At 37.6% G+C, this 144,179-nt stretch overlaps 2 protein-coding genes across 2 annotated transcripts; one reads left to right on the plus strand and one right to left on the minus strand.

Moving 5' to 3' along the window:
• The first annotated feature begins 33,569 nt into the window (after positions 1–33,569).
• On the plus strand, positions 33,570–89,333 carry LOC128863485 (cytoplasmic dynein 2 heavy chain 1). Its single transcript, XM_054102671.1, has 34 exons — positions 33,570–33,624; positions 33,988–34,334; positions 34,727–34,811; positions 38,642–38,771; positions 40,413–40,546; positions 40,622–40,948; positions 41,022–41,383; positions 41,458–41,624; positions 41,703–42,126; positions 42,188–42,420; positions 42,478–42,831; positions 42,900–43,146; positions 43,917–44,992; positions 50,021–50,237; positions 50,310–50,561; positions 50,692–51,342; positions 51,529–51,711; positions 54,282–55,300; positions 68,236–68,361; positions 68,444–68,575; positions 68,642–69,155; positions 69,221–69,655; positions 72,509–72,625; positions 72,687–72,800; positions 72,860–72,962; positions 73,031–73,263; positions 73,329–73,551; positions 73,614–73,957; positions 76,647–77,620; positions 77,681–79,005; positions 83,587–84,767; positions 84,836–85,054; positions 85,115–85,423; positions 89,017–89,333. Exons 1-34 carry the CDS (start codon positions 33,570–33,572, stop codon positions 89,296–89,298), a joined length of 12,894 nt encoding a protein of 4,297 aa, XP_053958646.1. The 3' UTR covers positions 89,299–89,333.
• LOC128863486 (AF4/FMR2 family member lilli) lies at positions 60,417–85,742 on the minus strand. Its single transcript, XM_054102672.1, has 2 exons — positions 85,570–85,742; positions 60,417–62,107 (listed from the first exon to the last, which is right to left on the minus strand). The coding sequence occupies exons 1-2, from the start codon at positions 85,585–85,587 to the stop codon at positions 61,052–61,054; spliced, it is 1,074 nt and encodes a 357-aa protein (XP_053958647.1). The 5' UTR covers positions 85,588–85,742; the 3' UTR covers positions 60,417–61,051.
• Positions 89,334–144,179: the final 54,846 nt, after the last annotated feature.

Raw genomic sequence — 144,179 nt, forward strand, 5'->3', positions numbered from 1 at the left:
TAAATTTATGCACTTAAAAAAATCGATTTTGCTCGCCTACTTTTTGCGCGCTCACACACACACACTTTTATGTATGCATGTATGTACATTCTTACCTGCTGCCTCAAATATTTACTTAATCTCATAACAATGCAGGCAACATTTTTGCAAATACATTTTAACGTATGTTTTTTTTCTTCTTTATTTTGCATACCAACCATTTTCGAAATCAAATCTCGTTAAGCCAAAAATTCCCATAAATAAGCACAAATCAGATTAGAGCGCAAATTTCTTCATAAATGTCAAACGAAAAGAACGGCAACAACAATTATGAGTTTTTGTGTGAAAATACATGAAAAGTAAAAAAGAAAAAAGTTGTTTGTAAGAACATCAAATGCCTCATGGGAGTGTTCATTTGGTGAGTAAATAATAGCAAAAAAGTGTAGGCCAAAAAGTTGTCTGCTGTTAGGCGGACTGGCCGGCCTACGCATGGCGCCTAAGACGCTATGCCATTTGGCAGTTCTCTGTGCTGATTATAAGTGCACAAGAATCACGTACCACCTAGCGCTTGACACTTTTTTGCTGTCATCTGTGGTCTTGCATAGGAATAAGGCATGTTGTGGCTATTTGCCTTCCTTTCCTGAGGAATGTCCATGTCAATGTAAAAGTGATGGGTGCTTTTACGCAGTTCTTCTTCCTGTTCTTTTTCTCCTTCTTTTTCATTTTCTTCTTCTTCCCTCTCTTCTTCTTCTTCTCCTCCTACTTCTTATTTGTGCTGTTATCATTTAAATTTTTTTAGGCAACTTGAAGGAAGTGCGTCAGTCATTTATTCTGTCCGGTACTAAGTGACGCCAATTATAAACATTAAGTGAAGCACAGGACTTTTACATTTAGCCATCCCGACGCAGAGAAAGTATTCACCAAGTAAAACAAGGTTTTCTCCACTTAGTCCGCCTGAAGCAGAGTATGCCTGCTATGCTCTCTGCTAGCACCAACAAGCCGCGCACCGCTTCGAGTGCTCACAGGGCTAAAAAATTTGTATCCGTTCACATCTAGCCAACGGAGCCCCTGAGATATTTAGTTCTGTAAACCACGCAATTTATTCCAGCAGTAGTCACTCTTTCTAAAACCCAATATGTGAAATAGAAATATAGTACATTGTAAGCGACTTTTCTTCAATATGAAGTTCTTTATCTATGTAATACGTTACCTAAAAATGTGTTCGTGAAAAAGAGAAGGACATAAGGTAGTACCGCGTTGTGAAGCTTTCGCAAGCAAGAGGTTTCTGCACTATCAGTTTAGGAAAGCCATCTCTGAGAAAGTTTGTAAATAAATGATATCAACCAAATCTCTCTAAGCTGAACTCTAAATAATGCGGACTTTGAGGCTTACAGAGCCGCATTACGAAAATGGCTATCTGTAAAGCGTAGGGCATGAGTTTCATGATGACAGAAGTCTGCACTAAACTGTAGCATCTTCGGCAGCGGAAATCATAGTCTTCTACCATCTATGGTATCAACAAAGCTCGTGCAGCATTTTCATAGTTGTACAACATATGGCTTTCAAATTCCATATCAGTCGAAACTAAGCAACGAATCTGCAACTCCAACGTAAAATTGATGTTGCTAATAGGACTATCAATAAGTTCGTGCGGTTTTTTTTCGAAATTTGAAACTTTATTGACGTAAAATGGTTACAAATTTAATATTCAAAATATTGTCCATCGCTTACTACTACTTTTTCCCATCTTTCTGGCAATTCACGGATTCCCTTTGTGAAAAATTCGGTCGGTTTTGCCGCAATCCACGAATCGATCCATTTTTTGACTTCATCGTAATTACGGAAGTGCTGGTCAGCCAGGCCATGTTGCATCGATCGGAAGAGATAGTAATCGGATGGCGCAAGGTCTGGACTATACAGCGGGTGGGGTAGGACATCCCATTTGAGCGTTTCTAAGTATGTTTTGACCACTTGTGCAACATGTGACCGAGCATTGTCATGTTGCAAAATAACTTTGTCGTGTCTATCGGCGTATTGCGGCCGTTTTTCTCGCAGTGCTCGGCTCAAACGCATCAATTGTCGTCGGTAGACATCCCCCGTAATCGTTTCATTCGGTTTCAGTAGCTCATAATACACAACACCCAGCTGGTCCCACCAGATACACAGCATAACCTTCAGGCCATGAATATTCTGCGCCGACGTCGATGTTGAAGCATGGCCAGGGTATCCATACGTTGCCCGACGTTTTGGATTGTCGTAATGGACCCACCTTTCATCGCCAGTCACAATTCGATGCAAAAAACCCTTTCTTTTGTGCCGTTGAAGCAGTTGTTCGCATGCCATAAAACGGCGTTCAACGTCTCTTGGCTTCAATTCATACGGCACCCAATGGCCTACCTTTCGGATCATTCCCATGGCTTTTAAACGTTTGGAAATGGTTGATTGATCAACTCCCAAAGTTTTTGCAACCTCTTCTTGCGTTTGAGCCGGATCTTGATCGAGCAATTCCTCCAATTCGGTATCCATGAACTTTGGCGGCGCACCCTCGCGTTCTTCGTCTTCCAAGCCAAAATCACCACTTTTAAAGCGTGCAAACCACTTCTGGCACGTTCGCTCAGATAGAGCATGCTCACCATAAACTTCCACCAAGATACGATGACTTTCGGCTGCTTTTTTCTTCATATTAAAATAATGAAGAAGAATTCCCCGCAAAAACACATTATTTGGCACGAAATTCGACATTTTCAAGTGTGGTAAAAATATTGTTGTTTACGCTTCAAATAAAAAACTTATACTGACGTTTGTGCCTTACGACAGTAGCTCTCCAATGAATGTTTGGAAATGTGGATCGATGGAATAATAATCAAGTTACGCCATCTGTTGTAAAACCGCACGAACTTATTGATAGTCCTATTATATGGCTGCGAGTCCTAGTCGCTTACATCCGTGCTCATCCGACGACTGCTATCTTTCGTCAATGTGAGCTTACGCAAAATTTTGAGAATCTGGTGGCCTCGTGTTATTTCAAACCAGGTTTATTTCGACTAACGAACTCCCAATCGAGCTCATCATCAAACGCAGACGATTTGGCTGGATATGCCACACTTTGCGCAAAGATTCCAGCGAAATTTGCAGGGCTGCTCTGTGGTGGAGTCCACAAGGTGCACGGAAGCGTGGAAGACCAAAGACCTGCTGGCGACGCATGGTAAATGCGAATCTATCAAACTCAAACTCTACTTGGAATTCCTTAAAACAACTTGCTCACAATCAAAATGATTTGAATAATTTTGTTGTGGCCCTACGCGTCCATATGAGAGTCCTTTTCAATTAGGGGAATAAGGAGTATACCAACTAACTGCTGGAATGTGGGTCTACCTGAGCTCCACAGAAATGTACGGAAACAATCGAATCAAGCCAAAAAATATGATTTATAACTTGAATTGTTAATCTCATGTGTTGGCACCGAGAAAATTTAAAAAGCAGATCAAAGCGAATCAGAGAATTATTTCTTAGGTGAGAAAAAGATGGTTAAACCATTATTCGGCTATAGAAATCTTAACTGTCTCATCTTGCTACCCGACTCAGAGTTTTAAAATCGATTTCAGAAGAGGAGTCTCTTGATTACCCTCAGTAGGAAAATGCATGAAAGTGCAGAGCTGTGTCTGTCTGAAAGGTAGCCGCTAGAATTGTTATCATCCTCCAAGCTGAAATGTTCGCCATTTCTGTGGCTAACTAAAAGGATATCAAAAGGAAGGTAAGAAAATTAATCTGCTCGCAAAGCAAAGCAACTATCAAGATCTGTTCGGCTGTATGGTTAGGCTAGGTTGGAATGGTTGCTCAAGAAATGAGCACACTTGAACGAAGATAAACGGATTCGTCCTTTGTGATACCATTAAGAAGGAGGTGAAGTGAAAAAGAAAAACCGCTGGGGTGCATGGAGAGGGCGGGGAGAGGTGGTGGTGGGATGGTTAGGAGGATGGGTTTAGAGTGTGTGGATTATGAAGGATGACTGCGCTGCGTTTGCGTCAACCGCGTTGTGCTGCTGATGAATTTCATCAGATGTTTAATGTCAACGCCAGCTATATTAGCAGGCGTAGCAAAAAAGTAAGAGCCAAGATGCCTCGATCTTAACCCCACCAGAGCAGGGCAGCTAAAGAGAAGGTGCTGATACTATTTCATCTCAACCTCCCTACATCCAGCGCCAAAAGGACTCGAGGTAATTCCAAGTCTCACAGCATGCATTCCTCGCGCATAGTGTCCTGTGAGAAAACTTATGACATTCGAGGGCTGATATTTTGTCAATCTCAGAAGCTCGCCCGAGCACCCCCGGTCTACAAGTGGTCAGAATGATTTCGCGACCTTACAAGTTTGTGTACTTGCCCAACGCTCGCTGAGTTGGCACAAAGGGCATCTTTCCAGGAGCAGACCGCAATACTCTCAATACTCACAATTCGCGCGCAATCCATCTCACATGTTCCTTGTCTGGCCAGCTCAACCGCCTCACAGTTTTCCGCAATGTCACTATGACCAGGCACCCAGATGAAGATCAAGGAATTCGAAAGTGAGGTCAGACATTCCCGGACCAGTTTCGAATGCACCGTCACTGACCCGAGAGCCCTTATTGCCGCTTGGCTATCGGAGTAAATATTTACTTTCTTGATTTTTAGTAAGCATTTGAGCAGCCAATCAGCTGGGAACACACTGCAGTGGTCCGGTAACCTGAAGATCGTGAGCAAAACGTATACTGACTGAATGAGTTTTCTTATGCTTGTGTAAGTGCCTGAGTGAACAGATGTTGATGACAATGAAAAGGTATACGTACTTGTTATAGTTGATTTAATGGTGATATTCACTGTTCCGCAAGTGATTTTGGGTTGTAGCACCGGCAGGCATAAGACAGTAATCAGTAGATTTCTATTACAGCAATACTCTGATCTGTGTCACATAACCAGAAACACATATCCAGTGCCTTGGTCTCAAAACTCGACTTAGAACTGAATGTTTGCTATCTTTGAGGTACTATTGTTGGCCTAATCAATAGCAGCATACCCTGCAACGAAAATCCCAGCAGAAGTAGAATGTTGTTTTATATACAATGGAATGCGATTGGAAAATGACCAGACTGTCGTTACAATGAGACATGAGACTTTCAGCTATTAGTCTATAGATGCCGCTAGGAGTATTTTTAAACCTTCCCAAATGTCTTGTTTTTTTCGTCTGTCATCTGTCAACAATATTCAGTCCATTGTTTGTTACGTTTCATACAACAATGCATATTTGTCGCTCTTAGAAATGTCAAATTTCGTGCCTTCAAACTACGATTTCCGGGCATCGAAAAACCACTTGTGAAATGCTGCTCTACCGGATCAAAAGGAAGTCTTTTTTGCATCGATTCGTGACGGATCATGAAAAATGCGTGTATTTCTCCAATCTCAAGCGTAAACGATCGTATGGTCCGCCCGGCCACAAGCCAAAAACAACAGCCAAACCAAATCGCTTTGTCCGCAAGGCAATGCAGTGTGTTTTTCTTGATACCAATGCACCGCCACATCGAACAAGAGCGACCCGGGAATTGGTGGAGACGTACGATTGGGAATCGCTGGTGCATGCGGCTTACTCACCAGACTTGGCGCCTTCCGATTATCATTTGTTTACATCGATGGGCCACGCACTTTCCGAGCAGCGCTTCAATTCTCACGAAGAAGCCAAAAAATGGCTCGATGAGTTGCGGCCGAAGACGGCCAATTTTTTGGCGCAGCATCCACAAATTACCTGAGAGATGGGAAAAATGTGTCGCTATTATTTGATGATTAAATTTGTAACCATTTTTTGTTAATAAACGATTGAAATTGAAAATAAAAGTCTCATTTCATAGGTACACCTGGTATATTATATATCTGAAAGTCTAGTCTTTAGCCGGTTAAGATACAAATGCTTCAGCAGGATGATCTTATGGAACTTCATCTAACGGAATTTTTTCATGTACAAAATCTACACTCCGCCTATTTGAACTTCTTAAACATTGGAAACCTGAGGACGCGCGATGTGAATCATCCACCAAAACAAGACTAGCTGCTTGACAAGAGGGTAACACTTGGACGAGTTTTAACAAGCAACCATTTCAGTGAGCACCGTAATGAGTCGCTCCCAGCCCTAATAAAAAATACCAGGTGTATGAGTACAAGTCCAAACCGCGCTTTGATGCATCTTTCTGCGGAAACTACCTTCATTAACTTACCAACTAAGCTTTAATGAGTTTCAGTACTTGCTGTAACTAGTATTATTTCTTAATATACATCCGCGATTTCTTTTCCTATATGTACACCCCGTTGCTAAATTACAACCACGCTTCTAATTTTTTATAAAAAATATAGTTCATACTAAAACAAAAACCATATAACTCGCGTTTCAAACCTTGTACACAATTTTTCAAAACTTTTAAATTTCATTAAAATTTCAACTTTTCAACTAGATTTTTTAAAATTTTTCTGGGTATGCAGTTTTATAGCGCATTGAATTTTATTATAACAAAAATCCAAATCTCAAGTGCCTACAAAATTCCGTTGATTTTGGGCAATTTTTTTCTGTGGACGCTGCCAGGCTTTTTCTTTCATGCAAGAAAATTGCAGCATGTACTTAAATTTTTTATTTCTTAAGCTTTTTCTCCTATTACCCCTATCCACAGCTGTAGTTAATTTTATTCACAATTTGTCTATTTGTTCTGCTAAACTTCTGATGCTCACATACGCCTCTAGGTATTCAATGAAACTTAGTTTGGTTATGGTAGAGAATAGATACATTACCATGAAATATGTATTCATGCAATACAAATTCACAAAGCGAAATGAAAACGCATTGCCAACTTTTCTGACTACAGGTGATGAGACTAATTTGATTAAATTCGTGCCTGGGAACAGGTTTTGTTATACTTTTTTGTGTTTGTATTGCGGCAATTTGTTGCAGAAATTGTTTTTGTTATCTGCATTCGTATGTGACTAACATGTTGAAGGTTTGCTCAAAATCGTTCAATGCAAAAGAGATGTACACACATACAAGTGCATATCACTTTTATTTAGTTTATTAATTTTAGTTGGTATATGTAGGTGTGCGTCTGTGTTAGGGATGTAAATTTTTGGGATTTCACTAACCCTGTTATTTTCGGCACTAGCCCATCAGCGAAGATTCCACCATCACTATTAGAAAAATTAGCCATATCCTTAATCAAACCTGACTAAGGCTCTTTTCCAAATTTACCTACTTTCCCTGTTTCTGAAAACAAAAAACAAAAACAGAAAATCTCATTCCTCAACCCCAAAAACTTATCATTTCCATCCTTACTCCCGCTCAATAGTCAGCGCATTACTTGAATTGTGGCTGCTAAAACAAGCAAACAAAAATAAAAAAAGTCGCAGTCAGACATTGCAACAGTGGCGCCAACAAGAGGAAGCGGGCAACCGCGGTAATAGCGCAGACACACCAAAATTAGCGAAGTCCAGAATCATCTGTGCGATCCTTCTGCTAGAAAAATGTGAAACACAGATGGCGCTCAAAGCAGTAAGAAGGCGTTGTTCCTAAGCAACGGCAGGTGAGCATTCCCACTACTTAGAACTGATAGCGGCAGGCTAATCACCTACCCCATCAAAAACCAAAAATATATTAACGAAACCAGCACAAGATTGAGTCTTGTTGAGCAGTGAACTAGGAAAAAAATCAAAGGCGACTCATCATACGATATGCTTTTTTTCTACTTTAAAAACACAATTCTCAGGCAAAAACAAACTCAGCTATGTTACAAAAAAAAGGTGTGGCAAACGCTTAAGTCTCAAACAATGTTGCAAATAAAACTACAGGGTCCGGCACACGAAGTGTAACCAATTAAAAAGGTCATAAATTTAGTTTGGAAATTACTTTCTTTCTATTCAAAGTAAAGAATGTGTGAAAATAACACAGAATTAAAAATTAATTTACCTTTGCTCGATATGACCACCTTTTGCTTTGACTATGGCCTTGAGACGGACCAGAAACGAATCGCAAGCTGCCCGAATGTGACTTGCAGGTATTTTGGCACACTCGCGGACAATGTCTTTTTCAGCGCCTCGAGACTGGTGAATCTTTTAGTTCGGCCCTTGCTCTCCAAAATGGTCCAAAGAGCATAATCCATTAGATTCGCGTCTGGTGAATTTCAGAGCCATTGTGTGGACGTTATGAAGTTCGGAACGTTGTTGTTTAGCCATTTTTGGTTCACTTGAACTTTTTGAGACGGTGCCGAGTCCTGTTAAAACGTCCATGGTCTGCCACCGAAATGTTTGTATGCCCACCGTTGTATGAAAACTAATGGATAGTGCCCATCTGTGGTTTCAGCGGTCCAAACCATTACCTAGGGCGGGGGCTGCCTCCTGGTGGTCAATTGATGACTCAAATTCTCGTATGAACAGTCGGTCAAATAAACCCTAACATTTTGGGAGTTTACGAATTGGTCAATTTGAAAAATTTTCTCGTCAGAAAAAATAATGTTCGGCAACGCACCGCTTTCAGCCAAGCGAAGCAACTCCTTCGCTTTCTCAACTCAGACTTGTTGCTGCTTTGGTGTGAGATCATGCGCCTTTTGGATCTTGTAAGGCTTGTCTCTGAGATCATTTTTCAGTATGCGGCGGATGCTACGGTCACATATTTTCAGTTCTTTTGCGATTGGATTGGCACTTCGTCGAGGATTTCGCTCAACTCGATTCTTCACGTTTTGAACCATTTCACGTGACGTTGAATTCTTTTGATGACCACCTCTAAGACGTTTCGCGATGCTACCAGTACTCTTGGAACGAGTAAAGGTGCAATAAACATAAACTTGATTTACTTTCAGATGCTCGAGCTCACGAACAATCGCTGGTTGTGATTTTCCAGCCAAATATAATGCAATCACACTATTACATTAGAAATCTCTTACTGATTTGCTCTTTTCACCTTTACTCTCGACAAAATGCTTCCGCCCGCTTGTAAACAATACTCTGGACTGTCATTTAGCTAAGTAACAGACAGCTGATGGTCAAGCATTAGCTGCGCGAGCAGTCTGAAGTTGGTTACACTTCGAGTGCCGGACCTTTTTTTTTCTCGGAAAGGGGCATTTTTGCGATGCAATCTCACCAATTGCTTATGATTTAAGAGAAGACTATACTCAGCAATCTCGAGTTGTAAATCGAGTAGTCCCGATTTTTCGGGATTAAAAAAAACCACAATCCCGAAACATCAGGGTACCGGAATGGACATCCCTAGTATGTATATACATTAGCGGCATGTTTCCGCAATTGATTTTGGTTAGAGAACACAAAGAATATTTAATTAGAATCCAACTGAAGTTTGTATCTTTTATTACAAACTTTGCTTTTTCAAACTGATCCATGTCAATTCGTAAACAATATTTTATGTGCTTGTGTGTGTCTATATTCATATGTAAGCACAAACTCTGTGATACCGCAATTTAGTTACTAATCCTCTTTGCAGAAATTTCCAAAGTCTCTAATGAATTTCTTCAATGACTTTCAATCGATGTCCGCCACCTGCCGTAGGGCATGAAATATGCCGATAGCCATGGCAGCTAATGCTTCTTTACATTGTGTTATAATTTTAATTAGGATATGGTGGGAAACGTGTCAGTGTCATAAGGAAAAGGAAACCAAAAAGCTTGAATTATATATTTGTTCGCGTGTTTAATGAAAAAAATATTTTTTTATTTTATTAAATTATTTTTATTTTATTAATTCATAAATTCTGCGAAATCAAATGAAAAATAATCTTTGTATATAGTAATTTAAATAATATAATAAACGCTATTTTATGCACGCTTAAACATGAAATTTCATTGCTTCGTTTATGCACCTGGCAAAAATTTTATGAAACCTAGTGTTTTGGGCAATATCCTTAGGTTTGTTTAGCAGCTTTATGCGGTTGGAAACGTTGAGTCATACAATTTAAGTATATCAACATATAAATATTGTATATATTGTAGCAAGCTGGTTTTTAAGTTAACTCCAACATGTTTCTATTGGATTAAAGTTCGAATTGTGTGCTGGTCACTTTAGAACTACAAATTATTGGTTGCTGATCCACTGCTTTACGATTTTCGCTATGTGCGTGAGGACATTACCACACATTGGAATACGACCTAACGAAAATTATCGCCTACTTTTTCAAATGTCAAGGGAAGATTTTTAACAAATCCCATCAATTTAAGCAGTCGATCTAACTTCGTTCAAACTATATTAATACCCTCAAAAACCGTTAAAGAACCACCAAAATGCCTCACTCTAGATTGTACGTGGAATGGAATTGCGGCATTTCGTTCTCATTTCCCTGTATCATGATCGCAAATCGGATCGCATATCGATTTATTTTCGACTCCTTAAACCAAATAACGTAAAAACCAATAAACAAATCTTCATTAGCGTAGAAATAAAGGAAAAATGTTTACACTTCTCAAATTGTAATCGCAAATAGTCCCAGTATCGTGCTTTTTTTTCAAAAGTTCACTGCGTTTTTGCAGATTTTTTGGTGAGAACTTGACTTTTTCTTCTTCCCAAAAGCTTTTAACCGATTGACTTTCAATGCTCTCTTTACATTTTCCATTTACTAGCGAAGTTTGTTACAAGAGCAAACAAAAAATTTTTACTTCTCAGTAACGAATAGTCACCCAAACTTTTGCACTTCAACTGGCGCAATCCCTCTTACTAATCCCATCCTTGTGATGTGAATTCGAGCTGTTAAGGGGGTAGTATGGTTAATTCGGTGTAAAACAAGCATATTTTTCGAAATTTTTTTTGTCGACACAGTTGATTTATTAAAAATTTTAAAATTACTTCATTATAAAGTCATATTTAAAGAATATTGTGTGAAATTTTCATTGATTTTTATGAAGAAATGAGTTGGTGGCAGCGAATCTTCGCGGACGTCTCATAAAAAAGTTTTATTGCGGTGTCCCTCAGAACTCATTACTGGATCAACTAAAATCAAAAAACCAAATTGATTTCATCAGCTAATAAAGTTTCGCAGGTAACAACGTCGAATTTTTTTTTTTTTTTTTTTTTTAATTTTTTAAGGCGCTTTGAAGTCAAAACACCGATTTTTCATAAAAAAACTTGAAAACTTTGTTGTTTTAAAATATGACAAAATTTAAAAAAAAAAAAACTCGACGTCATTACCTCGTGAATAAAGTAAAGAAACAAAAAAACCAAATTTGAAAAGAATCGGTGCAGTAGATATGAATCTACAGTGGACACCGACCGTAAAAAAGGCAAGTGTGAGAAAAACACGTTTAAAGTTCGCCGACCGCTCAAACCAGTCCAGCTGTCGCGTCACTAAAATAGTTGTAGCTTCGAAAATAATTCGAATTTTGAAAAATCCTTTTAGGGAGATATTTTTGAATAGTTAAACTATCAAATTTTGAAAAAAAAAAAATTTCGATTTTTTCAAATTTCTAGACTAGAAGTCGTATATAAATTATTAATAACTCTGGATGCATTTCTATGTCAATCTTCAACGACTTGGCAATTTCTTGGATCGCTTTGCTTGGCACGAGAAATAACTTTTCTTTTTCTTTTTTGCAGTGTCAAGCGCTTTTATTGTAACTAAATAATGTATGTACACAATACTGTATAATAAAGGCAATGAAGACTCAAATAGTAATAATAAGATACGATCTCAGATGCCGCAGCGAATTATTAGACAATATGAGAGGATTCTCTTGCCAACAAGTGCTACTTTGGACTAAGTAGGCAATTGAGTAGTAAAGTCCTCTCTCGTCGAACAAAACTCTAAAACACTCTACAAGGCTTTCATCATGCCCGTCCTAACGTATGGCACAGAAGCGTGGACGATGACAACATCCGATGAAGTGAGGCTTGGAGTGTCGGGAGAAAGATTCTGCGCACGTTGGCAACGGCGAATATCGCAGGCAATGAGCTGTATCAGCTTTACGGCGGACATGGGCATTGCGCAGCGAATAAAGATCCAGTGACTACGTTGGCTGGGTCATGTCGGCCGAATGGATACAAACGCTCTGGCTCTGAAAGTATTCGATGCGGTGCCAGCTGTTGGTAGCAAAGGAAGAGGAAGGCCTTCTTTGCGTTGGAAAGATCAGGTGGAGAAGGACTTGGCTTCACTTGGTATGTCCAACTTGCGCCGGTTAGCACGAGAAAGAAACGACTTGCGCGCTTTATTAAACTCGGCCAAAATCGCGTAAGCGGTAATTACGCCAATTAAGAAGAAGAAAAGAGGATTCCTTGATGTTTTTTTTGTTTTTTTTTTGTTTGCCTTAATCATTCTTTCAACTTCGGCAACATTTTTGGAAAAGGCTCATCTAACCTTTCTGCAAATATATTTTCTTATTAAGTGAGAATTTCTACATATATAAATATAATAGATAAATTCTTACATATCAGACCGCCAAGTCAATACAATCTTTGGTACAATTGCAGTCTAGTTATCCGTGAATATGAAAGCATAGCTTTCGAGAGATTCAATACTGAGCTACTTCAAAGCTTCACGATTACCTTTTCTTATTATTATTCAATGTACCCCACACTATGAAAGCTGTCTGGGAGATGTTGTCTATGTATAAATTATAGAAGGTGACCAAATAAATATGAAATTTAAATAAAAAAAACAACAGAGTGAGATACACATTGATATGAGTTTTACTTTTAAGCTACTTTCATCTCGTTTTTCAATGTCAAATCATCCAAGTGTCCACCTCAACTTTGCTGGTAGTGCTTTAAGCGGTCAGTTCAATTTTTGATGGCTGGTTCCAATATATAGGCCGCTATTCCGCAGTGATGGGCTTGCCAGAGTAGAGAAAATAATCGAAAAGTAATCCAGTTGCTGAGAGCTCAACTTAGAATGACTCAATGGTTAAATTGATCCTTCACAACTTTCGAAACGACTTTGGTTGCGTGGCTTGTGGCACCCGATCGGATGAAACGATGGCAAAATAACACACCTAATGCAGACGATTTTAAAATGAATAAAAATTAATATAAGTTATAAAATAAAAAAAAAATAAATATTTTTGTGTTGCAGGTAAACTGATGCTGTCAGAACTTTGTTTATTTGATATACTCTAATCTTATATATATATTTATATATAAATGGCGCATACACCTTTTTTGGGTGTTTGGCCGAGCTCCTCTTCCTATTTGTGACTTGCGTCTTGATGTGGTTCCACAAATGAAGATGGCAGTTTCAAGATGGCAGAAATATACTCGGAGGCTTGCCATTGCCTGCCAAGGGGCGACCGCTATTAGAAAACCCTTTTTCTTCATTTCATCTCTGAATTCCAAATGGTAATGACGCACAAATCCCTGCGGCTACGCAGTCGCCATCTTACATCTATCAAATAAAACTCATTTTGTGATCATCGTACCTCATTAAAAATATACCACTTCAACTATTATAAATTCTAAAAATTTCAGCAAAACTTCAAACTTTTTATTAATGGGTTATATATTGTATATATTATAGTACAATAAAGAGCAAATTTGAAGTGGTTCTAAATTGTAGTTGTTTTTTAATAATTTTGGCACTAACGATGTTGCGCATTTACTCCTTATAAAATATATGTGTGTACTCGCGCGCTGATATGAACATCTTTAATGCCCGTGCACTTATAAGGCAGTTTGAAATTTATTTATTTCATATGCTCTAGCTCTAAGCCTTTAAGGCAACTTTTGCTTTCATTCATACTCTTACGCATGCATATGAATTATGGCTCTTATTAGAGAAGGTTTAATATGCACACCACTGGTTAGCAGTAATATGATGCACACATACACCCATAGTAATGAAAGCAATGCATTTGTTCGAACGCAATACCTTGCGCAAAACACAAATGACTTCACGTCGAAATGCTTTGTAGTATATTTTTTCGAAAGAGTGAAACAAATGCAAAACTATCACGTATACGCAGTGGTGCACGGTGGTATTTTTCCACAATTGAATTTGAAAAATCGAATGATGTAGTTTTAAAGAGAAATATCAGACTAAGTAGAATCCACCATTTCTTCCACTAAAAGTATTATTGAGTCTTAGAAAAATTAAATGTTAAAAAAAATTTACAATTAAAACAGCAACATAATTCTTTATATGATTACTTTTTTCACTGAAGAACAAAATTAAAAAAAAAAATTGTTTCTTGTGATTTTAACAAAGAATATAATATTGAGGAAAAGGTAAAGGTGGAGGCTGTTAATGTGAAATTTTGCACTAAAATATTATTTTGCTGTTTTTTGTTTTTTCCATTCAGTTGTGAGCTTTAGAGTGTTAACGATGGAGTCAGCATAGAGACTTTCGAAAACGCAAGCCAGGTAACAGTTAATAACGTGCAATTTTGGTTTCATCGATTCCGTTCAAGCTTTTTGATGTTAAAAAAATGTCGATAAAATCGCAGAGATAATCAAAGTTGACCGAGATATTAGTAGTCGTAACATCACCCAGAAACTAAAGATTGACCATAAAGCCAATTAAGCAAATTGCGCAAATATTTCAAGCAAAAATAAGGGTTTTTTTGAAATGGGGTCTAAATGTACAGTTATTGATCGACTTTTTAAAAGCGGAAAATTCGATGCTCACCAAGGAAGAAATGCTTACCAATAAAGACAAATTTAGAAGTGATTTCTTCTTGGCCAGTGACTAATTTTCTACTGTGTTAGCCGCTTTATACTGCTGATGAAGTTCATTAGATTTTTGATATCAAGGCCTGCTATGTCAGCAGGCGTAGGAATAAAGTGAGAACCAAGATGCTTCAATCTTAGTCCGGCGAGAGCGGGGCAGCTAAGGAGCATATGCTGAAATGACTCCACCTCATCCCTCATACAGCTGACGCAAAAAGGACTCGAAGTAATTCCGAGTCTCACGGTATGTATACCCCGCGGATAGGACCACATGAGGACGCCCACAAAATTAAAGAGCTAAGAATTTGTCAACCTCAGAAGATCGCCCGTGCGCCGCCGTCCACACGTGGCCAGAAGGATTTCGCTACCTTACACATTTGTATATGGTACTTGCCCTTGACACTAAGCCCATCTTTCCAGGAGTAGTGGGCAGAATATCTAGGGGATCCCAATCCTTTCCTTTCGCGAGGACACTACCTCACAGGTCCCTTGACTGGCCAACTCATCCGCTTTGCAGTTTCCGCAATATCACCATGACCAGGAACCCAGATTAGCCTTACCCTATGATCATAAAGTACCGGGAATGTTTAAATAAAACAAAAAAAAAGTTAAATTTCAGGCAAATTTTTATTTTACCTCCTTCAAAATATGACCCGTCTGAGGAAACGCACATGCGTCAACATTTAACCCAGTCCTCCATGCACCTCTGGTAGGCCGACGAAACGATCGCCTTCAGCCGCATTCTCTTTGATCTCGTCTATCGACTGAAATCTCCTTCCACGAAGTGGTAATTTCAACCTGGGGAAACAAAAAGAAGTCGCACGGGGCCATATCAGGTGAATGGGGTGCTTGCACGATGGTATTTACTTGGTGTTTGGTCAAATAATCCAGCACAATTTGGGCTCGGTGCGATGGCGCGTCATCATCATGCAAAACCCAAGAATTGTTTGCCCACATATCCGACTGGGCAGGCAGATACTAATGTCTTACAGTCCTACCAACATAAGAAAAAAATATGGACCGGTTCCCACGTGCGCGGTTCGTTTAAATTAAACATACCCGGTACTTTTTGATCATAGGGTATCTACTATAAGAGCAAAAAAGGTGCTTATGAAGACTGATCTATTGTAATTATGTTAGCAATTTTTACTTACAACACCTTTAACTAACCACGGTGGCCGCCGTAGTCGAATGGGTTAGTTGTGACTACCATTTGGAAGTGGGTGGGTTCGAATCTCCATCCATGAAGCACCAAAATGATTAAAAACGGTTTTTTCCAATAGCTGTCGCTTGCAATGGAAAAAACTCCTGATAAAAAATATCTGCCGTTTGGAGTCGGCTTAAAACTGCAGGTCCTTCCAATTCTGAAAAATATCAAGAAACCACACCACAATAAGGAGGATATATATGGGATATCCCAATATATATATTAGTGAGAAATAAGGTATATATTTTTAAGATATTTAAAATTTAGTCCTTGATATATGTTCTCAACGTGTTGCAATTTTTAAGCGTGTAAATTGTAAGACTCCTTGGTGCACGAAAGAACTTAAACATCATAAAAGTTTGAGATATAAGTTTTTTAAGAAGTTCAAGTTAACTAACGAAACCCGCTATTATGATTTTTTTATCATCCACAGGAATAAGTTTCGTACTTTAAATAAGTCTTTGTGTATGGAATTCATTCACAAATTAGAGCTTAATATAAAAAGTAATCCGAAGAATTTTTGGCGATATAGTAGTAGTAGTAGTAATTCTTTATTTATTTATAAATATTTCATCTTACATTACAATAATTTTTACAATAATTCGTTTAAATATATAAATACATAAAGAAAGAAATAATAAATTTGTGGCAATAACAATGTTGTCTGTCACAACTCAAAAATTAATCAAAAATTGAACTCTGCAATAAGAAAATTTCTATAGCGTAAGGCTGAGTATATAAAGCAAGTTAGTCTTTTCCAATTGTGGCCATTAAGTATATCTATTACTTCTGCTTCATTTAGCTTCGCTACGTTTAGGTATTTTATTCTGATCTCCTTCAGTACCGGACATCTTCCTAAGAAGTGATGCATATTTTCTTCCTCGTTTAAATTGCAGAGGGTGCATATTTTCTGAGCATTTCCATACGTAGTTGCATTTAGCTTCAGTAAACCGCATCTTGCTTTGAAAATTGTCGTAATATCAGCTAGCCGCATATCTTCTTTAATATATGATTCCCCTTTTGAGTAGTCTAAATGTTTATAAATTCGCTTCGCGCTTGAATGTGCTTTTCGCCTTGCCATGTTGATATCTTTTACTTTCATTTCGGTAAGAAGTTGCACACAGCGATCTTGCCAGTCTATAGAGGTGATGTTTTCTTCAAACTTCAGACCGAACTCCATTCCCATGTCGTTCAGATGCTTAAGCCAAAACACATTTTTATTTAAGATGCCTTGTGTTAGTTTGTGTGGGAGTCTGTTGCAATTATATTTATAAATAGTTTTCCAGATATACTTCATGTGTAACTCTAAAGAATACATGTGGCTATTTTCTATATTTGTTTCTAATGTTATTGCATAATTTGGAGTGAACTCGGGTAGTTTGAGGATTCTTTTAATAAAGTAACGCTGAAGTTTATTTACCTCATCGAATAAGGTATATCCCCAAACTTGCGCTGCGTAGGTTTGGATCGCTCTGCATACCGCTTGGAACAGCTTCCATTTTGATTTTAATGAAATGAATGGCTTCGCTAAAAAATCGTTCCATGTGCAATTAATACTAGCTTTTGCTGAAGTATTTCTGGCTTCTAAGTGCTTGCCGAATGCCATTTTGGGTGTGAGAATGACACCAAAATATTTATATTCGGCCACCAATTTATTTTCTTTACCTTGGTACCACCATTTTTCAGCCTGGGAAAGTCGTCCACCTCTTCTAAAGACCATCATCTCCGATTTGTTTGGGTTTACTTCCATATTCCATTCAGCGCAGTATTTCTCCAGGTTTGGCGATATATTAAGTCGATTAAAAAGGCCTCTTCTATTCCTAATTCGGTTTTTATAGGGACGTAACTGCCTGCTCTGTCGGCGATGCAGCGAATTTATTTGCTGATTTCTTTTCATCTAACTTCGTCTCTGATGAAGATATTCAGGAAGAACATTTGGCAGCCCTTCGCCATAATTTCTTGGGGAAAGTGTGTTCTTCAGTTGACTTTGGTTCTCTTGTTCTATCAGATGATGATGTCATTGAGGGATTGTTAAAGATTAAAAACTCGGCTCATTCGGATGTAGACGGGCTTTCTGTAACTTTGTTTAAAAACTGTCGCTCTTTGCTTCAACCTCTTAAACTAATTTTTAACAAATTGTTGGCCGAAGGAATATTTATCGATGATTGGAAACTGACATCAGTCACTCCTATTTTAAAAAGCGGTAATAAAAGCGATACTGTAAATTCCAGACCAATTTGCAAATTATCTGCTGTATCTAAACTCTTTGAATGCGTTGTTAAAGACAAGTTATATTTTAGTGTTAAACGTCTAATTAGTCCACGTCAGCATGGTTTTGTAGCTGCAAGATCTACGTTATCTAACTTATCCGTTTTTCTGATGATTTCCATGCAGGCTTCCAGAATGGTTTCCAAACTGACGCGATATACATGGATTTCTCTAAAGCCTTTGATAAAATCTCCCATACGATTTTAGTAACTAAATTGGCTTGTCTCGATTTTCATTCTACGTTCCTTGTTTGGATTCGGTCCTATTTAATAAAGAGATACTGCACTGTAGTTATCGATGGTGTTTCTTCGAAACACTACACTGCCACCTCTGGTGTACCTCAGGATAGTATTTTAGGACCTTTGTTATTTGTTTTGTTTATTAATGATATTTATTTGTGTTTTTCCTTCGCTAATTTTCTTCTCTATGCTGATGATCTAAAAGTGTACGCTGAAATAAGAAATTATAGTGATTCAGCCGCCCTACAGTCCGAGTTGAATGATTTATTTTCCTGGTGCCTTATAAATCGTCTATTTCTTAATATTGAAAAATGTCATAAAATCACATTTTCTAAGCTTCAAAACCCCCTCAACACCTCTTATCATATCAATTATACATATCTTGGTTCGTCTGATGTGATAAAAGATTTAGGGGTTTTATTTGATTCAAAGCTTAATTTTATCACGAACCTAAATTATGCCGTTTCCAATTCTCTTGCTATGCTCGCTTTTGTTAGACGTCACTCATCGCGCTTTACTGATCCATATACTCTTTAGATTTTATACTCTGCGTTTGTGCGGTCCAAATTAGATGATGCCTCTTTTATTTGGAGACCTTATCATGCAGTTCATATAAATCGAGTGGCGAGGGTTCAAAAAATTGTTGTGCGTTTCGCGCTACATTCACTCAATTTCTCAGACCCCAAACCATCATACGACTCACGCTGTCGTTTGATTAGTCTCTCTCCATTAAGTGACAGAGGTACGTTTCAGGCAGTTTCTTTTATTTTCGATCTCGTTAATGGACTAATCGACTGCCCGTTTCTTCTAGAAAGAATACATTTTAATGTTCCTTGCAGGAACTTTCGCCGTGTCAAAATTTTTCATGTTGGCGTTAGGAGGACATTATATAGTGCCAAAGCGTCCCTTGTTAGCACGCTGTCTGACATAAACTATCTCGCCTCCCTTTTGAATCTAGACTTTTCCAGGGCGAAACATGTATTTAATACCCAATTAAAAAATTTCTTCCTTTCTAAGAATTCTAAATAATTACCTAGTATATTTTGTTAATTTAGTTTCCTAAGCTTTAATTTTGTTAATTACTTCTATATAAATACTCTTAGTTCTATGTAGTCTGTAAGAAACTTTGTGTTTCTTGACTTACTAAAATGAATAATCCTCATCTGTAAGTTATAAGAAATTTTATCTTTTTCTTTTACTCATTACAATTGAAGCTAGTTAACTTTGATTATTTAATTTAGCATTAATCTGTTTTCATAGTCTTTAAGAAATACTGTGTTTTTTAGACTACACAAAAAAACAAAATCGCACTTTTTGTCTGATGCATGACTTTTGATACTTGATGTTTACTAATTTGACAACGCTGATTCTAAATATACCCTCATTTTTTTGTAACAACTCTTGTTTACGAGTTATAGCTATCACAAAAAAATCACTATATTTCAACAAATATTAAGTTTTCTTAATATTATTTGTTATGGCATCGTCAAGACGAGTTTGTGTAAATGACCGGAATAGTTTTTGTTTTATTTGCGGAGAGTATAGGTATGTTTCAAGAAAACCGTTTGAATGTGACATCGTTCGTAAATGAGGCGTACAAAAATTACTTCGGTCACCCAATGGAAATGAAAAATAAGCCTTGGATTCCACAAAAGGTATGCAAAACGTACTTTGAGTTTCTACGTTTTTGGACGAATAAGAAAAGGAATAAATTTAGATACGAAACTGCTATGATCTGGATTGAACCTGTGAACCACCACGACGACTATTATTTTTGTATGGTAAAAATAACTTGCATTAACCGAAAAAATCGAGGCAAATGGGAATATCCTTCCATACGATCGGCACATAGACGTGTTTTGAGCCCTACAATGTCATCTGAACCTCAACTTGGTGCTTCACAGGAAGAACTTTTACATTTTGAAGCATAAACAGACAATAGCGATTGTGACCTGGGAACACCAAAACCATTTAACCAAGATGATTTAAACGACCTCATTAGAGATCTGGGACTGTCAAAGACTGGTTCAGAAATTTTGGCGTCTAGATTAAAAGAAAGAAACTTAGTTACAAAAGAAACTAAAATTTCTTACTATCGCAGAAGAGAACAAACTTTCCTTGAATATTTTGCTGAAGAAGATAACTTTGTATTTTGTAAAAATGTACCTGGTTTAATGGCTACAACGGGATTACAAAATTACGTTTCTAGTGAGTGGCGTTTATTTATAGATTCATCAAAACGGAGCTTAAAATGTGTTCTCTTACACAATGGGAACAAATTGGGCTCATTGCCTATTGCACATTCTACTAAAGTAAAAGAAGAATATACAACTATTGCTCTGGTTTTAGACAAAATTAAATATGCGTAGCACAATTGGGTCATATGTGTCGATTTAAAAATGGTAAACTTTCTTTTAGGCCAACAAGGTGGTTACACAAAGTTTCCCTGTTTTCTTTGCTTATGGGATAGTAGAGCTAAAAATCAACATTGGATTAAAAAAGATTGGCCTGCTCGGGAAGCGTTAGTACCAGGACAACAGAACGTGATAAACCCACCTTTAGTATCAAGGGATCGTATAATTTTACCTCCGTTACATATAAAACTGGGGCTTACAAAACAATTTGTTAAAGCTCTTGACAAAAATGGAAATTGTTTTCTTTTTCTGTCTAAAAAGTTTCCAAAATTGAGTGCAGAAAAGATAAAAGCGGGTATTTTTGACGGGCCACAGATAAGGTCGTTAATAAAAGACTCAAATTTCATAGACACTATGACAGTGATTGAGAAAATGGCATGGAATGAGTTTGTTTGGCTTGTTCAAAACTTCTTAGGAAATAAGAAAAGTTCTGACTATTCTCGAAGTTCTGACTATTCTCGAACAACTAATGGGTCACTTCCAAAGGCTTGGATGTAATATGAGCATTAAGTTACACTTTCTTCACAACCATCTGGACTATTTTCCAGCCAATCTTGGGGATCTCAGCGAAGAACAGGGCGAGCGATTCCACCAGGACCTTCGTACGATGGAGGAACGCTATCAAGGTTACTGGAACACACACATGATGGCCGACTATTTTTGGAGCATTAACAACAGTTCTATGCGTTAAACTTCAGCAAGGAAATCATATAAATAAAAATTTGTTTAAACTTAAGAAGGCAATAAAATAAAATAATCTTTAAATCTATAGTGTTTTATTACAAAAAGTCAAATGTGTCATATTGAGTCATATAGAGCTGATACAGGAATTTCAGTTACAGATTTAAAATTGTCATTAAAAATTGCACTAAAAACATGTATCATAACCCAATAATCAGAAATGCTGTTGTGCAGTGCTATTAATTGAATTAAAATAAATTAAATATGTATTAACCGCTGACACTAACCCGTTCCAAATTTAAATTAGGTGCCGGGCCCCTTTCTCAAAACTTCGATACAAGCCTATAGGGATCTCGCAAATTTTTGTATTTTTTTTTAAATGCCGTAGTAGGCGTGGTTGTTGCCCGATTTCGCCAATTTTAACACCGGCGGCCTCTTTGAAAATTTACCGAGATTCGTTAAGATATCTCTTTTTTTACGCGCCAACTAAAATATAAGTCCAAGCGCGGTACCGATAAGGAGTGAACAATTTCATATATTTTTGGGATTTTTCTTAACTAACTTAACTTAACTAAACATGCATACAAAATTTCATTATCTTAGCACTACTTCTATTTTTTGTTAACAAATTTATGAAGCCCTAACACTGTAAGGCGTACGCACAAATCCCCCAACAAACAGTGAAACATGTGCGTAACTTGTATGAAGCTATGACTAATACATATTTACCATATACACAGCATACAAAAATATGCACATATGAAAGGTTTTCCACGTATTCAAGGTGGCTTTTAATAGCAACTTAATTTGGCAAGCCAACGCCAGCTGCTCTGGGTAGGCCGTGGTTTTAACTATAACAACATATCAAAAGCTTTTACTGGATACACTACGAAAATGTCGTTTTGCTTGCCATTAACTGTTTGGGGGAAAAATAGAAATTCCATTAAGGCCTTTGCGTAGCAGGAATGCAAGAGTTAGAGATGTTATATTTCAACATATTATCTGTGCCCAGCCGGCTATTAGAACCGGTGCATTCTAATTTTGAGGGCTGCCGAATTTTAAGGCTCAGTTTCGCTGGCTTTGCCGCACTCACGTACGTTGGTAAGCAAGCATTTACACATACATATGCATACACATGGGTATATTATATGAGTGCATTTGCTGCTTTGGGTATTTGCATGCAATGCGTTTGTTGGATAGACCAGCTTAGTAGGCAAGCGTAGCCACAGGTGCCACATCCTTTTGTGCAGCAATTTACAATTACTTTCAAATTTTATTTATACGCCAATTTACTTTATTCAACTGCAATAGCCACAAATTTGAAAGCGCTTACTCGCCTCTTTGTTGTTTTTCAATTTTTTTTTCTCAATTCAGCAGCAAAATCTGAAGCTAACTCCACAAAACTACAAATCAATAAAAAGTAGTTTATTTAATACTATATACTAAATGCCAAACACTACAACAAAATAACAGCAAATGCAATAAAATAGATGCCGTAGCCTGCAAGCAATAGTGGAAAAATCGAAATGGCCGCCTGCCACAGTTGTTGCCACTCCTGCCAAATGATAGACCTATAAATATGTACAGCTGCTGCTGCACTGGCTAAATTGAAATTGAGCGCAAACAAACGCTCTTCATTTGACTAAAATTTGCTAATTCTTGCCACTTCCATCTACCCGCACACAAGCTTATCTACATATTGGCATACATAAATACTTCTACTCTACTTCTCGCGTACCCTGCGATTCTGCTCATAAGTGGAAAACCATGTCATTTGCCAAAAGTTATAAAAGTATTATCAGGCTGTTAAATTGTCTTTTTAGCAGAGTGCAGCGTGAACATTTAACCGAGAAGAAGCACAAGTAAATATAGCTGCAGCTAAATAAATAATTATAGTCGTAGTACTGGGGCTGTAAGTTTTTTCAGATTTTTTTTATCCCGGGTTTTTCGGGATGCCGTGACTACAATCTCGTTATCCGGGGCCATTCCCGGGATTTAGAAATTATATATTTGACAGCAAATTAATTCGAAAAAATTGCACCAATATGGCGGTGGCCGTAGCCGAATTAGTTGGTGCGTGACTACCATTCGGAAGTGCACAAGTTCGAAACACAAATTGATAGAAAACGTTTTTTCTAATAGCGATTGCTCTTCGGCAGTCAATGGTATTTCTGTCATGAAAAAGTTCCTCACAAAAAATCATCTGCTATTCGGAAGCAGCGTAAAATTGTAGGGCTTTCCATTTACAGCCGCTGAAAAATACTTAAGGTTGTTGCGTTGGCTACCATATATGCGACTGTTTTATCGAGTAACGGTACTTTTTGCGCTGGAACATACAGAGCCGGTGAAAATAATAGCACCAAATCAAGCAGCTCTCTTTAAACACAGTTGATTTTCTCTTATCTTACTTACAGTCTCTCTGATTTGGGAGAACAAAAAACAGAACTAAAATGATAACGGTTATTCTCTAAAGAAGCAAAATTGAAGGGAGAATGCAAAATAGCGCGATAAAAATAATATCACTAAGCACCTATTTTTGTCGAAAAAAAGCATTTGCGCGAAAATTATCATTGGGAAACACAAGTTTTTGTTAGAAAAGGTGATTTTTTAAAAGACGAAATAGACAATTATTAAAAAAATGCTTGAGTAGGGCCAAACCTTCACCGAAATAAGTCGGTTACTGGGCTGCTCAAACAAAATGATTAATAATGAAAAGAAATTTGTCCAAAAAGTAGAGTCTCGTGGACGAAAACGTATTATGTCGCCATTACTCATCAAGCGATTAGTTAGACAGAGCAAGAATGAGCCATTCAAGCCAGCAACGGAGCTTAAAAAGGGCCTAAATATTGCTGCATCTGTTGACACCATTCCCACTCGACTGAGAGAAAATAATTTTAACGCTTGTAGTCCAAGAAAAGTTCCGCTTTGACCATTAAACACGCAGCTAAACGCATGAACTTTGCTAAGCAACACTCCAATTGGCGAATGGAAAAGTAGAGAAACATATTGTGGACAGGTGAGAGCAAAATCGTGTTATATACACTAGAGGGACTGGTTCTCGTAGTTATATTAGCAGACCACCAAATGAAGAATATACCGATGTACACGAAAAAAAGTATTAAACAGTATTATGATGTGGGCGTGATTTTCCTATTAAGGAGTAGTATGGAGAGCAATTGGTTTAGAACGATCATGGATCAGCACGTCTTTGTCGATATTCTGCAAAATGTAATGCTACCATATGCAAAGGATGAAATGCCATTAAAATGGGTCTTCCAGCAGGACAATGACCCCAAGCACACGAGCAAAAAGGCTAAAAAATGGTTTTGGGACAACACCATCAACGTCATTGACTAGCCCACAGTATCCAGATCTCAACCCAATTGAGAGTTTATGGGCTGATGTTAAAAAGGCAGTGCACACTTGCAATCCAACTAGTTATGTGGCCCTTTGGATGGTTGTAAAGGAAAGTTGGGAGAGAATTACTAGATGCCAGTATTTAAGGGATTCTATGCCAAGGCGCTGTGCGGGTGTAATTGCCAATAGAGGATACTCAACAAAGTATTAACACACTAGTTAAATAGCAAAGTTATGAAGTTATTTTGAAATATGCAAGAAATATGGGGTCTTTTCTTATTAAAAATATGTTGATAGATGAACTAATATAATTAATTTTATTAAATTAAGTAAAATTATTTTATGTTAAAAAAAATGAGTTCTTTTCAAACTTTTTAAAGTTTGAACTTTGCAACACCCTCTGGTGCTATTATTTTCACCGCAGCTGTATTTGCTGTGCTCACATTCATTAAAATGTACTCATTTATTTATTTCTCTTGAAGAATTAGCATTGATTTTTTGCGTTTTAGTAGGAGCACTGATTTTTTGGAGATTTTTGTTTTGAGAAATATACTTAAGAACGATTCGGTCTTCATCCAAAATTATGCGAATTGTTTTCAGTTTTATATTACAACTGTAAAATAAGTAAATGAAGTAAAAAATAAGCCATCTGGAGTATTCTTATATTACTTTTCTTTACTTGAAAAAATTCAATAATGTCGTAAGGGAAGAATTGCTTCCCAGTTCTTCAAAAATCAACCATAGAGTTGTAAAAGACCGAATTGCACTACAGTGGTATTTCAACACAACCGCTTAAAAATGTTGGTTTTAAATGCATTGCAATATTTTTCGGATCATTTCCACGTTTCCAGAAAAAAGAATGTACGAAAGATTACTACCCAGCCAGATTGGTAGGATGATCATTAGACTTTCAAAACAGAGTCCTAGGAAGTTTGCTGCTGACATCAATTGGGAAATTTCGGTTCACCTAGAAAAGCCAATAACAGAAAGAACAGTTGCGCTTCGATTGGCAGAAGTAGAGCTCGACGGTCGACTAGCACGGAAGAAGCTATTGGTTGCAGCATCACAACGAAAAGGCCTAATTGATTCTGCTCCAGAGCACATATCCTGGACGCAAAACCAGTGGCGTTATATTTTATTCAGCGATGAAACGAAAATAGAGTTGGTCCAGATGGTCACAGAGATATACCAGGGAACTTTAGGACTGCCGAACTTGCAAGAGAACGTACCTGTATGCCAAATATAAATAATTTCATGGTGGTACCTCTCGTAACTTGTAAGCTTCTTGGATGGATGGATTGGTGCCTGTGAAATTGCTAGGCAAGCATGGCCAAGGCTAAATCTACGTCTGTCCAAGAATAAAATTGAGTAGACTTTAAATTAGGACCTTAGTAGAGGCCCTCACAAAACATTGTCTCATAGGAAATCACGCAAGAGATTAGCGGTTAAATGCATGATTTCTGTCGTAGCTGCAGGAATGAGGAGGATTTGAAACAATCTAAAATATTTTTTGCACATGCGCGGCTCTAGCCAGAAGCAGTAGCCGATATTTAAGATCCGACTTCTTATTCAATATAGATAATCGATACACTTTAGGTATCAACAATTTTTTACGCTTTGTCCAAAAGGCAGAATGGTTTCATCCGGAAGAGCAAATGAAGCCCAGCCCCTGTTACTCACAACGGACCCATTTCGCGGTATAAAATGATGCCATTGCTCCTATGTGCGATGCGATTGCCAAACCTACCTACCTGGTTCAGATTGTACGAGATACGTGCGATGGCTAAAACGTGCAGCATTTGACCTCAAGCTCATCTCATCAGTCATAAAGCACGGGAGAAGCTCAATTATAGGCTACTTTTTGTGGAACGATGTCGACCCAATTCATCGTAATGAGGGTAATTTGGATGCGGTCAAGTACGTTCAGATACTTAAAAATGTAATGCAAAATTATGTGGAAGAGAATTTACCGTTGATTTGGAAATTTCAACACACATACTTTTAGTGTGGCAAACAAGTTTTTCGAAGCCTATTTGATCAAAGTTCTGGATTGGGCATCTTCGCGTGCCGACTTAAATCCAATAGAAAATCTGTCAAATGTCACGAATTTGGATCAGTTATTTGAAAAGACCAAATGGGAATCCATTGCTGTTGAACGTTGTAGGTGTTTAATAATGTCAATGCAGCAGTAATAAAACAAAACGGATTTTCAACAAAGTGCTAATTTATGATTTTCCCTTTCGCCTTTTATATAATCAATAATAAATAAATGGGTTTTGAAGTCGATCCGTTTTCGAAGCGGACTATCACTGGTGATAAAAATGGATTGTTTACAATAACGTCAATCGAAAACGATCATGGTCCAAGCATGATGAAGCGCCACAAACCATTTCAAAGGCTGATATTCACCAAAAGAAGATTATGCTGTCAGTTTGGTGGGACTGGAAGGGTGTGGTATATTTTCAGCTACTTCAGTGGAACCAAACGATTAATTCGGATATCTATTGCCAACAATTGGACAAATTAAATACAGCCATCAACGAGAAGCGATCAGAATCGATCAATCGTAAAGGTGTCATATTTCATCACGACAACGCTAGACCGCATACATCTTTGGTCATTCGCCAAAAACTGAGAGAGCTTGGCTGGGAACTTTTAATGCATCGGTCATATAGCCCTGACCTTGCACTGTTAGACTACCATTTATTTCGGCAATGACGAGGCTATAAAGTCGCATTTGGTTAAGTTTTTGCAAAAAAGGCCAGAAGTTCTATTAGCGCGGAATAATGAATTTGCCGGAAATATGACAAAAGGTTATCGAACAAAATGGAAAATATATAATTGATTAAAATTTATTTTAAGTTTTAATAAAAATGTATTTACTCTCTTTTAAAAATCGACAATTTCTTTCCGGACAACCCAATACTTTCTCATTTAAAGTGAATTTAGTAATAAAACAGCAGTAGCTAAATTTATACACATTTTGTTGCTTTTGTTGGTATACATATCTGATAAAGCAACTTAAGGTCTGTATACCGAAAAGAGTTCGATGCAAAAAAATTTAAAACAGAGGCGAAGTCTGCTAACCTCATTTTGTGTGAAAAGCAATCTTTGTTTTGGAACTTTAAACAATCATAAAAAGTAAGCACTTAATTTTATATAATATATTATCAATGTACTTACTTGAATTGGGTAGACCGTTCACTCATATTACTTTAATATTAATTAATATTACACGAATATTAATGTTTTAGTAATTTGAAAAGCTGAAAATTGAACACAAAAACCCAGCCGATTTCTACCACAAAAGTGTTGCAATGGGTACTTTTTAATGTTGATTTTTTGCTCTAAAAGAGGCTTTATCTGTCTCCATTTCATATGCTTCGTAAGAAAAAAGAAATCCCGAAAATCCCGGGAATGTTGAACCGAAAAAACCGATATTTCGGAATACCGAGACTAACAGCCCTAGTCAGTACTTTATTAGGTAATAGCTGAATGAAAATATTTATAAATAAATTCGGCAATGCTGGCGTTTTTACTTCAAGGTCTTTATTTAAAAAAGCCCATATGTTTGAAGTAAAATGTGCGAGATAAACAAATATTTCCGCTTCATTGCTGTATGCAAAAATATAAATAAATAAAATTATACATAAATAAATACTAAGTTGTTTTGGGATTAAATAAAAACAAAACACAATTTTATGGTTTGAAATGCACTTTATTATTCAGTATAAACTCCCTGAGCATCAATACACTTGCTCCAGAGAGATTCCAATTTATGGATTCCATCCCTGAAGTGAGAACCTGGGAGGGCTGCAAAATAAGCTTCCACAGCTGTTATGACGTCATCATTTGTTGCAAAACACTTTTCACACATGAATTTTTTTAGATCTGAAAACAGATGGAAATGTCTAGGAGCCAAATCTAGTGAATACGGTGGATGCTTCAACAATTCATGAATTTTAGCCATTGTCAAAATGCTCTTGTGAACCAGTGCTTTGCTCTGATTAAAAACACTTTTCTCATTTTGCAAACTTGTACTTCTTTTACGAATTTTTTCCTTCAGCTTTAGATGAGCTTAGGTTACAATAATATTCAGAATTTATTGTTTTAGCAAATTTAAAGTAATCCACAAATAAAATTTCCTTTCGCATCCCAAAAAACTGATGGTAACACTTTCTTGGCCGATGTGTGGCATGAACTCATGTCGTAGCCGAATAATCAGGTTCACACCACTCTTTAGCCTATTGTTTTGATTTAAGACGATGGTAATAGGCCCAAGTCTCATCCATACTGACCAATCGATGCACAAAATCCACTTTATCCTTTCGAAAACGCTTTAAATACTTCTGAGAAAGTCGCATTCGAGTCTATTGCTTGTTTGCACACAGCTTCCTGAAATACAATACTTTTGTCAAAATATTGCTTGCACTGAGCAATAAGATGCCTAGGGCTTCTACTAAATCGCTTTCAAGCACTTGACGATTTTTAAATTTTTCTACGATTTCTGGGGTCGAGGTTTTCTTTAAGGCTTATACGACCACTTTCTAATTAAGCAACCCGTCTTTCTACTGTACTAACTGATGGCGAAAAGTCCGTATACACTTTTAACATTCGTTCATAAGTTTCCATTGATTTTAAACCTTCCAAAAATAAAACTGAAATCAGTGTAAAATACTAAGTTTTTCCCTGTGACACGTCGATACGAAATGGTTTGTAAACAAAGAATGAGTTGAGAGATTCAAATGAAACTTCACATACGTTCGTACGATGAGTATATCAATATAATAAAAAAAGTTTAGGCTAGTAGCAACGCCCTCTCTTATCGAACCGCAAAGCTTATTGAAGAACCTAGTAAATAAATAAATGCTGTATCAAAATTTCAAACAAATCAGAAAAGAACTTACGGAGATAAATGACTTTAACCAAAGTAATTAAATTAGGGAAACTTGAAATAAGTCACGCTTAAAACCAATTAGACTAATTTTCAAAATTTCCAATAGTGTGTTTTTGTTTTTTTCTAAAGCATAGTATCTCTTTAATTGTGTGTCAAAATTTAAAGCAAATCAGAAAAAAAAATAACAGAGATATGTGACTTTAACCAAAGAAGTCTTGTTAGGGAAGCTATGGTCCACCACAGACTTTGAAGCTAAGAGAGAGATAGCCTAGTTAAGTAAACTTTAAATGAGGCAAGCTTTACAGGAATTTTGTGGGCTTATTTTTAAAAGTCCATCTCTAGTCTACTTGCTCTGCTCGTGTTGGCAAGACGTAGTTCGTCGCATTTCACTAGGCCATACACCCTTTAGATGTTATACTCTGTGTTTGGTTCATTCATTGGATATTATGCTCGAGTGGCGGGTTCCAAAATGTTTGCTCATTTCGTACTACCATCAATCAATTTCTCAGACCCGAAACAATCATACGAATGCCGCTGTCGATTGATTAGTATTTCCCATTAAGCGGTTGTATACGGTTAGAAGGCCAAAAACGCGAATTTTCCAAAAAAATTTCTGAGAAAACTTTTAAATTTATTGATCTAAAAATTTGAGCCACAGCTGATCTCCGGGAGCTCCTCTCAAAAACGACTTTTTGCTACAACCACTATATCTTTGAACTGGATCCTCTGAAATTAAAAAACCAAACAGATTTAGTTAAAGTAATGTTAAATCTAGTACTTAATCGAAGGAATAAGCAAAATAAATTTGTTTGGCAAAATGGCGGTTTCTCAAAAAAAAAAAATTGCGTGTAGCGTAGTACACATAACAGAAGTGAAGCTTTGAAGGCAGACAAAGAGGGAGAGACCCGAGAGAGAATAAGAGAGAGACAGAGAGAGAAAGAATATATATACATATAAATAAATTCACAACATTTGCAGAGAATACAAATAGACAAAATTTACAAAAAACGTAGAAGGGTCGACCGGTTTAGGTAAACGCCGGACACAAACCGTGGCAACAACGCGCACTACTTCGAGCGTTCATCACCCTCACAACGCAGCGATTCAAGGATCGCAGTAACGGCACAAATTACCGCAAGCCAATACCAATAAATCTGAGACCGGAATGGATAGCACTTTATAGTACGCACAAGCACTAGTCAGGAAACGGAAATAAGCGCCAAAAAGTAGGCACCAAAAAAACGCCAAAAAAATTGGGACCAAAAAACGCCCCAAACAGTAGGTACCAAGAAAATATAACGCCGAAAAGTAGGCTCCAAAAATATATTCCCTACAAGTTTGCATCAACAAACAAGCGCCGAAAAGTAGGCAGCTTTATTTCCCACTAGAAATTAGCCACAACAAGGAGAAACTCAGGAAAAATATCCCAAAGAGCATCTAAGATATATGTATATAAGGTACAGCTCTCTCTCTCCTTTACGTTATATCTTTTTTCTCTCTCGCGGAACGAAAATGCCCAAAACGTTGCATGGTCTTGAAATTTTACTCTCCATTCTCGCTCGTCCATCGACGCCTAAGAAGTTTCACTTCAAAAAATCGATTTTTGACCGCAATTTCGGCCTTAAATTATTTTATAAAAAGAAAATTATCGGTGAGAAAAAAATCTTGGATTAACTACTAAAAAATATATTTATGAAGCTTGTGTTAAAATTTGAGACTAATCGAGTAATGTTGGTCACCGACCTTGAAAACACCATTTTGCGAAAAAAACGTTTAAAGTTTGAAAAGCACTTTACATAGGGTAAAAAATCTGTGAAACGCATTTTCAAATTTGCGTGCAACTTCGAAAAGATTCACCGAAACGATATTAAATTTTCTGTGTGTGTTCATAAATATATACATTAAGAAAAATTTAAAATAAAAATATGAATTTTATGAAAATTCTAACTGTGCTCTTTAGGCAGTTTGTTTTATCTTTGATCTCGTTAATGGCAAAATTGACTGCTGCAAATTTCCGTCATTTTCAGATTTTTCGCTTTGTCTTTAGTATGACATTATATAAGACTAGTACTAACGTACCCCTCGTTAGGTTGATGGTCGATATTATAACAGGACACAATCCATGGGATCAACATGTGTGGAATCATTGAGGACCCAGTGTGCCTGTATTGCTTGGGGGAGGCGGATAGCACTGAGCACTTTTTCTGTGGGTGTCCTGCCCTTTCTAGATCCAGACTAAGAGTTTTGCGTACCGATGTCGTGAGAACGAGTAATATTCGTTATCTAAAATTAAAAGATATTTATAGATTTACCAAAGAATCTGGAAAATTCTCACAGCACTAAAAACATCTGTCTCTATTCTTTCCTATATCTTTCTCTGATACTTTTCTCCTTTCCCCCTAGACTATCTACCTTCTTGTCAGAGCTCTAAATTCAATGGGCTTATTAGCCTAAGTGTTTTAGGAGCCACCAAACCTCTTGGTGCTCCTCCAATTCAAATTTTAATTTTCACCACTCGTTTAAACGTTGACTGGCTTTAATAATCTCTCAACTTTTTTGAATTTGAAACTTTCTGGGACCAAAAAGTGATTTTTAATACAATTAATACAATTAATAAATTATTTTTTATGTAACCAATCAAACTAAAATTCAATTTCAACTTGATTATATTTTTTAACACCTTAATTATATGCGAGTTGAATCTTGGCTTCCCTTAATGACTTCGAATCTCGATCTTTTCAGACATCTTCTACACATCTTGGCATCATCTTTAACTGTATCAATTCAGGTTTTCCTTAGGCGACCCCTTTTTGCAGTTTCATCACGTCCAGCGCACTTAAGATGCTGCAGGTTTATGTAGTTGGGGATTTGGAAGTCATTTAACTCAGCTAGGTGATAGTTCACGTGATCTATCCGCACTGGTTCAAGAATATGGCGTATAACTTTTCACTCAAATGTGTTAAGCTTTTCTCCATCCACCTTATAGCGAAAAATTGTTTTTTTAACTCTGTTAAGATTTTTACTTTAATTTTTTTCCTGTTTTTATAAATTTTAGTGTGTTTGACTAGTAGCGAAATTGAATAAAAATCTTAACAGAGTTAAAAAGAGGAGCCCACAACAAAGATATTTAAAACTAGCAGCACAGGTTTGAGACAGCATAACTCGTATAAACGTCACAACTTGTGTGTACGTCATTTGACACTTACAGTAATTTCTCTCAAAAATATTTTATTTAAACCACTTTAACCCTTATAACAAACCACCCTAAGCAATAACTTTTCAGTGCACTTCCCTAAACCAGTATTAATATAGTCAGCTGGTCATTTGCCCAATAACGCAAATCAACCCCCAAATGAGGCGAGTAAAACAAAACTACTAATAGCTAACGCTAAAACTAATAGCTAAATTACAATAACAATAACGTGCATATGTACACCAACAAATGTCAGTACACTTTTTCTTAAAATTACGTTGAAATATTAAATTTTCTGTATGGTATTCATTTATTCCTTTTAATATATTATATTTCTTGTTTTTGCTTTTCCTTTACTTTTTTTTCTTTTTGTTTTTTTTTTGCTTTCGTAGTTTTCTTTTTTCTACCTCATTTTGAACGCGCGCAAACAGGTGCCACTTCGAGCTCCACTGAATGCTAAGGCAACCAGACCGGCTAGAGTGCTAATAATACAATTTTCACGCACCATGGCAACGGTGGTTTTTGTCCTTAACGACCGCACTAATCAACTGCCAAAACAAAACGATGCAATTTAGAAATTTCTGTCAAGCAAAATATTGTCCAAATTTATATGTACCATTTCAAGGATTTGCTCTAAAATTGATTAAAATTTTCCGAGAAAAAATTAATTTAGTTCAGAAATGAGCATTAACGTACACAAAAGCAATAAGTCGAAATTCATAATAAACACTTCAGGTGAGTGAGTGGTTTGCCCACAAAATAGCTAATTAAAATATGCAGCATACAGGGAGCAAGTAGTTGATGCTAGTTGAGACACGATGACAATTTGCGAATGGTAAGAAGTGTACGTGTGTGTGTGTATACTGAATTCAGCTGTGTCCCATTTGGTGGCCACTTGAGCTGCCATTGTGGGTGCTCAACTCAAACGTATCCATGGAGGTTACTGCTACACATACCATCACTTGTCAGCCATCCATCATAAGCAGTTCATTGAAAACGGAAAGTTTCACTGTGTGGATGTTTTTTTTTTCTTTTTACTTTTTTTTAATTTTTTGCTTCCTTCATTTTCCTGCTAAATTTTTCATCTCCTATTCACAGTTGAATATTTTGCGGCTAGCGGTAGTACTGGTCAAGCTGCTGATGAGCATCTCACCGCCATACACGAATTTCTCGAGAACGATGAACTTACCGTTATTGCAGCGGTGCATAACAAATCGAATGGCAGCATAAAATTTCATCATCGCATACCGGGCGATGAGGTTTGCTTGCTATTCTACAAGATACCACAGGTCGGCGGCAACAAGAGTGGTTCCACAAACATTTCATCTGCTGCTAGCAGTGGCGCATACGACCAACCGCTTGGCATATTAACGCTGGAAGGTGGACTGGTCAAGTCGATTTACAATTCCGTTTCGCGTGTATTCTCACCGCAAGCCGAGGCCAGGGTAAGTTAACCTTACAACTACAAACTATGATTGCTTTATGCTCGTACTCGTACCTTTACTTTGTTTTTGTATTGGTCAACTGAGCTTAAGAGTGGTAGTAGCGTTTTGTGGTGTGGAGCACTTTTGCTCTGTTGCTCACCTATTTCCATGCGGTAATGGTGTGCACTTTTGCTTTAATTGGCACGTAACTTCTTTATGGATTTAGAAGATTTCGCCCGGAAGAATTTTATGTAACATAAACTGGTTATATGGTTTGGTTTGAACATTGCTTTGCATTTAACTTGCCACCTGTGTGGATGTGTAGAGTAAATTTTTAGTTCATGTAATAGCGTTTTAAGTTTTCATACAATTTTCTACTATCTCTTTTTTCCTTCTCTATATTAATTTCCAAGAAAACTGAATATAGTCCCGAGTTGAGCGGTTTACTGGAAAGTTTGCATGTCTCTTTGGGCTCAACATTGGGTTTGCCGCAAAGTGGTAAGTTCGCATGTATGTAAATGCATATTGTAATATCTTTTTTAATGCTTTTTTCAAAAAAATATGTAATAAAATGCTTGCAAAATTTAGAGGGTGGATCAAAGGTTTATTTTTAAATAGAATAAGAAAAGAGATGTTTTTGGTTATAGTACTTGACCTACCGAACTTACCCCGACGTTAATAATTAAAATTATCTTAAAAATTAAGTAAAAAAACAGTATATTTGTTAAACCATGGGTTATAGGAAGTAAATTTATTAACTTAATTCAGAAATTTTTTTTCAGAGTTGCCACCTCTTTTTAAAACCACATTTTTATTTAGTATATTCAATTGAACTACAGATTATGCCCTGCATTCCTGAAATTTGAAAATTAAATTGGTAGAGCCAAAGAGCACCAAGAGATTTGGTGGCTCCTAAAACGCTCAGGCTACAAAGCCCATTTTATTTAGAGCTCTGGAAAAAGGGTAGATAGTCAAGGGGGAAAGGAGAAAAGTATCAGTGAAAAAGAGATAGGGAAGAAAGAGACAGAGACAGAGGCAGTTAGTCCTGCGAGAATTTGCCAGATTATTTGGTGAATCTGTAAATATCCTCCAGTTTTAGAGAACGAATATTACTCATTCTTACGACATCGGAACCCAAAACTTGTAGCCGTGCTCTAGCAAAGTCGGGTGCTATCCGCCTCATCCAAGCAAGACTGGCATATTGAGTCCTCAATGATTCCAATGGTGATCATATGCTGACCCCATAGATTGTGTCCTGTAATGATACCGACCATCAACCGAACGTCTTTTCTGCCAAGTTTTAGTAGAAAGTTTGACAGTTTTTTGTTCGGACTTGTCACAAAACACTTTGCAGCTCTGCAGCGTTCTAGAGCGGACCATCGCTCTTTATGTAAATTGCCAAAATCGCTGATCCAATTCATGATTCCTGCGGAACTGATTCCGATTATTGGCTCTGGCCCTTATGGGGGAACCGCTGATCCACGGTTGGCAAATTGATCGGCAATTTCATTTCCTTGAACACCGGAGTGTCCCGGAACCCATATAAGTACAAGCCTGTTTTGTCTTGCGACAGAGTTAAGCTTCTTCTTTTATTCTTGAACAATTTTTGAGGTTTGCTTCACGTTCTCCAGGGCCTTCAATGCAGTCTGACTGTCACTGAAGACTCTAATCTGTTTCCCGCTCCATCTCCTCTCGATTATCCATTCGGCTACTTTCAGGATGGCAAAACTTCCGTTTGGAAAACAGTTGCCATTTCCCCCATAGCATAGTGATACTTATTACTATCGTTTAAGTACCATCCGGCTCTAGACCCTATTTGATTCTTGAACCCATCGGTAAAGAAAATATTCGTCAAACCTTCCTGCATGCATTCTGGATTGCTCCATTGCTCACGCAGTGGAAATTTAACATCAATTTTCCTTCCAATAAAAAACTATGGGTATCAGGTCGTCTTTAGGTGCCAAAAACAGTGTATGCTGCTCAGATAGCAACTTAAAGATTTCTCTCTGTTCCGATGCTCCGTCTTCGTGCCAGAAACCATATTTATGGAGTTTACACATTGCTTTTAATGCTTCCTGTTGTATCTTAAGATCCAAGGCGAGCAAATCAAGCATAGTATTTAGAGCATCGCCGGAGGTTGTACTCATGGCACCCGTAATGCATAAACATACACTTCTTTGCAGCCTGTATAGTTCCTGGAGTGTGGATTTAACCATGCCCCGTCGCCACCCGACCAACGAGGCGTAAGTGATGATTGATCTGATAAGTGCCAGGTTTTACCAAAGGCTCTGCGGCATTGCTGAAAAATCCTTAATGCGCGATTCACCAAAGATGGTAATCGGTCGATACAAGATTCGGAGAGTACGGCGGAATTGCCTATAGTGAAGGGAAAGTGAACACGCGCCTGCGAGATAAGGCCTTCTACGACAAAGTAACACAACCTCTCTCGAGCTTGTCGCACTTTGCTTTTGTTAGGAGAATAATGGGAAAATTACTCTCCTGAACAAATATCGATATTCTCGTGCAACAATATTTGACAAAGCGCCAAGTCTTACAGCTCCGTCCGTCTTCACGCATTCCTGATGCAGCTCTTTGCGACTTTTGGCTGCTCTCAAGATTAAAATTACCGCCTAAAGTACACCGATTCTATAACAAAGAAGCAATAGAACTACTAAACTAAACTAAACTAAACTAAACTACTTATATTGTGATGATCGCTTTAAGGTCTACTTGCAAAGTGGAAAGCCTTTTAGAAGCGTATTCTTGTTTTTTTGTTTTTGGTTGATTTATATTGGCCTTTTTAATATCGATACTTCAATGCACGCCAAAAAATAATCAAATAAGCTCAAATTGCAGCTCAGAGATATCTGTTTATTTCGCCTAGACTATTAAGGAGCGAATTTAGCACCAAAGGGTCGATTACTGGGAAAGTGTGTGGTATGTCACGTCATCCTACTGAATCTGGAATTTGTTGTTGTTGTTGTAGCAGTACCTTTGCCCTGTCAGTGAAGCCTAATCACCAGTCGTCTTCGTCTAGCTCATCTGACGGTAGGCCAAGGAAACTAGTTGTTTCGACGGGGGTTGGGTCCAGAGGGAGAGGGGTGTTAGATGAGTGGGTTTAATGGGGCATGTGAAAAGGTGGTTAGTATCGTGCGGGGTGCCTTTACATGCTGGACATTTGTTTAGTATGTCGGGCTCGATTCTGGATAAGTAGGAGTTTAACCTGCTTCAATATCCAGAACGTAATTGTGCCAAGGTTACGCGGGACTCTCAGGGAAGTTGGAGCTCTTCGTCTGCGATTGGTGGTAGTTGGACTCCGATAACGGCGTTCGCGGGTCGGGAGCTTAAGAAGGGGGTGAGCGTCTCCCGATGAATGTCGTTTATGTTCTGTCTGTACATTGTCCGATCCAGTAGCCGTCTGTTTGTTTTGTCTAAGATCTCGTCCGCGTAGTTGAGGAAATGCCTCCTGATGGGCCTCAGAGGTGGCTCAGGCTCGATCAGGTGCCTGAAGGTATCCAGAATTTGTCAAAGTATAATTCTGAAGGTATCCAGAATTTGTCAAAGTATTTGGCTTCAATTTCATCCTGAAACGATAGTACTGCACACTCTTGGCCAAAATTGCTTCGGAATAATGCATCTTTGCTAATGCATCGGCTTTCTGGGAATTTAATTTAAGCTTTCTGTTCCTCAAATTCTACAATCTTGTGTACTAACTCAGACGCCGAAATGGACATACACCTCGTCAGAAAAGATGATTTCTTGACCTTTTAGTCGAATTTAACGTCCGATTCAAACTGCTCTAACAGTCAAATTCAAAAGCAAAACAATAACATCTGATATCTGATATGTATTTAGTTGAGTGCCAGTCATTATTCTTGAATTAAGTTGCATACGTATACACTCAGTCTTAGTACCTACATTCTGATCGGAATTCAACAACTTCAATGACTTCGAGCTCATGAGATTTTTGCGCAACTTGCGTATAGCAGGCATAGCGGGTGCTTCATTTCACAACTGTTTTGTTACTCAATAAAAATACTCTTCAGACAATGACTGCGATTTGTTTGGAAAGTTTACAATTTCAAGCGTCGAGCGAGCCATTTTTGTTTTCACGATCGGAGTTGGGTTTCAAGTAAAAAATGGTTGTAAGTTTGAAAGCCCTAAACAGCTCGCAAAGAAACTACAGCACTTCAAGGTTTTGATTATTTTTCTTGTTATTTGATAGGTCCAACTATCCAACTACCGATACACATTTTTATTAAGACAATGAATTTTCTTTAAACTTTATGAATTTGTATGCTTCTCTTTTCTTCTTCTCGTATATGCAGGCATAACATCAGTAAAGGATGAAATTAAATTTTGGAAGCAAAAATTTAATAAAAAATCCAGTTCTCGCATTGATCGTGAAATGTCGCAAGTATTTATTGGTGTACTTGAAAATATTGACAAGCAAATGAGGTAAGGCTGACAATTCTAATACAAATCTATTAAGGCCAATTGAAATATATACCAATTAAAAGATGTGCTTTATATAAATATTGGTCTAATTAAAAGTTCTGAGCATTTTTCGCCTTATTCCCATGAAGAACTTAGCATAGTTAGAACTAATTGATTTCTAGCAAATATGCGCCGATTTGTTCAATAACTTTTATTCATTTTCATAGTTTCTCTATTGACGGAATCCTCATGTCTATTGGTAAGGAACTTCTTCAGCTCATTTTCCCAAGCATCTTTTGAGGCCAGTTTTTTATCATCAAGAAATTTTTACAAATGCTTAAAGAAGCGACGATCACTTGGTGCCTGGTCGGGACTATAAGCCGAGTGCTATAAAATCTCCCATCCATGACTCTCGGAGCTTCTAGTGCATCGCTGAAGTTGTGTGCAACTTGCCACTGTCTCGATGGCACAATAACACCCTTCACATTCGCCAGTTCCTAACAACTCCAGAAGATCGCTTGCTACAAACTAGTTTGTTATTGCTAGCAGAGATCCAGGCTAGGTTTGTGGACCCAATGATAGATTACGGAAGAATTTTTACCAGCTGAAATCTGCACGATAATTTCACACACTCGTCAAATCTGTTGTTGTTCAGCCGGCAACGAAGTGTCATTGTGTTAATTTTTTTCGTATATCACTAACACATTCTTTGTTTTTTTGGCAAACAAACAGATTCAAAATTCCTGCTACGTCAGTCCAACCGCTGATTCTGTCAAATTCGCTGAAACCCGGCCAACGGCCTGATATTGGAGACACCTCTAAATATCTTACTACCATGTGTGGGCCCATCGGAGTAGCTCATAATGAACGATTTCACAAAACTTGGAGATTGTTTGAACTTCCCGCGATTTGAGCATATATTTTTTACTGTAATTCTTGGAGGTCACACGTTTTTCACCACCTTCGAAATTAGGTGACAACCTTCACTTTACAAATTTGTAAACTATGCTACATTTCAGCAAAAAATTTCAGGCGTACATTCTGTCGAAAAGGCTTGTTTGTTGCCCATACATCGAGGTTCTTTTTGAAATCAGTTGCTCCAAAAACGGTTTTCTGGCTAATCTTCTGTTTCATAGCATTACATTTTTCTGATGAAAAAATACTCAGATGCCGGTTCGAATCCAGGACTTTCATGACTTTACCGATACTTTCGACGATTGGTCTAACCATACCTGCCTCTTCTTCGACCCTCATACTACCAGAATGGGTTCATTAGAATCACTGCTTTGCTTTTGCATTCGTTACTGCACTAGATCCATAAATACGAAACTATTTTTTGAGCTCCTACTCCGACTTTCCATCTCAGTCGTAGACATACTGAAGAACTGATTGAATTCCCCTTTTTTACCTCCATTTCGGAATGCTGTAATACTCAGCTGGCTGCGCACCAAGCACAAAACTGTCAAAGAACTTTTTTGAAGCGTAACATCACCATCAAATCCCTTTATAGTAAGACCAGAATCAATGTACACATTGTACATACATCTGGCGAAAAATGGTTAGAACTTCAAGCTTCACCCATATCTGAAAAAAACGAATGAAATATACTCAAATATTTTCTGTTTCCTCTGTTTTTTTATACATGAACTATGCCCTCTAAAGCTCAATCGATCATGCCAACACCGGCACCAGCATTGAGGAGTTTTTAGACAGTTCACACAATAGCCTCGATGAGCTTTGGCGTTTACCTTACCACTATCCGCAGGCGCGCATGGCTGATCTATTGGATATCATGGGTACTTCTACGCACCACTAATTAAAATAATACTGTGTATTTCTCATCGTATAATTTGTATTCATTCATGCACCAGGCAATGGTTTGCTGGAAATATGTGTCGAGCAACTACTTATGGAGGATATTTGGAATTTGAATTCTCATCATGTGAATATGCTGATGAGCCAATGCATTGACACCGCCGACTCTTGGATGCAGTTGTGTGACTCGCTTACGCGTCTCTTCTGGCCAAATTATGTGCAGCATCCATGGCTAGGCGAACCCCATGCGCCCAAGCGTGGTCAGCAATTTAAAGAGCGGCTATCCGAGATTAAGAATATTAAAAATCTTTACAGACAAATCGCCACATTATTGAATGACGAGGAGATGAAAAGTATGCTCTATGAGAGTTCGCCATTTAAGGGTAGGTTGGAGGAAAATTATTTACTTAAAGATATGCAGAAGCAAATAATTTCATGCCCCTTTGTCTTGTGTAGATATTAATATATTCGACACTACTGCTTTGGGTCAATCAAAATGGAATAAAGCTTTGCAGTACTTTGAGCAAATACTGCAACACATCGATGAGCGTATTGCCTCAGCACTTAAGGCACAACTTCATAATCATCTGAGCAATGCGCGACAGGTTATCTTTATCTTCTCCAAATATGAGACGCTCATCCAGCGACCAGCTGTGCTCGAGTTGTTGACTATCGAGCGCGAACAATTTCTACAATCACTACAGATTCTGCTGCAGGATTTGCGCAAAGCCATGTCTGATACAAATATGGAGCCCGATACCGGTCATTTGTCAGTCATTTGCAATGAGTGTCGTTGGCTAAAAGTCGTGCAATATCAGGTAGCAAAGCTGGCGTTTGTGAATAACTTTTTACGTTTATAGAAATAATTTTATTCCCGCAACTTTCCACGCAGATCCAAGAAATCGAGAAGGTTAGTCATTTGATTAGCGGTCGTGATGGCTATGACAAGATCAACAAAGCCGTACAAGAGATCAAGGAAGAGACCGAGTCATTGCTGCGCACAAACTTCGAAATTTGGTGCGGTCAATGTTCCACATCTGTCAAGAGTGGAGAGTTGAAGTAATAGTCACATGACACACTGTATTATTGGTGGCACTCTTTCAAATACTTATATCATGGACTGCATTCCTCTCTTAGATTACGCGAAGATCAACCGGTGGTTAAATTCGAAAAGGAAGGCCGTCAACTAATGCGCGTTACGTTCAACCCCAAACTGGTCACTTTTTGTCAGGATGTGCGCGAATTCGAGAACCTTGGCTACAATGTACCGGCAGAGTTGCGCTCATCGGCGACACATGCCGCTAAATTCATGAGTTATGCGCGCCGCTTGCAGCAGATTGCAACATTTCACAATACAATCGGTGATCGCATGATACCTTGCCAAAGACCGATTATGCTGAAGAATGCGGTGCAATTATCGAAATTGGTGCAAAGCGAGACGGTAGCCTGGCATGATGAAGAGTCCGTGCAACGTTATGTGGATATGCTGCAAACAGCTGTGTCCAAACTCTCTGCGGACAACACCCTACTAGTGGGCTACCATGAGCAGGCCAAAAGAACGGTGCGTTTACACTTCCAAAAATAAATGCAATGGTTAGATTTATTTATTCATTTCCGCTCAGGTTATTAAGCTCATGAATACCGATTTGTTCACACAAACGCAAGTATGGAAAGATGAAATGCGGCATCTGCGCGATTTGGTGGCTGCAATAGAGCGTCAAGGGTACACCAACCTGGACGCCTTCAAATTGCATTGGGATCATCAACTCTACAAGGTGTTGGAATATCAATATATCATCGGCCTGGTAGACATGAACAATAAGCTGCCCGATATACACATCGATATTATGTTTCGGTAAATTTACTCACTTAATGTGCTCATGTCTCTGATATATAAATTTTCTCTTCCTAGCCAACGGCAACTTTGCTACCGCCCACCCGAGGAGGAGATACGCGAAAAATATTTCACTCAGCTTCGACGCTTTATTGAACGTCCCAGCAGTTTTCGCGGGCTCTCTGACAACAGCACCGAGTTATTTAAGTCAATGGTGGAAATAAATCGTCATCACATCGGTCCACTTTTCGCGCACGCTGAGGAATTATTTCGTAAGCTTGAAGAATTCAAAAAGATTTGGCTTCCTTGGGTCGCGCTGGGTTGCGTTGATATTGAAGAATTGTGTGGCATACATCTTAGCGTAGCAGAGGATTGGGATCGCGAATTTCGAGCTTGTAAGAATTTCAGTCAAAAGATTGCGAAAATTCAGAAGTAAGTTGTAGTTTGCGTTTAATTTTGAAGTCTTCCCCGTCACTCAATTTGTTTTTAACCACCTTTAGCTCCGAAGAGTCCATTGAATGCATTATAATCAATACTTCGCCATTACGTTCGGAGATAGAATTGATTAGTCGACGTTATTGGGAATCTTTAACCAACAGCTTACGCACGGCTATTGTAAATGACGTTACCGTCATTCAAGAGTTCTTGCAAAGCTCATTACAGTTCTTGAATAATGTGCCCATGGATGAGACGTCTATCACAGAGTCGGGCATGAAGTACGAGAAAATGATGACGGAACTACCGAAGGTTAGTTCATATTGAATAGTATAGGGAATATGGAGCGCCCGAAATAGCGAATGAGAGAGATGAGTGTGCGTGGGGAATAAACGGCTGCCACAGAGGCCAGCCAAGAAATATGAAAAAATGATGCTGAAGCCACCAAACGTTAGTTCACGTTGATTAGTTTTAGGAAAGTAGAGTTTCCGAAGTGAAAAGCGAGAGAAATGAGGGTGGGCATAGACGAAGTGTCTAAAACCGAGGTCGGCTATAGAGTATGAGAAAATTATGACGCAGGTACCTATGGTTAGTTCATATTAATTAGCTTGGAGAAAGTAGAACGCTAGAAGTAGAGAGGGAGAGAGATAGGTGCACCCTTGGAGGAGAGGTCTATCACAGAGTCGGGCATGAAGTATAAGAAAATGATGCCAGAGCTACCAAAGGTTAGTTCGTATTAATTAGCTTAGGGAAGTGGAGTATCGGAAGTAGTAAGATAAATGGGTGTGTGAAATACTAATAGTGAGACACTACGGAAGGTATCTTACCGTTATAGGGTAAAATATGATGCGAAATATGGGAGTGTACTTAAATTATGCACGAAGTGTATACTTTCAATTTACTATTTCATGAGTCATGTGAAGGGTTCACACAGGGACTAGACGAATGAAATTATAAAAAGCAAGCATTGTAACTTCTTTCATACTTACAGGCGGAGATAATATTATATTTAGCGCATCTCGCTCAAACAGTTTTCACCGCTCCTTACATAAACATACCACATTACCAATTTTCTCCCGCAGGTATCCGAGACTCTCGACGCGGTCAAGAGCAAAGACACCTGCCTCGCCGGCTGGTGCAAGGAGCGAGTTACCGCCTTGGCAAACATTCTGTTGCAATGGGAACGGCTACAACCTCTCATAGAAAATCATGCTGTAATACTTCAACGCCAAGTCGATATGATTAAAGATCAAGCTCACTCACAGATACAGAATTTACAAAATGAAGCGGAAAAGTTTTTCCTGCGCTGGGAATCAACCATTAGTGAGCTGGAAAGTAATGAAAATGCCACACTGGAGCTATTCAAAGAACGCCAAGAGCATTGGCAACAACTACAAGCAAAGAAGGTGCAATTACTCGAAGAATGTGCTAAATTCAATATGTCCTTTCCTGCTGATGTGCTTGCGCCCTTCACCGAGATCGAAGAAAAAATGGAAACACAGTCGAAACAATGGGAAATCTACGACAAATATCTGAGCGAGTTGAATACCATTGCCGATGAAGAATGGGCTATATATCGGCGTCGTCCATATGTGTTGAATGAGTTCATCAATAAGTGGGAGAGCTCAGTGCATGCGTCAATCGATCTGCCCTCAAAACGCATTCGACAGAGCGTGGAGCGGTTGCAAGGCGTTATGCCGATTCTGCAGCAATTACAATCGGATACGTTGACAGAACGACATTGGGCACGCATATTTATGTTATTGAACAAATTAGAGACAAAGTCTATACATAATTTATTCCTGCGCGATATATTGGAAGATTATAATGCACTACAACAGGCATCTACAGAGATAGCAAATTTGGTGAAACAAGCCGCTTCGGAGCAAATAGTGCGGCAAGCTTTAACCGAACTGGATCAATGGTCTGTTACGTCTAACCTGAAGCTGATAAATCACAAAGATTCAGCAGGCAATACATTGTCACTTATCAAGGACTATCAGGAAGTGCTAAATAAAATTGGCGATAATCAGTCTTTATTGCAATCGGCCAAAAATTCAGCAGCTTTCGAGGCATTCTCAGATCAGGCAGAATTGTGGGAGAGTCGCCTGAATACTTTGGACTCGCTGCTAACTAGTTTAAGTCAATCACAAAGGCGGTAAGTGAGACGAAATGCTTTCTTCACTCAGCATAAATTTCTTTGAAAAATCTATTCACCTTATTAATATATAAATAAATATGTAAATATTTCGGTAGGGCAAAATACTCAAACTTCGGGCAACACATAAACTCATTTATTCCGTTGTATGATTAGTAATTGAGGATGCGAAGTATCCTGGGAGTTTGTATGTTCGAGCTCGAGCTGTGCTGTGGAAATGACGAAGTACATTTTTCTGTCTGTCTGCAAACTTCTGCAGTAGTTCCAGACTATTACTACTGTTGAAGCTCGAGCTTTGGACAAAATGCAGCAGCTCCTTCATGCATTTCAAAGCCTGTGTGACTGTCAAAAGATGGTTAGGTTAGGTTAGTTAGGTTGCTTGTTTAAGACAAGACACTCGGTGCATTGGTTTTCCTTCCCCTAACTAAGTTGCTTAAACCACTTAGACCTTTTTAAGAAGGTAACTAGTCCCTCCAGTGAGATATTTTGCGAATTTCCCAGGTCCTTAAAAAAAATAATCGTCGACTAAAATTCTTCTTCATCTCCACACCTCCTGCAAAAGTCATTATTAGGTACACCCATTATACTGGTGACCCGTTATAACACCTGTGAGGCGCTGGCAGTTGATCTGTTCAATCCAAACAAACATTTGGTTTTTTTAAGATTCAGTTTTGGCCAGAGCGCTTTGGAGTTAAGGAAGGTACTCACATAAAAATCTGAATTGGTTAGTTCAGCTGCAGAGCCCAAATCTCGAATGTCGGCTTGGGGAATACTACAGGAAGCTTGTATGTTCGAGCTCACACTTCACTACCTGTGAAATACGTCTGTGTGAGATGGCCGGTGTGACATAAGAATCGATTTATATTCGTCTGCCTCTATTATTCTTGTTGTGATTTTCTGCAGTAGGAACATTTATTACCCATAGAATTTGAAATTCGAAAAATATACAACTCCGTCCAATTCGTCACCCATGTAAAGTCCGCCTGTGAAAAGATTGTTGTTGCTCTTGAATTGAAGTACCTTGATCCTCAGGGTCAATTTCTCCGGGAAACTCTTGCAAGAAACTTTAGACACAGCTTACATTGTGCTGCGGTAGGTGCTCAAATTAAACACCAGCAAATCTATCGACCGCCGGGGCGGAATGGGTTGGTGCGTGACTATCATTCGGAATTCAGAGAGAGAACGTCGGTTCGAATATCGGTGAAAGATCAAAATTAAGAAAAAGTTTTTTCTAATAGCGGTCGCCCCTCGGCAGGCAATGGCAAACCTCCGAGTGTATTTCTGCCATGAAACAGCTCCTCATACAAAATATTTGCCGTTCGGAGTCGGTTTGAAACTGTAGGTCCCTCCATTTGTGGAACAACATCAAGACGCGCACCACAAATAGGAGGAGGAGCTCGGCCAAGCACCCAAAAGAGGATGTACGCGCCAACTATATATATTTATATATAAATCTATGTACCGCGCCCAACTTTTTGTGCTGTGGGGTTGATTCAATCTAAACGTTTTTTTGTACAGATGTCACAGCATTGGAAGCGTTTTTCAACTAATAAAGTTTTACGACGCTACGCAGTGTCTTTTTTAGAGTTCAGGACCACCCGATAAGCCCTCCATGGATTTTTACCTTCACGCTCTATATCTGGCATTTTTTCTTGCGTAAGAGACTACTTAACCAAAAATGAATCTCATCACTCTAGATGATTTTATTTGCGAAGTCAGCACATGGAAAATTTGAACAATTTTGAACATTTAAATACTTAAGCGTCGAATCGTTTGACCTTTTATAGTTCAGTTGCAAGCCTAAATATTATTACTATTGGTATCATTAGGCCATAGCGCACTACGACCTCTAAAGTAGTCTACTGTGATTTATCGGGAGTCTACAATTATTGGCTTTTAATCAATTTGAGCAATTCCTCAGGCGTTTTTTTTTAATTCCATCAATGGATTTAGAGTCTTACAAACTAGGCGTGCGAGTCTTCGCCTTGCGAGAACTACACATTCGCAGACGATGGTCGCGTGCGTTTCATCGTGCAGTTCGCATAGCCGGCAGACGCTTGTTTCTACTAATCCTGGTTTCCTGAAATAGTAACGAAGGCTACAATATTTCGTATAGTATCCAGCGAGAGTTTGTAAGTCTTCCCCATCAAGGCTTAGAAGCCTACCTGGTGGTCTTCTAAATTTATTTGCCTAATTCCAAGACAAATAAATATTTCCGCCAAATTTCACAGCTATCGTTTCATTTAAATCTACCCGATCTCCGAAGAAATCTGAGTAGATCTTGTGGTGTCAAGGAGCCAAGATGGTCGCTTCTTAACATATCAGTGCCAAAAACCTCTAACCTGATTCGAGCGAAGGCGGGGCAGACGCACAGGAAGTGGTCCGCCGTGTCATCCTCCTCTTCCTAAGCTGGGCAGAGTACACTGTCTGAAATGCCCAACCTTTCCATGTGCTTTCCACTCCCCTCTGCTTAATGACAGAAAGGTTTGCAACAATCGATCGGGCACGACAGGTAACATCAGTTTAGTCTATCAGCAGCCTCTCTCAGACTGCCAAGCTCGCTTGTGGGTTGTAGTTACCCATTTGTTAACCGTGGCTTTGATGGCAGAAGGGAGTGGCAAAACGGGCTCTGGGCCAAAGAAGTTGGCCTCAGAGCCCATCTTAGCTAAGGAGTCAGAGGTCTCGTTACCCACGATACCCACGTGTCCCGGACCCATGTTCGCATCAGGCTATTATGTCTGCCGACATAGTTCAGCCTGGATTTACAGGACTCGACCACGCCTGATGTGGTTGGGGGACTGTCTAAGGCCATAAACGCAGCTTGGCTGTTGCTGCAGACACATATATATCTGCCTCTCCATCGGTTTGCCACAACAAAGTTCATTGCTTCTTGAACCGCATACACCTCCGCTTGAAACACCGATGCATGCGTTCCAAGAGCAAAATGCAGTTTTGTCCTGCTGGATTCCACGTAGACCCCAGGGCCGGAACCATGCTCGGTCCTGGAGCCATCCGCGAAAATGCCACAACTGAGCCTCTGGCAGCACTACACTATATCTCTTTTCAAGTACGACTCTTGATGGCATGGAGTCAAGGGGCATGGAGAGAATCATTGTAGTCTCAATAAGGTCCTCCTGACTCCAGACCACTGATGCATAGGTGATAATAGGTCTTATCATAGCCGTGTAGATCCATAGGACCTTGCTAGGAGAAAGACCCCACGTTTTCCCAAAGACAACCCTTAAATTACTGTCTACAAAAACTTGTAAGTATTTCGTAGATATATAATATAAGAAGTTAGAATTCATTGATATTGAACGAGACCACGTAGGAAAATTTTAAATCCAGGATGTCTAACTTTGGCTTTAGTTCCATCATCTTCGCCCTTTTGTAGATATATTTTGATAAATTCGGGAGTGCTTCATTCACCAAATTGAGTGTTTTTTCTAGTTCCTCCATCTTTGCTTTCGTATAGATTTTATAAAACCTCCTTCGGATGTTCACTCACGCAGTCGAGTTATTTCTCTGCAATAGGAAATGTACTTCCTTGTGAATGAATCCAAATCCATTATGTCTAGCCTCTTTGTCTTCCCAAAAAATGTCCTTCAAGATGCTCGCGAGTCTAGCACTCATACAGTTAAGTAATTTCTCTGAAATCTCTCGGAGATCTGACCATCATTTAAGGATACGAGTTTGGTTTTACGAAATAGCCATTACTTTACATTGAACGATGAGCCTCATCGACATTTTTTTCTTGGTAACAATTAAATTTAAAAGAAGCAAGCAACTTGTTTCGGCTTTCGACAGACTCAGGTGTTACATTTTTGGGTTGTATATACTGCAGATTGAGGACCTGCATTAACTTTTCCTCTATAAACTCCACTCCAAGCAACCAAGCAGTCTTTGTCAGAAGAAAATAACCTGTTTCTTTTCTTCTAACTTCAAGATATATTTCGCTCTGCTTTTTGCTGCATAATAGTCCCACTCAAGGGCTACGACGCCAATGCTAACTCAGGTTAGTGTCGTTCGCAACTTTCCCGTTAACGGAACCAAACAAAAATGACTGAGAAGTACGCGAAGCATGCGGAAGGGCCGAAATTATCTTACGCCGTGGCTGCAAAAGTAATTAAAAAATCAAAAAAGGTTGTTGTGATGTGGAATCAGCGGTATAAGGTGTACAAAATTTTTGGTGGCGTTTCCGAGCGCGACTTGAAGCGAGTGAAAACAAAAAAGCAGGATAAGGTGATCGTCCAACTTTTTAAGTGGGACCCTTCTTTGTGACTAAGCCAAGCCCGATCAGTTCTTGCTAAAAAGTGAATAGATGTGAGTATCAACACCGTCCGTCCCACATCATCAAAACCACTGCTCTCAGAGAAACACATTGAGAAACAACAAAACAAGAAAATGGTGTCACAGTATTGGAATGGCCTTTCCAGTTCCCAGATGCCAACCTCATAAAAAGGTGTGGGGAACTATGAAAACGCATCTTGCCGGAAGGTCAGTCCATGATTTAAAGCAACTCGTGCGTCAGATTCGCAAAATCTAGTCCTGTTTGTCGAAGAGCTTCGCAGAAAAGTTGGTTGAAAGCATGAAGAAGATGACAGGCTATACTCGACAGCGATGAAGACTACACGGCTTATTGAGTAATTGTGACTCGTAGTTTTGTACATATATATTGTATATATAATTGGCGCGTACACCTTTTTGGGTGTTTGGCCGAGCGCTTACTCCTATTTGTGATGTGCGTCTTAATATTGTTCCACCAATGGAGGGACCTACAGTTTCAAGCCGACTCCGAACGGCAGATATTTTTATGAGGAACTTTTTCATGGCAGAAATACACTCGGAGGTTTGTCATTGCCTATTTTCTTAATTTTGGTGTTTCACCGAGATTCGAACCAACGCAGTTTTGTACATACTTTCATGTAAAAAAAATTTAAAATAATATATATATCTTTTATACTTCATGAATAATCGCGCTTCCGTTTTTCTGACACAGACTGTAAATACCCATTTTCTTTTATTTAGTTGGGTATATCTGGAACCCGTTTTCGGAGCGGGCACTTTAAGAAATGAAGAAGCTCTATTTCGGCGCATTGACAAGGATTTTCGCTATGTGATGCGTGAAATTCAAGCAGACCCCCGAGTGATATCACTTATCAAAATTAACAACATATCAACCATAGTGAGCTCACTGGAAAAACAACTGTCGCGTTGTCAAAATAATCTCATGACCTACATCATGGTAAGCCAACACATATTTATAATTTTCTATTTAAATTCCATCCAACTCATGTGCGACCTATCTGCTGTGCAGGATAAGCGAAATTCTTTTCCGCGTTTCTATTTTCTTGGTGACGACGATTTGCTGGAAATACTGGGACAAGCAACAAAAGATGCTGAAATTATACAAAAACATATCAAGAAGCTTTTTCCTGGTTGTCACAGTATCGGCATAGCAAAGACATTGAATGGGGAATCGACTGTGTACACCATACAATCGCTGCAAAGTGCTGAAGGAGATATTCTGCAGTTGCGAGAAGTTGTGCCTATGAAAGGACCTATTGAGGTTGGTTGCACAAACATTGCACACAAAGAACACTAGCAAACACACCGCTTGCTTCAAAATGCTTGCTTCCACCTATACTTCACTACTTAACTGGAATCTCTTTTTTCTTTTGCATGCTTTCTTGTGGCAGGATTGGCTCAATCACTTAGTTAGCTCCATACAGTGCACACTTAAGGATGCAATATTTGAATGCTACTCAACCACAGATGCAGAGAATTTCACCCAATCCTTGCTGCGAAAATATCCCATACAAGTGTTGAGCATCACTCGCGCCATTCAATTCACCAAACAAACGGAGAAGGCCATACTGTCCATGTCATTGCGAAAGTTGCATCAGGCGTTGAACACTGAAATAACACACTTCGCCAATATGAAAAACCAAACAAACGACACTCTGCTACAGATTAAATTGCGCGCTCTGTTATTCGATTTGGTGCACTACGCATCGGTGGTGGAGGAGTTACAGGAGCACAATGTGATGCATGTCAGCGATTGGCATTGGTTGTGTCAGTTGAAGTTCTATTTGGCCGGCACTGATGGGCGCTTAGTCGTCGTGCGTATGGTGTACGCTGAGTTCGAATATTCCTACGAATTTCTCGGCAATCCCAATAAATTAGTAAACACAAAGTTGACGCACAAATGTTATCTCATTCTCACCCAAGCCATGCATATGGGACTGGGTGGTAATCCATTCGGACCGGCCGGCACTGGCAAAACGGAATGTGTAAAAGCGTTGGGTGCAATGTTGGGTCGACTAGTGTTGGTCTTCAACTGTGATGAGGTGAGTTAAAACAAGTGGGTGGTAAGAGGGGGTGATGGGGGGATGGGGGATGGGAGATGTGGGTTAATGGCATGCCTAGTTTTGTGTAAGAAAGATGCTAATACACTTGCTTCTATCCGTTGCAATAACAAAAATGCCTGTGCTGGCAAATGCATCGCCATCAATGTGTGCGGCTGTTTGAATCAGAATGTGGATACTGAATCGATGAGCCTAATTTTAACTGGACTGGTGCGTTGTGGTGCTTGGGGCTGTTTTGATGAATTCAATCGTCTACATGAAGCGACGCTCTCGGCAATTTCTATGCTAATACAACCCATACAGATGGCATTAAAGGACAAATCGGATGTGGTGCAAATTGGTGAGCGAAATGTAAGTAACAGTAGTTTTGGTACAGCTACGTGCAATATATAAGAGCACTCAAGTATGTATAAGATGTATATAGTCATATCAACATTTTTACCAATTTTAACTATTTTTCTAATTTTTTTTTTTGTTGAATGTTGATTATTTTTTATAAAAGTATTGCTCATTACCTAACAAAAACCGTATAAATTCAAATTTCAAACTTTATGCAAAAATTGTAAACATTCCACAATTTTTTTATCACAATTCCACGGTTTGTAATCAGAATTTCTAGATTTTTTTTATACCTATGGATAAAATGCGCATCATTGTCAAGGAAAAAAAATTGTAAAAAATCAACGAAATTATTCAGCACCTTCAAACTTGCACTTTATTACAATAAAATTTAATAAGTTATAAAATTGTATACGCAAAAGCGTTTTAAAAATTCTGGAAATGCAATCTGGAAATGCAAAAATTGAGAAATTTTCATGAAATTTTAAAAAATTCTGAGAAATTTTGTACAAAGTTTGAGCCTTTGCGTTATACGATTTGGTTGTGGCGTAAACTATATTTCTATAAAAACAAAAAAAAAAAATTGTGGTGTGTTTATATTTTGCAACGTGGTGTATATAAGAATAGAACGTAGAGGTACGAATTACTCAGAGGTTAGTGCAAGTTTAAGTGCACACAATGCATGATTCATACATACACACATTTCTGTGGTAGCTTTGAATATTCTAACAGATTAAGAGATTTGCTTACCCAAGCCATTGCGCGAATTGCATAGTCCATCTTAGCATATGAAATGGCCTTCGTTAAAAATTTACAGTCACTTTTACACTTTCACATTCTTAGCCGCTTTCTTAAAGCGCGCGTAAGCTTTATAATTTTTTTTTTTTTTTTGCATTAAAGCATTTGCATTTTATCTACAAAAATGGAATTAGCCTAAGGAATTTTAAACTATTGAAATTTTTGATTTTACTTTTTTTTAAATATTTTTTTTTTTTTTTCTACGCCGACTTACAAATGAAAATAAGGAGCTTACACGCCGCGAAAAGTATCATAGATTGAAGGGATACTCGTCCATATTGGTAAACAGAAATGTCACCCACTCAGTTTCAAGAGCCTCTTTCGAGGCCGATTCGGACCACCAGCAAAATTTTTAAATACTTGAAATTCTGTTAATCGTTTGGTGCCAAGTCTGATGCAATAAAATCACCCATCCAAGTCTTCGGATCGTCTAAAACGTCGTGAAATATCTGGACGACCTGGCATTGTCATGACAGAACAAAAGCAATGCCTCACTTATTCACCAGTTCTGACCACCTCTAGTCCATCGCCTGCTCCAATCTGGTTAGAAGTTGACAACAGAAGTCTGAATTTAGTATTTGGTTTGATGGGTACAGCACATAGTGGGCTTCCATCAAACATACACCGAAAGTTTCAGGACTACTTTGAGCCATTTCATTGCGATCTTTTTCGATTGTTGTTCCCACACGTGATCCATGTTTCAGCGCCATTGACAATAGAATTTAGTATTGGTTCCGAATTTCCTTCCAAATCCACCAAATATACAATGAAACTTTCAGAACCAATAACTCGGGCTTAACGATACTTAGGGCCGTTTCATTGCGATCTTTTTCGATTGTTTTTCCCACACGCGATCCGTGTTTCATTGCCACTAGCAATAGAAGTCCGAATTTAGTAATGGTTCCGAATTTATTTGGTACGATGTGAGTGTCTGATTTGCTTCCGAATCCACCAAATATACAGCGCAATCTTCAGACCAGTAACTCGGGCTTAACCATACTTTGAGCCGTGTCATTGTGATCTTTTTCGATAGTTATTTCATACACGATCCCTGTTTCTTCGCCATTTACCATCAGCCTCAAAAATATGCTGATTTCATAGAATTTCAGCAAAGCATCGACGGCATAAATTTGGCTCAAAAGGTTATTTTACATCAATTCGTGAACCATTCGTGCAAGTAAATTTACTGTTAAATCAGCAGTCCAGATGCCCATGATTTTATCGCATTATCGATGATTGGCCTACCTACTTACCAGTGCGTGCCTTCGACGTCCATACTATTGTAAGGGAATAAAAGGAATGCATTTTGTCCATAGAAGGCAGACATTTTGTTGGCCACCTACACCGATTTTTCCCACTGTCCGTAGTGGTACTGAATAATGTATCGATTTTTGCCTCTATTTTCCAACGCTGGAACACACAACTGGCTTCACAAACTGCCAAACTAACACAAAACAGTCCACATGTACAATTTCTATTCCTATTTGGTTGTTGGCGGGCAAAAAATACAATAAGTTGGCATTCGGTTACTCACTGGTTACCAGTCACAATTTACCGCACTTTTGTCGAGACAAGACCTTTTTAGCATCCATTAGAAGAGCTAAAGCTTTCTTGGCCAACCACAAAGTCAAAGAGTTTCGGCCTTTAAATATATCTTAAATAACACAGCTTGACTAGAAATAGAAATACAATATTTTTTAAGTACAGTTAGAAAAATCCAGTCTGCATCAACTCAATGAATCCAATTCTTTTCTCAAAATGTTTCCTGCACTCTTTCTCAACAGATCAAACTTAACCAGCATTGCGGTATTTTTGTCACCTTGAATCCAGCTGGCGCCGATTATGGTGGCCGGCAAAAATTGCCCGGCAACATTCAAGCGCTATTTCGGCCAATTGTTATGCAACAGCCCGAGCCATTGGAAATCTCACGTGTCATGCTTTTTGTGGAGGGATTTCAACATGCCAGCGAAATAGCCGAACGAATTGTCGAACTTTTTGATTTGTGCACAAAAATGTTGTCTGTTCAACGCCATTACGATTGGGGTTTACGCGAGTTGAAAACCATTTTATTAGCTTGTGGCACTGAGCTACGATTTCACCTCATCAACAACAAGAATACCGAGAGAATATCCAGTAGTGAAGTGGACACTGCAACAGCAAACGATAGCGAAAGTAGTTTGAATATGGAAATGTCAGTTGTAGTGCGCATGTTACGCATGTCCATTCTCTCCAAGCTGCAACTAAACGATGTGGCGCGTTTCGATATGCTACTAACAAACGTTTTTCCGGAAATTGGAAAAGTCACGCAAAGCAAATCTGAACTGCAACAGGCATTAGTCGACGCAAGTGCCAAGCTGGGACTCTGTGTCAACGACATGCAAATCGAAAAGGCGTTACAGTTGCATGAACAGCTCAGCAAGCGTATGGGTGTGGTGGTGGTAGGCCCACCAGGGTGTGGTAAATCCAAAATAATCGCATTGCTAAGGCAAGCTTTGATGTCGACAGCAACGAAATTGACATCATCCTCATCATCATCAGTAGCAGCAGCAGCAGCAGCAGCAGCATCGTTGACAATGAGTGCTACACAAATCCGCCTTCATACAATCAATCCAAAGTCGATGAGCCGAGTTCAACTGTTGGGACGCCTTGACCCAGAAACACGTCAATGGATGGATGGCGTGTTGACCAATACAGCAGTGATGGTGAATGCGGAGCCGTTAAATGTTCACTCATGGATAGTGTGTGACGGCAGCATTGATCCGGAGTGGATTGAAGCTTTGAATTCAGTGTTAGATGACAACAGGTAAATGAATGAATATGAAGTAATGGGGCTGGCTGAAGGAGCAATTAAGCTCATGACATGAAAGCAAAAGGGAATTAGATGTCCGTTGAAATTCCTCTGTCTGAGAAGGAATTCTGCTATCACCCTGTCAGGAGTTTTCAGGAAACAATTGGTTGGCAAGTGTCAGTATTGCACCAATCGTTCTCAAGAGCTTTATCAATGAAAACCTTGATGTACCCAACATGGGTTATAGATCTCTGGTTATAAATTTTAACATAACATTTTTTATGACAGAGTGCCCCATAATTGTCAAATTCTGTAGTCAAAAAATGACATTAAAAAAACCAGGCATAACTCTCATAAAAACCCGCTGCCATTATGAAGAAAAGGCACAAAGTGTCAGAAATTGGAGAGGAAACTCACATAAAACCTTTAAGGTAGAGTACTTGGCAGCAAAAAAGCACCTTCTTTCATACGGACTCAGTTTTCGGTCCATTTCTACGACTCAAAAAAGATATATCATATATTCGGGATCAAGAATTTTAGGCTCAGTGAAATTTGCAATTTCAAAAAATATAACTACAAAAATGGAAATCCTAAACTATGAAAATAGTTTTGGAATTGAAAAAATCGGACGGGAACTGCGAGTTTGTTTGTCAAAAGAAACACCAGACTGTTTATATATTGGGAGGTTGAATTAGTTTTAAAGGTGACACACAGATGGCGCTATATATCACTTTATCGCGTTGGCAATACGATGGGAATGATCCAAAAGCAAGGACATTGGGTCCCGTACGAGTTGAAGCTGCGCGACGTCGAACGGCGATTTTTTACGTGCGAATTGCTGATCGAGCGACAAAATCGGAAGGGGTTTTTGCATCGGGTGGTGACTGGCGGCGAAAAATGGATCCACTACGATAACCCAAAACGCAAAAAATCATGGGGTTTGCCCGGCCACGCATCAACGTCGACGGCCAAGCAGAATATTCACGGCAAGAAAATCATGCTCTGCATTTGGTGGGATCAGGTCGGCGTCGTATATTTTGAGCTGCTCCAACCGGGCGAAACAATCACGGGGGATCGTTACCGACTGCAATTGATGCGTTTAAGCCGGGCATTGAAAGAAAAACGGCCGGAAACGGTAAAAAGGCACGACAAGGTTATTTTGCAACATGACAACGCTCGGCCGCATGTTGCTCAACCTGTCAAAAAATACCTTGGAACGCTTGGCTGGGAAGTGTTACCCCACCCGCCGTATAGTCCAGACATAGCTCCCTCCGATTATCATTTGTTCCGGCATATGAGTCTCGATTTGGCGGACCAGCGGTTCTCCTCGTACGAGGCTACCAAAATATGGGTTGAGTCATGGATAGCCAAGCAGCGGCCAGAATTTTGGAGAAACGGCATCCGGAAATTGCCCGAAAGATGGGCGAAAGTTGTAGCTAGCGATGGCCAATACTTCAAATAAAATAATATATTTTGTACCGTTTTTTCACAATAAAGCCCCAAATCTTCGAAAAAAACCTTTAAAACTAATTCAACCTCCCAATAACTTGGTAATTTTTTTTTTTGCGTTGGGCGGTTTTTTGAGAAATCTTTTTCTTTGAACGAGAATATTCTCTAGCAGCTCATTCATATTTTTGATATACGGAAGGCTGTAATGGACTAAGCTAATATCATTCAGAGCCAGATTAAAAATAACTACGCAGTGGTATTAAAAAATTCTCCACTGTCATATCTGTTTAGTGGAAAAAATACTTGCCTAGACCTTCCGATATAAGGAACATACGCTAAGTCCCTTCTGTAGTGTTTTTAAGTGGCAACATCGACTGGAATATATACCCCAGAGGCGGATCAGGGACCATCTTGCCAAAATCGGCGACGGACATCACCTAAATACATAGTTTTGATTAAGTCAGTTTTTTGTTTTTCAGTCACTAATGTCAAGTTACACCATTGAACAACACATGGCAATGATAGGATTTATTCTCAAAATAAGTATTCATTAGTGAGTAAATTGCCATAAGTAGATGGTCAAGCATGGGCTACGACACGGTAAAATCCTAGCTTCCATTTCGGCACTTCCCAAATTGGAGTAATATGCACTCCCGTCTACAATAGCCATTACAAGGATCACGACCCTCCTACGCTCAAGGGTCGCGAAGTAAGACAGGGCGAATCCATCCATGTATATAAGTACATAGTACAATAGCTCAAAGCTCGAGGGTAGGGTGGGCGGAGGTGTATATTACTTTAACTTTTGACGTCCCGCCTACTGCAATGTCTTTCAGGCTGAATTAATAGTAATAATAAAATCCGTGGCCTGGAAAGCAGTCACGTGAAGCCGTGAAGTACCGCACACCTCTTAACGAGATGGCTGAGCCATTTCACCTAAAAGTAACATGAGTTCCTGGCCATTGTGACATGAAATAGCGAGACTCGGCACCAAGTTGAGTGATGAGTACATAGATAATGGCATAGGTATACCCTCACAATCTTGCAAGGTACTTATTTTCAAGAAAATTGTAAGAGCAGCGAAATAAAGATGGCGTAATAAAATCACCTGACAATCGTGACCCGACTCTCAATGCTAAACAAACTGAATCTCTGCTAAGCCAAATAAGCATAGTCTTAGCACACTGATTTCCGTCATAGCGAGGTGCTGTCCAGTGGATGGGCGTACAAACTTAACTTCTGCAGAAGCTGTCTAGATGAGGAAGAGACGATCTCGCCCCTCCTGTGTCATTGTTCTGCTCCATCCAGACGTAGATTTACCATTGTAGGTAGGCAATTTTTTACACACTGGTTTCAGGAGGAGGAGGACGATAAGTTCCTCCCGTGGCATCACAATGGACTATGAGCCTAAGTGTGTTTCCCTTCAACCTAACCTAGTAAAAGCGAAGTGTGCAATACATTAGCAGAAAAATAATATTTAGCGATGGCTCGCAGTTTTAAATTAATAGCTACATATGTCAACAAGCAACATTTCCATATAAGAGACAACTCCAACCCACTGAAGGTTCAGAGCCGGCGGAGTATTTAGTCCAAAATTCTTCGAAAACAACGTTGGGGAGGCCAACACCGTCAACGGCGTACGCTACAGATAGATGGTAACTAAAGTAATTTGAGCCCAAATCGAATGGTATGGGTGCGGAAGATATGTGGTTCCAGCATGTGCCACATAGGGAATACCACAATTAGCATTCTGAATGTGCTAAGACGTTTCATCGCCTGTCTGGAATAAGCGACAGAGGCTTGTTTCTACTAATCCTGCTTTCTTGAAATGATAACATAGGCTACAATATTCTGTGGAGTATCCATTGAGAGTTCGTAAAAGTACGTTCACATATGCAGTTATTAGCACTAAATCAACAAAAATTAATCTACCCGTTCACAAATGGCAGATTAGCTGCGAAATTGACAATCAGCTGCCAAGGCTGTTTTGAAAGGTTTTTCTTCATAGAAATTGGTTTGTTTAATTATTATTAACGATGTAAAAAAACAGCAAAAATACGTAATAGTTAGTTTAATTGCGCAATTTCCTGCTATGTAGTAACAGACAATTGGAGGAAATCCGTAAACGACGTCTACTGAATTTACAAAAAATTATGGCAGCAATACGCATTAGAAGTTCGATATTATATCATATTTTATAATAAGCAATCACAGGCCAAAGCGTCTATGGACACATGTTTTTTTCTGTAATACATATGAATACAAAATTAATAATATCTAACAACATTTTTTTTAGAATTATGTCTACAAACCTCTCTTCTTTGTCGGGGCCAATTTTATTTAGTTTTTACTTTTGATGTTTCTGCTAACATTCGTAATAATAACTATCGATAACTCAGGGCTGTACTGAAAAAAATATCTTTATTGGCCTCTGGCGACGGTCAAGCATTGTTTGACAAGAACTTTATATGTGTGCGTGTCGGCTGATTGACGCTAATATCTAAAATTTTTGATTTTCATCATTCAAAAGCCGACAACAAGTATGTGTGACACGACGACACCCGACTGCACTAACACACACAAAGCTCAGTCAAGCATGCTGTATCGTCTCCAGAGGCCATATAATCGGAGAGAAAATGTCGTTTGGCAAATCCTGCTTTTTAATTGCGGATTAGGAGTTAAGCTCGAAAAAGTAGATAATCTAGTTATATGTGAGCCTCTTATAAGTCCACTCTATAAGGATTAGAAGTCTATTTGATGTTCTCTTGGTGGAAAGGATAATCTGCTTAGCCTGCCTCTGTCCGGGACTATCCATCCTTCTTCATCTTAAATGGCGCCATTTTAGCCATCCAGTGTCGCATAAATTACATGTCTTCCCATTCTTTGATAACTTCATTTATGTAGACTTTGGTAAGCCCACTTAAGGGATCTGGTTTATGGAATTCTGAAGTAGCGCTAAAAATAAGTCAGCAAAGTTCACATCGTTGCTCAAATTCATCCATCAGAAGCTGCGGCAGACATTTGAACGATGTCATATTACGTAAATAAAGTCGTATAAGGGCCTTTCAAATAAAAAAGGAATTTGGCTAATAACTTAGAAAGATATGTAGATAGATTTAAGGGATGATATGTGTTTCACTAGACAGGGCTAGTATACTGGGGCGGCAGCCCTTGGTCGGGAAAAACCCGAGTCATTAGGGGTAGAACCGGCTGCCATGGGAATGAATGCCTACATATCCAGAATCGACCCCGACATACCAAACACATGTCCGGCATGTGAAGGTACCCCGCACGACACTAACCACCTCTTCACATGCCCCCTTAAACCGACTCATCTAACCCCCCTCTCCCTCTGGACCCTAGATGAGCTAGACGAAGACGACCGATGATATGCCTACACTGACAGGGCTACCTATGCTGTTAAAACAACAACAACAACATAGATTTATGGTTTGCACTTCGACCCATGACCTTTTGTGCCCTCTACTCATCACAGTACCTCATCCAAACTCAGTTCCCTTATTAAACTTGGTTAATAACTTATACACAACTCGTTTTATTCCACCAATTCTATCCATTTTCAAATCTCCAACAAGCCCAGCTCATCTACAATTTATGTTCCGTTAGATCAAAGTACTGCTTCCAGTGTTGGGATGAAAAAAACTAAAGAAATACTAACGTATTTTTGATGATGTTTTAAATGAGTATCGTTTCGTTTATTTTTAGTAATGTTAAGATATTGCAAAAAAGCTCTTTCGGTATTTAATTTAGACAAATTTATTTTCGGATAAATTCGGAATATTAAGCTGATGCTTTACTCACATTTAGGTTACAGTTTATTCATAATCTATGCTCTTATAAATTACACTTCAAAAATAAAACTAGTGACAAATAAAAATAAAAAATGCGACACTTATTGCATTCAAATGTTTTTTAAGCACTAAAAGCGATTTTTACATTACGATACGAGTATATGACCTTCACTCCTAAGATTCTCACAACTCTCAACATTCTTCTTATTTCTCTTCTCTCTCTCTCTCTTGATGCATATATGCCAGTTAATGAAATCAAAATTCTTTATAAAAAATAGTGGTGAATATGGATTTATGTGAATATTTAAGTGAAATCCCCATTTTCGAAACCCAGACTAACAGCATCGCCGGGTTGAACTTAACACGTACATACCTAAGTCCTATTGCTAATTGCAAGTAAAAAATATATATAGTATATTTATATTTTATAAAAAGATTGCATTCGAAAAACTTTGCTTGCTTTTCAGCGTCAAGTAACACCGCTGCGCTGCCGCTTTCGTCTTCATTAAGAACCTTTATTGGCCGCGTAGTGTTGCTGCATTTGTTGCTGTTGCTGCTGCTGCTGTTGGTGGGCATGAGTGGCTGGCGGTAGTAGAGGCGCGTGTGTGCGCATCTGTGACATGTGTGCCTGTGGCGCCATATGCTGGAACATGCTGCACTGCTGCTGATGCAAGTGATGAGCGTGCGCATGCGCATGCGCGTGTGCATTCTGGAAGTGATGTGGCGCTGCTATGATGTCGGTTGAGGTGTGTAATATGATTTCTGGTTCAATTATGGCAATATCTCGTTCATCGCCGTTACCCGAACTCGGAGCGCCAGGCACATGGCCACTTGCAGTGATCGGAGACGAGGAGGCAGCTGCATCCGCATTATACTCCTGCTTGATGGCATGATACTCTTGCTTAATGCCATTGGTTGGATACAGCGAAGCGCTTAGGTTCTGATGCAAGATAGGATGGCACAATTGTGGCATAAGTGTAACACCGGCAATCGGTAGTGGATGGTGGGCAAAATTCGGTGGTGGATAGAGTATACCTTTATTCAGTTGTGCCATATGAGCCACGGGTGCTTGCTGGTGTATGCTCGCACTCGCCACGGAGGCACTTGACGCTATTGCTGTACTGATCGCCGCCGTGGCGGCGGCGGCGGTGGTGGTGATGGCATGGCTATTGTTTGACAATGACGATGCATGATTCGCATTTTGGCTAGCAACGGAGATACTGGCGCGTTGACGACTAATAGTTTGCGCCGGCGTACCGCTGTCGTTGGGCAGCGTATCTGAAATGATCACCTCTGGTTCTACAGGCACTGGTGGTATATTCACAAAATCAGCTTGCAGCGACTCTTCGCTGATTATGCCCTTTTTGCGTTCTTTACGTATCTTATCACGCAACTTCTCCAGCTGGCGGAAGGCTTCGTTGGCACGACGTGCCTTCTTCCGGTCACGATCGCGTTCCTGTTCCATGCGACGATATTCGGGGTTGAGCCGTTTCATGCGCTTTCGCTCCCGATCACGTTCGCGCATCAGCATCTTATTGCGTGCCTCTTCCTCGGGGGTGAGCTGAAAGAGAAAAGAGGATTGCATTGAGTGGAATTGATAAATATGTGAAAATATTTTGAAATGAAAAGCAAAATAAAATAAGTAAAGAAGTACGCAAATTGAGCTTCTTCGGTATACTTTTTCAAAGGTCTGAAATTATTATAAAAATTGTTCTGGCGGCTTAGGTTCCCGAGATATTTAAATTTAAACGTGAATAACCTATATTTGAGGTTCGGCCTACATTTGAGGTTATGTTGATCGTGATTTTTTTTTAGCCACATTCGGCATCTTAAGGGGGGAGCCTGGTTTATGAGGTCTAAATTTTACATCTCTTTGCAATTTTTTTTTAAGGAAAAAATTAATTTAGCACTGCAAAGTTTTTTCTATCTTTTAATGAACATTTAAAAAGTATAAAAAATGTTTGTACTGGTTAAAATAAGTGGAAACAAATGTTTAACATAGAAATTAGTAGAGCGCTGCAACGCTGGAGTTTCCAACTGGCGTACAAGATACAGCTCGTAATTATTATCTAAAGCAAAAAATTCAAATGGATTTCTAACCATCATGATTTTTTATTCTAGATGAACTAAGAAAACTGAAAGAAATTCCAAAATTTTAACTTTCTGGAGGTTTTAAAGAAAAAAATGTCTTTCTATAAAAAAAAATTCACTTTAACTTGGTATAAAAATCTTGAAAAATTTTTTTTTTATCTATTTTGTTAGTTCAAATAGAAGAGAATTTAATACTGAAGGGAACAAGCTATGATTCATTTCAAAAGGTTTATTAGTTTTTTTTATTCATGTACGCCAATTCAAAGAAATCATAAAAATGAAAAGTCGAGAAAAGAAGATAAAGTTTGTACTACAGCTGTCCGGTCACAGCTTAACTACCTAACGCTCGCCTACCTTTGGCTTTGTATCTACGGAAATATTGAGAATTAGGCTCTGTAACTTTGTGTGAATATTCTGAAATATATTAGGAATCGCTTAAAACGAAAAAAAAAATTGATTTTTTTGACCTTATAAACCAGGCTCCCCCCTTAAAGCACAAGTCTGCTCTCGAATATCATTGAATGCTGCTGCAATAACTATTTTTTGTCGCTATATTGAATTTATGAATACGAATCAACTGTCAGATTTTCGCGTAGTAGATTTTTGAATATTAAAAAATTTATAAATTCAAAAATTTTTAAATGCGCTATAATTCAGTTCATAAACATGATAAAAATTGTACGTTAACGAACAGACGAATCACATTTCTTGATTGATGTGGCTTTTTTTGCTTAGGGAATATGTTTATAAACATTTGCGGCTGCACACGACGCCAAAAAATTATTTCACAAACCAGCTGAGAAGTGCATAGGAGTGGGCAGGGAAAAACAAATAAAAGAAAACTCGATTTTAGCCAAGGAAAAACAATTTAATGACCCTAAAGTCTTCTAAGCTTTCAAAGTAGAGGGGCAATTTAAAAGATTTTCTGTTGTATGGGGACCGACCCGGTTTATTTTGCAGCATACCTAACACACTTCATACTAGAGGACACAGTTGTTGACCAGACATCTGAGTCGTTCAAGTAACGCAGCCTCGACTGCGTTTCTTTTTTTCTGATGTATAAGAATGATTTTTTAAACAAAATATAAAACGTAATAAAAAAATCTTTTTACCAGATTTATAAAAATTCGACAATTTTCATCAAAAATTCAAAATTTTTAATCAGAATTAAAAAAAAACAAACTGGGTACGAAGTTGTATAGCCCATAAAAAAAATTGTTTTTCTTATTGATTTTAGATAATTTTCGCCCCTGAAGGTGAGGGCTCATTTTTTCCATTATACGGAGCAAACGTGAAACATCGTCAGGAGAAAAAATCAATGAAAGTTTTGAGCGACTTCAAACTTGCACTTTGTTATTTATATTAAAATTTGAATAAAAAAATTAAAATTTTCCTTGTCGAATTTTTATAAATGTATAAAATTTGAATCTTAGATTATTAAATTAAAATTGAAAAATAAATAAACTCACATCGAAACAACACATATTGAACAAGCGAAATGAGATGAAAAACAAATTCCGACAACTATATTGGCTACTAGAAAAACAATCAAACTTAAGCTTATTTAATAAGCAAATAATAAAATAAATAATTAGCTCGTACACCCTTTTTGTGTATTTGGCCGAGCTCCTCCTCCTATTTGTGGTGTGCGTCTTGATATTGTTCCGCAAATGGAGGGACCTACAGTTTTAAGCCGACTCCGAACGGCAGATATTTATTATGAGGAGCTTTTTCATGACAGAAATACACTCCGAGGCTTGTCATTGCCTGCCAAGGGGCGACCGCTATTAGAAAAATGTTTTTATTAATTTTGGTGTTTTCACCGAGATTCGAACCGACGTTCTCTCTGTGAATTCCGAATGGTAGTTGCGCTCCAACCCATTCGGCTACGGCGGCCGCAAATAATATTATATAAAAATCAATAATAAGACCGACATGTGCATTCGGACTAGAAATATGGAGAACTGTCAGTAGGTAGGTGGTAGGTAGGTATTGAAAGTGTTCTATAGTCTCATCTTCTTCAATGTCGTTACAGCTTCTGCAATAGTCGTTATAGGGCGCTCCCAGTCTACTGGCATGCCTGCCAATCAGACAATGCTCTGTTGGGACCCCGAAAAGATGTCTCATGTTTTTCCTGTTTAGTTTCACCAGTCGGTTTGTGTGGCCCATGTTCCATTCCGGCCACGTCATTCTACTAGTTGCACAGGTCAGGGACTGAGATCATAGCCTTTTGGCAGCACTGATAGTGTGTTTATCTATAAGCATCTTGCAAGTTGCTAAAGGTATAGGTATGTTCGCTTTGTCTGGTTGGATCGGTAATGTGGTATCCAATCTCGCCAGTTCATTTGCTTTGCAGTTGTTTTCTATGTCTCTATGACCAGATCAGGTTTATTACAAAGTACTGGGATAGTTCTGTCAAAACGTCGATACATTCTTTTACTGTCTTCGAGTTAATATTAGGCGATTTTAAAGTTTTCAGGGCCGATTGACTATCTGAATATATGTTTATATCTCTTGTTGTGAGGACACTTTTATTTAGAGCTAGCAGGCCTTCTCTGATAGCCAATATTTCAGCTTGAAATACGCTGTAGTGATCCGGTAACCGGAATGAGATGTTCGCATAGGCCTCCGCCTACTTGATCATTTAGCTTGGAACCCTCAGTATAGATGCTGATTCCGCTTTTATTGTCCATTACCCCATTGTCCCGATCTTCTCTCGTTGGGAAAGTTGTGGCAAAGGGTGTGTTTAAATGCAACTCCCCTGAGCTACAAAAATCTGTCGTTTGATTTAGGAAGAGGTATTCGTCTAGTATTCTTGCGTTACCTCTTCTCCGCTTATGCAGAGACTAGCACCCCTTTGAATACTTTCTAGGCATTTTACTCTTGTTCTTTAATAGGGTGTTGGCCACCAGACTAAGACACCGTATGTCATGATAGGCCTTACCACTGCTGTATATAGCCAGTGTACTATTTTTGGGGTTAGGCCCGATTTTGCCCCCACAATTCTTTTGCATGTATAGATTGCTGTGGCTGCTTTTTTTACTCTATCATTAATCGTATGTTTGCACGACAGCTTTCTATCTAATACTAGTCCTAGGTAGCTTGCCTCTTCTCTAATTGACAGCGTGATTCTCTCAAGGGCAGGAGGAGGTGATTCTCTTTAGAGCAGGTATCCTGTATTTTCTGGTGAACATGATTAGTTCTGTTTTGTTGGGATTTATGCCAGGACCACTCGATGCAGCCCACCGGCTTACATCGTTCAAAGCATTTTGCATTATGTTGCAGAGGGTGTTTGGGAATTTCCTTCTTATTAATATTGCAACATCGTTTGGGTAGGCCATTACGTGTATCCTCCTTTCCTCTAGATTCTTCAACAATTGATTCATTGCTAGAATCCAAAGCAGAGGAGAAAGTACACCGCCCTGAGGGGTGCCACTCTTGACGGATCTGCGTATCGTCGAGGGTCCCAACGTCGAAATTACGAACCTGCCTAGTAGCAACTGTTCTGTAAGTTTCACAAGGCCCTCGGCGACACCCAAATCAGTCATTGCGCTTGGTTTCGCCTCCGGTAGGATGTAGTTGAAAGCGCCATCTATATCTAGGAGGGCTACCAGATAATACTCTTTATTCTCTATTGATTTCTCTATCTCTGAAACTAGAGAATTTAATGCTGTCTCTGTGGATCTACCTTTTAGAGTATGCATGTTGTGAACTCGCGAGTAGCGACGGTGTCAACTTTTCTCTTATAAAGGCGTCCATTAATCGCTCTAACGTCTTTAACAGAAATGAGGAAAGACTAATAGGTCTGAAGTCTTTAGATTTCGTATGCGAGCTCCTACCAGCCTTTGGTATGAAAACCAACCTGACTTCCCTCCACCTTAGGGGGACGTAATTCAGTCTTAATTTTGCTCTGAATATGGTTACCAGCCATTTCATAATGTTGCCTAATGTTTGTTGTAGTTGCACAAAAACAAAAAAAAAATAAGTAAATACTCAAATCTTGTCAAAATTTGGTGTCTTCGGGCGTGTATTGCTTTTTACTTATACGAGGGGTGCCTTTTATATGTCGGGATTAGAGAACAAAAACTAATTTTAATCATCGAAAATCACTTTATTGTTTTTCAAAATATTCTCCATGAAGATCTATACACTTTTGCATGCGTTTGAACCAATTGTCGAAGCACTTTTGCCACTCTGAATGAGGTACCTCCAAAACATGCATTCTGAATGCCGCAACCGTTTCTGCAGGTGTCGAAAAACGTTGACCTCTCAGTTTGTTTTTTACGTACGGGAATAAAAAGAAGTCATTCGGTGCCAAGTCAGGACTATACGGCGGATGACCCAATAATTCGATGTTTCGGGTGCTCAAAAATGCAGTTGTTTGAACCGATGTGTGAGAGCTCGCATTGTCCAGGTGAAGAATGATCCGTCTTTGGCGATTGGTTTTCCTAATTTCTTGGAAGACAACTGGCAAACAAATGGTTGTGTACCAGTCAGAATTTACTGTTCTGCGTTGTTCTAGTGGTACGGTTGCGACATGTCCAGTTTTTCCGAAAAAACAGGCGGCCATTTGCTTGGAAGTGCTACGGGCGCGAACCACTTTTGTTGGATTTGGCTCATCTTGAAACACCCATACAGTCGGCTGCTGTTTACTTGCGGGCTCATACGCATAAATCCATGATTCATCACCTGTCACAATGTCATCGACGTGTTTCGAAGCCCCGCGATCGTATTTTTTGAGCATTTCCTTCGACCAATCGACACGAACCTTTTTTTGAACGATTGACAAATTGTGTGGGATCCAGCGCGAACAAATTTTTTTGACAGTCAAATGTTTATGCAATATTGAATGTATGCTGGTACCACTAATGCCTAAGATTGCCTCAATCTCGCGATAGGTCACATGACGATCTTGCAATATCAGTTCGCGCACAGCATCAATGGTTTTCGGAACAACAACTGATTTTGGACGACCTTCACGAAATTCGTCTTGGAGTGAACTACGACCACGATTGAATTCACTATACCATCGATGAACACTGGTCCTTGATGGAGCTTCATAACCAAAAAATGAATTAAGTTCATCCATGCAATGTTGCTGAGTTAATCCACGTCGAAAGTTGTAAAAAATAGTCGCACGAAAATGTTCACGATTTAATTCCATTTTTGGACCGAGATGAATCTTTTAAGTTACTGTAAACAACACAAATAGCACTGGTATTTCAAAACGCTCTGAGTACGTAAAAGCCAAAAATGTCAAACTTTACGATACAGCTGTCAGTTGCCAGATTGCCCACCAGGGTTGCCAAATCCCGACATATAAAAGGCACCCCTCGTACCCAATGTCTGCTTTATTGCGGAAATTATTGAGAAAAAAATATATTTATTCAAATAAAAATTAGTCAATTTACGCCAAATGCTCTTCAAAAGTATCCAAGTATCCTCTAAGTAACTCTCGAACATTCGCTTGAGCTAATGTGAGAAGGAAGCAACCCAGGATAGCTTTTGGGACCCACCACGTAAAAATCTTCCTAAAAACTCTTTACACATCCGATTTTTCTTCATAAACTGCATTCATTTACTTTCGATTATTTACAGATTGCTGACCCTGCCTTCAGGTTGGCGCATACAATTCGGCAACAATGTGAATTTCATCTTCGAAACGGCAGATGTGCGGCATGCTTCGCCAGCCACTATTTCACGCATGGGCATTGTCAACATGAAGTAATAATGACCTAAGTTTATAAATAATATTTTATCTTTAACCAAATAAAAATAACAAAAACTATTCTCCTCACTTGCGCAGCGCTGCAGACTTTCCACAGGCGCAAATACTTGAAACGAGGCTAGCCAGAGAAGAGTTCGGCGATTTGTTGTACAGTTACATCGAAGAGCAATTCAAGCCAGCCGCACAGTGGGTCGAAAGCGAGTACTTATAGTAAGTATATTGAAATTTGCAGGCATTCACATTTTGCACAGTACATCTTTAATTATCGCCCAACAGCTGTTTACCCGCTTTGAATAGGTGGACGCTCCTACGCGCTCTACTATTGCGGCTGCGCGCCGTGCAAAGTCGCGATGAATTCTGTGTGACACTTTGTCGCGCACTTTACGGTTTCTTGCCACCCGAACGCCACAACGAATTGGCCAATTTCATATTTGAACGCGCAAATATTTACATCAGTAATCCGAATCACGCTGAATTTGCACACTTCAATAACGAGCGCGGCACAATTGAGTTTTATGAGTCGGACGCCTTACCACCACCAATTGGCGCGAATGGCATTAGCAGCGGCGTACAGCTCATACAGACTGCTACAGTCAAATCGTATTTGAACACATTACACACCTACTTAAGCGCTCCGACTAACACGCCGTTCCTGATTGTGGGTCCTACGGGTGCAGCAAAGACGTTGCTGCTCCTGCAGGCGGTGCAGGAGTACGCCGGTTATGATTTGATTGTCATCAATTGCTCGATGCAGCTAACACCTGCTTATATTTTGCATTGCTTAAAGCAGGTATGCTGAAGTTAGAGTTAATATTGAAAATCAATATTAGATTTGATAATCGATACTTTCCGCAGAACTGTGTAGCGGTGAGTGGCTTGCGTGGACGCGAATTCAAACCGAAGCAAACACGTGTGGTTTTGTTCTTGAAGAATCTCGACCTCTGCTACTTGGATGCATGGGGCACTAGCGAGATTATGGAGCTGTTGCTGCAGCTAGTACAACGCGCCGGTTTCTATGCAGATAATCTGGAATGGGTACACATTAGCGGTTTGCAAATATGTGGTTCTATTTCGCAGGACCCTGCCACATCGATGGGTGGCGGTCTGCACAAATTGGCGCCACGTTTTCTAGCAATAAATCAATTCCTGCGTGTCAGTTATCCAACCGATGCTGATATGTTGACGATAGTACAGAGTCAGTTGGAGCCTCTATTGGCGAGTGGACGCTTCAAAACGGCGGCGGTGAATGTGCAGTATGTGGTTGAGGGACTACTGGAGTTATTCAAGAAGGTAAATGAGTAAAGTATGGACTTGCAGTTGCACGGCGAAGAAACAAAAACGATGGATTTGTGTATTTTAATTAATTAATTAACAAATGACAGGCGGAAGTGCAAAGTTCGGACCTATTGACAGATAACATACATATCCTTGAGCTACAGGACCTAATCCGCCACCCACCGGTCTTTCCAGTGTATAGACAGACCATAAACGCCATTCGGCGTTGGGACTCCTTTACCACTTTCTTAAACTCAAGTCCCGAGAATACCGTCACTGCAGTCCAAAAATAGCAGTGACAGAGCTGCAGCTGCCACATGAGACCCGCGTCATCTTGGCACAATTGCAATCAGGATTTTGTAGTAGGTTAAACTCCTACCCATCTACCATCGACTCCGAGATACTCAACATATGCCCGGCATGTGAACTTACCTCGCACGGCACTAAGCACCTATTCACGTGTCCCCTTAAAACCACTTATCGAACACTGCTCTCCCTTTGGACTCACCCCGTCACATGTTTCTTGGGCATACCGTTAGATGAGATTGACGACGGCGATTCCAGTTTTGCTACCGGCTTGCTTCACGGTCTGTTTAGTACACTCTTATCTTATGTTACCCTGTTTTGTTACTACTTGGCGATGCCAAGCGAAGTTCTCTCGGGCAGGTTATAATTGTAAGATATTAAAACTTTTCATAATCCTCCCTAAAGACAAACGGAGGCGTTCACTGAACATTGCAGACCAACCACTTACATAGGATCGGAATGACTCCTGTCGATTCTACGACCTATCACCAGAAACACCATCATATTTGGTTCTCGTGTGTTATACCATATCGAGAAGCAATCATCTCCGTCTGATATGACCGGAGGAGAGGCACATGCGCTCAGCCCAACGAAGTACTATCCTAGATTAGTTAAAAGAACTCGCTCTGGATGAGGTGTTGCGGAAGAGTAGAGGGCATAAAAGATCTTAAGATTGAAGTTCAAAGCTCTATTGAAATTAAATATTATAGAAATATGAAATGTGAAATTTATTATTAATAGTGTTTGGTTTCTCCTCGGCAGGAAAATCAAACTCTTAGGTGCATTGCTGTCGTGTAAAATTTTCTGAAAAAAACCATCTGCCACTTAGGGGCAACATGAAGCTCTCTATTAGTGGGAAAATATCAAGACAGACACTACAAATTAAAATAAAAGCTCCACCCAAACATCGAACCTGTGTCATCGAAGCCGTGTGACATTTTGCAATGTTTTGCCTATTTATTTATTTTTTATTTAATTTTTTTATAAAATCTCAAACCTTGCAGTCAGAATTTCTAGCGGTGTTATGCCGTAGGCGAATGGGTGGGTAAATGACTACCATTCGATTGCCTCGGGTTCGAAGTTCATTGTGGGTTCGAAACACAGGTTGGTTGAAGTGGTATCCAGAATCCAACTAGAGCTTCCGCAGCATTTTTTTGCCACATCCTCCTTACCAACTTGTTGAACGGTTATTTACAGCATGACTATATCCAATCCGTGCGGTTTAGGAATCTTATTAGGTTGTTGACATCTAAGCCAGACAGTTGCTCAAGACTGTCGAACAGCGGTTTGCCCAGAGCATTCACATAGGAAATGGAAGCTTGTTTGCTTTTTCTCCGGTTGTTTACAACTATGACACTGTATGTTGTGAACGATGCCCATTTTGGCTGCTTGTTCTTCGACAGACCAAAAGCCAATTATGACTGCATGTCGTCTGGTCTCTCCATCTACAATCCGCGATTCGTAGGTATTTTAATGAAATTGTATTCTTCACCTTGAGTGCACCGATTCTGCAAGAGCGTTATTCATGGCAGATCCCCCTCTTGTCAGTTCATCTGTTTTTTCGTTACCTTCAATGTTCCGATGTCCTGGGACTCAGATTAAGGTAACTTTATGGTTTTCGCTCAAGGTTGTAAGGCTATTCCTACTTTGTTCCACCAATTTAGAGGTTCTTGTAGCCGAATCCAATGCCTGGATTGCAACTTGGCCATACGAAAGAATAGCGATATTGTCCTTAAAAGCTTCCTTCCTTTTTACTATCTCACAAGCTTCCCCAATTGCTTGTTCTTCCGCCTGAAAGACACTGCAGGCATTAGGAAGACATACAGATTTTTCAATTTCCCTGCCATTTAGCTCGACGAAACTCGGGCCCAACGCGTGGTAAACAGATCAGACTGATGCGCGAGATGATGTAGCAGCAATTATGAGAGTCGTGACTAACTCTGGTGGCGTACAGATAGAAACTAACAGTCAATCACGACCCAGGCTCGTGATGTTTATGTTTGATCCGACTATCTGTACACGACCTCGGCTCGTGATATTTACGTTTGGTCCGACGATCTATTCCCGAGCCTGGCTCGTCTTATTCATGTTTCGGCTAACATTTTAATCACGAGTCAGATTTGTTAAAGCACGGCAAGCGGTTAAGTCTACGAGAATATATATATATGTACCAGCTCCAACCCCACAATCCATTTTAAAGCCATGTGTATAGACTGTAGTGTCGAAGTTGCTTAGTGGGAGTGCCTTACTCCTTTCCTCCTGAGATGGAAAGAGAGTGGCAAAACTTCTGTTTAATGTTACTGCCGGGATGATATAATCAGGCCTCTCCGAGATATACTGAGTATGTCGCAATAGCACTCCAATGGCAGATTTTTTTTTTTCGTATAGCAGTCGCCTCTCGGCAGGCAAAGGCAAAGGCTGAGTATATTTCTTTCATGTAAAATATCCTCATAAAAATCATCTGTCGTTCGAAGGTGGTGTAAAACTGTAGTTCCTTCCGTTTGTGTACCAACATTAAGTCATTCAAGCAACAAATAATATATCTCTTTTTTCGTCTTTCAGTTACAAGCAACATTCACAGCTTCGTCACGCGCTTGGGAGCATTACAATTTCAATCCGAAATTTATTATGAAATTGCTGCATAATCTGGAATACTATCCCGCTGAAGCTTTCAATGAGGTGAGTATCATTCCCATAAGATTGGTTTGTGCGCAATATTTTCTTTATAACTTCTTTTTAGGCTTTTTGCGCCGAGTTAACCTCCATGTTCGAAGATCGCTTGGCTAGTGAAGCTGATGTGTCCGAGTTTCAGAGTATATTCAGGCAAACAATGCGCAAGTTCTACGGCAGAGAGGTAAGGCATTTAAATAATTGCAAGTAAATAAAAAAATTAACCTCATTCACATTACACAGAAAGTATTTTTCGTGCCTAAGTCATCGAAGCACTGTGGTGAATTTCGTGCGCTCGCACACGACGCGTGGTTGGAAGAAGTACAGAAACAGATTACAATATGCAGTACGAAAATATACAAAATAGTTTTACAGTCTCTTTCTTCTCAGCTAATTGATTTTTTTACGCCTTAGATGCCGAGTCCTTTATCATTGACGAGCCGATCACCAGAGAGCTACTTGATTTGGTGTCCAAAGTGGCGCGTGTGCTGGCGCGCGATGAGACGCACTTGCTGTTGCTTGCACGCGCTGGTGGTAGGCATTTGGATGCGCTATATGCAGCAGCCAATTTACAACAGGCAAAAATTTTTGTCACACAAGGTGGCGCTGGTTATGGACTGACGGACTTCTATAATGATTTGAAATTGGTAAATCGCGCTTCGAAATTTAAATAATTTTTTTCTTAATAAATGTCAAATGCAATCTCGCACAGGCCATGCAAACTGCAGCAATTGAGGATCAGTGCACCTGTTTGCTCATCGATCACTGTTGGATTACATTTGCACCGGACATAATGAAGCCAATTGAAGCCGTGCTGGAGGGAAGTGAGATACTTGATTTATTTGGTGATGATCTGGAATCTATAGCTAGCTCGCTGAAGCATGCTGCACAGTTGGAGGGCTTTCAGGAGTCCATAGGCGCATACTTTTTGAAAAGTACTATCGCGCATTGTATTTCCATTGACCAACATTTTTCTCACATATCAATAAATTTTTAGAAGCTAAGAAGAATCTTCATTTGATTATCACCTTGGATCCGGCCAATGCGACGCTTAACAGTTTATTTAGCAGGTTTCCAACACTTTACCGTAATATGGATATTTATTTTGTGCGCTCTGCCTCTACTGAAACGCAAAATCAGCTGCCGAAGAAATTCATTGAAATTCTTGGCGAAGCTGCAGGGAGCAGGGGCAGCGTGCCCGTATTCTCGTACTTTACGGATGCGGTAGAATCTTTGATCACCCAGCAGGCGCCGAAGCGTTACTACCAGTTGATACGCTCCTACTTTTATATTTACACCAATTTCGCTAAGGACATCAACAAGAGACTGGAAAAATTACAGGTAAATACTTATAAATACTCTTACACCTGTGAGGAAGTAGGTTAGGTTAGGTTAGGTTAGTATGGTTGCCCAGGGAGTGGGTACACTTGGACGAAGAGAGATTCGTCCTTTGTGATACCATTGTCAAGGAAGTGAGGAGAGGGGAAGGACCGATGAGGTGCAGGAAGAGGGCGGGGAGAGGTGGTGATGGGAAGGTTAGGAGAGTGCGGATTATAAACGATGACTATGTTTGCGTCAACCGCTTAATGCTGCTGATGAAACTCATCAGATTTTTAATGTCAGCGCCAGCTATATCAGCAGGCGTGGCAAAGAAGTAAGAGCCAAGATGCCTGGATCTTAGCCCCGCCAGAGCAGGGCAGCTAAGGAGAAGGTGCTGAGATGATTCCACCTCATCCTCCATACATCCAGCACAGAAAGGACTCGAGGTGATTCCAAGTCTCACAGCATGCATTCCTCGCGCATTGTGTCCTGTGAGAGAACCCACTAGATTGGAGAGCTGATATTTTGTCAGCCTCAGAAGCTCACCCGAGCGCCTTCGGTCCACACGTGGCCAGAAGGATTTCGCGACTTTGCACGTTTGTGTATTTGCCCAGCGCTTGCTGAGTTTGCGCGATGCCCATCTTTCCAGGAGCAGTCCGCAGGTAGTCAGGGGGATTCCAATTTTCTCCCTCCGCGGGGAAATCACCTCGCATGTCCCTTGTCTGGCCAGCTCATCCGCCTCACAGTTTCCCGCAATGTCGCTGTGACCGGGAACCCAGATGAGGCTGATGTCAAAGAATTCGGACGCAGTCGAAAGTGAGGTCAAGCATTCCTTGACCAATTCCGAATGCACCGTCATAGACCCGAGGGCCCTAATTGCCGCTTGGCTATCGGAGTAAATATTTACCTTCTTGACTGTTAGTACACATTTGAGCAGCCAATCAGCTGCCTCCTCGATTACGGCTACCTCTGCCTGGAACACACTGCAGTGGTCCGGTAACCTGAATTTTGGTCTGATGGGGAGCCTTTCGCAAAAGACTCCTCCGCCAACCTTTCCTTCCAACTTCGATCCATCCGTGAACAAGTTCACCAGGCCCTGCCCCCAAGTGTAGCCCCCCGTCCACTCGTCCCTTGACTCGATGTGAGTGGAGAATGTTCCGGTTGGACTAAATGAGGGTATACACTGGTCTGATGACAGAGGGATGAACTCAAAGTTTCTAAGGATGCTTGAGTGCCCATAAGGGAGGTTGAGCTATGAGCCCCTCAGTCTAATTGCGGTACGTGCAGCGGCAGTTCTGCCTGCGATATCTACGGGTACCACATTTAACATTGCGTTGAGCGCCAGAGTAGGAGTCGTTCGAAGCGCCCCACTGATTCCAATGAGTGCCGACCTCTGAACTCTTTCCAGCTTCTTCACCAATGTCGTCTTCTCTAGTGAGTTCCACCAGACTATGACTCCATATAACAAGATAGGCTTTACAATAGTATTATACAGCCAGAAAACAACTCGAGGCGAGAGGCCCCATCTTTTGCCAATTGCGCCCTTGCACCCATACAAGGCGATTGTTGCCTTCCTCACCCTTTCCTCAATATTGGGCCTCCATGTAAGCTTGCTGTCAAGGATAATACCTAGGTACTTCACCTTGTCAGAAAGCATCAGAGGAGCGCCCCCTAGTGAGGGAAGTTGAGCTCTGGGTATTTTATATTTCCTCTTAAATAGGACGAGCTCCGTCTTAAGAGGATTCACCGACAGGCCACAATCCGTTGCCCATCTAACAACTGCATTCAGATATCCCTGCATCAAGTTGTACAGAGTATCCAAAAATTTTCCTCTAACAATTAGTGCCACGTCATCCGCGTAGGCAATTACCCTGCAGCCCCCCTTCACCAGCTCCTCCAACAGATCATTTAGAACAACAACCCAGAGGAATGGTGAGAGAACCCCACCTTGCGGAGTGCCTCTACTCACCTGCCGGTGGATGGAGATACCGCCCCACTCTGCCGTGACAGTTCTGTCGCTAAGCATTTTGTGGATAAAACTTATAAGGGCGGTGAGGAAGTAAGAGTGTGACATATGGGGCAGTTTGGGATTTTTTTTTGTTTAATTTTAATAATTTTTCATAAAAATTCCGTTCATTGTACGCCAAAACCATTAAGATTTCAAACTTTGTAGAGGATTTAAAAAAAATTTTTTAATTTTCTTCACAACTGCAATATTTTTATTCAGAATAAAGAAATGTAGTACACGCTTTTTTAGCCCATTAAATTTTAAAGGCTGCAAAATTGCATTGATTTTCTAAAAAATTTTTTATTTTTTTTTAAACGGAGTCGGGCATGAAAAATATTTCGAACATTTGGGCTATAAATCTGCATACTCAATTTTTTTCTTAATTCTGAATAAAAATATTGAGATTTTAAAGCAAATTTCTGGAATTTGGTTTAAAAATTGTGAATAAAATGTTGAAAATTTTATGGAAATTTGTTAAATTTTTTTTAAACTCGGCTCAAATTTTGAAATTTTGATTTACATGGTTGCAGAAAGAACTGTATTTTTATTAAAAGCTAATTAAAATTAAAAAAATATGTATTGCCGAGACTTTCCACTATATCACACACCTATTATTTTGCCCACAAGTGTACATACATAAAAGAGTTTTTCTCAGAACTTTCAAATAATATTTTTCCCCACCGCCACTTTCTACGCCCCCAGCATGGCGTTGACAAGCTAGCCACCGCCCATAACGTAGTAGACACACTCAAATCCAATGCCGGCCAACAGGAGGAAGCGCTTGCGGAAAAACGCAAACTAGCCAACGATGCACTCGAAATGATTTCGGCCACTATGCGGAGCGCCAACGATCAAAAAACCAATATGCTAGAGCTGAAGAAGAAGACGCAGGATAGCAGCGAGCAGTTGAAACTGCGTCAGAAGGAAATTCAACAGGAGCTCGCCGAAGTGGAGCCCATACTGGCGGAGGCCAGCACAGCAGTGGGTCAAATAAAATCGGAAGCACTATCCGAGATACGTTCATTACGTGCGCCGCCAGAGACTATACGCGACATACTCGAAGGCGTTTTGCGATTGATGGGTATACGCGATACCTCGTGGAATAGTATGAAAACCTTTTTGGCAAAACGTGGAGTCAAGGAAGATATACGCTCGTTGGATCCAGCGCATATCAATCCGGATAATTGTGTGGCGGTTGAAAAATTGCTAGACGCGAAGGCGGAATCCTTTGAAATGAAGAATGCAAAACGTGCCTCGGCAGCTGCTGCGCCCTTAGCCGCTTGGGTCAAGGCGAGTGTGCGCTACTCAAAGGTCATACAAAGCATACGGCCGTTAGAGCGCGAGCAAAATGAGCTGCAACGTAACTTGGATGTGGCGGAGAGCGAAATGCAAACACTAATGAGCGGTTTGGATGATGTGGACAATCGCGTAAAACAATTGTCAGCCAAGTTGAATTCTTATACACAGGAAGCAGCGGTGTTGGAAATTAAATTGGATGATGCGCGTAAGACATTAAATGCAGCTGAAGTGTTGATTGAGAAACTTAGCTCTGAATTCCATACATGGAGCATGCAGCTGGATGAGTACAAGGCGTCGCATAAGACGTTGGACACTAAATCACTACTCATTGCATTGGCCATCAATTATTTCTCTCATCTGACATTAGAGCGGAGAAGGTGGGTCATTATTTGCGTATACAACATTAACACTTTTTTCTATATCTTTGCGCATTTCAGCTTCAGCATGGATCGTTTACTTGCCGAGCTGCAGTTGCGACCATTCGATTTACGTAAAAGCCTACTCACCGAGCAGGAACAAATCATCTGGGAAAGCATGGGTCTCGCACCTGATGCGCAAATTATCGAAAACGCCGCATTACTACGCCAAATGATCGATTTACCCTTTGGCAGCTATCCTGTACCTTTGGTATTAGATCCCACACAAACCGCCATGAACTGGCTAGAGGAGTATCTGCGTACTAAAGAAAGACCATACGACATCACCACGCAGAGCAATGAACGTTTAAACTACATGCTTGAGTTGGCCGTACGCTTTGGCAAAGTGCTCATAGTGCAGGATTGTCAGCAAGTGCGTCCGCCGCTACTGCAGCTGCTACAGGGACGCTTTTATGTTAAATTTGGAAAGAAGCTATTAGAAATTGGCTCAAAAATGATTGACCTACATGAACAATTCCAACTCGTACTCTTTACCAAAACCAATAAATTGAGCATTGAACCAGAAACGTTGAGCTATTTGACTTGCATACCGTTCACTGTGACCGCTATAGGCTTGGCCGATCAGCTCATGTCTAAAGCCATTATACTAAAGAACCCACAGCTGGAGCGCAAACGCATTGAATTGTTGAAAAATGAAGGGGTACTGTTGAAGCAACGCATCGAATTGGAAGACAAGTTGCTGGAAGAGCTCTCAACTGCTCAAGGCGACATTTTGAAGAATGAAAAGCTCTTGAATACACTGAATGAGGTGAAGGAAAGCAGCAATTTTATTGATAAATCACTGAAGGAAAGTGCGCGTGTCAAGGAGTCTCTTCTGTCCGATTACACTCAGCTGCGTGAGCTTTGCACAAAGGCAGCAAAATTTTACATCGAGCTCACGGTATCCTATGAGTTGCCAGCGTTGGCATTTATACAACTTTTTCTCAACTCACTGCAAACATTCGAAAGTCGTAACTCGGTTGGAAACGATAGTGAACGACGCGTGTATGAGCAGCTGGTTTGTGCTACATTCCAATATCTGGCGCGTTCAACATCGCGTGGCAGTCACTTGACTTTGGCGTTATATGTGTGCAAGAGCGCCTATCCGGAACGGATGCCTGCCGCAGAGTGGGAAATGTTTGTTACGAACTTTATGGTCACAGCTGATGTAAGCATAGGCAGCGTTGATTTGGGCTCAGTACAGTTGCCCGAATGTGTGGGTAAAGAGGCGGCGCTTAAATTGCAGATATTCTTAACACAAGTGCCACAAATTGAGGAACAACTGCAGTTGCAGAAAGATTATGCCTGGCGAAGTTTTGTCGTAGATCAGACGCCAGAGATGCCAGGTAAGATATGCAGCCAGCAATGCGATTTTAAGCTATTAATATGAGACAAAGAACATAGATTACAAGTTTTGACCATACGAAGCAAAATTGTGAGAGTAACTTCGACTGCCAAGTCATTGGGAGTTCGGCAGCAGAATTCTGCGCGCTCATTTCACACGATTTTTACGCTCGTCCAACCAGTCGTTGTTCAGAAGGCACTGAGATAACACGAGCAATGGTTGCGTAGATTTTTTCCATATATCATCAACAAAATCTCAGTTTTTTCATAAATAAGCCGCTGTTGTAGCCCCGGTTAAATCAGCAAACCAGCTGATTATTTCAGAATCGCTGATGCTGGCCACATCTTCGGAATTATTTTCACTATGAATATCAGGTATAGATCGGTATGTGGATCAAGAAGAGGTCGCTTTGGTCATCGGGTGTCATGTTGAGCTGGCTGCAAATGTTAATCTTTACTATTATAAATATCGCTCAATATTCACACCTACCTTCGATTCGCTTCGGTGTAGCGGTAGATTTCAAACAAATTCCATAATTTGTTCCACTTTTGTATTTTATTATATTATAATTCACTGGCCTGGTTTGTTTAACCGGTAATCAACGATAAGGCTGAGAATATGGGGCAAAACACACCGAGTATACCTGCCAAAACTTCACCGCTTCGATTTTGGTGAAATTTGGATGAATAAGTTTTTCTATAAAGTATCATAAATTGTGAAAAGGGGAGGGAGAAAATATCGACTGGTCGAGATATAGCGATTCAAAGTTTTGATTTTTTTGTGAATGCCTTTTTCACCAGAATTGTAAATCAAACAACTGCTGATTTGAAAAAAAAGAAGAAGAAGTGGTTTGTACAGGATTTTTTCATACTTTTCGATAAAAAATAAAAAAAAATGGTTTTTATAGGATTTTTTCATGCCTTTCGATAAAAAATAAAAAAAAATGGTTCCTATAGGATTTTTTCATACCTTTCGATAAGAAATACAAAAAAAATGTTTATAGGATTTTTCCATACTTTTCAATGAAAAATAAAAAAAATTTTTTCTATAGGATTTGTTCATACCTTTCGATAAAAAATAAACAAAAAACGGTTTCTATTGGATTTTTTCATACCTTTCGATAAGAAATACAAAAACAATGTTTATAGGATTTTTCCATACTTTTCAATGAAAAATAAAAAAAAATTTTTTTATAGGATTTTTCATACCTTTCGATAAAAAATAAAAAAAAAAATGGTTTCTATAGGATTTGTTCATACCTTTCGATAAAAAATAAAAAAAAAGGTTTCTATTGGATTTTTTCATACCTTTCGATAAGAAATACAAAAAAAATGTTTATAGGATTTTTCCATACTTTTCAATGAAAAATAAAAAAAATTTTTTTTTATAGGATTTTTTCATAAAATAAAAAAAAAAAAAAATGATTTCTATAGGATTTGTTCATACCTTTCGATAAAAAATAAAAAAAAATGGTTTCTATAGGATTTTTTCATACCTTTCGATAAAAACAAAAATGTTTCCTTTAGGATTTTTTTCATACTATTCGATTAAAAATAAAAAATAAATGTTTTCCATTGGATTTTTTTCATACTTTTCGATAAGAAATACAAAAAAAATGTTTATAGGATTTTTCCATACTTTTCAATAAAAAAATAAATGTTTTTTATTGGATTTTTTCATACCTTTCAATAGAAAAAAAAAAACCAAAAAATGGTTTCTATAGGTTTTTACATACCTTTCGATAAAAAAAAAAAATGTTTCCTTTAGGATTTTTTCATACCTTTCGATAAAAAAAAAAAATGGTTTCTAAAGGTTTTTTTCATACCTTTCGATAAAAAACAAAAAAAAATGTTTCCTTTACGATTTTTTTCATACCTTTCGATAAAAAATAAAAAAAAATGTTTTCTCTAGGATTTTTTTCATATTTTTTCATACATAAGAAAAAAAATGTTTTCTACGGAATTTTTTCATACTTTAAATACTATAAAAAATAAAAAAAATTTTTTCTATAGGATTTTTTTATACTAGAAAAAATACAAAAAAAATGTTTTCTATGGATTTTTTTTTCCACTATTCGATAGAAAATAACAAAAAATGTTCTCTATAGGATTTTTTTCCTACTACTCGATAAAAGATAAAAAAATGTATTCTATAGGATTTTCATGTTTTCCTTAAGGGTTTTTTATCATACTTTTGGATAAAAAAAAAAATGTTTCCTATAGGATTTTTTTCATACTTTTTGATAAAAAAAAGCCATTCTTTGGTAATTTTTTTAATTTCGTTTTAATTGTTTTTGGTAATTTCGTTTTAATTTTTTTTATTGTTAATTTCGTTTTAATTTTTTTTTTATTGTTAATTTCGTTTAAATGTTTTTTTTTTTTTGTTAATTTCGTTTTACTTTTTATTATTTTCGTAAAAATTTTTTTTTTGTTAATTTCGTTTAAATTTTTTTTATTTTTTTTGTTTTGTTAATTTCGTTTAAATTTTTTTTTACATTTTTTTATTTCGTTTTCATTTTTTTTTTTCTTTGGTTATTTTTGTTTTAATTTTTTTTGAAAATTTCGTTTAAATTTTTTTTTGTTAATTTCGTTTTAATTTTGTTTAATTTCGTTTTACATTTTTTTTATGTATGTTTTTATTTTAATTTCGTTTTAGCACCGAGGACCCAAGCAGCTAGTGTGCTCTTTTTTTTGTTTTTAAGTTAGTGTAATATTTAATATTATTCTAATAAATAATAATAATAATAATTTCGTTTTGATTTTTTTTATTTCGTTTTAATTTTTTTTGTTAATTTCATTAAAATCTTTTTTTTATTTTTTTGTTAATTTCGTTTTAATTTTTTTTTTGTTATTTTCGTTTCAATTTTAATTAATTTCGTTTCAGATTTTTATTTTTTTTATTTCATTTTTTTTTTTTTGAACTTCGTTTTATTATTTTATTTTTATTTCGTTTTAATTTTTTTGTGTATAGTTTTGCTTTAATATTTTACAAATTTCAACAGTTACTTGTTTTTTTCGGATTATGCTCCAATGAATGCTTTTTATACGGAAAGCATGCATTTTTTTGAATTTTTAGATAAAAAAGTTTAAAAAAATTCGAAATTTTTTGTTGTTGTCACAAAAAAATGCGTACAGGTATTGAATGTTGTCTCCATAGTGTAGGCACAATTTAATGAAGTTGAAAACACGCCCACTTCCCTTTTTATCAGACGTTTATTTTCTGTCCATCTATTTCTCACTGCAACGTTAACTAAAACAATGAGACGTCCTTGCCATAAGGTAGATTTGAAATGAGAAAAATCGCTTTATAACCACACGAATTCTCTCCAGAGAACTGCAGTTTTGAAAAAGTCACTACTTAAGAAACTTTCTCGAAATTAGCAAAAGGGTTAATCCAAAGGATGGAATTACGTATGTGTATTTGTATGTATATATTGGAAAATAGGAGTTGTTGTTGTAGCAGTTCACAAGTCCCTGCCAGTGCGGTGTAGTTACCAACTGTTATCGTCTAACTTATCTAACTGTAGGCCAAGAAAGGTTGCCGTTTCGACAGGTTAGGTCCAAGTGGAGAGGGTACAATACCCAGACCGTAATTGAACCAAAGTTACGTGGGTCTCACAAGGCAGCTGAAGCTCTTGCTTCTGCAATTGCTTCTGCAATAGGTAGTACCTGGACTCCGATAGCGGCATTCAGGGAGTTTAGGAAGGCGGTGAATGTTGTTTAATTACTGTCCGGTCTAGTAGTTGTGATTGTGTTTTGTCCTGAATCTCGTCAGTGTATTTGTGAAGAGATGCCTTCTGGCATGCCTGAAAGGTGGTTCAGGTCCTAGCATATATCTTGCGCGGATGATTCTGGCGGTAACATACAAGCAGGAATTACTTGCTCAGCATTTTACTCTGCTCCTTGACCGGGAGCTTAGAAGTCTCATTGTGAAGGTGTTGCAGTGGAGAAATATGAGGCATTCTGTAGCTGTTCTAATAGCAGTATTTTGACAGGTCTGGAGCTTTTCCCACTGCGAATCACAAGTACCAGGCGACCAGACAGGAGTGGCAACGTCCACCTTCCAGTTTTCAAATTTAATTTACTTATTCATGTATTGCATCGTCCGATCCATATAAAAGAAATTTCAATTAATGCTCTAAGATCTATTAAAAACAGAAATTTGATGCATTTTTAAACCCATAAGACATCCATGTGCTCAAAAAATAGGCGAAATCAAGCAAAAAAGTTTTCATTCTTACGTTACATCATCTTATCCATGGTTTGAAAATTTGCTAAATTGAAGTCCAACCCAGATCACCATCCACACCACCTTCCAAACAATCTCGGTTCCACGTTGCCGGAATGGACCGAGTTTATACATGGCCAAGGCCTGCGACTTCAGCAGCTTTCCCAAAATTGTATGGGTAATAGTAAGAACAACTTCTAGTAAAACAGTCATTTCAGAAAAGCAAAAATATTTTATGCTATTTAACGCGTACCGGGTGCACAAAATTCGGTTTCATACAAATTCAGTAATTTCTTAACTTTTTCGTATAAAACAAATATAATTACTAAAGATTTAATAAATTTCTCTTTAATAGGCGATATTAAATCACCCTTTCATCGCGTGCTCATCGCGCAAATATTTCGCCCAGATCTTATTTTTGTTCAGCTACGCCGCGCAGCTGCCGAAATTCTGGGCATATCGCCAGATTCGGTGGTGCAGCCTACAGTGGAGCAACTTGCCGATGAGAACACTGACAACAAACCCATCCTAGTGATTACGCAAACCGAAAATGATCCAGGCACTGAAATAAGAAGTGTCGCTGTCAAAAAAATTGGACTCGAAAAATACACCGAACTTTCGATTGGGCGCGGTATGGAACATCGCGCATTGGATGCTATACGGCAGGCAGCTGAGCTCGGCAAGTGGATTTGTATTAAAAATGTGCATCTTGTTCCCGATTGGTTGCCAGAGCTGGATCGTGAATTGGAAGTGTTGAAGAAACGCGATGGTTTTCGCCTGTGGCTTATTTGCGAATCGACACGCGGCTTCAGCGATACGATTATGTACAAGTTTGTGAAGGTTTTATACGAGTTTCCAAGCGGTATTAAGCACAAGGTCCGACGTATGTTGCAAAATTTCGCGCTGAGTGATTACCGAAGCATATCAAAAGAAGCCAAGTTGGTTAAGATACGTTTTGTGGTTTTTATTGTTATGGCGGTGCTGCAGGAACGTCGCAAATACATACCGCAAGGTTGGTCGAAATACTATGAATTTGGTGAAGCCGATTTGAAAGCTGCAATGGAAGTGCTACTCTGGCTAGATAGCACAATGTCTAGCGGTCGCTGCGATTGGACAATTTTGCAGCGGTTATGCGAAAATGTTGCATTTGGTGGCCGCATCAACAACACACGCGACTTACAAGTACTCCAACGTTATTTAGAAGAATTTTGTTCCGCTGATGTGATGAACAATCGTTGGAGTCCATTGAACACCAAAGTTGTTGTTCCCACAAGTGCACAAATACTCGATTATATAAGCGCAATTTCAAAGTTTCCCGATACGGATGAACCAGGCGTATTCCACTTGTCGAACCATACAAATATCAGTCGTGAAATTGAACAATCAAAAGAAATTATTAAGGAGTTACGCGCAAACTACTACAAGAAAACGGAATGTACAGAGGAATCGATGTGCCGTGAACAAGAAACAACCGACTTGGCCAAGATGGAGAAACAAATTAAACCGATTTTAGCACTTTGGCGCAAGTTAGCTGGTGTAAGAATTATTAAGTTATAGTAAAATATGTGCAATTTTAAATTTATCCATTATTGATAACTTTCCAGAAATGCACTGTTCAAAAAACCGCAGAGGAATTGCAGGACTCTACACAACAGGCTTTGCCTTGGCAACTATTCGTCATATCTGAGTTGAGAACTGCTGCAAAGTGTTTTCAAGAGGTGCACCAAACACTTTCACTGGTACACAACTGGTTCAAGTCAACGTCTAGCAATACTAAATCAAATATTGATTTGCATTTATTTCAAATGCTTGCGGAAAATCAGGTTAATACGGCTATTTTCACTTGTTTTTCAATCTGTTAAGGCTTGATAATATTTGCACAGGTTCCCGGTGCTTGGCTTCGCTGCTGGTGTGGTCCACCGGCAACAGTGGACTATATACGTGCGATTGTGATACGTGGACAGGCAGCTGAACTCCGCTACCGCTCGGAGTTACATCTGGATTTTGGACAGCAAATCGATCTCACTACCGTTTTCAATAGTGAAACAATGTTGTCTAGTCTCAAACTTACTAATTCACGACAAATAGGCACTTCTTGTAAGGATCTCAAGCTGACAGCTCAAGTTATCAACAGCAATATGCACTCCAGCGCACATACAAAGGGCTCGGTTATTACCCTGGCTCCATTAAAGGTAAATGTGAGCAATGGCACTTGTTCTAGGAATCGTATACTTGTTTATTTTGCTTTGAGTAAACAACTACCGCCGATCAGACGGCGTCTTTCTGGCGAAGCGAGTTGTATTTGTAGTATTTATTTTCATTTGTTTGCGGCACTCACCTTTCCCATTTTGGCCATAAAATGATACTCCACCGTTGATAGCAATTTATGTCCTCCGATATTCTTTGCAAAATAGTTGTTTTTAGGCTATTTGCCCTGAAATCCGGAATTTTGTAAAATTTTGGTTGGCTGGCCGTCTAGTTTTTGTTTTTGATTGACAGTTTGTAAGACTAGCTGACATTTAATGTAGTAGATTAAAAGTTGGGGTAGGTATGCCAAGGCCTGCCAGATTTAAGGGAATATGTGAATGCAAGTGAATACCTGCACAGAACTATTTTGGTCAAGAAGCGCTTCAACCAAATTAAATTTTGTTAAGTTCGCAAAAATTTAAATATTCTAGTTTTCTTGTTTAATTTATATAATACACAATGCATTCAAAAATTTTTCATGGATGACATATGTATCAAATAACCTAGACAAACGGTGGTGTTAATCGGGATTAATGACTTTATTCTGAATTATGTCAAGAATTAAATGCAACTAATGCGGGTTAACAACTAGATCTAATTCTTATAATTTAAGTGGATTAGAGCAGCTTTCTCGAAAAATTATAATTAATATCTATTGTAAATGAAAAATAATGAAACTTTTAAAGAGAAAAACAAGAATGACTAAATGCAATGCTAGTTTGCACTAACACTTTCGAAATTACATTAGTTATATTAATATTTCAAAGCAGCTTGAGGAATTGCGGTTATTTCTTAGTATCACTTCCGCTAATACCCGTACTTGTTGCCTACGCCCCATCTTTTACTGACAAAACTGTCCAATAAGCAAATCAGCCGTTCACTAATTCGCGCATCAACTTGCTGCCAGACTACAATTTTAATCGGAATTAACTGTGCTGGTAATCCCAATTAACCCTGCTACTATGTTAGAAAAAAATACACATGTTATGTTCGGGTCTTATTTTGACCCCACATTTTTTTATTGAGAAAATTCAAATTTGTACAGCTCAAAAATATTTTTAAGGCTTGTGATCAATGCAATATGTCGTCGTTAGAGTGGTTGTGTGTCGGTGTGACGGACACACAGGTTTTTTGCAAGTTATGCATTCAGTAAAGGTCTTTTTTTCCTTTTTCGACGGGCAAAATTTGCACCTTTTCCGTTCACTAGCGCATTTTCGTTTTGGAGAAGGCGAATTCTTCGTACCAATGATGCAGAGGCTTCTGTGCGAGGAAGCCGACTACGCCTCTTGATATGTTCTCGAGCTAAAACTTCACCGAGTTGCTTTAAAAATAGGCGCCTTTTGTGCAATTTATTTTTTTGCTATTCAGGATATATTTCGGGCCATATTATAAAAGCGTTTAGAGCAGAAATATCTAATAAATTAGAAAACAGGGCAACTGGCCACCGATTGGTTTTCCTTTTGCACGAATATGTACGAACCATTTGGTCCAATGTGTCGACTCCACCTTTAGTCGAGTTGTAGTATTTAATTATTTCCGGAATTTTTTTTGGATGATCTTCCAAAATGTTGCTATTATGGGGAAGGGTGCTAAGCAAATAAATCATTCTGTATTTTTTAGGCACATACAAAACTACAGTTTCTTTTTCATGAAAAAAAAAAATTTACTTGAGTGTATTGGAAGCTTACGCAATTCTTGTGATGTTGCATGAACCGGTAGAAAACGTTTGTTGTTCCTTACTGTGCCAACAATAGTAATTTTCTGATTTAGCAGTTCTAATGCAAGGTTATGACTCGTAAAAAAATTATCGGTAGTCACATTTCATCCACGGTATGAAGACACTAAGTCTAGAACAACCCGTTCGCCTTGATTCCTTTTAGCATTGTCTCCTACTTTGCCCAAGTATATTTGGAACTGTAAGCAAAATGCGGTGTCAGAGTCCGCTGCTATCCACGCTTTCATGCCATATTTCCCAGGTTTACTTGGAATGTATACTTTGAAAGGACATCTACCTCGGACCGGAATAAGCTGTTCGTCAATCGTTATGTTAGCACTTGGAACGTAAAGCAGCTGCAAGTTTTGAGTCCATTGCTCATAAAATGTGTGAATAGGAGCAAGTTTATCTCCTCTTTGTTCTGATCTTCTTCTTTGCCTATCGTCAAATGCTAGTACACGAGAAATATTGCTAAATCGCTCCAAAGACATGATTGCTCTCAAAAACGGACGTCCATGAAACTCGTCCTACAGGGAGTTAAGACTTTCACCGTATGACCGGTAGACTCCTAAAAGAATAATATGTTCGTTATACAATTATAATAGGAAAAATATATTGTAAATAAATACCAATAAGTATAAGAAGTCCCAGGTAAGCATCGAACTCAGTAGCATCTTTAGTTTGAAAATTTTCGAAAACAGCACTTCCCTGCAAATTGCTGTAGTGAATTATATCCCCTTTCATAGCTTCTGTAAGGCATACATCAAAAGTATCACGAATTTTTGAAATACGATGAATAACATAAGAAGTCACTCCAGGTTTTCCGTGAAGAATATTTTCACTTAGACATTGCAAAGAAGGTATTGTTGTCCACGTTATCATCCGATCTTTATCAAAAACTTCTGTGCTATTAGTTACGGTCAATGAAATGAAGGCTTCTGTGCCACTGGAAATGGATTGTTCTGAAGATAAACATTCGTCTTCCTCAAGTACAAAATTAGCATCACAATCATCACATGCATCGTCTTCAAGGTCACTCAAGAATGCACCAATCTCATGCTCAGTCATTTGTCCACGCTGGCATTATGGCCAAGTAAATACACCAACGAATTTTACCGTATAAATACTAGTATGAATTTAGAAAAAAATGTAGATTATATATACTTACAGTATGTCTAAATTCCATGTTTTATCAAAATCTATCGTCTATAAACTTAGATTTACAATAGCAACTGATCACTACAATATTTAGCACAGAACTGAAAGTATTTGGTTTCGTTGTTATTGAATACAAAAATTATAACTGTAAACGCATTCCAGCATTCAAAACAGAGAGGTGTTCCAGACGATGACTCTGCAACAGGGGATATTACATTATATATTTACTATTCGTTTTACAAATATGATAGGGATCATAAAATGACCCGAACATGATATGCGTAAGCACTTGCAATAAACAATTTTCAAAGCCTAAAATGGTGATAAAACTAATTGAATTCAATATATTTCAACAATTGATGCACTGAGTAGTAAGAACTTTCAAATATATTCCACCAGTTAGAAATACGGTGATGTTATATGCAATTTGGGTCATTAAAAGACCCTAACGTAGTAGCAGGGTTAAACAATAAACAGCCTTTGACATATTTTCAGCAAAAGAAGTAGTCAAAAAATAAATACTAATATTCATTGCTTCGTTAGTTAATTTTTTAGGAATTGCAAAGAAATTTTATATTTAATGTATTTTTTACGACCGACCAATTTTAGTCTATATACTGTAATTACTCGTTTAACATAAGTAAGTAATAACAGAATCCATTTTAGGTTGATGGCGCTGTTTTTACTTACGGTAAATTAACTATAAAAACAGATGTGGAAAGTCGTGCTCAGGAATATAAGTCTCCTGAATTCAGACTTACTTTCGAGGCTTATACGAGCACCGAGGAAAAGAAATCTGGCGCAAAAGTCTCGGCTGGCCTTATAAAAGTGCCTTTGTATTCGAACGTCAGCCGGAAAAAGATCCTTTGCTTTGTGGATGTTCCAACAACAGAATCGGCGGATGTAGTACTTTTATCGGGAGCAGCACTGATTGTGCCAGATTTTTAAATGATTTAATGAAAAATTAATACATATAAAGTTCTAAGCAGTTTTGAACTAATAAATACAAAAAAAGTTTATATTACAGCACCTTTATTTACGTTGAGAAGAATTGGAGACACAAATATTAAGCAATTACATTTTAATACCGAGACTCATACATCGGTGGGGACAAATTTATATTATGGGGCAAGGTATTATTTTAATTGTAACGGCATAAAACACTCTCTCAAATTATATTGAGGAATGCAGTCGAATTAAGAATCCTCGAATATTAAATCAGAATCATCGCGTTATTAACGTCTGATGCACAATCGAAATTGAAGATATCTTTCATGAATTTGATAAATGTTTCGTCATTTTTCACGTTTGTGTAAATGTAACTTGACCTATTCCATTGCAATTCCATTTACCTCCTCCTCTATATCCATACAAAATATCTATCAAACAAATAAAATTAAAATTTTGTTTTGAAAATTGCAACCATTCCATCAATATTTTCTTATGACGTTGTCACGTTTAACTATCGTCAGTAAACCGACTTTACAGACAACCTCTTTTTTTTAGGAAATTATTGGCTTTTCTTTTTATTATGATAATATTGGTATGGTTCAATTACGTTTGGCCTTAGCAGCACACCTCCATCCGATGGTCCATATTTTCGATGACGCTGAGGCATAATTGAGTTTCTATGCCGTTAATGTGACGAATTATCTCCTCCTTTAGCTCTTGAATTGTTGCTGGCTTATCGACGTACACCTTTTCTTTCAAATCACCCCAAAGAAAGAAGTCCAACAGTGTCAAATCACATGATCATGGTGGTCAATTGACATCGCCGCGACGTGAGATTATTCTGCCATCAAATTTTTCGCTCAAAAAAACCATTGTTTCGTTATAAGTGTGACAACAAGTGGCACCGCCCTGTTGAAACCACATCCATATTTTCCATTTCGGCCTATAAAAAGTTCGTTATCATCCCACGATAGCGAACACTATTCACAGTAACTGCCTGACCGGCCTCATTTTGGAAAAAATGCGGCCCAATGATGTCGCCGGCCCATAAGCCGCACCAAACAGTCACTCTTTGTGGGAGCATTGGTTTTTCGGCAATCATTCTTGAATTATCATTCGCCCAAATGCGGCAATTCTGCTTATTGACGAATCCACTGAGGTGAAAATGTGCCTCATCACTGAAGACGATTTGCTTCGAACGCCCGTTTTGATTTGAACGCCCGTTTTCATAATAAGCCTGAATAACTTTAGCGCGTTGCTCGATTGTGTATCTTTCCATGGATCAAATTGAGTTAATCTGAAATTGAAAAATGTCAAATGAAATGGAGGAAAAACTTGACGTTTAGGTGTGGTTCACATTCAACATCGGTCCTTGAAATTTAACCACCCTTTATAATAATATTCAGAGCATAAGCTAAAACAGGAACTGTTACTCAAAAATTAAGTTGAAATATTTAGACCTTGAGGTATAAAGATCTATTTTGTGTTGGAATCATAACCTGTTTTTGCAAAATAACACAATTTAATTTTCCAGAGTTAGTTAGATGTTTGGCTACCTTATAATTGAATCATGTGCACTGGGGTGTACTTAGGTTGTGTGCTATTGTAATAGAATTTTAATACTTTACTATAATTTAGCAAAGATCCAAACCTCAAATAAGTTCCCCAGTTTTCAACCGATATAGAAAATTTAACTTTTTTCTTGAGAAATTCGATATGGCAACATTGCTAACTACGACCTGGAAATATTTTCTCTTTAGCAGCGCTGCATTCGTTACGTTGCTGTTAGCAACATATCGTTTCCTGGTAAAAATCCAATAGAGGCAACATTTGTTGGGAAACGGTTAAAATACGATACTCTGTTAAAATAAACCAATATTTATCAAGTTTCACCTAAGTGAGTTGAATATAACACGGGTGGTGAATATGCTTTTTCTCAACTAATTGGAATGAAGACTGATTTCACCACCTTTCACCAATCTTTTCACCATGAACTGATTGGTTTGTTTCACGGATATTTTTTTTCATAATTGGTTAGGTTGCTGAAAGTTTATGTAATTCACAATAATTGAATGTCAGTTGTTTATTTAATTTTTAGGTAAGTAGGTAAATGCACTTACATTTCAAAAATATTCTTGTTGTTGTGTGAATATACATTCGCATTATAGTGCTCAGAATTTTTGCCAAGTTGAAAAAGTTAGTGGTTTTTATAGTGGATTAAGAACTAAAAGCTATTCTGATTGCTAGTACCCTGAAAAAGAACTTTGGAAATTATATATTTATATGTATAAGGGAGGTTCATGGCCATATACCTTTGTATAGTGTGAGAATATTCAGATTGTGAAAGAGAAGTTCGTAGAAGGCTGCTAAAAGGGCCTTGGCTCACTCGAACCTCTTTTGCTTTTCCTTTTGATTTTATTTAATTTCTAATTTGAACAGCTGATTTGAGGCTTAACTAAACCCAAAAATATTTTATGCGCAAATTTTAATACGGGTTAAGATTTCTACCAGAAACCTGAAATTAAGAATTTTAAGACTTTGAACGAAAAAAATTAAAACCTCCCAAGTATCGGGGAAATATTATATAAATACATAAGTGCTCTTTATGAATCTTTTACGATTTAAAAATTTTTGAGTGATATCAATAAAAATATTATTATGAATGATATTTACATTTTTAATTAATCGCTAAGCAAATGCAAACATAAAACGATCGATATTTGATAAAAAAAATTAGTTTTTGAATAGTTTTTTTTTCTATTGATTATTTTTTTGATAAGAAATAATTTATGTTTTTTGAGTTTAAAGATTTTCACCGAAAGTAATGATTATTATATTTTTTTTTTATTTTTTTTTATCGATCATTTTATTTATTTATTTTTTTCGAGCGTAATTTTTCTTTTGGAAATTAAAATTAGTTTTTGTGTTGGATTTGTTTGGCAGATCGAAAAACTCAATACGACATACCTTACCTCAACTCTCCTTATACATACATACATACATATGCACATACAAAAAATGCATTTCATATTCGTGTGGAGTTGTCCGTTTTTCTCCCATCGGACGCGTCCTCGGGTGGCGGATCGAGGAAGGCTCGGCATCATGCAGGGTAAGTTGCAGCCGATAAGGAAAGTTGTTATAGTGTTAGTGGGAGCATGCCCCACATATCAATGGAGTGACGGCACCTTCGATGACGTTTCTGACATTTTGATTTTAACCTTCTTAAAAAAAAAAACAAAAAAAAAGTGCATTTCATAATTTTACAGTCACAGAGACTTTTTAACAAAATTTGACAATTTATTTTATTTTTAATTTTATTTCAATAATGTTTTTATGAAAGCATAGTTAATTTTACTGCTAAATCAATTTAAATCCAAATTTCAAACTTATTTTATAAAAAAATGTTCATCTAAATTTAGCAAAATCTCGAGTACGCATTTTTATAGACCTTGGAATTTCGATACATTAAAGTGCATGTTTGAAGTAGTGTAAAAATCGCTTTAATTTTTTATACTTTTTTTTGCAACATTTATTCTCGAATTGCCAAGCTTTCATTATTGTCCATCGTTTATTACTGGAATTATGATTGCTTAAGAATTTTCGTTTGATTGCACTAAAGTTCAAATAGTTAACTGCGAGGAAATTCCATTGAAACAAGGTGATTTATGAACAAAAGCTATCAATATTAAATTTAGCAGGAAAATTTGCTTTCCATACCGGGTTGAAGTAGTTAAACAATGATCTTAATAAATTGGCAGACATGCTTTAACAGCATGGAACAAAATAAATGGAAGCATTTTATATTACATACACACAAACAAATCCTTTTATTATACAAATGAATCGAATTAGTCGACTTTCAGCAAACAAAATAAAGACAATAGAGGCGCATTGTCGAATTGGAAGGCCAAGCCTAAAACTCTCAAAAACTCTATAAATTAATAAGTAGTTGACTACTAAATTCGTGTACAAGTGTGTATGTGTGCACATGCTTCCTGCAGTGAAAGGTCAAAGTACTCAGTAAAGATGCTAGTTCATGAAATGGTGTTGGATGATAGATAGATGATACTAGTTCGCAAGTGCCCCGAATTGTACCGGTTATAAAATGACTAATTGGAGGTGTAGTCTAATAAATAATGAGTGGAGTAGACTCATTTTAATTTTTATTAATAGATAGATGAAACTAGTTCGCAAGTGACCCGAATTGTACCGGTTACAAAATGAGTAATTAAGGGTGTAGAATAATAAATAATGAGTGGAGTAGACTCATTTTAATTTTTATTGATAGATAGATGACACTAGTTCGCAAGTGCCCCGAATTGTACCTTTTAGAAAATGAGTAATTAAGGGTGTAGAATAATAAATAATGAGTGGAGTAGACTCATTTTAATTTTTATTGATAGATAGATGACACTAGTTCACAAGTGACCCGAATTGTACCGGTTACAAAATGACTAATTAGAGGTGTATTTTAATAAATAAGATTGTCTTACATTTTACGCAGCTGTGAAATGTGGAGTGGACTCGCTTTAATTTTTATTGATAGATGGATAACACTAGTTCGCAAGTGACTCGAACTGTACCGGTTACAAAATTACTAATTGGAGGTGTATTTTAATAAAGTAGATTGTCTTTCATTTTAAGGAGCCGTGAAATGTGGAGTCGACTCATTTTAATTTTTATTGATAGATAGATGACACTAGTTCGCAAGTGACCCATATTGTACCGGTTACAAAATGACTAATTAGCGGTGTATTTTAATAAATGCGATTGCCTTATATTATAAGGAGCTATGATATGTAGAGCAGACTCATTTTAATTTTTATTGATAGATATATGACACTAGTTCGCAAGTGAGCCGAATTGTACCAGTTACAAAAAGACTAACTAGAGGCGTATTTTAATAAATAACATTGTCTAACATTTTAAGATGCCGTGAAATGTGGAGTAGACTCAATTTAATTTTTATGTGGTTAATCAACTATTTTTTGGACTATTATGAACTACTTCATTAACTGGTTTAACACGAGGGCTTACTCGTTCATTAGCTGGTATAATACTGAAGTAGCGGTTTACAATTATCATTTCATAGGGCACTGCTATATTGAAAATATCAGTTGCTAGCATTAAAAGACGATAGAAAGCAAACTACTTCAGCAGCAAACCAAACTGGTCGCAAGGTAGTTTAGAACTTTTGTGCCTGCAGGGTTGCAACTGTTTAGGTACTTTAGCAAGGGTTAGGGTTAGCAACTGTTTAGGTACTTTAATGAAGAAAGCTTAGAATAATTTGTGACAAAAGGTCACCCACGCGTCTAAGGGACTTCATTGAGATGCATAAAATTACATATTTCATTGAATCAAAAATATGTATAAAAGTGTTGAGAGGATTTTAGTAATTGGCGAATCACTTAACTGTTACTGCAATGGAGCTTTTAACTTCATTTTGAAAACAAACAAATAAATTGCGCCAAGTTTTGTTCCATTGAAATACTTTCAGTTAAGTGCTAAACTTTTTGAAGTCAAATTTTCCGTAATTTAAGCGGAAAGCCATAACTACACAAATACATACGTGCATACATACACACACAACTACATCCATACATACATAATTAGTTTAATGATGTAAACAAAGTCTACGCTTGCTTGCATTTAATGTACTAATCTCTGGATGTTTGTGAATATTTATGTATGTATGGATTAGTGATGGGAAATATATTCCAAATATCGAGTACTTTTGGGAAATGGAGTACTTTATTATCGTTTATTTTGAGAATCGAGTTTATTAAAGATATCGGATACTTGCGTTATAAAAATAGTGACAGTTATTTATTTACTCGCGAATTTAGTCTTAAAGTTTTCCCCATAAAAAGGGTAAAAGTTTCGAAGACTTCTTTGGGGAGCATTAAAGCTTTTCCGCTCAAGTAGATCTGGACAGTCGACAATGCCATTAACAACACTGAAAATAAACGAAAGTGAAAGGACTGTCCTCTTTTCAAGAGATTTTAGATTAATTAGCTTTAGCTGAGAATTATAGGATGGAACAGGCGACTCAGATCGGAGGGAACGTATTGATTGCTTAAGGAAAATTTTTTGAACGCGTTCTATTATATTAATCGAAAGTTGGTCGAAAAGTCTCTAAATGATAACGGCATACTCTAGGTGAGAGCGAACAAGAGCCATAAACAGCAGTTTATAGGTATATGGATCAGAAAATTCAGTTGTATTGCTAAATTGCGACGGATGAAGCCTAGCATCGAATATGATTTTGAAAGAATAAAATTAATGGGGTCACTGAAGAAAAATTTTGTATCAAGTCCCTTTTTTTGACCAAGACTCTTAAACTGGTCACACTGGTGTAGGATGTGCTAAAAATGCATTGATGCCTCGAAAATGTTAAATGAAAACTATTTTTAATATTTAAGGACAGACGCGATCTTTTGTACCAATGAGTTAGTTGGTATATTTTCAATCTTGCAGCATTTAAATTTTACAATTTTGCTATATTAGAATAAATAAAAAACTCGGTTACGTGATGTGTCATATATGGCATATAAACAAATATCTAAAATACTAAGAAAATACAAATCTTCAAAAAAGCGGCTAATAATTGCCAAATAAATGAAACATTGTCGTTTCAAGGGGGTAAAATAGTTAAACCTTTGTTTGCATTTTTTTAAATTTAATTTAATTTTTTTTTTTTTATTTATTTATTTACTTATTAATTTATTTGTTTTTTGTATATCTATTTTCTTAAATCTCAAGAATATTTGGACAAAATTTTTAGTCGATCGACGCAAAGTTCACGAAGTTATGAGTACTTGATCATCCGTTTTTCCAGGCCGGATTTCTATATTTGCTCGTCCTTAAAACGCATTTCTGAAACTTGCTTGAACTTGCTTAAAGTTACCATCCTACCATCCGTTCAACCTACTGGACCAATTGTTTCTAAATTTCGCACAGAATTTGTTCACATAATTAACCAGGTATCTCTGGAATATTTTCTGGACTTTGATTTTCATAATTATTAAATTAAAAAATTAGCCGACTTTGTTTTAAGCAAAAGTCAGTTTTTGCTTTTTAACTACTAAAAAAAAATTAAAAAAAAACTTTCTTCAAGGAAATTCTTCTTCTTTAACAAATCCACTTTGGTTTCATTTTGTTTCACAAGATTATGATGCGAGTTATGCCGCACACAGCAAGGAATTTTTTTTTCGGAAATCCACTGTCACTCGCTCAATTTTTAATATTCTGCAAAAAAAAGATTAAATTTTGCATTATTCTATGAAATTTTAATGAATGAACTAGCTTAACTCCCCGTGAGTTCCCACGGCACATAATTCGCTCTGTTTCCACGGCTCATTCGTAACTCACTTCAACAGCTCCCTTTTTGTTCTTTGCTTTTTATTATTATTTACCGTGAATATCGGTGATGAAGAAAAAAGTAATTTAAAACTAAGATTTTAGTATATTATAATCCGCACATCTATAAAAAACTCTTCGGTTCCTTTGAAAACTATTTTTAAAGGAAAGCTCATCAGCACGCTGGCAGTCAGTCTGTCTCACAGAAGGATTGATTTCAAACCAAAAATATGTTTAATAAGATATTTTATAAAAATATTCACAAGTTCATATAAACTTTTCAAAGGGCTGACAATTTTCCAGGTTATATTTCAGAGTTTTTAGAAGCTGCAGTTGCTTAGAAAAGACTGATAATAGAGGAGTAGCCTCATAGAGGTGGAAGAGTTCCTCAGAAGACAATTTGACCTCCTCTGCTCCGAGTGTTCAGCAGCCTCCTCGGCATAATAATTTTTTCACAAGATCTTTTTTGTTTCCATTATTAAAATTTTCTGGCTATTACTCAGCGTTCGTTAATTATGTTCTGGTTTACTCTTTCGTTTTGGTGTGACAGCTAATTTCGATAAATTACGATGACGATACGTCGCAAAATAGTTGAGGCTGAATTACTTATGTACTGCTTCTTGAACTGCCTATTCCATGCTGAATGTATCCGCCAACAACATTTATTATTTTAAATACAAGGTGGTATCGCTAAGTCAGCTGATTAGTTTTTTTTTCTTTCGCCGTGTCCATGTGGCTGGCTGCGTAGAATGAAACAAGGCATTCTTTGTTTTTCTGCTGTGCCGTGACGAGCAAATGTACAAAACATTGTTGTTTGTGCCGCCACCTTTAATGAATGCGCCTTGATTTACAGGATCCTGCACTCGAAGTGTAACCAATTAAAAAGGCTATAAATTTAGTTTGGGAAATTACTTTTATTCAACTCAGAGGAAAAAATATGTGAAAATAATACAAAATTAAGAATTCATTTAATTTTATTCGATATGACCACCTTTTGCCTTGACTATGGCCTTGAGACGGTCGAGAAACGAATCGCAAGATAATCGAATGCGACTTGCAGACATTTTGGCCCACTCGCGAACAATGGCTTTTTTAGCTGCTCGAGACTGGTGAATCTTTTAGTTCGGACCTTGCTCTCCAAAATGGGGCAAAGAGAATTATCCATCGAATTCGCGTCTGGTGAATTTGAGAGCCATTCTGTGGACAAGCCCTAGTAAGTCCTTCGCTCTCTCAAGTCGTTCACGTTTACTGTCGGCAAAATGTTTCCGCGTGCTTGTAAACAATATTCTGGACTGTCATTTAGCCAACAGCAGGCAGCTGATGCCCGTGCAATATACAAACTTGAAAACGATTCTCTATCTTGGACAGTGTAAATGAGTTCTCCAATCGTCGTCAATCCGTTCCTTTCGCGCATGTTTCTAAGCCAGGATATCTGTTTCCGTTCTATGCCATACTAAGCCTTCGCTTTAATAACCTAAACCAACTTAGTGCGACAAATAAAACTCTACTTCGCTACATTCTGAGTCACTCTGGCGTAAAAGGTAATGAAATTGCTGATAAACTTGCTAAACCGGGGTGGACAGACTTTCACAGGGCAACATCCTACTGTGGTAGCAACTGGATAGAAGCTAAATGCAGAGTAAACAGTTGGAAGAATACTCAAAGAATTTCCCATTGGGAAGTCATAGAAGAACTCTGTCAAGCCAAAATTCTTATAGGACCTTTTACCTACGCTAGGGAACTGCATAACCTGCGTAAAGTAGACACCAGGAAAATAGTTGGTTTTCTGACAACTCAGAATTACTTAAATTACTATATCTCAAAAATTCCCATTGGTAATGAGACGGAGGATGATGAAACTATAAGTCATATTTTGTGCAACTGCATTGCCCTGACCAAGACGGCACATCTTTCATCGAGATGAAATGCATTCGAATAGAATCAAGAATGCTCCTGTTGCAGATATTCTGAAATTTGACCACAAGACGGAAAATTTATTGAAAGAATTTGGCTTCCAACCAAATCCCAACCTGAAGCAGAGAACATCTAGTTTAAATGGAACCGGCTGTAATATATTTAAGGCAGTAATGCTGGGCAATACCATTAGTACTAACTACTTCTAAGACAAGTAGTGAAATACAAAAAAAATCTTTCAGGTCGAAGTACTGGCCATTGGGCACACTACAGATACAAAAATTATTATTATTATTATGCCATGTTTTTCTTCTACTAAGGTAATTCGCTCACAAAATTCTGTGTGATGAATCCTTAATTCTAAGGGTAATTGGCTAGTGAATTATGAATGAAGTGGTGAATTGCGAATGGTAGAGCGAATTAAGTGCCGATGGAATATCGAATAATACTTTAAGATATAGAGAGCACAGAAAGTTACCCAAATCGCAGTATCACTTCTCAGCTCTCAGTAAATTGGAACGGATTATCTGTTGAACTGATTAGACAGTTTTTACCTAAATTTTTGTTTACAAGTTTTAGATTAGGTTGGGTTGCAGCAATTGTCTACTGTGGTATACACTCAGGCTCATAGCCCATTTTGATGCTGCGAGGGGAACTTGTCCTTTTGAAAAATTTTAGATCATCCCTGATTTCCACAGTACTGAGACCTTTCAATGCCGTAAAAATTATCTACCTAAAATGGTAAATCTTACAAACAACTTTTTTCTTTCTATTTTTTTCTATTCTATTCGCTTCCTTCTCTATTACCTTCCTTGTTTCTATTAACCTAACCTAACTTTTTGCTTTTCCTTTAGAAAATTTCACTCTTTTGAAACTCTCTCCCACCTCACAAATTCCTCTTTCCAAATTAATCAACGCAATCTTGTATTCAATAATTTTTCTTTAATATTCATATATTACTGACCTCTTTGCGGTACCGAAATTAAAAACTAAGTACTATTATATATCCTGTAAGATCATATACTATAATATGTTAAGAGCGACCCTAATGTATATGTAAGATTATATACTATGTTAAGGACAACCCTAATTCTCCACTATGTGTTTTTCCGTTATCACTTTCCAATATGATACTGTAACCTTATATTACATTTTAATAAATCTTGAACCGCCTAACGCTAAACAACGTGCTTAATAGCTAACATATCCAAAACTTAATACTGAGTTCTATGAATCACAATTGAGTCCAAATATATGGCAAATTTAATGTTTAGTACTCAAAAGCTGATATTCGGGTACTGCCGATTATTTTGAGAATCGAGTATTTACTACTCATTTAAGTATCGATTCTGCTCAACCTTAGAGTGTGTCTACCATATTGCACACACACACACATATATAAGCGTACATATGTAATTACATTAATAAGGTAGTCTGCTTTGGAATTTCTATTTACATTTGCATATTCCTTTATGTGCTTGACTTTGGTTTTGCTTTTGAATTTTCCGCCATATTTAGTTTCATGTTTGTGTACTCGCATTAAAAAGTCTCCATAGGTGGAGTATGCAGTAGACAGTGTGACTCATCTTTAAAACAAGTGAATGAAGAATTTTAACTACAGCATCTATTTTATACGCAGTATCGCACAAAATCTTAGCAACAAAGTTACTTATATAATATTAAGGGTACCCGGTGGTCTAGAGCACGAAAATTTCACCTATTTTCCCGATTTTTTTTTTGCCATTAAAAATTTAAAAAACGATGTTTAAACTTTTCGGGCTTATTATTCCGGTTATTGAGCATACAAAAAAATTTTTTTTTTACTTTTGAAACAATATTTATTATTATAAAAATGCCGCTGAAGATGACCCTCTCGAAAAATAGAACCCGGACGGCGTAGGTGATTTCGAGAAACACAAAATTCAGGAAGATTCTTAATTAGAAGGAGTGCAGTTATAGTCGGAACTAGAAGAAATCGAAAAAATGAAAAATTGACAAAATGGCGCACTTTTGAAAAAAAAAGTTCGTAAAATCGGGTTTTTTCACTAGTTTTTTAGTTTAAAAAATAGGAAATTATTTAAATAAAATTATGATTCTAGTTCCGACTATAGCGATACATGTTGTGAACAACATATCCAAATTTCAAGTGATTCGGTGGTGTTTTTTTTTCATCCCCGCCGTGCCGAAAAAGTCGTTTCGAGGTAAATGAGTGTAAAGTTTGAGAGACAAGAGCGCGCGGACCGCTCTCTACCTACTTAATGGGCTGTATAAGTTATAATATTGGGAATTTCCGCATGAAAATTTCACAGTATATTCTTAAAAGTCTATAGTTTCGAAATATCGAAAAAACAAAAACTCGATTTTTTGACATTTCTAGACCACGGGTTCCCCTTAAGACACATGGACTCTTTCTATTTCATAGCAAACTCATCTCTAAGTGAGGTTAAAGACTTAGGACTATATTTTGTTATTAGGAGTTGTCTTAGCCATGCTAGCATTTGTCAGATGCATATGGACGCCCTATCAAGTAAACCACGTAAACCGATTGGAAAGAGTGCAGTAGATTTCTCTTTGTTTTTCTCTCCATTCTTTTATGATTTTCTGGCCCGCGCTGATTTTTGTCTATTTTTTTATTGACAGTGTTGGGTGCTTTCTTCCAAATCAAAAGAGCTCAAGAATTCGTTACAAAGCCAGCATCACAAATTTTCAAAAAGGAACACAATTTTTCGGACCTCTTACATACATACACCTTATTATAATATGATTTGATGGGCTATAAAATTCAATACTCGAAATTTGTCTAAAAACTCGGATGAAAAATTTTTAAATTTTGATGAAAACGTTTGGTATTTTTTTCCAAATTGGCACAAAGTTTGGAACTTGGATTTATATTCGTATGCTTTTTATTAAAAATGAACTCTATTTTCATAAAAAAATTATAAAGAGAAATAAGCAAATTGTTGAAACTTTTCAATAGGTCCTGGTGCTCTACTGATTTAAGGTCTGGACAAATACTCATTTTTTATAGATATTTTTTAGGGATTTTTTTTAAATAAAATGCGATCGGTTTGATTTTATAGCGTGTTATTATTGACATCAAATAGTTTACAAACACCATTTTTTTTACCTATTTTTTTGTAGTAGTGTGGCACCAAAGTAAGCGTCTTACAGAAAGATAGGTGGCTTGTCAACAGGATTTTGGCTCTTTACGACATCTGAAACGAAAAAGTTAAACTGATTATTATTCTGTTGGCTTGTTTTTCTGGCAGGTGCTACTTTCCTTTCTTTTCAGCTCTAACTTTCCTTACTACAGTCTGATTTTCACCCGAAAAACATACCTTTTTTTCAAACGTCAGAAATTTTGTTATTTTTCAAACAAATTTTCCCATTGCAGACCTGCCAAAATGATCTTAAATCAGTGTATATAATTTTATATGATGTTGTCTTGGTGCTGTCTGCAAAATATCAACTTCCAATGGAATTATGTCGAAATTTTAATGCTTAAAATTTTGCTGATGAATTTAATGAATAGTATTAGCCACAAAAGTTTTATTGCTGTGAACAGAAGATGCTTTAAAATTTCATTAGCGCAAGCACCCTATAAATATTAAACCTTTTGAGGTTTTTAAAAATTTATCCGCATTACACAAAAATCTTCGAATTTCCTATAATAACTTTTTTCCCGTACCTTCCTGCACTGATTTTGTCTGCCCTTCTTCGTTTCAAAACATGTTAATGCTGATCGTCAGCCAATGCAAAAGAATGCATCTCATTTTGTTGAGCTGGAGGCTGAATATCCATTTGAAATATCGACGATCAACTTTTGAGAAATAATACGCCAATGTCAGTTTCTCCTGCTCTCTCGTTTTATTGCATAAGTGAGCATTTTTTTTTAAATTCTGTTGGCTTCTTTTCGGTTTGATTTAACACAATCACTTGAGGTTTCTTGATAAATCGAATTACTATACGATTGATTTATTTAAAAATCCTTTTTGAATAAACATTTTAATTGATCTATCAACCACTTGCATAGTCTGATACGGGGCGACTTTTACGTTTTCGCGCCGAAATAAAAAATAAGCAAAAATTATGGTTTGATGAAACTGGACGCCAGCATCTCAAATATACATAGGACTCCAATTATTCATTCAATGTTTCTTACTCTTCATCACAAATGCATCTTCACTAGCGCCTTCGGAAGGGCACGCTTTGCTTTTCTGGTACTTATCTACCAACTAAGCAGTGCAGTACAAAAACACTTCAATGATCGATCCAGCCTTTCTCTTTTCAAGGAATACACACCTTGTGTTTGTTGGCAGTCCAGTTTTGGCCACGTCTGCAAGCCGCGCTTTGTTTCCATTTTTTACCAGGTTGCAGATGGCAGAATGCATACCAATTCGTTTTTTACCAGCCAGATTCTTGCGGTACATTCTTGATGGGCGGTCATTGCCTTGTAATTTCAACTGACTTTGTTGTTTTTATTTTTACCCGGCACCCAAGGGCGTTGGAGTCTGTTCTGTTTGGGTATCTTCTATAGAGCTCAGTGAAGCTCTTGAGCCAAGAGCTTTTAATTGCCACCTGGCTGTCACTAAACATCAAGATGTCTCTTCCTACGGGTGCGTTGTCGATCTGCTTCACATCCTCTTTAATATTTCATATTTCAGCCCGTAAAATACATAAAGGAGTGGACCTTGCGAGAAGATCTCTATCTCTATTCCATCGCCAAGCATAACGCCAGGTGGACAACTACACTACACATTTCTGGTGCAGTGTGGTCTCTTCACTCTTTCCGCTTAGAATTTTTACATCAAAATTACTCTCAGAAAAACACAGCGGTTTGTTCTGCTCTGTAGAAAGTGAAACATTTTTAGTATGTATACATATGTAAGTGCCCTAGAGTTTCAAAACATCACTGAAATGTTTGCCTTAACCGGAGGAAGGCAGGGGCCACAATCTTATATTCAGTAAGGTCTTAAGCCAAAAGATTTTAAATCGTACATAGGACTCCCCTCAGTGTAGTTCTAAACATCTTACGAAAAGAGGTCTAACGTCCAGCGGCTAGCGTTAGTCGGGTTCCGCACTCATATCTTACTAATGTCTTTTTTAAACATAGAAGTTATTTAAGTACTTTCTTGTTGTTCGCTTCTTCCTTCTCAAGGAAAAAATTAAAAAAAATATGTAAAATCACGTAGTTCTAAAATCATTTTCGCCTTTAAAGCAATACATCTACTACGAATTTTTCTTTCGTATTCATCTATACATTTGCTTAACTCAAATTTTTGAAGCTCTCCGATTTCTGAGCTTTATTGTTGAATATTCTTCAATGATACTGTTTTTAGTTCACTAATTCACCAAAAAAAAAAAAACTAATTTGCCAATGTATAAGCAATAAAATATATACTAATCTTTTGTTTTGGTAGGAATATTTCTAAAAATAAATAAATTTACAACGCACATCGTTTTGTCCGTCGTTCGATTGGCGCTGACCCGTGGCGATAGGGTGCATTCAAGAGCAAAATTCAATCATGAATTTTTATCCTTCCTTGAAATGTTAGGTATCAAATCAAAAATCCCAAGCGTTAATTTGAGCATAACTTAAAAAAATAAGGCATATCGAAATTCTAAAAAAGTTTAAAAAAGATTTGAAATTTATTGTATTCAAAAAAAATTTTGCGAATTTAATTAAAAAAATACATTTCTTCTTATATTTAAAGACTTTTAGGTTCAAAAACAAAGTCTTGTTTTCTATAAATTTTTTTTTTTTGTATTTTTCGATTTTTTTTTAACATACAGTAGAAGCCCGATAAGTGCAATACCGATAACTGCAATTTCGCGGAAAGTACAATTCGATTTTGAGTCCATAGAAAACTCGAAAAGAGCAATAAAAAATTGTAATTTTCGGGCGCAAAAGAATTCTTGCTCGAAGAAATTTTTTATTTAATACGGCAATGTATTTGCGTTCATCACGCGCGAAGACACAGCTTTATAGCTATGCACAGTTATGGTTCTCGGAATTATTGTGACCAAAAACACTGTTCACACGCTTTGTGATTTTTGATTTTTACAAATAACTTTAAAATTGTAGCGCTGATATCATAAAATATGGCATCGAATCGTTTGTGACATTCAACACGCGTTAGTTTCAAGCTGGTTCTTGAGAGTAATCGTTCGGAGTTTGAATCATTTTGTTTTGCTTTCATCAAATAAAATCATGGGAAAAGTGAAAAAGAATCTACATTTTCTTACATTGAAAGAAAGAGATGAGATTCTCCAAAAAATTGAAAAAGGCGTTAAACAACGAGATCTTGCATTCGAGTACAAAGTTGAATGCGCAACGATTTGCCGAATAAAAAAACAATCCCGTTCATTAAACGAAAGTGCATACAATTCATTTTCACTTGGAAATAAACGGAAAACTTTGCGGTTTGGCAATCATCCAGAGCTCGAGAAGCGTTTGTACCAGTTTTTCATGAATCAGCGGCGACGAAATGCTCCTGTTTCTAGCTTGATATTGAAATGCAAAGCATTAAAAATATTTGAGGAAATAGAAAAGGATGGAGAACAATTCAATGCAAGTGATGGATGGTTTTCGCGATTCAAGAAACGCTTCGGACTTCGCTATTTGACTGTGACTGGTGAATCATTATCTTGTGATCCAGAAGCCATTGAGCCATTTAAGGAAAAATTTACGACAAAAATCGCTGAAAAAGGATATGTAACATCACAAATATATAATGCTGATGAAACGGGGCTCTTTTGGAAACTTTTGCCAAATAAAACCTACGTTTCGAAAGATGAAAATAGTGCTCCAGGCAACAAAGTTTCAAAAGAACGAATCAGTGTTCTTTTGTGTGCAAATGGTGATGACAGCCACAAACTAAAACCATTCACGATCGGCAAATCTATGAATCCGCGTTGTTTTAAAATTTTTCGTCTACCGGTGAATTATGCTAGCAACAAGACTGCTTGGATGACGCGGGATATTTTCAAAAAGTGGTTCTTTGATAGTTTTGTCGAAGAAGTGAAAAAATTCGCCAAAGAAAATGATGTTCCACCCAAAGCATTACTCTTGCTGGATCAAGCCCTATCTCATCCGCCCGAAGAATTAGTTTGTGGTGAGATCGAAGTGATGTATTTTCCGGCCAATTGTACAGCGATTTTACAGCCAATGGATCAAGGTGTTATTAACTTGACAAAAATTCAATACAAAACATTGCTAATGGAAACCATAATTAGTGAAAAAGATTCTTCATTACATGAACTATTGAAGAAAATTGATTTGAAAACCGCCGTGATCATGTTGAGCCAAGCATGGGGGAAATTGCTCCCTGAAACGATCGCTAAATGCTGGAAAAGCGTATTGGGTACAAGCCCAACAGTTGACGCGATTATTGAATCTAATCCAGACGATATGCCATTGGATATCGAAATTGACGACCCCCTTCCTGTTGGAGGATTACAACGGTTAAATGAGATGGTCGAGTGATAGTGAAGCCAGGAACCCGAAGATACTACTCAAGAAGAAACAACCGAAAAAGTCCAGCATGAATCGATTTTTGGCTGTGTCAATACAATTTTGAAATGGGGTGAACAGAACGATGTACTGTCATTCAATCAGATCGCTTGTTTGCATGATATTCGATCAAAAGCACTTGAAAAGTGTTACGAGAAAACACAATTGCAAATAACAAAGTTTTTCCAAAAAAAAAAATTGAATTTTGGAGCACACACTCATATGTCCTTCCGCATTGCTCTCTTTGTATTAATTTCAATAAATATGTGTTCATTTTTCTTGAATATCGACCTTTTGAGCTCATTAATTGCATTGAATAGAGTTAAAATATTTTTCCCTAGGTATTCCTTGACCCACAGGAGAAATTCGCAAAAGTGCAATTTTTCGCTAAGTGCAATCATTGCTGAAATTTTCCAATTGTATTTTTTATCAGAAAATAAAGAAAAAATTGTACGGAAAACTAATACTTTCAAATATAAAAAACTAAAAAAAGATAAGTTAAGTAAAATTTTTACCAAAAAAATTATTGGATTTTTGTTACATTTTTTTAACAGGAAATACATTTTACAGAAAATACATTTTTTACCATTACCTTATTTTTTTATCGAAAAAATACGAAAAAAATTCTATAGAAAACATACATTTTGTTTGAAATTGAAAACTTTGAAATATGAAAAGTAAAAAATAACATATAGAATAAATTTTTTACTAATAAAGTAATTAGATTCTGGTTTACCGAAAAATACAAAAAAAAATTCTATAGAAAATTTATATTTTGTTTTGAAATCGAAAATTTCGAAATATGAAAAAAACAAAAAAGTTTTTACCAATAAATTATTTCGATTTTTTATATATTTTTTTTTTTTGAAAACTACTAAAAAAATCTGTAGAAAACGTATATTTTGTTTTAAAATTAAAAATTTTGAAACATGAAAAGTTAAAAAAAAATTCAAAAACAAATTTTTTAAACATAAAATAACTAAAGTTTTTACATATTTTTTGATCGAAAAATACAAAAGAAAAACAAAAAATATATAGAAAAAATAGGCCTTGTTTTGAAGCTAAAAGTTTTTAAATATGAAAAAAACTTTTTTAATTAAAAAATTTAAATTAAAAAAACATTTAATTCAAAAATTAATTTAATTACTAACTTTTAATAATTAACATTTTTTCTGGAAAAACAAAATATGTGTTTGCTATACATATTTTGTTTTAAAATTAAAAACTGTGAAATATGAAAAATTAAAAAAAATGAAAAACATATTTTTTTAAAATAAAGTAATTATATTTTTAATTTTTAGCGAAATATCCTATAGAAAACATATATTTTGTTTTGTAATTAAAGTTCTGAAACATGAAAATATAAAATTTTTAAATGTTTACCAACAAAATTGTTTGACTATTTTTTATCGTAAAATACAGAGAAAATCTTATAGAAAACATTTATTTAGTCCGAGAATTATGTGACTTATAATCCAAAGAAAAAATATTTGCGTAAAAAAATATATATTTTGAATCTATATACCTCTGCAAATACTCAATATTTCCTCACCCTTTTGCACTATTTATGATACTACAGGGTTCGACACTGGAAGTGTAACCAACTTCAGGCCGCTCGCGCAGATGATGCACGGGCATCAGCTGTCTGTTAGTTGGCTAAATGGCAGTCCAGAGCATTGTTTACAAGCGCGCGGAAGCATTTTGTCGAGAGTAAAGGTGAAAAAAGCAAATCAGTAAGAGATTTCTAATGTAATAGGGTGATTGCATTATATTTGTCCGGAAAATCACAATCATCGATTGTTCGTGAGCTCGAGCATCTGAAAGTAAATCAAGTTTTTGTTTATTGCACCATTACTCGTTGGTAGTGATACTGGTAGCATCGCGAAACGTCATAGAGGTGGCCATCAAAAGACTGCAACGTCACGTGAAATGGTTCAAAAAGTGAAGAAGCGACTTGAGCGAGATCCCCGACGAAGTGCCAATCAAATGGCGAAAGAACTGAAAATATCTGACCGTAGCATCCGCCGCATACTGAAAAATGATCTCAAAGTCAAGCCTTATAAGATCCAAAAGGAGCATGATCTCACACCAAAGCAGCAACAAGGCAGACTTGAGAGAGCGAAGGGGAGTTGCTTTGCTTGGCCGAAAGCAGTCAATTTCCGAACATTGTGTTTACAGACGAAAAAATTGTTCAAATTCAGCAATTCGTAAACTCCCAAAACGATAGGGCATTATTTAACCGACCGTTCTTACGAGAATTTAAGTCATCGATTGACCACCAGGAGGTAGCACCCGCCATAGGTAATGGTTTGGGCAGCTGTAAAAGCAGATGGGCGCTCTCCAATCGTTTTCATCGAGCCTGATGTTAAGGAAAATGCGAAATATTATCGGGAAAGTATTCTGGAGCTTGCTTTGAAGTCGTGGGCAGACAACCATATCAGTGGCAGACCATGCACGTTTCGACAGGACTCGGCACCATCTCACAAAGCACGAGTGAACCAAGAATGGCTAAGAAACAACGTTCCGAACTTCCTAACGTGCACACAACGGCTCTCAAATTCACCAGACGTGAGACTATTCTCTTTGGGCCATTTTGGAAACCAAGGTCCGAACTAAAAGATTCACCAGTTTCGAGGCGCTGAAAAAAGCCATTGCCCGCGAGTGGGCCAAAATATCTGCAAGTCACATTCGGGCAGCTTGCGATTCGTTTCTGGACCGTCTCAAGAGCATAGTCAAAGTAAGAAGTGGCGATATCGAGGAAAAGAAAATTCGTAATTCTAAATTCTTAATTTTGTATTATTTGCAAACATTTTTTACTTTGAATTGAGTAAAAATAATTTTCCGAACTAAATTTATGTACTTTTTAATTGGTTACTTTAAGTGCAGGACCCTGCACACATATCGCAGGTGTCGCAAAACTAATCATCAAATTGTGTTTTTGAATATCTTTTTTATTTATAAAAAACAAATATTTTAAGTGATAGAAATGTTTAGTTTGATCTTTACGCGCTCCATTGCCTGTCTGCTTGTTTGATGCAGCTGTTTAGTTCACAAGAGTCAAATATGATTGACTTACGATTCCATAGTAAAATATAAATATCCCGATAGGCGATAGAGAAATTAATTTTGCGCAACTTTGTATAATATTAGCGCATCTTCGCAAAATTTCATCAAAATCGAGGTAATGAAGTTTTTAGAACACTTGACCTGTTTTGCTCCATGTATATTTTTGAATAAATCCTCTGTATAAATTCACCAGGAATGGCAAAAGGTTCTACAGTGCCACATATGACGCCATTGAGTCGTAAACGCCAGCCGTCATATGCAGATGTAAATATGTAAATGAATATATGTCGCCAGTGGTTTACCAAAACTTCTGTTTATTTATGTTTTTACTTATTCACTTTTTAATGAGTCATTTTAAATGAGCCTCAAGCATTAAACATGACAAAGATATAGAGACAAGTTTGGCGATTTGTCGTTGACAGTTGTAATTAAATGTAAATATGAGAGAAGAGCTGCACATAAAATTGAATATGTTGCTGTGTGTACACATTTATCTCTATACTTACATATATAGAGAACCCACACATATGCATGGTTATTTGATAGCAGGGAAGTTCTAAAATCTAGTTACGATTTTAATGAATTTAGATACGGATTCAGCGCATCAAAAATTCTTGCCGATTTATAGAGTGGCTTTTGGCTCAAAAATTTGCATAACCTTGACTAACTGGTGCAAATCGTTCAAGATAATTTAAATTTGAATTCAGTAGTTAAATTAGTTTAAAAATAATGAATAAATTGTTTAAGTATTAAATGTATGCGAACAAAGGCTCTGGGTAGATATTTTCGATTGCATTTTTTTTTTACAAATTCTGAAGAAGCCCTCGAAGGTGATAAAATATGCGTACTTCTCAAGTTACACCTTTTTTGATTCCATTTCAAGTAGTAAAGTTCGAGGCCCTTTGAAAGTAGTTGGCATTTGCGGAAAATGTACCAGTTCTGGCATAGAAATTTTATTTCACTGATTGAGAAATTCACTGTGGGGCTCTTGTTTGACGTTTTGCTCTTATTTGGCAACATACTGGCATAAATTAACAGTTACACAAGCGCAACACATTTGTAAAACTTTGACGATTCAATTGAATGTGTAATTTGTATTTAATGCGTTTGTCACTTGACTGATTCTGTGATGGCCTAAATGGTGGTCGTCTGGCCTTGATTGGGCGATGTAGTTAGGTTTCCCCCTCGGGCGGGCTGGTGAATTGTGGCTGACAGCTTAACAGTATTGCAATTATGCTACGTTTGCGTTGCATTAATCCATAATTTGCGTAGCATTTTGCACTTGTGAATTCAAAGGCGAATCGTAGTGGGGGAAGGGGGATCAAATATGTCAATGAATTTAAATTGAATGGAATATTTGCCCCTCGGCACGGAGTGGTAAACCTATGAGTGTATTTCTGCCATGAAAAGGCTCCTCATAAAAAATCATTTGTCGTGCGGAATCAGCTTAAAACTTTAGAATCCTCCATTTGTGGAACAATATCAAAAAGGAGGATAAGCTCGACCAAACACCTAACAGAAGTGTACGCGCCAATTATTTATTTATTACAAATTTAGTGTGCAAAAGATGCAAAATATTATACAGAAGCATTTTGGGTAACTCATCCAATTTAGATATAATATTGTGTCAGTTTAAACCGGCTAGAAAGTTGCAGTGATTTTTTATTCTTTTTTTCGCTAACAACATTACGCATTTCAACCCACTTTATTATAACAAAATTCAATGGGCTATAGAGCTGCGTACCTAGAATTTGTATACAAATTATTACAAAAAAATCGTAAATTTTCAGGGAAGTTTGTTGAACTTTTTAAAATGATATACAAATTTCAAATTTGAAGGTAAACAATTTTTATTGTAGTATAAACTGCATTTTTGCAAATTAAATAAAATTTATAAATAATCAATATGTGATGCTGCTATTATTGTGTGCACAGGTGTATCGCCACTACGCAGCTTCGTAAGCGCTATTGAAGGACTAAGCACAAATTCAGATCAAACTTTCGAATTTCAAAAATATGCATTTTTTCGGATAGTTTCAGGCTCCAGCTTGGGAATAACTCTAGTAACTATTTTTCACTAAGTCCTTCTCCACCTGATCTTTCCAATGCAAAAGAGTCCTTCCTCTGCTACAACCAGCTGGAACCGCATCGAATGACATGACGCAGCCAGCGAAGCCGCTGGATCTTTAGATAATTGTTGCGCTATGTCTATGTCATCGTAAAGCTCATAGAGCTCACTGTTCCATTGTCTCCTTAATTCCCTTTCTTTCTCTCAAACACTCCTAGAGACGCCTCATCGGACATTGCTATCGTCCAAGCCTCTGCGCCATACGTTAGAACCAATGGCAAGCATCGGTGGGCCAACACAGAGCAAAAGAAAGCTAATTATGGCGGCCACAAACTCGATTTCCCTATACGGCATCGAAGTATTGGGAATTGTGCTAAACTGCAAATCAAAGCGCAGAGCATTGGCGGCTGTGTAAGGAACAGCGGCGCTAAGAGTTGTCTCAGCCTACCGGAGCAATTTTTGTGATCAGCGGGCAGATACCGATCGACCTCATGGTTCGGGAACGAATGGTTTCTTAGAACGGAGATGCCAAACCATGCTGCGGTGGCAAAGCCGATGGGACTGTGAACCGAGTGGCAGATGGACGGCGGAACTTATTCCATCAATTGCCAAATGGGCTCAGAGGAACTTCGGGGAAGTGAACTACTTCATATTGTATTAAGTTCAAAAATGTTTGACAGAGCAGGGATGCCATAGAAAGGCTAGCCGCATACAGTAGGCTGCATATCTTTTGGGTATCTGGTCACAAAGGCATTATGGGAACGAAATAGTAGATGAGATAGCAATAAGTGCTGTTAGACTACCATTTGAAGAAGAGACCGACATACCAAAACCGCTAAACACAATATACAATGAAATGGACAACTACATGAAAAGGCGAGTGGAAGTTAGGTGGACTAATCTGACCACATAAAAAACAGCAAAAATCATGTGTAGAACTAACAACAAAAAACTGACTCAATTCGTACTTACGCTCTCGCGAAAGGACTGCAGAACTATCATAGGTATGCTAACAGGTCATAATCTATTGGCTGGACATGGACAAATGCAGGAAATGCAGAGAGGATGTTGAGGAAACTTTAGAACACCTTCTGTGCGTTTGTCCGGCTTTATTAAAAACACGTCTAAAATGCCTGGGAGCCCCATTGTTTGAGGGTCTGGAGGATGTCTCAAAAGCGGATCTCCCAGCTCTGCTTAGATTCGCCAAAAGCGCTGACATCCTACATAATGTCTACTTTCGGTATTCATAGAGGTCGGTCTCCATTTGTTATCGCTAGGGACCAAACGGTCTTTGCGTGGGTTATAGCCAACCAGGCTTACCTAACCTAACCTCTTCTAGGGTCACGGACACTTCCGGAGATACCTATACCGTATGGGCAAGGTAACCGATTCCAGCGAAGCACTGAGCGATGACGCTGAACACACATTTTTTAGTTGTAACAGATGGCTCGCGGAACAACAAAATCAGCAAAATGCACGAACGCGAGGACAGCTGTAACGCGGTAAATAAATACATCGAGAACGTACTAAGGCAAATAAAGATTGACCTCGACACAGTACAACAAAGCGAAGCCACACAGATAGAGACACAAGAAGATGAGCCTAAAGCATGAAAACTGAGTACAAATATGGTGGACATAGTCTTGGGTCCTTTATAGATGCTGTTCTAGGCCTTCCCGAAGTAATATAGAAAGCAGTCCCGGGAAGGGTGTCTCTCCAAAAGGAGAGGAGGGATCGTTTTAGTGGCCGCGCCACACGACGCAGTAGACGACGGTCGCTGTGAGTGCGAAGGCACTTTGAACCCTACCTCACCCACCAAAAAAAAACAAAAAAAAAATTAATACATTAGAACCATGGGCTTGGTTTTATACTTAGAAGTCCATGCAAGTGGGGAAAGTCCCTGATCGCCATTCACTTGGAAGTGGGCAGGATGATTCTTTTGCAGATAGTCCAAGCAGCTTACAACTTCCGAGCTTCTCCCAAGTATCCTCTGGGTAGCTTCCGAATAACCGTGTGAGAGCGAGTTAATGTGAGAAGACGAAGCAACCCTGGATATCTGGTTGTTCGTCACGTAAAAATACCCCCAATCTACTCAACTTCCACTTTTTTCTTGCGCAGTCCAGTCTTGTATTATCGTGTTGAAAAATATCGCTTTTTCTATTAATAATCGCTTTATACTTTTGTATTACTGATTGATTTATTCGATTCGAATTGTTCTCAATTAAGGTCTGCATTAACAGTTTCTTCAGGATTAAGCACTTCAAAATGGAGGATTCCACGAATACCCCACCAAACACACAAAATCGTTCCTTTTAGATGTAAACCAGGCTTATCAGTTGTTGTTGTTGTAGCAGTAATACAATCCCCGTCAGTGTAGGGTATATCGCTGGTCATCTTCGTCTGGCTCATCTAACGGTAGGCCCAGGAAACATGCTGTTTCGACAGGTTGGGTGCAGAGGGAGAGGGGTGTTAGATGAGTAGGTTTTAAGGGGCATGTGAAAAGGTGGTTAGTGTCGTGGCGGTTTATTCGGAGAGAACTACTGCCCTTTGCATTATAGCTTATCACACAGGTCCTATTTTTCACCGGCAGTAATCAAGCAATCAAACAACGGTTCAGCATTGTACCGTTGAAGCCATAAGTTGCATGTAGTGGATCGCTTAGCTCTGTTTTCTCAGACAAATTATGCGGAACTCAAATATCTCCTCTGTTTGTTTTACCATTTTTTTGTAAATATTCTTCGGTAATCGACCAAGATTAGTTAAAAGTATTTGACAGTTCCTTGATTGTCTGACCCGGATTTGCCTTCACTTTCGCCCTTAATACGTCATTGTCTAAGGTTGTTGGTCTTCCTGATCGATGTGAGTCGGGAAGATCGAAGTTACTGGGTCTGAACTTAGAAAATCGCCTTTGGCATTTACGTACAGCTAAGACACTTGGGTAAACATTGCAAAAATGTCTGGTAACAACTGCTGAATTACTACCCTTGTGAAATTCTAAAAGCATGCAAGGGCGTATGTGAATCTATTCTGGTTAGCCATTTCTCTGAAAATCGCGAATGAAAATTTAAGGTTTAAGTTTTAGCCTATTTCGGTTTTTCACTATTTAGGTTTAAGGTTTAAGGCTTAAGTTTTCGCGATTCATTTTAACTTCGAAATGTCTCTGGCACAACTTTTAACTACGAAATGAACTAATAAACGGTAAAGAAGCATTGACATGTGCAGAAATTACATTACTTTTCGATCCCCCTGGTTGGTTTAAATGGTGATTCTTCCAGAATCCAACTAGTTCCGCACCATTTTGTTGCCACATCCTCGTTACCAACTTGTGTACCAGTAATTTACAGCATGACTATTCCAAGTCTGTGCGTTTCAGGAACCTTATCAGGTTGTTGACATCTAAGCCAGACAGCTGTTCCAGACTCTCGAACAGCGGTTCACCCAGGGTTAACATTCTGTCCTTCCATAAGGCAGGGCATTCACAGAGGAAATGGATGATTGTTTCCTGTTTCTCCGGTTGTTTACAACTGTGATATTATGGGTTGTGAGGGATGCCCATTTCGGCTTCTTGTTTTCCCACAGACCAAAAGCAAGTTATGACTGCCGTTAGTCTCCAGGCGTCCCGTCGGTACCCCTAATATTTATAAACCTAAAATTTTGTACAATTGCAAGTCACCAAAGTTAAGTTAACAGTCACTTTATATATATTTTTTATTTATTTTCTAATTGAGAAAAATCTTAAACTTAGTACACCACCCAATTTCCAAGTATTTGAGTGTAACATTTTGAGACAAATCTTTGGTAGAGTCAAAGACAACAGCGCATGATGTATTACATGGAGCCATGAACTGGACCAAGTTATAAGAGGAGAAAATGTTGCACGGTTCATCAAAGCTTAAAGACTAAGATGGCTAGGCCATACCATTAAAGAGCTCAACGAAAACTAATCTATGAAAACTAATCATTTGAAACAAAAGCAAGAGACAGACAAAGCTCAAGATGGATTTACGAACTAGACGACGGCATGAGGAAACGCAAGGTCAACAATTGGAAGGAATTAGCTAAGAATCGGGAGAAATGGAGACATTTTGTGCAACAGGCCAAAGCTCATACAGAGCTGTAGCGACAAATGATGATAATGGCCATTTTTGAAAAATGTATGGCATTTACGATGCACGTTATACATCCGAACTTGAGCGATCGATCTAACGATAGGGCCAAGAAACAAGCTGTTTCTACAAAGGGGGGACGAGGAATAACGTAATTGTACTGGAAGAAAATGAGTCTGACGAGGCTGTTGAAGCTGTACGCAGTCTATACTCCGACAACATTATGCGGAAAGCGAGAAGAAAATAAGGAAGAAATAGGTATTTTCATTTACTTTTATCCTTCTTTAAACATGTGAAATTATCCTTTCACTTGTTTATGCTTCGATGTACTCGAAGATTTTCTTTGCATTTACTCGAAAGCAAAATTTTGATAAAGATACTTTTTTTTAACTAAAGCCTGCCAATTTTGTGCTTCTAGCATGATTACTTCGCACAAAAGCAAACTTTGAATAAATAATACTGTTTTCTCTAATTTAGTTAATATATGTACATATGTAAAATAAACCAAAAGTTCACATGCAGTAGCAAGATCCAACATTCGACCAGTGTTATGTAATATCCGCAAAGTAAATGTAATCGCATATGGCCATGCAGCATCATATAAAATGTATGCAGCTCCTGATAAAGTTTCGGGATACGCCAGTGCAGATGTATATGTATTTGTGGCCATATGAGAGTGTATTAACATACATTTACGTACGCCTCATACGCATGCATGTATGTGTCTGAAGGCGTATTTGTATTTGACTGCGAATTAGTAATTTTGAAAGGCATCTTCAATATCTGCTATCTGCCGTAATGACAAGCCCGTGCAATGCTGACATTACGTCTTAATTGCGGTTCCGCTAACGATTAGTGATTTTGTTTAGTATACAATTATGCCAGAGTCGTAACTATTAAGCTGAATTTCAGCGATGATATGCCCTTTCAGTTGAACACTAAAATCTGAGTATGATGTGCATAAGGGTGTGTGTGTATGTACATATGTAAGTACCGAATTTGAGCACACCAAGCCCAACAACTCATATGCGGCATTCTACTATGCACATCAATTGATATTTGATGGATAAAGTGAGACTGTTTCGAGAGTGACTCGAATTGTACTAGTTACAAAGAGGTCAATTTGAGATGTATGAAAAAAAGTATTATTCGAATGTTAAGTACATATCATATGAGAATTAGAGGAGTATAAATGTTGAGCAACTGCGTGCTGAATCCTAAAAATCCCATTTATCAAGGATTGCCAGTGCGAGCAGTATAAAGAAGAAAAGGGTATTTAAAAAAGCAAAATACAATTATTAATAGAATTTTGAATTTAAATCTTATAGATTATAGATTTTATAAATATAGTTTTAAGTTTTAAGCCACGTAGTCGAATGGGTTATTGCGTAGTGGCAGCAGGAGTTCGACCAAACGTCTAATAAAGTGTGAAAGCATCAATTACAAACTTATGTACGTTTATATAGTTTTCAAAAATAAAATCATATTAAGTGGGATTTGGAATCTTTTCCAATTCCCCTCACATCAATCTATCATTTAGATTACCCGACTACTGTAGCGTATTCCAAGCGGAAGTATGCGCTATCTGGTATGCTGCAAAAACTCTCTTAGAAAATAGAATATCACTAGAGGATATCCGCTTTTTCACCTACAGTCAAGCGGCCGTTCGAGCACTCAGCTCCTCTTATACCCACTCAGATGTGGTTCGATCCTGTCTTTTATCTCTTAACTAGATAAGTGTTCAGAATTCTGTCCAAGTTATCTGGATACCGGGTCACAGTGGATTCGAAGGTAACTGCAAAGCGGATGAGCTCGCAAGAGCTGGAGCTGCGCAATCAAATGTTAGTAACTTACCCACAATCCACATTCCGATCGCAACATGTAAAATGATCATCGATCGGGAGTTTCACAGCATTGCTGATTGGAGGTGGCAAGTGGAAACTACTTGCGTTACGACCAGACAAATCTGGCCATCCTACAATCTGAAACAGACAAAAACCCTTTTAAGTCTTTCGAAACACGAATTAAGGCATATAAATAATATCTCTTATCACCGGCCACTGCCTTTTGGGCACTCACGAACGTCGGCTCGGGGTTCCTCAAAACGACCTGTGCAGATACTGCGAGGACGAAGATGAGGAAGTATCGAGCAGACATTTGCGTGCAGTTGTCCCGGTCTAGCCAGAAGTCGACTCGCTCTTCTAGGCTCTCCAACAATTGACAATCTTTCAGTACTCTCGGACCTGAAAATCGAATCTCTCATCAAATTCTCGAAACGAATTAATATCTTTGACCAAAATCTACAATAAAAATCTTGGTTAGGTGGGGAAATCATTTAAAATAATGAGCTCTAGGGCAGCACAACGGACCCAACTTGTGGCCTATGTGGCACTCCGATGCGGGGTCACCCTTAAACCAACCAACCAACCAAGTGGAACAACAAATTCAACGATAAGATGCATGTTTTAATTCATAATTAAATATTTCTGATAATTTTCTTCTAAATTTTTGTTCACTTTTTCAACTCATGCAAAACTGGTGATTTTCCTGGGATGGTATAGTTTAGATCTCTTACGAACTCAAATTATTTCGCATACATTCTAGTTCATGGATTGCTGTTTAATGAAAGAAGTGACACTAGTTTGAGAGTGACTACAAGTGTACCAGTTACGAAATGACCAATTAGCGGCCTAGAGGGGTATTCTGTTACTAAAAAAAAATAACGCTTTAAGCTGACAATTGACATTTCGTGGGAGTTTGCTATGTCTACTAAAAAATATCCTTTACTAGCATTGAGAAAATCACTGAGAGCATTGAAAAGAGATAGATTGTGAACGACTTAAGCGGCAAAGCAAACCGATTGGAAAATACTTTAGAGCTGGTAGATTTAAGGGGGGGGTAGGGTCACAAAATCGAAATTTTTTTTCTTCACTCATCTTATAGTAAATCATTTCAAGAATGTTGTGTCAAAATTTTAAGTGGATCGGAGCAGACCTCTCAAAGTTATAGCCTTTGTAGGCACTCTACCTCGAATGCGGAGCATCGATAATTTTTCAGAGTCATTTTTTCAAACGCGTTTTTCCCGAAACGACTTCTTAAAAGTCGGTGCCAATCACAACTCCGAAACTATTCAACCGATTCTTTTCAAATTTGGCACACGTTTTCTAAATCAAAAATACCTCCCCCCCCCACTGTTTTTTTATTTTTTTTTTGTTTTTCACTTACAAATATGGCGAAGTTTTTCGCCAAAAATGCTCGTTTTACGTTTTTTTGCCACCAAAACTACAAAAATGAAAAAAAAAAAATTTTATTAATGGGGGGGGGGGGGGAGCATTACGTCATACTTTAACTGAAAAATTCGACTTTTTTAGGTTCAGATGATTCTACGACGAATTCCGATTGGCACCGCAGAGCACCTCTCGAAAAACATATCTCCAAAAAAACTCTGTCATGGGCTTATTTGTCAATATTTTATTATTAATATTTTTTAAAAACTTATTGAAAAGATGTACAATAACATGCAACTGATTTTATTAAAGTATCTTAAGCCATATTTCTATAAAAAATTAAAAAAAAAAGTGTTTTTTTTTAGCGCTAAACCCTACCACCCCCTTAACTGCAGGGTATGTTCAGTATTATCACCACAACTCACGCCACCTCAGCTTATTAGCTTGGCGTATAAGAAAAGAAGCATACTTACACACACATACATATATATGTTTGTAAGCATTTCTTGCTTGCTAAATGGTTTTCAGCCGTCCCTAAATCTTTGTTTAAATGCGCGCATTTAAGCCAATTAACGCGTCTAAATTTCTGATATGATGATCTCAATTAAGCCGGAAATTATTATAATAAACTAGTTTTGATTGAATTAGTGAAATATTTGGTAAATTTATAAGAAGGGAGTTTAAAAATCTTTAATTGCATGTAAATACATATTTTCATATTATCTTGTGGGAAAATTCAACTTCACAACATATTTTAAATAAATTTTGTACTGCATTTTGTGTGATATTTCGATATCTATGGAAGGGGTTGGAATAGCTTGCTTCGGACAGAGTTTAAATGCACAGGTGATTATTTGTCAAGCGAAGAATAAAATCTATAATCTCTTTTACATATAGAATCTCTATAGAGAATAAATAAAAGGGAATTAACACATAATGAATAAAAAGAGATACCAATAAATGTGAAAGTAGTGATGAATCTTTAATCCATGAAAATTTAATCCATATAAAAGACTTCCGAAAGAAACAATATAGCGAATATTGTAAAATGGTAAAGTGACTTAGTTAAGTGAGTACAAGTATTTGCATATGTATATATGCACACTGTTTACTATAATCTCTTTTAAACGAATACATAAGGGATTGAAAAATATGTCCGCTTGTGGGGGGTGTTCGCTTATGAGAAAAGTGTAAAAAATGTTAATAATTTATATATATAGGTTGTCAAAAAAGTCTTGCGGTATTTCCGCAAGCTTGTCTTTGCAAGGGCGTAGTTCTAGTTGTATTCGTCGCATCGGTTCACGCTAGAGCTTTTTGGAAAGCTCTTTTCACGTGCTAACACGTGTTTGATTAATTGTTGTTTGCTGTTAGTCGTTCGTGAGTTATAGCGTCGCAAACATCGAGCAAAATAAAGAGAAAATACGGCATATTTTACAGTACTACTACGATAAAGGCAAAAATGCATCTCATGTTGCCAATAAAATTTGTGCAGTTTATGGACCCGATACAGTTTCCATTTCCACCGCACAACGATGGGTTCAACGTTTTCGTTCTGGTGGCGAAGATGCGCCAAGGTCCGGAGGGCCTGTCGTCAAAAATTGTGATAAAATCGCTGAATTGATCGTAAGAGACCGGCATAGTAGCAGCCGTAGCATCGGCCAAGAGCTGGGCATGAGTCATCAAACCGTTATAAACCATTTGAAGAAGCTTGGATTCAAAAAGAAGCTCGATGTATGGGTGCCACACGACTTGACGCAAAAAAACATTTTTGCCCGTATGGATGCATGCGAATCGTTTCTGAATCGCAACAAAATCGACCCGTTTTTGAAGCGGATGGTGACTGGTGATGAAAAGTAGGTCACTTACGACAACGTGAAGCGCAAACGGTCGTGGTCGAAAGGCGGTGAAGCTACCCAGACGGTGGCCAAGCCTGGATTGACGGCCAGGAAGGTTCTTCTGTGTGTTTGGTGGGATTGGCAGGGAATCATCCACTATGAGCTGCTCCCCTATGGCCAAACGCTCAATTCGGACCTGTACTGCCAACAACTGGACCGCTTGAATGCAGCACTCATGCAGAAGAGGCCATCTTTGATCAACAGAGGCCGAATTGTCTTCCATCAGGACAACGCCAGGACACACACATCTTTGGTGACGCGCCAGAAGCTCCGGGAGCTCGGATTTCTGTCCATGGCGGACGAGCTTGGTAGTCGGAAGTTGTCCACAAGAGAGTCCTGTGAAAATTGGCTCTCCGAGTTTTTTGACAATAGGGAAGCGAGCTTCTATAAGAGGGGCATTATGAAGTTGGCATCTCGTTGGGAACTCGTCATCAAATAAAACGGCGCATATTTGACTTAAATCGCATTATTATAACCAATTTTATGAACAATTGAAAATTCAATAAAAATACCGCAAGACTTTTTTGACAACCTATATTATGGGAAGGTGGACGTGTTATGGGAGGAATGGTTTGCTCAAGAGAAACAAATTCAGAAAAATTTTGTGGTATGTACTGAAAAAAATGTCCGCTTAAGGGCAGGTATCCGTTAGGGGAGAGTAAACTGTTTACAGTAGCACAGAAAACAAACTATGTGACATATCACGCTGAAATTTGCCATGTAAGCTTATAACAGTCCTACCAAAAAACGAAAAATTTATTTTTGCCATATGTCATCCGCGGACCGTTTTATTGATACCGTCTCTTTCATATTTGAGCAGAAGTTATTTCAGAGCCATTTGCGGTTGTTTTATCCATTGAATGAGAGTTCTTGTACCTTCTACAAGTAGATTAAGAAATTGAAGATTTTGCTGTTGTTACAAAAATCATTTAGAAAAGGAAGTATACCGATGAGTTGGTTGAAAGACTATTTTGAAGTTTAATGGTGAATCAGATATGCCCACTAATGTGAAAATAGTGATGGCGCTATGTTGAAACTTTGAAAGAAAGAAACTCAGAAAGTGTATTGATTCAATTAAGTATTAATTCAACTTAATTTATTGTATTGGAAATGAGAAAAAAAGAAAGGCGTCCTCTGCGTTGAAAAGATCAAATGAAGAAAAACTTCACTTCACTTGGTCTGTCCAAGTGGCGCCTGTTAGCATGAGAAAGATATTTGGTAGCCCTTTGATAAATCTCATTCAAAACTATTTTTTCTCTTGGTTTATCCGGTGTTTTGACTCGTTCAGGCAAGACTTATTATGCGAAAAGTTAGCAAACAAAATTGATTTTAGTGAAGTTAAAGTAAGACAGCTTAAAACACAGGTTTTAAACTTTCTACAGCTGGACATAAGAATGAAGATCGAAAGGTCTTGCAAAATGGTTATCTGGTGTGATCGTTGGTTGTCTTCGCGAGATAAGCATTTGTGGTTTGCCTGCTTAGATCAAATATCCGAATTTTCGCGCGTCGATATCGATATCAAATAACGCTCACGCAGATCCCAAAGCACGTATACATAAAAGAATCCTAAATGTATGCTTTAATATTTAAACTGAATTAAGGAGACGTGCTAAGCAACAGTATAAAAATATGTTTGAGATTAAGAATAATATAAAGACAAAGGTGAAGATGAATGCGGAGATGAATAAGGAGATAATGAAAAAGGTAAAGATAAAAACTAAGATATGGATAGGGCTAAAAGTGAGGATGAAGATACGTAAAGAGAGATATATAAATAGTACGAGATAATAGAGCCTAAGTATATACACAAAGTAGAGATAGGTATAGGGATTAGGGCAAGGAGACAAAGATAAAGTTAAAAATGGTTGAACTTCATTCCCCTAGTGAACACTAGTAATACTGACGCATATGAAAATTAGTGCTTAGAACTGCATGCTATAAGTTTTGTGCATTTCAGAACACATTTTCCTAATTATATGATGGACACATCAATGGAAAAACAATCAGCTTCAAGCACTTAATTCTCTCTTTGACCTATGGTACACCCAAAAAAAATTTTTAATAATTATATGTTGCATAAAAAAGAGGGGCAAATATTTTCGAACAGTATAATGATTGGAGGAAGATTGTAAGTTGATACAAAAATTTATAAAACAGTTTAATCAGAAAAATTTGTAAAATTTAAAGTAAAAAAAAAACCATTAATAAAAAAATATTGAAAATAAGTCAAGAGTGTGGCCGTCTTTTTATGAAATTTTTTTTTTAATTTCAATTTAATAACAAAAAAAAGTTTTATAAAACAATTATCAAAAAAAAAAAAAATTATATAAAATCATTATTAAAAAAAAGTTTATATAAAATATTTTGTTTTAACCCATTTGATCCCATTGTACTCGCTTGAGTACAGAAAAAGCATCTTTTTCGAAACGACGTCAAAAGCCAATGCTTACAAATTTTTAAATGTACTCGCCACTTTATAATACAGAGCAATGTCGAAAAGGAATACACATGTTTGTCCTTCTTTTGTTTGAGTCCCGTTACCCGTTATTCACTTTTCTTTGCGTGCACGTTTGCTATTTTTCTTCTTTTCATGGTTTAGTTTGCAATAAGCTCTCTGTTTGACAAAATCTAAGTTATCACGGAAAAAGTTCAATGTTGAAATATTCATAATACATATAATTTGTATACTTTATAACAAAAATACGAAAAAAGTTGTGGAAAAGTGCATTTCGGTAGGTTTAAATTCTAGTGTACTCGCATGGGCACAGGGGGAACATTAATATATATTTTGTGTGCATATTTCATGTAGATTTGGTGATGGATGTAAAAAAACGGAAAGAGGTTTCACAACCTTTCTGCGGCCACCGACTATATTGAATCAAGCGACCGTAGTCACTTCGACTTCGCTATTATACCGCCAAATACCCACTGTGACATAGATGAGGAGGACATTGAAGAGGATAATGATGCGTGATGATATTCCAAGGGATGTTCCGGGCGAAGTTGACTTATTTTTGAGCAGTGACAGTGACAGTGATGATGATATTCCACTTGCGAGCTTACAAAAAAGGCAAAAGTTGTCAAAAGATCTAAATCCAAAATGGAGAAAGAGAATAACAAGTGCGGAAATTCCATAAACGCATTTTTACGAACAATCCCAACTTGAAGAGTGTTCTTTATTGGTAACTAAGAACCCAGTTGAAATTTTTGAAACTATTTTTGACGATGAGGTGGTAAAATTAATAATCGATCAAACGAAAATATATGCCTTGCAGCATAACAAGCATGATTTTTGTTTCAATGAGGAGGATCTTAAAATTGTTATCGGAATTTTACTCGATAGCGGCTATCACTCAATGCCAAGAGAACGCATGTACTGGCAACTGGATGAAGATACCAGAACACCTTTTATAGCCAACAATATGTCGCGAAATCGCGATTTTAGCGATAAAATGGCAAAGATAACACCACTCTCTCAAATTTGATGTAAAAATTTTTGTCAGTTTGGTTATATGCACCAAAAGCTGTCTGTTGAGGAATCTATGGTTAAGTATTTTGGAAGCCATTCCTCAAAACAATTCATAAGAGGTATTTTTCGACAACTTCTTTACGTCATATGACCTTCTTAGAATTTTGAAAGCCAAGGATTTAAGGCTACTGGGACTGTTCGTGAACGGCGGACCAAAAAATGTCCTCTGAAAACGAACAAAGAACTACAAAAGAAGCAACGGGGAGAGTTTGATTTTATGTAAGTTTATCATAAGGATTATTTGAATAGTTGTTTTGTATCAAATTTTGTAGGTGTTCTGACTCAGGAATACTTTTTGTGAAGTGGAATGACAATAGCGTTGTGACAGTGGGAACAAACTTTGATAGAATTGAACCTTTACATACCGTCAAACGATGGTCAAGACAAGAGAGGCGCAAGGTGAATGCCCATCAGCCGAAGTTGACAGCGGAACACAACTCAGGAATGGGAGGAGTTGACCTCCACGACCAAGCTTTGAATACTTACAATATAAAGTTTAGAGGAAAGAAATGGTGGTGGCCTCTTTTGACCACAATGATAAGCTGGTGCGTAGTAAACGCATGGAAGCTTTATAAAATGGCAAGTAAGAGTCAATGCGACTTGTTGCAATACCAACGGGAAATTGTGCGATTTTATTTACGCAATTATAATATCCGGGACATATCTTCAAAACGATCGACAACGGCATCAAGAGCTGGTTCCTCATATAACCATTTTCCCAAAAGGATATCGAATCAGCTGAGGTGCAGGGAGTGTCACCAAAGAATTCGATGGATTTGCGAGTTATGCAATGTAGCCCTTTGCGTGTTTCAAAAACATACTGTTAACCGAACTAATAACCAAGGAAGTCTTTGAAAGTGTCTTTTTATTTAATACTCCATATTTTCAAATACAGGCAATGTATATACATATTATCCCATTGTACTCGATTGGGCACAGCCCAAAAAATGCATTTCTTTGATTTTTTTTCGTGTTTTTGTTTTTTGAGGAGCTTAATTACACTATTTCAATAAACGTTTTGTAAACGCATTTAAAAAAAATGTTTTATATAAGGTTGGGATTTAATGGGTTAAAGTTTTATGGGGTTTTTTGCATTCAATTTAATAACTAAATTAATTTAATAATTAATTAAATAGGGGAGAATGGGGAGTTATGAGACGGGTTTTGTTTTTGGACCAGTATGACTCAAAATCTTAATATTCTGTATATGTCAACGATGGAATCTTTAGTCAATGAATACTGGAAGCTATTGGTATGGCCTATTTAACAAAACTACAATTTTCCTTAAAATTAAAATTGTATATAATCATATAAAATATAATACAAAATACAAAAATGTGGGGAGTTGTGAGACACCATGGTTTAAATCAATAAAAATGACTTATTTTAGTTGTTAGTTCTTTATTAAGATGAAAAATAAAAAAGAAAAGACAATTGTTATAAAAAAGTGTGTAAAAAATGCAATGCCATCAATCTGATGATTCGCAGTGAGAACATGTATAATAACCAGTTCGAAAATTGGCAACATTTGCAGAAAATATTCATGATATATTATATTTGTATATATGATAATGCATGAATATTGCGAGGTACTTATGACAGATGCGTTAAAACGTCGAAAAAAACGGTGTCTTACAACTCCCCAAATCGTTTTTTTTTATAAATGGCCGCGTAGTCATAAACGCATTGAACGTTCGTGCCCATGTGAATGTGCAAATTCAAAGCTAATAGGACAATTCATAATTTGTATATATTAACATTTGCAGTTTGCTTCAACAACTGATCGAATGTATCGCAAAACAAATCATGAAAAAAACTTTCCGAGAAATTCCAAAACACAGTAATTGGAGAGACGCGTCGAATGCGTGTAAATATGACCAATGCTAGCTGAAAAGTGAGATCGCATCGAGAACACTTGTTGACACTTAAAATCGAATGTAAACAAATGAATAATGCCGAAAGGTAACAATGTCTCACAACTCCCTGTGTCTCACAACTCCCCATTTTCCCCTATAATTTTTTATTTTTCAATCACTTTACCAATATTGAAATAAAATCGCTAAATTTAAATTAAAAAAAACTTAAAAATATGTAAAAAATTGAAAATGATAAAATAAAAAAAAAAAAAAACAATTAATAAAAAAATGAAAAATAAGATTAATAAAAAAATGAAAAATAAGACAAGAGTGTGGCTGTCTTTTTATGAAATATTTTATAAAATATATTTTTTTTATTTTAATTTAATAACAAAAAAGTTTTATAAAACAATTAAAAAAAAAAAATACATAAAATCATTATTAAAAATTTTTTTTTAATACAATAAAATATTTTGCTTTAAACATTTATGGGTTTGTTTACTTGAAATTTAATAACTAAATTAATTAAATAATTAAATATTAGGTGCGCAACTAAGTTCCCGCTATTTATCAATAGATGCCACCAGCAGTGTGTGCTAGTCGATTGTAACATAACCTAAACGTTATAAACCAAGCTTCGACGTATGGTAAACAAACTGCTTCGACACATTAGTGATTTTGTTTTGGTATCATTAACTTTTGGTTTTGTGAAAATGTTTGATTTTGTGCCGAATAATCGTCACTTGCAGGAAGTGTTGACTTTCATTCGAAAAAAACGGCGGCTGAAGCTCATCGAGAGCTAGAAAAAGTTTATGGAGATGCTGCTTTAAGTGAAACAACGGGCCGAGATTGGTTCCGTCGCTTCAAAGACGGTGATTTTAATGTTGATGACCGTCCGACCAATGAGGCTCCATGTCAAACGCAAGAAGAGCTTGCTTCAGTATTAGGAGTTACCCACCAATCCATTTCCAAGCGATTACATGCTTTGGGAATGATTCAGAAACAGGGGACTTGGGTTCCTTATGAGTTAACACCAAGGGATGTTGAACGTCGTTTTTTCGCCTGTGATCAACTGATCCAGCGGCAAAAACGGAAGGGTTTTCTTCATCACATCGTGACGGGTGTTGAAAAATTGATTCATTGCATTATTACAGTAATCCAAAGAAAATAAAGTCATGAGGACTGCCCGGTCATGCTTGTACGTCATCGCCTTGTCCAAATATGCACCCTGCGAAGGTTATGCTATGTATTTGGTGGGACCAAGTTGGTGTTATTTATTATGAAGAAGACAAAACTATCACTGGGAATCGGTATCGACTTCAGTTGATGCGATTGAGCTGAGCGCTGTGCGAGAAGCGCCCGAAATACGCGGAGAGGCCTGAAAAAGTGATTCTACAGCATGACAACGCTCGGCCTCACGTTGCCAAACCCGTTCAAACCTATCTGGAAACCCTGAGATGGGAAAGCAGCAGTTCCATTCATATGAAGACATCAAAAAATGGCTTGATCCGTGCATAGCCTCAAAAGATGAACAGTTTTACCGTGACGGTATACAAGGTCTACCAGAAAGATGGGAAAGCGGAGTAACCAGCGATGGGCACTACTTTCAATGATTCACTTGCAACCATTTTTTCAGAATAAAGTTGTATATATTTTTATTAAAAAAACAGCGAGAACTTAATTGCGCACCAAATACAATTTTTTTTTATTTTTCAATCACTTTACCAATATTGCAATCAAAACACTAAATTTAAATAAAAAAAATTAAAAAATGTATAAAAAATTGCAAATAGCTCCTACGTGTATGCTTCAAATGGGTCTGGCGATTTGGCGGAAAAATTTATATGGTTTACTATAAAATTAAAATAAAAAAATTTAATTTAAATGTTTAAAAATTTGTTAAAAAGCTTTTGCTTAAAAATTTATATCTTTAAAATTGATTTTTTTTTGAATATTTAAATAATATTTTCCCGTTAAAGTTTTTTCTTATGTTGAAATAGAGAATCAGAATCGTGTCTTATTTTAAGCTTATAAATATACAAAACAAAGCAAACAAATGACAGCAGTAGCTCAAGGCCATCAGCTAGTTTTTACACATTTTTAAATACGATTTTGGAATATTTACTAGCATCCAAACCATAACAAGATTTCAACCAAAATGGCCAAACTGCTTTGAAAGATATGAATTGTTTTCCTTTTTCAATGGTGAACTCTCACTCCCAAGCATACATTTGTAAGATTTGGGAAGCCTGGCACATCTTAATCATCCATTGAAAAAAATCAACATAAGAGGATGCTCCTTTGAATTGCCCTCCTATAGGCGTTAGAAACTTCCCTACTCGATACGTTTCTAAGTTATTAAAAACTATCGGTTTCATTTAAATTTATTACTAACACATTTTTAGTAAAACCATTACAAATACATGAACTCTTATGTATTCAATGCCAGCTCGGTACAATAACCAATATTGTATAATTGTGTGCCGTACAAAATTATATTGAAAATGTTGCGCATACGCCGTGTCAGACGCATACCACGCACCGAAAACATTTAAAATTAAATATAAGCAATTAAACGCATTTTTGTGTTTGACATAAAAATATTAACTGAATGTTCTGCTTACGCTTGTATTAGTGGCAATGACATTATATACATTTTTTTGTGGTTTCGAACGCTTGCACAAACATTTGTATATGCGCGCATTCCTGCAAGCGAAAATGCGTTATTGGTTTTGTGCAAATGAACTCTAAAATTAATGCAAATTCAATAAAAACATGTTTTGTGTATTAACTAAGTACTGCATATTTAATGGTAGTGTAAGTGGGTTTTTTCCCATAGAAGGGAGTACAACTTTTCAATTCGTAACATCCTCCATAGTTAAAACTTAGATAACCTTTTCGCAATACACCTAGATTTGTGTGTATGTACACGCATGTAAAGGTGGATCTAAAAAATTGCAACGGTAGTAGCCACAATTATCAAACTTGCCATAGCTATTGTAAAATGGTTGAGTTTTGGTTGTTTTTCTGAGCTCCTCCTCCTATTAGTGATGGTTTTATGCCGCCTCCGAAGGGCAGATGGTTTTTTAAGAGATACTTTTTCATGGCCGAAATAAGCACGAAAGTTTTGCCATTGCCTGCCAAGGGGCGAACGCTCATAGAACCTTTTTCTATCATTTCATGCCCACATTAAGTTTCGTGCCCCGGCACGCTCGGTCGAATAAGGCAACACTTGTTAAAAACTATTTACAAAACTGTTTATGGGGAAAGACGTATCGTCCTCGCCTCGTTCATCAAACCTGACCCGTTTTATGGTGAATGGAATGAGCTCAAATTTGTTGTGGTGTATTTTTATAGCAAAATAAAAAACCAAGTAGTGTAAACATAGGTTATGTTGAAAAAAAACTTCTTACCGTGAGCAGGGACTTTCAAGTGCGAGTTAATTTCTTATAGAGTTTTGTTTTGAGAGTTGTCACAGTTCAATGATTTTTCTTTTGAAAAGTGTGAAGTAGAATAGAAAATCAAAAATATACTACAATAGATAAAGCTCAATTTTGCTCCACAAATATATACAACTGATTAAAATCGGCTAATTTGAGAAAATTCGAAGTTTCACTAAAATTTGAGTCGTGCTGATGGGTCTAAAACTTTTGCGGCTGGTGTAGCCATCTCTTCCAACCTTAGGAATGAAGGCGACCCTCACCATCCTCCAAGAGTGTGGTATATAGGTCAGTGCCAGGTATGCAGAGAAGATTTTCTTCAAGGCTGCCGTCACGTACTCTGCGTCCTCCTTCAGCATGACAGGATATATGCCATCTGGGCCGGGCGACTTGTAGACGCCAAAAGATTTGATGGCAAATCGAATGGCGGCGGCCTCATTCACCACAGATCTGGTAACGTACCAGATATGCCGAGAAGGTGTAGCAGCGCTGACAACCGTCTCTATCAATAGGGGCTGTTGCCGGCTGACGCTTATCTGATTACTTGGAAAGTGAGATTGCATCAGCAAACTGAGTGTCTAACTTTGCTTCTCCGTGAAGGAGCCATCAGATTTCCTAAGGGACCTCAGCAGATACGTCCCTATTCAGGAACCTAACCAATTTCGCCGTGTCACTCAGAGATTCAATACCGCTGCAGAATTTCCTATAGGTGGCTCATTTCGATTCCCGAATAAGCCGCTTGTAGTTTTTCTGAACATCCCGGTATCGCTCACCATCTTCAGCAAGATTAGTCTTGAAGGCCTGGTTTAGAAGTTTTCTCGACTCACTCCTCAACATCTGGAGCTCTCGATTCCACCAAGGAACGGGAGTCCGGTCAGCGAGAGGTCGAATTGGACACGCTGACTCACCACATTCAATTAAGGCAGCGTTGAGTTTCTCAACAGCTCTCTGAATGTCCTGTTCTTTCCGAAGTCTTGGTGGCGTCCCGTCAAGGTTCCGCAACGCCCCCCTAAACTTCTGCCAGTCTGTTTTTCTGAGGTTTCTAGAGGGAAATGTCTCCTTGCCACACTGAAACTCAATGTACCTGTGGTCTGAGCACGAATCTTCGAGAAGGATTCTCCAGTTCTTGATGGACCACCCAAGTTTTGAGTTTGATAGGGTTGAAACAATCACCTCCTGCCGCATTAGCTACTCAGGATTTGTTAGACTTTTAAACTGCATCCTCCACTTATGCTGGTTGTGGTTGGGGGCTGCTAATTTGGCTACTCGCTGCTGAACCAAACAATTGACAGTGTCCGCTTGTAGCCTGTTTCACGATCCACCACCTGTAAACCCTCCGGTAGCCTGAGATTAGCCTCGGAGCAACAATTCTGTAGCCTACATCACCCGATTTTTTGTGAAGCAATTCTGCAAATGTAAATGTTTTTGTGTTAATGAACCTTTAAAGATAACGCGAGTCACGAAAATGGGGAGTTAAAAACTTAATTTAGAACTATTGCCATCAAAAGTTTAAAAGAAAGAATCAACATCGAAAATTTCACTTATCATTTATAAATTGCCCTCTCGTATACCATATCCAACTACAAAAAGCTAATGAATTCCCACTCAATCCAACTGTTTCATTTGCATTTAAGAATTAAACTCGAGCTTGAAGGACCCTGCACAAAATCTATTTTCCATGTACTGGCGAAATTCAAAATTTTATTGCATAAGTCACATTGTTTGACACATTGCCACAATTTTATGCGGTTTAGTTACCTAATTGAAACTATCCGCCCGCTTTATTAGCATTCAGAAAGTGATAAAATGCGGTCGCAGGACACGTTTGCCCTTTTTGCTTTTTCCTTGTTTTTTGTGCACACATAAATAAATATCTACCTTAGTATTGCATACACAACGATGTTATCAAAATGCCACCAAAAATTTACATTCTCTTGTGTTTCGGGCTTATCGCTTCACTACCGAATGCGAACACACACGCACACACCTATACACATGTCTATACGAGCATATCAAAGTGTTTTTATTTTACAAGCACCGGTTTGAAACAAGAAACTTTTTCCTCTAAATCCATTTACGAGAGCGATAACTTTTCTCTAACACGTTTAGTAGCTTAGTTTGTGAGGTAAGAGAATTGTTCTTGCTTTTCGTTTCCTCTTTTTTTTGGAGATAAAGCAACAAAGCATGCAAGGTATGTTAAATTTTATATCTAGAAATGATAAAATATATCCTCATACACACACACACACACACATAGCCATATTTCATTTTCATTTGCATATCAATTTCGTAACGGTCACCAACGGACTTTATGAAGTGTGAAAAATGTCACCACAACTTTTCGTTTCGAATTGGCGTATTTTTTTGCAGCTTTCCATTTTGTTTATTATTATTATTTTAAAGTTGTACACATTCGCCTTTCGTATCGCAGTGCATGTCAGGTGGCGCGTGCTGTGTAACTCTTAGCAAAATAAATGTCAGATATAAAAATACGTGTACATATACGAGTATGTGAGTGTCTGTATTTGTACATTTACACTGAAAAATAAATAAATGCAATGACAACGAAAATGTTGGCAACAGCAACGACAGCTGTTGACGCCAGTCCGAGTACCCCAAAAGTGTTGGTTAAATTGAAGTCGACTCTGGATTGTGGCAAGGTGATATTGCGTTACAATAAAAGGTGTGTGTGTATTATGTAGTGTGCTTTGGTTGATGGTCGCCTTTGCGAAACTGCGAGTTGTATGAACTGGAAAAATTGCAAAAAAATAATAATGTTAATAGAAGCAAATGGCGATAAAACGATAACTTTGTTGTACAAAAGTCTATAACATAGTCAATTTACCAAGCTTTATCACCTCGAATGCAATGGGAAACTAAATGAACCATCTTTTATGATATGAATGGTAAGGAAATTGTGGCCGCAACTCGAAATAAAGTGTTAGGTGCGTATTTCACACATTCTGTGTAAACCGTTGCACCCTGTGGGTGGTATAGCAGCGGTTAAGCTGAACAGTTTTTACTCGTAAGTGCTTCTGGATACGCAACATTAAAAACATTTCATCTTTTTGCTGAAATAGTGGCCACCCTCCGACAGTTCCAAATATACCTTCTACGGCAAACGATAGCAGCTCTATATTTGGATCAGTTGCGAATATATTTAGTTTTTTAAGGTTCTTTTCTGGTCTAGAATTTCGAAAATATTGATTTATTTTATTTTATGATAGTTTGTACTTTCAAAAATATACTTGCCAATTTTTATATTGAAATTCGTTGTAGTTTAGACGTTACATTCCTGTAAAATGAGACCGATTTGGAGTACGACCCCCAGGTATAAGCGCGTTAACCGTGTTTTTCTCGAAACTATTTTTTTCGAGTAGGCGTTGGTAGTATCTCAAAAAGTACTGAACCAATTGATCTGAATTTTTAATATTTTATTTAGTTGAGAAAAGTAGAAAAAATAAATTATTGTCATTTCTCTTTATTATGATAATATTGGTATAGCTCAATTATGTATGGAACAAAATCCATCCGATGAACCAAATTTTCGATGACACTGAGACATAATTGAGGTTCTACGAGGGGTGCCTTTTATATGTCGGGATTTGGCAACCCTCTGGTTGCAATCTGGCAACTGACAGCTGTATCGCAAAGTTTGACATTTTTTGGCTTTTACGTACTCAGAACGTTTTGAAATACCAGCGCTATTTGTGTTGTTTACAGTAACTTAAAAGATTCATCTCGGTCCAGAAATGGAATCAAATCGTGAACATTTTCGTGCGATTATTTTTTACAACTTTCGTCGTGGATTAACTCAGCAACATTGCATGGATGAACTTAATTCATTTTTTGGTGATGAAGCTCCATCAAGGACCAGTGTTTCTCGATGGTATGGTGAATTCAATCGTGGTCGTAGTTCACTCCAAGACGAATTTCGTGAAGGTCGTCCAAAATCAGTTGTTGTTCCGAAAACCATTGATGCTGTGCGCGAACTGATATTGCAAGATCGTCATGTGACCTATCGTGAGATTGAGACAATCTTAGGCATTATGGGACCAGCATACATTCAATCAAAATTTGTTCGCGTTGGATCCCACACAATTTGTCAATCGCTCAAAAACGGGCTCGTGTCGATTGGTCGAAGGAGATGCTCAAAAAATACGATCGCGGGGCTTTGAAACACGTCTATGACATCGTGACATGTGATGAATCATGGATTTACGCGTATGAGCTCGAAAGTAAACAGCAGTCGACTGTATGGGTGTTTCGAGATGAGCCAAATCGAACAAAAGTTGTTCGCGCACGAAGCCCTTCCAAGCAAATGGTCGCCTGTTTTTTCGGAAAAACTGGACATGTCGCAACCGTACCACTAGAACAACGCAGAACAGTAAATTCTGAGTGGTACACAACCATTTGTTTGCCAGTTGTCTTCCAAGAAATTAGGAAAACCAATCGCCAAAGACGGATCACTCTTCACCAGGACAATGCGTGCTCTCACACATCGGCTCAAACAACTGCATTTTTGAGCACCCAAAACATCGAATTAATGGGTCATCCGCCGTATAGTCCTGACTTGGCACCGAATGACTTCTTTTTATTCCCGTACGTAAAAAACAAACTGAGAGGTCAACGTTTTTCGACACCTGAAGAAGCGGTTGCGGCGTTCAGAATGCATGTTTTGGAGATACCTCATTCAGAGTGGCAAAAGTGCTTCGACAATTGGTTCACACGCATGCAAAAGTGTATAGATCTTCATGGAGAATATTTTGAAAATCAATAAAGTGATTTTCGATGATTAAAATGTTTTTTTTTTCTCTAATCCCGACATATAAAATTCACCCCTCGTATGCCGTTAATGTGCCGAATTATCTCATCCATTAGCTTTTGAATTGTTGCTGGCTTATCGACGTACATCTTTCATTTCAAATAACCCCAAAGAAAGAAGTCCAACGGTGTCGTTGACGTTTAGGTGTGGTTCACATTCAACATCGGCCCTTGAAATTTAACCACCGTTTATTTTCGATGGAAATTTATTATATAGGGTCCTTCAAGTTCGGGTTTATTTCTAAAACTCGAATTCTTAAACATATATTTTGATGGGAAATTTACGATACAGGGTCCCTTAAGCCGGCACATATTTTTTAAATTCGCACTATATACATATTTTCAAAGAAAATGCAACGCGGGGTCTTCGTGTTTCTTTTCTAAATTCAATTTAAGCACATACATTTAATATAAATGGCCTTTCCAGTTCGAGTTTCCTTTTTAAATTCAGATTAAATACGTATTTTCTAAGAAAACACCCAACACAGGGTCTTTCCAGTTAGAGTTTATTTTTCAAATTCAAATTCGTGGTTCGTTTTCAAATTCAGATTAAACACATGTTTTCAATGAAAACACACTCCACAGGGTTTTTTAAGCTCGAGTTTTTTTGAGCAAATTGAGCATATAAATTTAATATACAAGGTCTTTTAAGTTCGAGTTTCCTCTTAAATTGAAAATCTACACACACCTTTAAAAAAATTACTATAAAGGGTCTTTCAAGATTAGGTTTCTTTTTTAAGTTAAAAATTAACACATATTTTGAATAGAAATTTACTATACAGGGTCTTTCAAGCACAAAACTATTTTCTAATATAGTTTAAATAAAATGGGTCCCCTGTACAATACTTGGTACCGAAGCTGGAAATTCGGCGGCAGCAAAAATGCTTCTTCCCTACCACTGTGTGGGTCCACTCTTCGCCCATAATAGAGACCAGACATCAGATACGAAACAACAGACACTTTTTCATAGCAAAATCTAATCGAGATAGCTAAAAGGTACTTTGGCGAAAAGTTTTATTTGCAAGTCCAAGCGGTTTAAGCATATAAGTGAATTGTGTCAAGAAATCATATTACACAAAAATATATCAAAATGATGCTTCGCGCGTTAATTTCTTGTTAAGCTGGTTATTCAAATGTTCTAAAGGAAACTCCAAAAACTCTCCAGAAACATCGGCCGGGCTAAATTTGCCTTGCATACTCAATGTTTTTTGAATGGCTTCAAGCCCTCGGTCTCACTTAATATTCTTTGAGATTACGCCATTTGGAAAAATTATAGAGGGTGGGCCATGTAAAATTTGCTTTTTGAATCGGCTATAAAACAAAACTAATCAATATTTTTTCAAACTTTTTTTTTATTTTGAAGATTGAACATTGTCATTTATGAAAGAAAAATAATATCGTTCAAATGACTGCCACTGGCTTTACTATAATTGAACTTTGTAAGCCTTCATACCGAAGTCTTTGTGCAAAATTCTCCTCAAAGAAGTATGTGAAATGTTCAATTCTTGAGAACGATGACGACTTGAGGTTGTTGGATGTTCACGCACATTTTCAGCTACAGCAGCAATGTTTGCGGGTGTACGCACTGTAGGAGCACGTTCACGTGTTGTTTTATCCATTAACGATCCACTTTCACGAACACGATCAACAAATTGGTCCACAAACTGTCTTGTTGGCAAATCTTTTTTTTGAAATTTTTTTTTCAAATTTCTCACAGTTTGAGTAGAAGACTCACCACTTTGGAAATAGGTTTTCAATATTTTCCAATTTTGTTGAAGCGTATAGCGTCCTATTTCGTAAATGACAAACCTTTAAGTAAATTATGAACATATTTGACATGTTCATTTGTGTTACCATTTTCAAAGAAATAGGTGGTTCAAAAAGCAAAGTCTATATGGCCCACCCGTAAATCTTCCAGTGGTGTGATTATTTTGCGCCCCCTTGTAATTAACGCAAACAATTATGAAAGATTTACAGTAGCCTCGACTAAATCCACAGATATAATCCAAGCTATGATTGAGGAGATGAAGATGGTCCCAAGAGCTGAAGTCCCTACTAAATAGCGCATATGAGATGATCTTCGAGAAGTGAAAGTGGAATAGGCACAAGTGTTATCCATCTACATACATTTGGTTGGAAGATTACATTGCGGGATACAAAAGAGATATTTTTAAATAGATATGTAAATCTTTTTTTCTTTGATCAAACTTCATATAAAAGACTTAAATCATAATTTTCACCATGAGCCAACCCACTGTACTCGGCTTACCCAGCCTAACTGAGTCCTGTCTAACGCATGATACCCAACACTCGATGGCTCAACGGCTTGACGGCTGCACGTGTAAAGAGTTAAAGTTTCGTAACTAAATACTACTTTTCGGCCATCAGTTAGTTGCGGGGCGTATGTGAGTGACCAAATGCGTGATGGCATATTTTTTTGTTTTGCAATTTATTTGTTTTGCGTGTGGCAAATGTAATTTGTTTCTATCTTCTTGCACCATTTGTGTTGCCAATGGGCAATGGTGGCAACGTCAAGCCACCTATGTTGCATCCGGTGCCGGTTCCGTTCTCACCTTTGCTATGACAGGTGCGAGTATTTGTGCTCGTGTTTCTGTTCATATGCGTACGTGCTGGCGACGCATCCCAAAGACTTTTGAAATAAATTGCATTTGCCTTGCGGCAATGAATTCTATGCTTTGTTTTCTGCTTTTTCGTTTATTTGTTTGTTTGCTTTTTTCTCTCCCTCTCTGGGTAGTTTTTTAATACTCTTTTACTTTGCATACCCAAATATGCTGTCTAGTCATGTTGAATGCGTGCGCTTGTTTATGTGCAGATTCGTACCACTTTAGTGCTTTGTGCATTTCATCGTACAGAATGTCACGTTGCAATCAAGGAAAGTGCAATCAGCTATGTTTTTTTTTTTTGTTATTTTCTGCAATCAACATTTTTGCGTAAACTTTTATGCAGTTAGCTTACACAATAATGGCACACCTACAAATGAATTCAGTGTAGCTGCATAATTTAGGCTAATTTTATAACGCAATATCACGTGAGAATTCGTGAGAAGTTATTACACATGAGGTAGTTAGGGTACGGTAATGATGCTGGTGATTGGAGGAGGTGCTGTAATAAAATTTTGGATGCATGTGCATTTAGGCATGTTTGTCATGAAATGGGAATGTTTGAAAGCCTCTCCCTAAGCGCTGTGGAACCTAAAGGTCGAGAGTCGAAATGATTTCAGAGAAATCGTACGGTTAGAAGCAGTGACGATATTTTAAGTATAATCGTAAATGGTCTTTCAAAGGTGACGCTTAGATTTCAGTAGTGAATAATTCCTAGACTGTACTTTTTTTTTGGCGGCCGCTGTAGACGAGTGGACTGTTATGTGACTACCATTTGGACGTACACAGATTCGAATCTCCGTGCATGAAACATCAGATGATAGAAAAAGTCAAGTCAAAGTCGGTCAAACACCCGATAAAGAGTGTAGGCGCCTAAATTATTGAAACTTATTATGAAAATGGTCGATGTTTAAGAACAACATATCTCAAAATTCGAGATTTTTCCGGGAAAAATAATCTTCGGAATGAGGGGACAATTCAGAGGTTGGTATAAAAATTTCAAGAAAATGTATATATCAAGTATAGAGAAAGGACTGGCAGACCAAAAACTGAAAGTTCTGTTGAAAATAATTCTGCAGTAGCTGGACAACATTTAGCACCGATATCTCGACGTTCTCAACAATGTGGCATTCATGAATCGACTTGTTAAGGGATTTTACTTGACAGACGTGCTCATGGTGGACATTTAAATGATGCCATGATGCCATTTTCGCATATAATTGTTAGGAGCCATATTTTATGAAATAAATAAAAATTGTGAAAGCAAAAAGAATCTAAATTTTTACATATTTTATAATATTTCAAAACAACATCTAGCCGCGTCTTTTGAAAGACCAACTACTTCCCAGTTTTATCCTTTTTATCTTTGCCTTATCTTTTATAATTTTCAAAACCCAAATACCCTCACTAGCCCAAAGATACCACCCTGTGAGCAACAGCTACGTTTCTTTTCACGTAATGGCATTTTCAAAAGTTACAAGGCATGTTTTTTTTTTGAAAAACGATTCACGAAAAAACTCTCAAACTCTCAAAAAACAAAAAAGATTATTTAAAAACAAACTTCAGTATAAGCCGCAAAAAAATACATGGGGTTCACCCTGTTTCGGGTATGAGAAATCAGACTGCATCACTACTTAAGGCGTAACCGCCCTCTCCAGTCATATGCATCTTTGAAACATTACACTTACCAACATTAAATACTTGAAACAGAAAGGCACAAATACTTGAAACAGAAAGGCAACTAAGTTCTCGCTGTTTTTTCGATGAAAATACAACTTTATTCTGAAAAAATGGTTGCAAGTGAATCACTGAAAGTATTGCCCATCGCTGGCTACTACCTTTTCCAATCTTTCTGGTAGTTCTCGTATACCGTCACGGTAAAACTGTTCATCTTTCGAGGCCATCCACGGATCAATCCATTTTTTGATGTCATCATATGAATGGAACTGCTGCTTTCCCATCTCAGGGTTTCCAGGTAGGTTTCAATGGGTTTGGCAACGTGAGACCGAGCGTTGTCATGCTGTAGAATCACTTTTTCAGGCCTCTCCGCGTATTGCACCCGCTTCCCGCGCAGTGCTCGGCTCAATTGCATCAACTGAAGTCGATATCGAACCCCAGTGATAGTTTTGTCTTGTGCATAATAAATAACACCAACTTGGTCCCACCAAATACATAGCATAACCTTCGCAGCGTGAATATTCGGCCGAGGCGACGACGTAATATAGAAGCATGACCGGGCAGTCCACATGACTTTCTTTTCTTTGGATTCCTTCACGCGGACGGTCATCATCATTAAAATCACCGTCTTTGAAGCGACGGAACCAATCTCGGCACGTTGTTTCACTTAAAGCAGCATCTCTATAAATTTTTTATAGCTCTCGATGTGTTTCAGCCGCCGTTTTTTTTCGAATGGAAGAGGAAAATCAACACCTCCCGCAAATGACGATTATTCGGCACAAAATCAGACATTTTCACAAAACAAAAAGTATATGATGCCAAAACAAAATCACTAATGTGTCGAAGCAGTTTGTTTACCATACGTCGAAGCTTGGTTTATAACGTTTAGGTTATGTTAGAATCGAGTAGCACACACTGCTGGCGGCATCTATTGACAAACAGCAGGAACTTTGTTGCGTACCCAATATAGTTAGGGGGCGGTTGTTATTTTAAACATTTCCGTTCTATGTACAATATAATTAGTGTCCACAAGTAAATGTAAATGTTAATTTATATGATAACAAAATTTGAAATTTGGCCGAGCACCTCCTCCTATTTGTCACGTGCGTCTTGAAGTTGTTCCACAAATGGAGGGAGCTACAGTTTCAAGCCGTCTCCGAACGGCAGATATTTTTATGAGGAGTTTTTCATGGAAGTTTCATGGCAGAAATACACTCGGCGGTTTGCCATTGCCTGCCGCGAGGCGACCGCTATTAGAAAAAAGCTTTTTCTTCATTTTGGTGTTTCACCGAGATTCGAACCTACGTTCTCTCTTTGAATTCCGAATGGTAGTCACGCACCAACGCATTCGGCTTCGGCGGCCGGCTCAAATACATATACTCGAACTTAATTCATTCGTTCTCTTATTTATCATTTTCACTTTAAGAATTTCGTAACCTCGCAATACAGAAATAATTTGAATAAAAGCTGTGCTCAGTTTTATGAATACATTTTGCTTGAAGCTCATATTCTAGCCACTAAAAAAAATGTTGTTAATATGAGTTAGGTGGCAACTCTATGCACAAGTAATATTAGTTCATGTCTTGCTCCGCCTTATGAACACATTTAGCTTGATATCCGTATTTTAATCTTTAAAAAAAATTTGTGAATATGAGATAGGTGGCAACGCCATGGCTAAAATATTATAAATAAAGCTTTATTCATTATTTTCAACAAATTTTGTTTGATACCAGTATTCTAGCCTCTAATTCAATTTTTAAATATGATTAAGGTGGCAACGCCAGTCTAAATAATTTTAGCTCCAACTTTGCTCGTTCTTTTGAACATATTTTGTTTGATACCAGTATGTTATTGATTAAATTTTTTTCAACCTCAATTTAATTTTGTTAGTAAATAATTGTTTTTAATTAGATGGCAACGCCGTTTAATTAGATGGCAACGCTGTTAACTTTTATAGAATTACAGCAATATTTAGCTTTCCATAAACATAGGTATGCAAGTATGTATATATATTTACAACCAATCAATAAATTTCTTAATTTTCAAACTAAAATATGTGGCAACATTATATATAATTTTTTTTACTAAAGTTTATTTAAACTTTCGTTTGGTATCTATATCGTAATATTCAAGTGAAATTTGTTAGTAAATAATTTTTTTTAATTAGATGGCAACGCCATTTAAACATTTTGTTGAATTACAGCAATATTTACCTTTCGATTAACATAGGTATGTAAGTATGTACAATATATATTTTTACAACCAATCAATAAATTTCTTAATTTTCTAAATTAGAATATGTGGCAACACTGGGTATAATGTTTTTTACTAAAGTTTATTTAAATTTTCGTCAAGTGAAATTTGTGACAAAATATTATTTTTGCAATAAAATTCAGGTGGGAACGAATCAAAAAAATTGTTTTTGGAATAGATTTTTCTTACAAATATTTGTCTTGATAAAATATGTGCTACACAAAAACCATAGATTTTACAACGGTGCCAAAAATGTTGAATTGGTTTAGTAGGTTTTGAGTGATGCTCTTTCGAAGAAAGTGTATACGTTCGTATACTTTTAGCGTCTCATCATCATCATCAAGTAGCGATTACAGATCAGCTACAGAGAGCTTTAGCTACATCCCCAATCCTCTTCCAATACGCACGGTTCATAGCAATAGGTCTCCAGCTCTCAACTCGTAGCTTTTTCAGGTCGGCTATGACTTGGTCAAGCCAGGTTAACCTTGAAAGTCCTCGAGCTCGGGTCGTTAGACAATTCGTTGTTAAAAAAGATTTTTGGAGGCGGCTGCCTTCCATGCGCACAGTGTGCCCTAACCATTGAAGCCTTTGTGATTTAATGTGTTTCACAACATTTTCTCCCTGGAATAAGCTGATCAACTCATCGTTGTAGCGTATCCGGTACGTTCCATCATTGCAGCGTATGGGGCCAAACACCCTTCGGAGCACTTTTTGTTCGAAAACTCTTAAGCTCCTTTCGTTGCTTATCAATATCTAGCACTCGCAGCACTGATTTTGCACGACATTCAATCTTACAGAAGGTTTCAATGAGCTACCTTTTGATCCTTGCTACTATGGCGATATCGTCCGCATGTGTGATTCTTTATTCAGCGTCTCATATGAACTAAATTTTTGTAAAAGAACAAAAGTTAAACAAAAAGTAAATAAATAGCCAAAATACTTAGTGCATATTTTCTTATGACACTGAAAAACCTATTATCTGATTCTCATAAAGAAAAACTTTCACTGAAATTGCATTTTTGTTTAATTCTGGATCAAAGTTTTATTGCAATATTTTACTTGGTTTAAATATTTAATTCTTAAAGTGTTTAGATAGGTGGCAGCCATAACCAACAGCTCGTATATTCGAAGTTGTGAAGCTGGCCGATAGCATTTCAATAATCAAATTCGGTGCGGTACTAAGGGAGGTATGAAGCGATTACACAAAAATGCCATCAAAAAGTATGTGCACTTTAGATGAATGGGTAAAGTTAAGTGCAATAAATAAATTTAATAATAAAAATGTGAATTTTAACCTTTGCTTTAAACGTTTTCTTACGCTCACTGCTATTTGTGGTGCAAAATCATTGATTCCCTACTTAATCCATTATTTATAAGCTGAAACAGATGGAGCGCATTAAGCTTTATAGAGCATTAAAAGACCTTTTGCTATAAATTTTTTTTTTAAATAAAAGCTATGAAAGGGATTTAAGACGTAGCATACAAAAATTTGCTGCTTTTACAACTGCAAAACGACACACATTGAAAACAAAAGTTTATACGAGTAGATGGCGCTTTAACTTGAATGTAGTTAAGAGACTGTGTGACGGTTAAGAACGACTAACGGCATTTACTAAAAAAAGATATTAAATCTGAATTCTTGATGTGATTTTTTGGAATTTATAGGCACTATTTAAATGCATAAAACTAAGCAATTTTTTGTTGATAAGTATTTACTAGTATACAAATTGATATACACTTATGCTTACAATAATGGCAGCGCCGCACATTGCAAAGTTTTGACTATTTATTTATTTTCACTTAATTTTTTAAATTTTATTTTTATAAAAATACCGCAACAATTTACGCTAAACATAAGTCAAAGCTTTAAACTCTGTACTACATTTAAAAAAAATTAAATAATTTTTTATAAAAATTTCAAACTGTTTAGTCAGAACTTTTAGAGAAATTCTGGGTATGCAGTTTTGTAACCCATTTAATTTTGGTATAATATTTTGATTATTTAATGCGACTCCAAATTCGCGTTGATTTTTGATCTGAATTCTTTTAGTTAACGGTTTTATATGTACATTTTTTCCATATAAGGAATGTTCGAATTCTTTCTTTCATATGGAGAAAATACGCAAGACCACTAGCAATAAAAGTGTTGAAAAATCAAGGCGATTTTTGAGCCAGCCTAACTAAAGGGTGATTTTTTAACTATTATCTTTTTAAACAGTTGGTTTAAACAGCTGACGCACGTTTCGTCTTTTGTTTTACTGTCAAACATCTTCAGTTTGGTCTATAATTTAACCATAACGAAATGCGAAAGTTTATCGCGCGCTTCTTCCATTTTATGGTCAGTTTAATCGACCTACTGAAGCGGCCATTCGAGCTATTGTGACTCAATTTAGAACCAAATTTACATCAAACCACTAACATGCTTACGTAGAGTGCGAACTGAAGAAAATATCGCAGCTGTATTGGCCAGTGTTAATGATGACCATCAATTATCGATTCGTCGCCGTTCGCAGAAATTGGGCCTCTGTTACTCAACAACGTGGAACATTTTGCGAAAGGATTTAGGTGTGAAGCCTTTCAAAATACAGCTGGTGCAAGAACTGACGCCGAACGACCTACTGCAACGCAGGATTTTTGGTGAATGGGCTCTTGGAAAGTTGGCCGGAGATCCACTTTTTTATCGAAAAATTGTGTTCAGCGCGACGAAGCTCATTTTTGGATCAATGGGTACGTAAATAAGCAGAATTGTCGATTTTGGAGTAAAGATCAGCCAGAAGAATTGCAAGAGCTACCAATGTATCCAGGAACGGTCACAGTTTGGTGCGTTTTATGGGCTGGAGGTATCATGGGACCGTACTTCTTCAAAGATGCTTCGAATCGTAAGGTAACTGTGAATGGTGAGCGCTACCGTGAAATGATATCCAAGTTTTTTTTTGCCCAAAATGCAAGAGCTTGACTTGCATGACATGTGGTTTCAGCTTTAGCAAGACGGTGTCACATGCCACACAGGACGCGTAACAATGGACTTGTTGAGAGGCGAGTTCGTTGAACATTTTATTTCACGTTCGGGACCTCTCAATTGGCCACCCAGATCGTGCGATATAACGCCTTTAAATTATTTTTTGTAGGGCTATGTTAAAGCTCATGTCTATTCAGACAAGCCTGCTTCAATTCACGCATTGGAAGACAACATTAAAGCATTTCTATGTGAGATACCGGCCGAAACATTGGAAAGAGTATACCAAAATTGGACTATAGCGGATGGATCATTTGAAGCGCAGTCGCGGTCAATATTTGCATGAAATAATCTTCAAACATTAAATTATATGGACTGTACTATCGATTTAAATAAAACTTTTTTCTGAATTTTAGGTGTGTGTTTTTGAAAAACTTTCTTATAGCTCTTAAAAAATCACTCTTTAGTATTTTAGTATAACAAAACACGTTGAACGAAATTTCTCTAAAATTTCTGGTTAAAAAGTCTCAAATTTCGATTAAAATTTTTTCGAATTTTTTTATCTTATATACAA

Source organism: Anastrepha ludens, chromosome 5 (genome assembly GCF_028408465.1).
Source record: "Anastrepha ludens isolate Willacy chromosome 5, idAnaLude1.1, whole genome shotgun sequence".
Taxonomy (NCBI): domain Eukaryota; kingdom Metazoa; phylum Arthropoda; class Insecta; order Diptera; family Tephritidae; genus Anastrepha; species Anastrepha ludens.

Excerpts from the sequence above, each read along its gene's own strand:
- LOC128863485 (XM_054102671.1), top strand. The coding sequence starts at position 33,570 with ATGAGCATTAACGTACACAAAAGCAATAAGTCGAAATTCATAATAAAC. Across the intron at positions 44,993-50,020 it reads TTAAGTCAATCACAAAGGCG|TTGGGTATATCTGGAACCCG; the intron begins GTAAGTGAGACG and ends TCTTTTATTTAG. Across the intron at positions 85,424-89,016 it reads TTACCCTGGCTCCATTAAAG|GTTGATGGCGCTGTTTTTAC; the intron begins GTAAATGTGAGC and ends AATCCATTTTAG.